This window comes from Macrobrachium rosenbergii, chromosome 18 (assembly GCF_040412425.1).
Source record: "Macrobrachium rosenbergii isolate ZJJX-2024 chromosome 18, ASM4041242v1, whole genome shotgun sequence".
Lineage (NCBI taxonomy): Eukaryota > Metazoa > Arthropoda > Malacostraca > Decapoda > Palaemonidae > Macrobrachium > Macrobrachium rosenbergii.
The window spans coordinates 6,219,140-6,338,487 of NC_089758.1; the positions used below are offsets into that span (position 1 = coordinate 6,219,140).

A 119,348-nucleotide genomic window follows, 5' to 3' on the forward strand; every position below is an offset into this window, starting at 1 on the left:
TGCTTCTCATGCAAAATGGCAAATAGATATAACCAGACTTATATTCCTGTTTTATAAAGCTTCATGTATCGAAGAACACTTGAAAGTTGTGCCAATTTGTATTTAAATAATAAAAATGTACACAGAACACTCGTTAGCCATTCAAAACGTACAAATCAGTGTTTTTTTAGAATAATCTTATATACCAGCCAGTTTTTTGCTTATCGACAAGATTTATGACGTCATGTGGAATGGCTCCTCACTGTTGTTATATGATAAGCGTGCACGATCAACATGAAAGGGAAGACACTTAAATATATGTGATTTTGGGAAAATTCCAATATATTTAGCAATGCTGACGTTTTAAAATTAATTTATACCAATTTTGTACTATAAACGAAGTATTCGAGAAGGAGAGGCAATTATTAACCGATTTCAAGACTCCTTTTGCACTCATTAACTTTCATTTGTTTCCTTTCCACGCGAGGTTGGTGTTGGTGTGTGAGTGCACGATTTTTCTCACTGGTTTTATAACATTTCACCCCTTATTATTAATTACAGAGGTAGATTGTGTATTGTCCTAGTGTTCTGTTAAGAAGCGCCATCAAAAGTGCAGTAAAATTGATGGGTATTAGGTCAAAGAAACTTAATTTGGTGCGATTCGCGTGCAGACACATGGAGACCATGGCATGGCACAATTGTACCCATTTCCAATGTGATTTTTCGATGTAATGTCTTATTTCGATGGTATTTTATTCCAGAAATAGTTGAAAGGCAGCTTGGTTTATGCATTTTATTGACAATTACCGGAATTGAGTTTAATTAGGCTGCTAAGACCAGTACCGGCAGTGATTAGCCTTGGGTCTTTTTAGCATGTAGGAGATGTCTAGGTCTGTGGTACGCATTCGGGTCGTTTCGGCCGTAAGCACGTTTACGTGCAAAATGGGCGCCGTGTTTAGTACCAGCCCCATGGGGATATACGTAAAACATGATATAATAATGGTAAATACCATAAACACCGGGAAATACCATAAACAACGTCTTTTGTTTTGGATGTTAGTTCGGTCCTTGGTATTTAGGCCCTTCTTTGGCTGAGTCGGTTGAACTTCAGACTGTCATTTGATGGGCCGGAGTTCAATTCCCGCGGCCGGCTGATGAAGAGTTAGAGGAATTTATTTCTGGTGATAGAAATTCATTTCTCGCTATAATGTGGTTCGGATTCCACAATAAGCTGTACGTCCCGTTGCTAAGTAACCAATTGGTTCTTAGCCACGTAAAATAAGTCTAATCCTTCGGGCCAGCCCTCTCTAGGAGAGCTGTTAATCAGCTCAGTGGTCTGGTAAAACTAAGGTATACTTGCTTACTTACGGCCTAAGTGACTTACGGCCGAAACGACCAGGACCGTGTTGTACTGATCCCTTACTGGGGGGTTTGGTAGGTGAATTTATACTTTTAAACCATAAAATTCCGGTGAGCGATCTGGGGTTTGACATTTTCCAGGCGATGAGCTATTTTTTTTTTTTTTTTTTTTATCAAGTATTAACCGTTATTATTGACGGTCGACCATGATTAACCCAAGAACTTTATACAAGAATGTAGGGAAACCCTTTAAAATGCGTTGTTTTGGGGTGAGGTAGACCTTGACGGAGAGAGCTGATATGTTGTAGGCTATGTTGGCCATCCTTGAGTGCAATTGCACATACGCAGTGTTATAGGGGAATTTTGGTAAAAATCGGAGCTGCCAAATGAGGAAAAAGGGGGTAAAGGAGGGAAAAAGTGAAGTATACCTTAGTTTAACCAGACCACTGAGCTGAATAACAGCTCTCCTAGGGTTGGCCCAAAGGATTAGATTTATTTTATGTGGCTAAGAACCAATTGGTTACCTAGCAGCGGGACGTACAGCTTATTGTGGAATCCGAACCAAATTATAGTGAGAAATGAATTTCTACCACCAGAAATAAATTTCGGGGCTCCTGCAGTTTACGTTGACGCAGGTGTCGTCTGCCAGTTTTCTAGTCGCGGGGGAATACCAACATAAGAAATTGCTATTAAAATGACGAAACCATCACTAACCAACCTAACCTAACTTAGTGTGGCGTGCCCTTACCTAGCCGGGGGGCTTTGCCCCTCATGGACCCCCCCAGAAAGATAGAGAACATGGCGTTTCGTGTGGAACTACTTACCTTGGCAGACAGGACAAATGGCGTTACGTGGCGTCAACGTAAACTGCAAACTACCCAAACTTCCTCTTAGTCTTCATTGGCCGGTCCGAGATTCGAACTCGCAGCCAGCAGAGTGCTAGCTAAGAACGGAACCCACTCGCCCAACGAAGAACTGGGAAAGGAAGGGACACAGTCAGATGGATGTATATCTAGCCAAGAACTTTACAATATGGACTCCAAATTGAGGAAAACCCTCGTAAGCATTTGTACTAAAGGCAAACAGCAGTTTAAGGAAAAGTGCAGGTAGGGAAGGATTGAGAGCAATGTCACGGGCGGAGTCTGCAGCCAAGTAAGGGCCTACTAGGCTAGGATAGTTTATTTTAGTATAGGTTAGGGTAAACGCTCGGAGCTTGAGACACTGCAACATTCGTCCACTGTTTATACACTTCCAGAAAATGTATTCGAACGCACCCCCATTATCATCAGTAAGACTTGCGCTCCCTCTACACAACACGCCGAGACCATTACGTTCCTATCAAAGTAACACTTTTCTCCTAAATTACAAAATAATGGCATTTCCGATTAAACAGTTGTTCGTTAAGATTTAGCCATGCGCGGTGCCAACTTACCGGCCATGACGCTCTCGAAACTTAAAACTCTTTAAAAGTGGACAAGTGACGCCATCTGGATATTTGCTGAGTCACTTGTGTAAATAAACTGCCCATTTCCTATGTTAAATCTGCAAAATATTTGTATCCATAGACGCTGACACGGTTTCCTTGACATTAGTGGTATATGCTGGTGCGGTTTGGGCTTGGACAGGGAACCCGAGTGAATTTTTTAGAGGTCAGAGCGCTAGATAATATTTAAATAACTAGGTAGCTAACACCAGAATAAGTTTGTAAATTTAGTAAATGTATTACATGTTCAATATAATTCATTTGAAAATGAATTATAATGGTTTATATGTTATGCAGGAACAAATCACGCTTTTTTAAAGTAAATTGTATTTTTCCTAACTATACAAACCTGAGGTCCTTTACATTACATTTTTGCCCACCTCTTGCCACCCCTCAATCTGAAACCTTGGCTGAAATGCAAATTGGAGTGTTTACATCCAAGTAGGCGGTACTCCCACCTACCTGACAGTTACTGCGTAACCACCTTGTTCAAGAGTTTTTAACGGTAGAACTAAGTTATAGGTACACGGTGGGTATTTAGCGAGAAATGTCAGTTTCTTTTAGTATTTTGGATGCTTATTAACAATTTAACGTTAATTTTTGGCGGTCGGCTGTAATTAACTTACAATTTACCTTTGAACTCTACCCTACGGTAAGGGGAACCCCGATGGGAATCCGGGGTTTCCTTACGCGATCTTCACGCAACAGAGCACCGGTACGTCTACTTCAAACAGTTCATATCCCGTCTGGCAAGTGCAATAACTTGTTAACGTATGGGTAACTCCCCCACCCCCCGGGCCAGTGCTAAACACGGCAAAGGGACATTCCATTTGGCCGACAACAAACAAATGCACCGCCAGTGTCAGAAGCCCTAAAAGTGTTGAAAAAACCAGTTTCCAAGGTACTGCACGTGCTGGACGGAATATGAACCGTTCGAAACAGATGTAGCCGTGCTCTGTCCTGTGAAGATCGCGTAAGGAAACCTCTTGTTGGATGGACTTCAGGGGACAAATACAGGTTAATTACAGCCGACCGCCAAAAAAACCGTTGAATTGTAAATAAGCAACCAAAATACTATAAGAAACTGCCATTTCTCGCTAAATACCTGCAGTGTATCTGTTACTTAGAAATACCTTTTTAATAGCTGTTTCTAGCTTCCCTGTGATTCCTAATGTAAAGGACCTCAGGTTTGCATAGTTGGGGAAAATACAATTTACTTTCAAAAATTGTGATTTTAGCAATAGTGCTTCAATATCGGCAGTACCTTGTTACGTCATTCCAGACTTTAGACGCCATTAACCTGATGTTTTGCTGTTGTGAGTGGATTTACACTGCCGTTACCTGGACTTAAGGTGCTTATGGTGCCACTGCAAGTGTTATTTATTCCCATTATAATTGTGATGCTTTGGGTTACAGCAATTTTTGGCTTACGGCATACTGACGGGGACGTAACCCCTGCCCTAAACCGGGGACTGCCTTTATATGTTTATACATAAAACAGTTCAAAAGTCTGAAACTCAATTGCACCTATCCATATTTAGTCATACGGACTATTTTACAGGTTTTTTTGCAATTTGTGGTTCACAGTGCCATACAAGCGATGAACAAAATTGTCAATAAACCCGTCTAAAAAAAATTTTTAGCATCAATGCGCCAGGATATCTTTATTTTTTTTTAGCATCAATGCGCCAGGATATCTTTATTTAGACATAAAAGAGTTGGAAACTGTTAGTAACTAAAATTCGATAATTCCTAATATTTCAGCAGTCCGCGCCCCCCTTAAACAGCAAATCTTTTACCAAAATGTCAGAAATATTAGAATAAATAAAAGTAAGAAGTGACATGCACACCAAATGAACAATGACGAACTGAAGCTGGACTTTTCGAGCTGTGCTTAATTCCAAAATTATATTTGGTGAGCTTAAAGAACCAATCAGGGTTCAGGATTGTTTATTTCCTGTGCAAATAACAAAAGACATTCCAAATACTCGAACCAGCCATACCCACAATACACTGGGACAAGCAAAATCCAATTGGGAGTTCCACTCATGCAACTGGTAACTTTGGACCAGAGGGAGCAAATGAAGAGTAGAGTCAGGGGTAATGCAGGCCCAGTAGGCATTTCAGAGGAAATGTGACCTCCGCAAACTTACCTTAACCTAACCTTTGATATTCCACCAAATATTTACACGTCACCTTTCTCAAAACTGGCGAAATGCAATTTTCTGATAGTTTTGGTGTGATTAGATATGGAAGTTTCCAGTGGGAAGATGGTTTTGGGTAGGCAAAGTGAATGAAAACCAGCGATGTATCATAGCCCTAGGCCTACTGGTAACCTAATTATCCTAACCTAACCTTGCTTAAAAACCAGGGATCTACCGTATCTAACCTGGCTATGGCTTCTCATGGGAGTTACCACATTATATTAGACATTGATTACTTTCCAGTTTGGAAAGCAAAGAACAAAAAAAGCACCTTTTACATTAGATTTGGGTGAGGAAGAGAGAGAGAAACTAGTATGGAGAAGACTTTGAAGGCTAAGCCTCCAGTTATCACCAGAACATGACATGGGAATTGTTAGTAAATTAGCTAAGCATTAATAATTAATTTAGAGGAACATCAAATTTGTCATATCACATAATAACTATCAGGATAACCTTATTTCATAAGTATTAAAATGGCAGTTGTTGAAACTATTAGTTCATTTCATGAAGATACGCTAGGCTTATGTAGTTTCTTAGCTTTTGGGATAAAGAAGCGGGTCTAGTTACTAGTAATTGTAGTTCTCAACCTTGACAAAATATCCCCATATTCAAATGAAAACAGAAGTGTCATACCACCACAGCACATAAACAAACAAAATCAGATATTTAAAGGGAAAAAGTATGTTGATATTACGAATTACCAATGGTATGGATGGGAAGAGCAGTTTGAATGGATGAGATGAGTAATCACTGAAAGAGGTGTTGTAAAGCAAATTAAGTAGAATTATTAGAATACCCAATTGATCACAGTTTTCGAGGAAACAGAATCCAGCTTGGCTTTAACCCTTAATGGGCGGATCCCCTCAATAGAGGATGTAAAACAGGTTTTGGATGTTGGACTGATCCCTTCTTGGAGGGGAAATGTCTTGCTCCTCTCTCTGCTATGACGTCTTTTTATTTATTTGTTCATATATATACCCAGGGATTACTGAAGTCGTTAATGCCACAAAACAATCTTTAAGGCTGCGTAACCATGATAGCTCAAGTTGAATTTATTCATAGTTGCTAAATATGGCCTCAGACCTTATGAATTGTTTCTATATCAGATCAGTCTTGTATAATTTAACTCTTTCTATAACAAGTCTTTCATTTACAGACAAAATGGCTAAAAAGGCGACTCCTCGATATGCTATGGCCGTTGGCCTTAACAAAGGCCACCGTGTCACAAAGAACAAGAGGAAACCCAAACCAAGTTCAAAGAAGGGGGTAAGTAAAAAGTATAAATAGTAGTAAGCGTATGTAATTTTATTTTGTTTTTATATGCATTTGTCAGCCTTGAAATAACTCCTTTTTGTATATGGAGTACTGTAATATATACTAATGAAAGATTTTTACCTTTATTACAGAAAAACACCAAACATAATAAATTCATCCGAGATATTGTCAGAGAAGTGATGGGATTTGCCCCTTATGAAAAGCGTACTATTGAATTGTTGAAAGTTTCCAAGGATAAGAGAGCCCTTAAATTCCTCAAAAAGAGGGTAAGGATGCACTGTATTTAATTTTTATTTTACAAGCCTGTACTGTGTGTTGAATGTTAGATTTTTGGATTTCTAACCTAAAGATAGTATAGTCATTAAAAACTTTTCAGACAATGGCTTATAACAGTGAAATCTGGCGCTGATTTTCTCCTTATAGTTTTCCATTGGGTTATTTATCCATGAAGAAGAGTCTCTGAATTTATTCTTGTAGGGATTGAGTGGATGACTAATAGTTTTTTATTTGACTTTTACCCTACCACCATGAGTGAAATTTTTCAAAATGTTCGTTATTTTTCGTAATACTGATTTTTCACTCCATACTTTTTTAAATTGTTAATAACCATATGCTTAATAACCAAAAATGAATAAGAAAAGCAGATTTCCTGGTATATATAGAGTTATTAAATTATTTTCAGGTGAACAAAAATTTATGGAACATCTAGCAAATTGTTTTTTATTGACTGTACCATTGATATTGTTCTTAATACTGTTTAACATTTGATGCATTTGAGAGGGTGGGATGGGAGGGAATTTTGATGTCTGTAATAAAATGGGTTCCAGTTGTAGTCATTCGTTGTATATCACACCCTTTTAACTAGTGTTTAGAAATTCTATGGAAATTGTCTGGTACCCAACTTTATAATGCCCAGTTGTGTGTTATAATGTTCATTGAACTTTTCCAAGGGCTTTCCTAACCACTTCAGATATCCCATTCTGTGTTGATCCCTCTTGTCAGATATCCCATTCTGTGTTGATCCCTCTTGTCATGTCAGCATCCTCATGTTCCTATTTATGCCCTTCTTGAAGTAGATAATAAAAATATGGCCTCTATTATTTTCTTTTTCCAGTCTTTAGCTTTATAGTTTAACTTTCATCCCTGCATATATTTGCCATCTTCAGATTCTTCTTCCCATAGCATCTTTGCCTTTGCCAACTCCTGTAACATACAACTTTTTTCCTAATTGTTTCCTTTGTTGTTAAGGAATACAAACCTTTGCCATATAAATAGGAGTATCTTTCAACATCAGCTGGATAGAGCATTGAAACATGGTAACAAGATAGTTAACTGGTAGAGGTTGAGGGATAAGTGGAAGAATACTCTCAAGTCACATTTTATTACTTCACTCTTTCTTCAGCCACCTCATGGTACAGATGTGCTCTGCTTGACTGTCCTGACTGGTTGAGAAACTTGAATGAGTAGCCAGCTCATTTTGAATAAGTTTGTTTTGTTGCCTTGAATTTGGTTTTTTCACAGCAGAAAAAGAAACGTGATTAGTGCCATTACTAGAGGCATTGTTGTCCTTGTGGAAGGTTCATGCCTCCTGTAAAAGGTGCTCTGCATGGTATCTGCCCTTTTTATAGGGGGACTGCTCCTTGTTGGATATACTGTAATGTATGTTGGTTGGGAATCTGCAGTGGGAGAAGTTTGGCAAGTGGAGGAAGGAGGAAAAAAGTATTCACCAGCTTTGTTGGAGGTGATGGATATTTAGCTTCATTCTCCTTCCTTTTTGTCCCTGTCCTTCTGCTTAGTAGTTCTACTCCTGCTATGAGGGTTAGTTCTAATGTTGCAAAACCTACCAATGCCCTCTTCAAGGATAAAGCAGCTGAGCTCTTCACTGGGCGAGTCGGTAGAGTTGTGGCCTTGCACTCGGTAGGCCCGAGTCCGACTCTCGAGCCGGCTAATGAAGAGTTAGAGGAATTTATTTCTGGTGATAGAAATTCATTTCTTGCTATAATGTGTTTCGGATTACACAGTAAGCTGTAGGTCCCTTTGCTAAGTAACCAATTGGTTCTCAGCCACGTTAAATAAGTCTAATCCTTTGGGCCAGCCCTAGGAGAGCTGTTAATCAGCTCAGTGGTCTGGTAAAACTAAGGTATACTTTTTGTGCAGCTTTGGCAACTGCCTCTCTCTCTGTTGCATCAGATTGTGACGTTCCAGTTACCCTTAAGATGACTTTGTTGGAGGACCTGCGAAAGATATGGCCTATGCTGATTATTCCAGGTAGTCTTTTCATTGCCTTGCAATGGTTAATCTGCACAGTTACTTCATTTTTTGGGGGGAAAGTCTTGAACCAGGATGTTTCCATTTAGGGGGTGTGTGTACTGGTTGGGATTTGCTTGCAGTGTGAGAACTTTGGCAAGTGGAAGAACAAGGACAAGAAGTGTTCACTAGTAAGAGGGAAGGACAAGAAGCATTTGCCATTTTTGGTGTTGGGAGGGGGTACACCTCTAAATCCTTTTAGTTTGTTCTGCTTTCTTCCATCCCTATCCCTCTGCCTAGTAGTGCTACCCCTTCTAGGAGGGTTATTACTATAGTTATGAACCTTCCCATGCCCTCTCCTTTTAACCCTTAGTGGACGGATCCCCTCTGAGGATTATTAATATTATGCGCCATACGATTTGGCTGTATCGAGCAGGAAAGAGTTATTATCACTTCAGTGGCTTATATGAATGGTGGTAACTTTAGAATTCAGCTTGGCTCAATCAGTGGTTACAATTGTAATTTTGCAAAGAAATACTAGAAAAAAAACATGTATACCTCCAAAAAAGTTACTTCATCTCCCGATCTCAGTAAATTTTTACGTAAGTATTTTACAGCAAATATACTCAGAATTTGTTATTAATTTTAGTTCTTATCTGTTATGATATGGTGTGAGTTCTAATTATAATTTTACAAAATGAAATGAAATAGATTATTAGAAAAAACATGTTTAACTTGGTAAAATGTATGAGTGTTTTGTAAAAGCAGCCCCACACAGGGTTGTAAATAATCACTTTCAATTTCCCATGGAAGGTAGGGAAAATATAGAAGACATTATTAATAATAATGATAGTGTGCTTTTAAATGATGGCACTGTGAACGACCATGATATATATTTTAAATCTTAGTCCGCTATTGATCTTAGTATATTTTTCTCAGCAGTGGCTTTAGATTTTATTTGGTCAGTAAATGAATTTTCAAATAGCAATGATCACTATCCCATTCTTTTAAAGTAGTGTTCCCCCACTGTTTCGTGGGGATAGGTTCCAGAACCCACCACGGAAATGCGAAATCCCCTCTAAAAATGCTTATAACTGCCAAATACCCTGTACCCCGTAAAATGCTTATAACTGTATATTTTAAAAGTTCACTGCCTAATTTAGTAGTTCAAACAAAAATAAACCTTAAATTATTATACTGAAACAATTTAATATCAATTCAAACAAAATAAACACCAAACCATCATCCCAAAACACCTTAAGTCATCTTAGATTAGTACCCTTTTACAACTGTTACTCTCATGAATGTCTTTTTAACATGCTTTTTTCCCATTTTTGTATGGGGTAAGCACGATGCCTTTTGAATATTTTTGATTTGGCTTTGGGGTAGACCGTAGTCTTGATCGGCTGCCCTGCCTGACATCGCTTAGACCCCGGTAGCGTATGGTACATGTATCATACCAGACCCAACGCCCTTTCTCCCAGCAGCGAGAAGTTGTTGCGCGGGTAGGTCGAGAGTTCGAGACGTGTGAGGTGTTTGTTATGTATTTAGAAGATGTTGGAGTGGCTTTGTTTTGTGTGTGTATTTAGTCTGTAACACCCATTTGCTTTTTAAGCAAACCTATTCGTTGATTACATACATAATCCCGGGGTGTCTACATGGATAGCAAAGTCTTCCGCCTCTCTGATCAGTCGGCTGCGGATGTATGTACGCCCCCTGGAATTATTATAACAATGATTTACTAATTTTAAAATATTAATATTAATGTAAAACAACAAAATATCTATAAAATGTTTAATACAAATTAAATGAGTCTTTAACAATATGAATTCCACACCAGGAATATCCCACCATTTGAATATTTGAAAGACCATAATGAAACTAATGAATTTCTTGTTGATTTCATTACAAATGCTGCTGATAAAGCAATACCAAAATCCAAATCTCATCCGACAAAACACAAAGTCCCATGGTGGTCTGAAAAACTAACAGAATTAATAAAAATAAAACACCAAATTGGAAGACGACTAAATAATTTGAATAGAAAATTCAGTAAATTAAACAAAACGTTACCAATATTAGAAGGAACCTTACAAAAACTGACTATATTATTATTAGAAATTGATACATTAAAACCTCTGTATAATAAAATATCTGCAAAGTTTAAAAGAGAAGTAATACAGGAAGAATCATTTCATGGAAAAAATATGTATCAGATCTCTCTAAAAATACTCCCATACAAAAAATATGGGAAAAATTCAGGAAAATAAATGGTACCCATGTTAAACCACCTAGACATGCCATAATAAAAGATGGGAAAAAATACTTGATCCTAAAGAAATTAGTAATGTAATAGGTGAAAATTTAGCAAAAGTAAGTAGCAACAAAAATTTAGATGAGCATTTCCGCACAAAGAAAAATAATATAGAATTAATAACAATAAATTTTGAAACAGTAGAAGATATATATTATAATAGGAAATTTAGTATGGAAGAGCTAGAATTTGCTCTGTTGAACAGCAATAAATCTGCCCCTGGAGGTGACAATATTTGTTTTGAAATGATATGCCATTTAGCACCTTTGGCAAAGACATACTTGTTAGAGTTTTATAACCACTTATGGCTTAGAAATTTATTTCCTGATGAATGGCGTAAAGCTATAATTATTCCAATCCCCAAACCTGGAAAAGATCCCAGTAATGTAAGCAATTACAGACCAATTTCTTTAACAAGTTGTATGTGCAAATTACTAGAGAAAATGGTAAATGCTCGACTAACATGGCACATACGAAAAATAAAATTTTAACTCCCACTCAGTTTGGGTCACAGTGTAACAGGTCTACATTAGATTCTCTCTGTAACTTAGAAGACCATATACGCCGAGGTTTTGAACGAAAACAAATTACTGTAGCTGTCTTTTTGACATTGAAAAAGCATATGACACTACATGGAGGTATGCTATATTAAAAACTTTACAAAACAACAACATCTGTGGACATTTACCTAGGTTTATACAAAACTTTTTGACAAATCGCAGTTTTCAGGTGAGAATTGATGATGTTCTGTCTAGAACATTTCCTCTAGAAAATGGTGTTCCACAGGAAGCGTCCTTAGTGGCACACTGTTTACGTTAGCAATTAATGATATCAGTAAAAATTTACCTACTGGTATTAAAAGTAACTTGTATATGGATGATTTTGCCATATATTATTCAGCATCTCGAATAAAACATGCAGAACGAATCATTAATAAAAGCATAGTAAAAATAGATGAATGGGCTTTATCTGTAGGCTTTAAATTTTCCATAGATAAAACCCAAGCAATCATGTTTTATAAAACAAAAAATGTAAAAAAGGAGAAGAAATAGACTTAAAAATCAGAAACCATAGTATACCAATTGGCCAAACAGCAAAATTTTTAGGATTAGTATTTGATGCTCACATGAACTGGAAAGCCCACATAACATACATGAAATCAAAATGTAAAAGAGCATTAAACCTAATTAAAAAACTGTCGAACACTACTTGGGGAGCTGATAGGCATACCCTTACTTTATTGTATAAAGCAACAGTGCTGTCTATCGTTGATTATGGAAGTGAAATATATGGCTCGGCATCAGACGCAACGCTGAAAACGGTAGACCCAATTCATAATGAGGGTCTTAGAATATGTTCAGGAGCTTTTCGATCATCACCAACATCTTCTTTACAAGTTGAATGTGGTGAACTACCTCTGTCTCTCCATAGAGAGCTAGTAACGATGAAGAGTGCTCTGAGAATTCAGACAAATGATTCTCCAACCAAAAAATTATTTGGATTAAGAGATGTGTTTATAAACAATCATCCACCTTCTTTCCCAATTAGGGCTAGAAGATTGTTAGAGTCACTAAATATGTATATACAATTGCCTGTAATGTTAAAATTGCCTCCTCCTTGGACAATGAATAAAACAAGAATTTGTACACACTTGAAATATTTATCAAAAAATAATTCATATACTCCAGAATACCAAAGACAACATGCAGTAGAGCATATAATCCGAAAAGGTCCACATTACGCAATATACACTGACGGATCTAAATCACAATCGGAGTGGGATATGCTGCGGTATCCCAAAACAAAACGTATCAGTTCTCCTTCCCAGACAAAGCCTCTGTATTTACAGCTGAGTTATGTGCAATAGTATCGCCATAAAAATAATTAGAGAAGTCTCATATAATAATTTTGTAATTTATAGCGACTCCAGAAGTGCTATAGAAGCTATTCAAAGCTATAATCCCAAAAATAATATTGTACAACATATAAAGTTCTCAATCCATAAATTGTATAATAAGGGAAAAATATTGAAATATGTTGGATCCCTGCCCATGTAGGGATTAAGGAAATGAAGAGGCTGATAAAGCAGCTAAAGAAGCGGTCTACATGACAAGAACAAATGTAGACATCCCTATCAGTGACTATACAAAATATATAAAAACAGTCATTGTAAAAAATGGCAAAATATATGGAACGAAGAACCTGAAAATAATAAATTAAAACAGATAAAATCCAGTGTTGGAAAATGGAATTTGTCATATCAAAGAGAGAGACAAGCACAAGTAATTCTGACACGTCTTGAATAGGCCATACACGTTTGACACATGGACACTTAATGAACAGTCCATGTGGCCCTCTTCCCAAATGCCCAGATTGCAATGTGCTGATAACAGTTAAGCATATACTGTGTGAATGTCCAAAATATAACGTGCAGCGACTATCAAATTTTGGAAATAGACCGATAGAAGAAATTTTGTCAGAATCTTCAACGTTCTCAATAGCACCCATTTTAATGTTCATGAGAAGCTGCAAATTAATTGGAAAAATATAAGAAAAAACAATCAATCAGTATAATGAATTTTAAAACAAGTAAATTTTATGATTTTACTTAATTTATTTTAAATTTTAATATACCTTTTTAGTGAGTATGTATGGAAGCATGAGTTTAAATGTATTTATTGTGTGAGTGTGTTCCAGTATGAAAGCGTATGCCTTTTTACAGCTTTTAATTTCATTTTCATTTTCGTTTATCATCATTGACAAGTGACCTATTAGGTCCCAGTGCTAGGCTTCTAGCCTAGACTTGTCATTCCATCCTAATCCTTCGGGCCAGCCCTATGAGAGCTGATGGTCAGCTCAGTGGTCTGGTTAAACTATTTTAATAATAATAATAATATACAAATTAAATAAATCTTTTACAGAACATTTGACAAACCCTTGTATACATAAGCATAGCTGTTTCCTCTCATAGTTTGCAGTCATCCCATTTTCTTTATGTATTGGTAAAAACTCTCTCGTAATGTAAGATGTATTTGAAATGATATTACTGTAAAGTGTTGTGGATGATCTGAGTATGTTTTCCTCTTCAGTGGCTTTAGATTTTATTAGGTCAAGAAATGAATTTTTAAATATCAGTGATCACTGTCCCATTCTTTTATTTTTTTTTTATTTTCCAGTCTGCTTTTACTGGAAAATAAAATTAAAATAATTAGCAAATTTTTTTTTTTTTTTTTTCATAGAGCAACACTAGATATATTTAAAATATTCACTAATTATTTTTGTTTTATTTTCCAGTAAAAGCAGATTGGAAAATAAAATGAAAATAATTAGCAAATATTTTAAGTATTGTACAATATGCTTCATCATCCAAAAACACTCAGAGAGAGAGAGAGAGAGAGAGAAAACTTAATTGTATCTTATAATTGTTATGCTCAGTTTGAGGCCCAGCCATGAACATGATATTGATTCATAGCGCAACTGCAAGGTTTTCCTCCCATTGCACCTTTCAAAACTTTTACTGCCAATTTCCGTTTCAGCACTGAATGACCTCATAGGTCCCAGTGCTTGGCCTTTGGCCTAAATTCTGTATTCAATCCATTCAATTTACATTTTATTAATCACCAAGTTGATTTATCTCATTCCATTCTGGCACTGAATGACCAAAATAGGTCCCAGTGCTTGGGCTTGTCCTTGAGTGCCTTGTTACCAAGTTTCAACAACTGATCCACCTCTATTTAGGCCTCTGTAAACAAGGCTCTGGTTTGTGTACCTAGGAAATTAAATTTTTTTTGTTTGTTTAGGTTTTTCATCTTTGCTCAAAACTATACTTGATTTGGATGACCATCCATAGAAAATAAAAAACAAAATTACCCCAAATATTTGAAATACCTGTATTGGGTAGCATTAGGATGACATCTTCAGGTGTTGGGGGATACTTTAACTTCTCTTAAAAGTAGGGACAGTTCAAAGAAAATTATCTCTTTAAGTCACATCAATATTTTGCCTATTTTTCCTTTCAGTTTTTCTCTGTAGTAAGAGGCATAAATACTGCCATTGGAAAGGACATTTATTGTGCTTTTCTTGGTCAGGAAGATTTCATAAATATTTTTGTTAATGAAATATGAAAATGAAATTTATATTTTCAAGTAACTCTTTATTTCATTCCAAATTTAAGAGTCAGTTTTTTGAAGTGGTTGCTTCAAAATGAGACCAAAACTAAAATTGTCATGAAAAGTAAATTTACATTAAGAAAAAAGAAAATGTGCTAGTTCATGAGCAGTAAGACAGATCCTAGGTGTTCTCTAATGAATTGTTACGGTAAAGACGTGTATGTACCCCAAAAAATTAAAATAGGGCTGTAGAGGAAGACCTAGACAGATGTGAAATCAGGCAGAGTGCACAAGACACAACAGAACTCATTTCATTTTTTATTGCATAAGGGAAAAAGAAGTGAAAAGACTTGAATGATGAAACAGAATTATTAGTTCAGACCTGGGATTATTAGTTCAGGTCTGATGTGATAAGACTAGCAGTAGTGCGAGTGAAATTTTTGCTATAAATTGATATTATTAGTCAACATATGTGATGAAAGTTTATTCATCCTCATCGATTTTTTTTAATGTTAGCAAATCAAAAGTGTTTTTCGGTCATAATGAGAGCTTTTCCTTCTTCACAGCTGGGTACACACATCCGTGCCAAGAGGAAGCGTGAGGAAATGCAACGTGTCATGGGACAACAGAGAAAGGCTGCTGCTGCTGCCGCTGCTGCAGCTGCTGCTGCATCCCACAAGTAAAACACTTGTTTAATAAAAAAAAAATCTACTGAGATCCTTTTAGTATCCCCATATTAAAACGGCTGTTTATTAATCCTTAAGTAAAGCTCTGAAGTAGGACACATACAAGCAGTGCATTCGTGCTAGTAGAATGACTTTTCTGCCAGTCTGTTATAGGTACATGTTGAACTCTTAGCATTTTGCTGCAGGTATTTGAGTTTCCATACAAACATAACATAGTTGGTAACGACTAAACCTGTTAAGTAATATTTCTATTTGGCCGTGCCCTGTTTTCTATACCTTGGGTATGGTTTCTATTTTCAGTTCTCAATTGGTGTAGCTGTTGAACCTGTTTACAAAAACTACAATGGCTAGTATCATCTGATAACTAGCCTTTCAAGACAAAACGTACATTTTGTTCCATTTTATTTTATATTAATAATTATTACTTTATTAACATCGTGAACAATGTATAACTAAATCACGAAAATATGGAACGTGGCATGGCCTTTATCATGAACAATACATGTAATCACAATAAACAGGGAACAGATTAGTGGTTTCAACATCAAATCTATTTCTCTCACCATTCCCTGGTTGTGTAACGTAAGCGGTGGTTGTGAACCTATCATTGCATGGCGGTAATAATGAGAGTTGGTTTTTTCAATGTTTGTTATTGCCACCATGCTTTACTTGCAAGCAGTATTGGATTGATTGATGAAAGACATTTGAATAATTGTCAAATGTTCCGACGGTCACAGGAAAGTATAGCTGGCACTTAAGAGACATGTTGGTTACAGATACATCCCAAGCATCTGTGTCGGCTGAGAAGGCATTTTGGTTGAATTAAGAGTAAAGTAACTATTACTTTTATGTTTACCCTTTTCTTGCTCAAAATGCTTGCCTTCAAACTTCTGATTTTATGTGAATATATGTTAACATCTATGCATGCTAAACAAGTAAAATTTTTTGAGAGAAAAAAAAATCTGCTAGACTGAATGATATTTTAGCAAGTGACATCAGAAGACAAACACAAATACCTGTGGCAAGCACTGGTCATCTATGTTTTTACCCATCGCTAAGTATTGTTTGATTCCACTATTGTCTTCAGCACCCCGTCCCAATGGTGGCGGTGTATGGAGCAACATCCTAGCAGCTTTGCCAACTCAGGAGAGGGACTTGAAGAAATTGTTCCTTTGGTCTCATGATGCCTCTGGATTGGAATTTCTGATGGTGACTACCCAGGTCAGACTTTTTTTTTAACTCGTATATATGAACTATATTGGACTGGTTTTCTCCCTCTCCACATTTTCTCTTCTGTCAGGATGGACCCTTCGTGGACGATCTAAGCGCATATTTAATCAGGTCTTGATTACTGTTAAATGTATGATGGAGTTTGGTAGGATCTCTCCACATGTAGATCTGGAATATCTGATGTGGATGAGCAAGGGATCGCATCCATGTCAAACGTTGCCGGGAGTGTTGGGCCTGGTCTTGACCAACTTTACCCCAAAAAAAGTATCGTTCGTCCCTTGATACTCTGGATGCTTGTTAACTATTTTAGCCATCAATGAGAGATTGCCGTTTTGAAGCTGCATGATTTCAGTGTAGATTATTCTTTGTCGAAATATTTTCCCCAGGTGCACATAGTCTTTCTTTTTCCTCGTTATTATTACTTGTCATATTTTGTTAGCATTCTTCCATCTTTCCAGCCACATAACCGTTTCGAGACTCCGTGAGGGTTAGTGCTGCCAGTGCACCTCATGCGATGCCCTGTAGGCATTACTTGGACTCTTTATAGCATCCATTCGGTCCCTAGCTGCAAACCCTTTCATTCCTTTTAGAGTACCTCCGTTAATATTCTCTTCCATCTCATATTCCACCCTCTCCTAACAATTGCTTGAAGGTCAACTGGGTATTGAATTGTTTATTATGATGTTTTAGATTTAGCTGGCCTCGTGCCAGCACGGGCTCTTGCTCCTAGAGCAGCCCGTAACATTGTTTATTATGTTGTTTTAGATTTAGCTGGCCTTGTGCCAGCACGGGCTCTTGGTCCTAGAGCAGCCCGTAAATTGTTTATTACCTGAACGCAGGTATACATGGCAGAGTGCGGACGGAAACGTGGTGCCCTACCTCCGACTTCCGTGACCGGCACTCTGAGCAATTTGTGTTTGTTGACAAAAAAAAATGGCAATTTTGAGAGACAATAAATGTACTATGATGAAATACTTATCGGCGGAAAGGCCAGAAAATTCAACACATGACTACGTGAGAGTAAAGTAAGTATACCTTAGTTTTACCAGACCACTGAGCTGATTAACAGCTCTCCTAGGGCTGGCCCGAAGGATTAGAGTTATTTAACGTGAGAGGCTTGACATATTAAGAAATGTAATGCATGACGTGGTTGATGCGAAAATGAAGAGACGTCTGACGTCTTTACAAACCAACATATCTGAGAAACTGCTTAAGCTTCATTAGACCCGAAATGAATAATGTAATCAAACATGTAAGTGAAGCATAGGCCACTTGAACCTAGAACAAGTTGTAAATCAGGCGAGAGAGCATTTGTACACTGCGCACCAAGACAATACAACAAAACACCGCCTAAAGTGAAGAGCATACAAGAAGAATGCAAATTTAAAAAGGAACTAAAGACTCTCCTATTCTGCAGGAGCTACGATACTGACGAGAAAAGTCTGAAAGACAATTACAAAACATAAGAAGCACCTTATTTTGAAAACGTACAAGGACCCGCAGGAGAGGGAATTATCCCTGTGGAGAGCTGTACATTAAACCAAAGTGAAAGTGACACAGGCCTAGACGTCAATTTCTTATATTTTGAGGCAATGACAGGGCATAGGCGTACACGCCAATTTCTTATTGTAAATAGTTTTCTACCTTTATCTGTTGGAAATTGGGTCGCTTTTAATTAATATAGTGGTCTCTACTTCACGATATGTAATGTACATTCATACAGTGGAATTTACAAGTATAAGCATGTGCATATACACATGCGTGGATGACCTTAGTAATTGTAACACCACTTAACAATAGTAGGCAGATAATTCTTCACAACCGTATTTTATGAATGGATAGTTAAGTTACCTCATAATAATGTAACTAATGTAATAAAAATACACAATTATATAGTAAATATATTACTATGTAAAAATAAACCAAAGACTTTCGAACACGACATTTCAACGTTAGCACTGATGAGGAAATCGTTCAAGTGTTCGAAAGTCTGGTTTATTTCACATAGTAATATATTTACTATATAATTGTGGATTTTTATTGCACAATGTTTTTCACGAAATTGTGAATCCTATTAGCAATGTAACTAATATACGACATTTAATATAAAGCCTAATTACCTTTTTACATGTTGCTGTGTTATATTTGGTTAAAGGGATCTTTCCTAGCTAGTGACCCCCACGGGTTTTAACCCGGTATGAATCCACCTTTGTGACGTGTTTAGTACAAGCCCGTTGGGGGTCGCAATCTAGGAAAGATCCGGTAAAAGTTGTCGGTTGTACTTCAGAAGATATTTATAAACAAGAGAAAAATTACTAGACTTTATCCGAGTAGCTAATAACAAGCAGATGAGCTCATTAGAAGAAAATGTACATCGACGCAACATCACGAGGGTACTTCCACGCTACAGTAAAATTTGTTATTAACACGCGTAGGCAACTTAGAGGCTGAGAATAAATCAGCGGCTGTAAGTGGAGAATAAGCCTATGGCAAATGTTGGATAATCCTGTGAAACAATTTGTTGTTTGGATTACCAATGAATTGTTGACCTGTATTCAACCTGTATGTGTGTGTGAAATAAGTTGCTGCCATGTTTATGGCATGTTTTACTTCAGCATGCGTGGACCCTGATAAAGAAATTTATGGGATTTCTAAAGCAGAATTTTACTTTGCGGCAGTTTAAAGTACAAGAGTTAGATGAACAGAGTTCTGTATGACAGATATCGTGCTCATGATGATGTCTGTCTGATTTTGTTGTGTATGAACCTCCTGTGTAGTAGAACCTATTTTGTACTGAGTGTTTTTCGTACTGTCACCTCGGTCAATTAATGCTCACTAGCAAAGAATTTCATTGGTAAAATCATTCATGAGGGCTGAGGCCCATTTCCCACTTTCTGGTCACTCAGTTGTAAATTGATATCACGGCTCTGCTGGGAATCAGGATGTCATCAACTCCATATAATGCCATGGGACTTAGTGTGATTGAATATGTCAGACTTTTCTACAGAGACTGCTCTGTTGTAAAATTAGACCGAGTGAAAATGAATGACATGAGGTACAAGGATCATTAGGTAAAACTGGATATAACCATCAACTACAATTATACGTGATGGTTAGAGAGGTCAGACAGCAAGCTGGAAATAAGGAAGAGGTAATGGATGTAACGTAAAAGGCTAAATTTGTCTGTCAGTATCAAATCAGTAATGTTTAAAGTGTTACTTTCCACCATCTTAGAAATGTATTGGTTAAGAATATCTTAAATATTCTATTAAACACATATGATTATTGTGTCATTAACAGAGTGGACTATTGCAACTTTACCATAATCTACCTGGGATACAACTTCAGAAACTGCAAAATATACAAAATAGAGCTGCAAGGGCAGTAAGAGTTGAGCCTGGGACAAGATTATTCCTGTATTGTTTGGGTTGCACTGGCTTCCTGTTGAATTAGAATAATGTTTAAAATATGTATTATGAGCCATCAACTTATCAAGATTAAATGTCCAAAACTGGGAGACTTGCTACACATAATGCAACGAGTGAGTCCTCACTAGACTAGCTGTAGATGGTTTAAAGTTATCTGGGCCAAAATGTACTTCAAACGTTGGTTTCAGAACCCTCAAAATGACAGCCCCGAGATTTACAATAAGCTCCCCCTTGAAACGATTAGGATAGAAAGTACAAGTCTTTCAAGAAAAAAAAAAACTAAAGACTTTCGTATTCCTCAAGGAGTATACCGTTTAACTCTTCGAATGTCTGAGCACAGTTTATACAGGACAAGCGGATTTCCGTCCCCCAGTGTCTTCAGTGGAGTCGGATCGGAAAATAAACAATCATAACATACGTTGTAGGAAAATATCATTGACTATTGTAATAATTTATCCTGGTTACTGTCTACATTATGCCTTGCTCTGCATACCGCAGAAGGTGTAAGTCTAGTTCATCCCCAAGCTGTATTGCTTTTCACCCCTCCCCTTTGGAGTCTTTTCACTTATCAATTAGTTTTCACCTCTCATTTAGGAGAAACATCTTCGCGAGAGGCCTGTGTATCTTGAAGATATAACTCGGTCGTTCCATTAAGATAATAATAATAATAATAATAATAATAATAATAATAATAATAATAATAATAATAATAATAATAATAATAATAATAATAATAATAATAGGTAAGCTTTCGAGCTCAGGGACTTGGATTAAGATAAGTGAAATCCACCTTCAGTCAACCCGAAGTAAAACATTATGATATTTCTTAATAAATTGGGAACTATTACATATGTGGGGAAAACCATTGTGACGAAGGTATTTTATTTTCGAAAAAAAAAATTTTTAATACTAGAAAATATTTTTATATATTTCAACAGGCATTATTAAACAAAAAATGAGAATAATTTATAGTGTTTGTTAAGAAACCCAATATTTGCAGTTGGGAACTTGAGAGAGCCGAATAGGGTAAACTGAAGAGCCAAGGCTTGACAGTTTCGTTATGTTTCCGAGTTCGGTTCTTTGGTAACTCCTTCATCTCCTGTTGATACCGTAAGTAATACAGAGGCTGATATTTTCTTCAAAACATTAAACCACGTAATACGGCGTGTCTTGTAGGAAGAGACAGTGCCCAGGCTACGGGACCCCAAAGATTGGCTGCGTTGAATAGGCCTAGCTACTTCAAGGCAAGACCGACCTAGCCATGTTTGGTCCCTGTGGTCATTGTCAGTGTATAATTTTAACGCTCTTGTGTTCGTATGGCATTGCAGACGTGTACGGTGTTAGGACGACAGGATCTTGTTAATTTGCCGGGGTCATCATAACGGACCAGTAAGCCTCATTCATTAGACTACCAAGGCTGTTGCTTACGCAGTTGGCCTTCGGTTCCAGTTGCCTGACAAGCGTAGACTACTGGTTTTTCTACTGTTTAACCAGCTTGTTGTTTTTGGGGGGCAATCTCCGCGTTTTCGCGTCCCGCTTACCCTTTCAGTCAGTGCCCATAGGGAACCATATTGGGATATTTTGGGTGGGGAAGAACAGAGCTGAGAGAAGAGCATAAGCTAGACCTTCTGTTATGGCGGTGGTGAAAAATACTCAGGCAATCAATGTTCAAAGAACAAACATAAAAAAAAGGGTGGGTAGAACTATGGGGTTGCTCCACATTGGGTATTAGCCTACCATGGACATTGACTTTTTTACTAGGGTACAGTATTTTGGTTGCTTAGATTATTAACAATTTACCATTATTTTCTGTTGGTTGACTGTAATTAACATCAGAACTGATATGTTTTTGTACACTGGCAATCCTGGAATGCTATCATGCATGCAGTGTTATAGGGGAGCTTTTGGTAAAAAGTGGAGTTTCCTTCACTGGGGGGTCTGGGGGCTCTGTCCCCTGGCTAAGTAAAACGGGCTGCTAGGGTAGGTTAGGTTAGGGTACGTTAAGTTAGTATGGTAATTCTAAGCCGGCTGTCCGCGGTGAGCTAGACTGTGGCAATTGGCGTTTTTCTATGTTATTTTACTTGCTTTACAAGAATTTAAAGTCATATTTTGTTGGCCGGCTGTAAATATACCGTAATTGACCTTTGAAGACTACACGACTTAAGTACCTACCCTAACGGGGTAGGTCTAAGCCGGCATTCAGCGACAAGCCCCCACCTCCCTCCATAACTAATACGGCAAAATTATAACCAGTAAACACCTCTAGGCACGTTAGGTTGGTATTTTTAGGGGTTTACTGGTTACAATTTTGCCGTATTAGCTATGGAGGTGGGGGGGCTTGCGCGGAATGCCGGCTTAGACCTACCCCGTTAGGTAATACAAGTCGTGTAGTCTTCAAAGGTCAATGACAGCTTAGTTACAGCCGGCCGACAAAATATTACTTTAAATTCTTCTAAAGGAAGTAAAATAACATAGGAAAACGTCAATTGCCATAGTCTAGCTCACCGCGGACAGCCGGCTTAGAATTACCCATGCTAGGTTAGGTTAGGTGGTTAGGGTACGTTAGTTAGTATAGTTCCTTTTATAATATGGCTCCCCTTCTTGAACAAATAGACCCAAATGATTCACGGAACCATTCCGTAACAACATGGCAGTCCAGTCTTTCTCCCAACAATTTCCCCCACCCAAAACCCCACGTTCCTAAAGGGTCCCCAACCATGTTGGGTAGATATGAAGTTAATAATAATTGACCAACATAAACACCACCACCTTCATCAGCAACACTAAAAGTGTAGGAAAAATCAGTTTCCAAGGTAATAGTCCTTGCAGACTTAACCTGCAGTTTTACCAAAAAAGGAATAGTTTGTAATGTTGTATTTTAATTCCTATCACTTTAAATGATGGTTCATTAGATTTTTGGTAATTCTATGGGAAAGCTCTGTGGGATGCCGTGTTTAGTACCAGCCCATCAAGGATGAATGCAAAAACATGAACAAATGATCTCAATGGCATTACATTATATATATTTATACACCCTTTTTCTGTATTGTTCAGTCCAAAAATAATAATGTGAAACAGTATCTCCATATGGAGCTTTTCTGTAGAATTACAAGCTTTTCCTCATTGAAAGTATGCAGGGCAGTTGGGGTTATGTGTTGTGAGTTGTATAGGCTTATTTGCTGGTAAAAATAGGGACGATTGAATCATTTGTATTTGAAGCCTATTGCCATTGTTTTGAAGGGGTTCCTTTATGCGTTCTTAGAAATAAGGAAGTAGTAAATGCTGGTAATGCATGTGCTATTCAGAAGTACTTATACAAGCTTTTCAATTTTTGGGGAACTTCCACCCATCAGTCTACTTTGTTTGTGTTTTCGCTATGTCGTTTTTAGTCAGTCTGGGATGGGGAGGGGGATGGAGCCACTCTTGCCCAGGTCAGGGGCTGGTGCCACAGTCTAAGGTTAGGTTAAGGGAAGATTAAGTTTGGATGTATCTGCTAAAATATGGGTATTTTTATGTAATACCAGTTCTTGATATTTGAAGCTTTTTGGGAGCCACTGCAGACTAGGCAATGTAAATATTTTTGCTTAAAATTACCAAAAACCTGAATACATCCTAACCCAACACTCTCTTAACCTAACTTAACCTAGGGCATTGTTTCTTTATATGGCTGGGGCGTTGCTTTGACCACCACCTCTATAAAGGTTTGGGATATTTGAGCCATTTCTGAGGTAGTTTATAACACACCTGGGTCTGCAATTAACTTCTTTCTGTTTTGTTCCTGAGTCATTATAATATGTTTCATACTAAACTTGCACTAAAATCTATTGAAAACTGATTGTTAATGAAGTATGCTCTGATGAGTGTTGTTATCCATGCAGACTTTTTGTAAGTTCTTTGTTTTGTTTTGGCATTCACACAAGTGGGGCTCATGATCAGACAAATGGTTTGTGGGTAAGGATAACTAGCTTATTTGGAACATCTTCATCATTTTCATCTGGAAATGTGGGTAAGTGGGCAGTGCTGAAACTGGATTGATTCTTTTGTTCTAAGTTTCTCCAATAAGAGGAATTTTGAATTTCATGCAGAATAAACTGGTTTGGTTCTTAGTCATTTTATCTGTGTGGTGCATATATGTAAGTGTAACCCACCAAAAATAGATCTATCTTTTGGTGATCTTGGTATAATGCTGTACGAGCTGTGGCCCATGAAACTTTAACCATGGCCTGGTGGTGGCCTGGACTGTTTCGTTCTAGAGGGCTGCAATTTGATATGTTTGACGATTGAAGGGTGTATGATCAACATGGACAGAAAAAGTGAGGACAGAAAAAAGCGTGGATGGACAGACAAAGCCTGCACCATAGTTTTCTTTTCAGAAAACTAAAAAATGGGAATAAAAACATTACCTACTTTCGAGGAGGCCAGTCCTGCCACATAGTCCAAGTGAATCAGACCTCCCACGTAAAAGGCAAAACTCCTAGATAGACACAGTAGCACATAAAACGGGTAATAAAAGGAATACATATAGATATGTGGGCAAAGAGAGGGAGAACACCAGTACTGAGAAGATGAGAAAATTTTTGAGGAAAAAACGGGAAATTCCACTGGACCAGTCTTGCACCACAATTGTATTTTGGGTTAAGATAGTCAAAATTGTCAGGATCTTGTCTTCTCATTGTACTGAAATGGCTGGCTCTGGAAAGGCACTGGTTTTTATTTCATAGGAATACATATTTTGTGTAACTCCTAACCTCCTCCAACAACAAATTACAGTAAAAGTTTATCCAAACCCTTAATTTTTAACATTTTGTTTATTAACTTTTTCAAAGTTGTAATCTATTAACCCCTTCGCCACCGGCCTGTTGCACTGCCGATAATGCTTGCATACCGCATGAGAACCCCGTCGACCGCGAGTATATCAGTCATCATTTGCTCCCACTAAACTTTCTGTTATTCATATTTTTCGTTTATATTCTTATGTGAAAACATTGTGTATATATCAATAATATTTTTACACATTGGCTATATATATATATATATATATATATATATATATATATATATATATATATATATATATATATATATATATATATATATATATATATATATATATATATATATATATATATATATATATATATATATATATATATATATAATATCGAAAAAGAGGAATATTTAGTGGAAAAAGTAATTGCAGAAATAGAAACAGCTATAAAGGGGTAGAAATAGTAGTAAAGTAGTAGAAATAAAGTAGTAAAGTATTAGTAAAATAGTACTAGTAGTAATAGCAGTATATACTAGTTTTCTTACGGAAACAGTTAGTCTAGGTTCATACGGAAACTGCATATACATCAATGAATGTTTATGGCATTGGTAATAATAATAATAATAATAATAATAATAATAATAATAATAATAATAATAATAATAAAAAAATTCAACAGGAATTGCAGCAAGCAAAGAAATCTTGCTCGAGACATCACTTCTTTACAAAAGATCCTTGACCAATACATATACATACAGGGCATTTTATTCACCCCCATTATCATCAGCAAGCTCTGAAAAACATACATCTCATCACTTAGTGACAGCCCTCCACAGAAGTCCATTTACCTTCCACTTTCCTGTTGACCTAAAATACTCCTCTGCCCGAGCATTCTTCCATTCACACAGTCTGTCAATAACATCATCACAAAAAAGAAACAAAATGCATCTCGTGGGCAGGTGAAGTCTGGTGTGCAAACATAGATCCCATTGTCACCCTTCGTGAAATCGGGGGTGGGTCTGACACGTCACAAAATGGATCTGTTATGAACCGCCAGCCTTCATCGACAATGGGTTCAATGTCTTCTAAATACTCGGTGTCGCTGTCATCCTCTAAGCAACTATCACCACTATCACTATAATCATCTGACAGATCTGGCAGGTATTCAGTCCCAGAATCTGAAATACTATAATCCGACATCATGATACTGAAAAAAAAAAAAAAAAAAAAAAAAAAAACTGTAAAATAACTGCAATCAAAAGGGAAAAAAGTTTAGCATTCGAATCCAAATGGTTTACTCAGAAGATCGTAACAATGTTTCATACATAACAGCTTGAGGCGCACTGGCATGTGCTGCTGGACGATACCCCTTATAATATCCCATATGAATATGACGTCACGACGACCATCGGACACTCATTGGCTAGAATGAATAGTGGGTGGAGCTTCTGCACCTCTCTCGTACACAATACTACGCCTGAAACCCATCCAAGCTAAAGAAAACAGCTTTGCTTTTCGAGGAGGGATGAAAGACGTATAGGCGTACGTCGCGGTCTTTTATTACTGCACCGTAAAAGACGTACATGTGTACGTCCCGGTGGCGAAGGGGTTAAGAGACGATTTGTTTTCTCCATTAAAAAGGTTGAGTAATCCCTTGGGCCAACACAGAGTTTACTGTGGTTGATTATTTTATGTAGGTGTAAGTACAGTAGTAAGTTTTATTCTTTAAGGAAATGTATTGTGTAGTATTACAACAGATTACTGTATCGTGGGACTTGTATTCATATATGTCGTTTTTTGTAGGTTTGGTGTCGTGAAGGAGTTTCAGGCTGATAAACATGACTCCGTTTGATGATTTTGTATACCTTGTGAACTCAATTCTTCTTGGTGAAGAGCCTGTAAGTGTTATTGTATTTATATATTTCTTAATTTTAAGAATAACTTTGTGTGACCATATTGTAGAAAGAATAACTTTGTGTGACCATATTGTATCACCTTTCTTAAAGGAAAGTGAAAAATGTGATTTTGATTGTTCCAAGAGAAATGCAAATTGCTCTTTAAGTAGGACTATTCCTCAGCATGAACTGGGATCGATAATTGAAACTTGGTAACAAGGTAGGTAATTGGTGGTTAAAGTTGGTAAAAGAGGGAGTACCCAACACTTAGCTGCCATCTCCAAGCACTCATTGGCTCCCATGAAGTGAAAATTGCTGCATTTTCTGGTAGACTGACTGTTGTTAACATTTGGTTATTTGATTGTTGAAATGGAGAAAAACCTAGTAAAAGGTATTGCTAGGGGCTAAAGCATTTTTATTGGTGCTTTATGACTCCTGCTTAGATTTACCCAATTAAATATTATTCTTCTTGAGAGGTTGGGTTTTGTACTTGTCTCTCCCCCTATAAGGAGTCTCTTTTGTGTCTCCCTCACCTGTGCTGGTCACTTACCCTTGCTTTTCTGGTCAGTGCAGTTGAGTCAGTACATTAAACCCCAGTATTCGCGGGGATGCGTTCCAGACCCCCCCTGCGAATAGTTAAAATCTGCAAATACTTGTTACCCCCCCGATCTTGAAAGTTCAAATACCAAATTTATACTTATAGTATCATCCTACGTCAAATATACCTTTAATTAATAACCTATTACTGTAGTAATCTTTGAAATTATATTATTAATATGATTTCAAAGTCATCCTAAACATTAGTGCCTTAAAAATATATACATACAGTATGTACTTCTAAGCCTTCCAGACTGGCTGGGGCACAAAGAGAGAATGAGAGTTTATTTCTTTAATTTTTCTGACAACAAAAAAATTTGTTTGTTTTTGTCTTCCAAAGATGTAATACTGCAAGGGACCGCTTGGCAGTCTTACAGGAACACATGTGTGTGGGTCATCCATCTGACGGAACAAGACAAAGCATCCCGCTCTCTCTCTCTCTCTTTCCCTCCCGCGCGTCAACGGGACTGCTCGAAGAAACGCAACTTCTACCATACAGCAAACCCCCCCATATTCGCGTTCTCAAGGTTTGCGGACTCACCCACTCGCGGATTTTTCTATGGAACCTATCCAAAAAATTTTTGCGGGAAACTCACATATTCGCCGGTTTTTCCATGGAACATATGTATAAAAATATTTGCGGGAAACTCCATATTCGCGGATGCAGATTTTTTTTGTGTTTTTCATATAGCAGGAGTATTCTATATTTTCATATTTATTGTATAACAACATTAAATAATCATGTAAATCAATAATAATACTGTACTACAGTACTGTACATATAATAGTAATAGAAATTAAATAATAATATTATGTAATACTACACTGGGTACCTTAATAATAATAAATAATACAGTAAAGTTAAATCATAACTGGTGATGAATGTTGATTTCAGTATGCTGTAGATGATGATTATGATGAATTAGTTGTGCAGTTCGATGGATGACGGGAGGCGCTGTCATGTTAAGGTATTTGAACATGGCAACGAAGGAGGTACAGTAGGGCTGCATGAGTATTTTACCTTGTTCATGCTCAATGCGGGCGACCGCAATTAATGTCATGCTGTAATGGGCTGCTACTTCTCCGTGACTCTTGCCCTCTCTAAACAAAACAATCATGTCTACAGTACTTTCTTCTCATCAGTCATTACAGTAATTGTAGGCTATTGGCCAGAGGCCTTAGAAGAAGCAGAGCATTCAGAGGACATCTTAATGCACGATTTCAAAAAATATTTTTAGGCCATAGTACTGTACATGCAAAACACACAAATGTGAGATAGCAATAAAACGGGTTATATTGAGTCATTTGCCGATAATTTGCCGCTACGGTATACACATGGTAATACTGGTTGCGCATACATATACTAACATTGATCTGTGCATACAGTACACCACATTTTATAAAATGTTTTGATGTAAGATGATTTTAAATATTACATACAAAAAGTGTTTTAGGATGATACATAGTACAGTACAGTACTATGGGTAGTACGTAGAGCATATCTAAAATACGTAAAACAACAGGAATACTGAAGGGTACGTATGTTTACATCTGCGGTACGTAGCATTTTCATGTATGTAAAGTATATATTAATGACTACTGTAAGTACATTTTGTAAGTTAAAAATGATTTACTAATTTTCAAATATTACAGTACTGTAATATATTAATGTAAACACAGCAAAATTTCAATAATATATATTTGTTTTTCTTAAAAGTGCTTCACCCATGCCACCTCTCTGCAAATACAAAGAAATCGCGATGCTGGACGCTGTGTACCCAGGACCAGTGATACTCGACATACTATTGGCTGCCATCTGCAAAGCAGCCAATCCAGAAGCACTATTCATTTTCCTTGGCGCTCATTAGCTGTTCACTTGGCGCTCATTGGCTGAACATTCACAACCAACTCATGAACACGGAATTCTGGGAGACCGCTCCATAGCATCCTCCTCAGATTGTGCGTATAAGTTCGCAGCATCTTACCTTGTGAAACCGTGCTTCTGTCCGTTTTGATTTTTTATCTTTGTGCATCAGCGGTATTCGGCCCTAAATTGCCTCCTAAAAAACACCCTGCTCCTTCAAAGCCTTCTGGCAAAGAGTCTAAAAGAAAGAAGACTGTTATGAAACTCGAGGAGAAGGTGAAACTTATGAGTAAAAAGCCACAATAATATAATTGATAAATTGTATACTTTAAGACAAAAAAATATACAAAAAAGGGGATAAAAGAGGAGCTTTAGACCGTTTGCAAAACGGTCGAAAGCTCCTCGTTTTTATCCCCTTTTTGTATATTTGTGTCTTAAAATATACAATTTATCAATTATATTATTGTGGCTTTTTACTCATTATTTTCGATCACAATATAGTGATGCTCCACAGTTAAGGTGAAACTTCTTGACATGTTAAAGGAGGGCAAAAGTTTTGCCGCAGTTGGCCGCCATTTCAGTGTTAATGAGAGCACAGTGAGATATATCAAGAAGAAAGAGGCGGAGATATGCAAGTCTGTGAGTATGAGCTACTTCGGTAGTGCAAAGACAGTTGCAACAGTGCGGGATAAAACAATTGTGAAAGTGGAATCTGCTCTGGCAATCTGGATAAAGGACTGCCAGAAGAAAAACGTGCCCCTCGACTCCAACATCATTCGCGAGAAAGCACGACAACCCTACCAGCAGTTATCAACTGCTAAGGAAGGCGACGACATAGTACGGGCAGAGGAAGGCGTTGAAGAAGGCGAATTAGAATTTTTAGGCTTTGATGAACCAGCAGAAGAAGAAGAGGGGGAAGAGCCCCAAGCAGGACCATCATCAGCGCCTCAAGGTTTCCAGGCCAGCAAGGGGTGGTTCCACCGATTTCAAAAGCGGTTCCACCTAAAGTCTGTTACTCTGCATGGGGAATCAGCATCTGCAGACACTGAAGCAGCCGCTAAATATCCGGAGGCCTTCAAGAAGATCATCGAGGAGAAGGGCTACCATCCAGAACAGGTGTTCAATATGGATGAGACTGGCCTGTTCTGGAAGAAGATGCCTTCCCGGACATACCTTATGAAGGACGAAGCTAAAGCCTCCGGATTCAAGGCCCAGAAGGATAGGGTTACCCTCATCATGTGTGGGAATGCAGCTGGTTTCATTCTTAAACCAGGCCTCATTTACAAGGCTGCAAACCCCAGCGCCCTCAAGAATAAGAACAAGGCATTGCTTCCTGTGTTCTGGATGCATAACCCTAAGGCCTGGATCACCAAAGTCCTCACAGAGTACTGGTTCCATCAGAGCTTCATCCCTCAAGTTAGGCAATACCTGAACGACTTGGCCATGGAGTTCAAGGTGATGCTGATTATGGATAATGCTGGTGGCCACCCTCTCGATCTTTCTTACAAGGGAGTCCAGCTTGAGTTCCTCCCTCCCAACACCACCTCTCTCCTCCAGCCTATGGACCAGGGTGTGATCCGTGCCTTCAAGGCACTCTATGCCAGGAACTCCCTCCACCACCTTGTAACTGCAATGGACAGTGACAGTGAATTTACGCAAAAAGAATATTGGCGTAAATTCACGATTGCCACATGTCTGAGCATCATCAGCCAATCACTGAATGACATGAAGAAGGAGACCCTGAACACATGCTGGAACAAGTTGTGGCCGGAGTGTGTTCATGATTACAAGGGCTTCTCTCCTGAAGAAATTCAACATTCGGCCATTAATAAGGCTGTCCAGTTGGCGAGGATTCTAGGTGGGGAAGGCTTTGAGGACATCACTGAGGATGAAATCGGGCACCCTTATTGATGCTCACTCCCCTGACCCCTGATGAACCAGGATTTGGAAGAGCTGACGAAGTCTGCCAGTGAGGAAGAAGATACGCGAGGTTCAGGGGATGAGCAGGAGGAAGGGGAGAGCGGCCTGACTTTGGAACGTCTGTCCCACATGAAGAGAATGATTAAGGATGTGCAGGAGTATGTTTCAACATGGGATCCTTTTATGGAATGCTCCTTAAAGTTTTCAAACATCCTTGATTCAGTATGGAAGCCCCTATAATCAAACCCTCACCACCATGAAAAAGCAGCGACAGCAGCTGCCTATCACCATGTTCATCAAACGGACGAAGAAGGCCCCTCCAAAGCCTCCCAAATCACCCGAAGTAGTGCCTCTCGAATCGCCTGAAGAAGTGCCTCCCCAATCGCCTGAAGTAGTGCCTCTCGAATTGCCTGAAGAAGTGCCTCCCCAACTGCCTGAAGTCGTGCCTCCCAAATCAACTGAAGAAGTGCCTCCTGAAGCGCCTCCTGAAGGTGAAGAGGCACCCTCAGATGAGTTGTAACTCCTCTGCTTTGCTGTGCAGTCATATCTTCATCGTCATTCATCGCACTGCACAGCTAATTCATCATCATCATCTTTAATCAAGATTCATCGCTGGTGAGTACCTGTGTGATTTACGTATGTAGTAATCTTAATATGTAAGTACAGTAGTATGAAATTTTTTAAAATGTGCATAAATTTTTTTTTTATTTTTTGTCTCGCTTTTTGTGAATTACGTATACGTAAATACCAATGTTCCCCCGAAAAGAAAATGGGATGGCTTATAACTGTATGAAAGAAAATGTGTGGCTGAATACGTAGGGGGGACTGGATTATTTTCACCTACAGCTGTAAGCCATACAGTACGTACGTATAAATGTAACGATAAAATGTTTAAGATGACTTGGAAATTTTATTAATAGTATCATTTCAAAGATTAATACAGTAATAAGGTAATAGTTTAATGTATATTTGATGTAGGCTGATATTTTTAGGCATACAGTACTTTGGTGTTGACCTTTCATGGTAGACAGGTACAAATATACGTAGTATTAAATTTTTTAAAATGTGCATATGTTTTTTTTTATTTTTGTCTCTCTTTTTGTGAATTTCATACTGTATACGTAAATACCTATGGTTCCCCCTGAAAAGAAAACACGACGGCTTATAACTGTATGAAAGAAAATGTGTGGCTGAATACATATGGGGACTGGATTATTTTCACCTACAGCTGTAAGCCATACAGTATGTACATATAAATGTAATGATAAAATGTTTAAGATGGCTTGGAAATTATATTAATAGTATCATTTCAAAGATTAATACAGTAATAAGGTAATAGTTTAATGTATATTTGATGTAGGGTGGTATTTTTAGGCATACTTTGGTGTTTGACCCTTCATAGTAGACAGGTATAAGCGTTTTTAGAGGGGTGTTGTAAGCATTCGCGGATTTGACCTATTCACGGGGGATTCTGGGACGCATCCCCCGCAAATCCGGGGGTTCACAGTACAATATTCCCGTCTGTTTCTCTCTAACCATTGTTGTCTCGATTCATGTACAATCCCCACTACTTGCATTGCCATGCAAGCATTCCAATCATGTATTCATAATGTTCCACTGAATCCTCTGTGTTAAACTGTATGTATGTTTCTGTTTGTGAAGACGCCAAATGTCTCGCCATTTCACATATATTATGCTACTGCATTGTATTCATTAATCTGTCTCGAATCTCATGCAAATGTCCATATGTGGAATTTCCTGGCCTTTCCATTGATAGGCCTATGTGTTTTATCATTGTACGTTTATTATGTCTCTCACAGTCGCCATCTGTTTGTCTGCCGACAAGCACAGATGTCCAAAACATAATCTCTGTTTAGCCCTGTGTGTGTGTGTGTGTGTGTAGAAACTGCTTTGCGTCTCGCACCAGCCAATAACAACTTCGAAGAATTTGTACATTCATTCAGTAAGGAACCACCAATAAACTAGACAACACCCAGCCAGTATGTCACTTAATACCTTCTCCTTACAATACCTTTACCAGACATTTTTAAAACACTATGAACACACACATACACAAACAGTACTGTATATTCTCCTGAGAGAGAGAGAGAGAGAGAGAGAGAGATGAGAATAACTCCTTAGTCCTTACATATCGAAAGATTGAAATACTTGAACTTCTGAGGGCAACACTCTTTCCCCCCCTGGCCCATATGTCAAACTGTCAAGTAAATGGACATTTACCCTCCCCCCCTCCTTTCTCAAGCAGAGGATAAAAAAGACTGGGAATCACTATTTTTTTGTTAAAAATGTTAAAAAATTTACTAAACAAATGCATGGAAAATATTATTATTATTATTATTATTATTATTATTATTATTATTATTATTATTATTATTATTATTATTATTATTATAATTTTGCAGCAGACCCTCTTTTTAAACAGGTTCTATTGAATATTATTGCTGCTTCAGCTGCATTTATTTTGTAGAAGACTTTTCTATTTTCCTTATTATGGACTTCTCTTCAGTGGAGGTGCGTTAACAGCTCGCCTATATTTGTCATTTCATGGGGAAAAGTCAAAATCTTGATTCTGCTTCTTTATATATTCTATACAGTTAGTTCTATACAATTGTTGCCGCGACACGTTTCGACAGACTCTTCTGTCATTCTCCAGCGGGAGCTAGTAGAGGACTGGCAGATTGCATAGGTCCTTCTGAATTTATACACGGGCTTCAGCGGGGGTCATGGATGGCGAATTCTGATTGGTTGCAGTCAGCGAACTTCAAGCCAAATTTCTGCGGCGGCTTCGATCCTGACAGATCTTCGCAACCTGGGAATGTCATTCATTCCAGCGTTCCCATTGGCCTGCCGTTGCGTGATGTCATGCCGGCTGACATCATCGGTAGTTTGGCTGCTATTGGGCTGCGGATGAATGATGTCATTATCTACTCTTTCTGTCGTAGTCGGGGATTGTCTCGGCGCGCCGCTCATCAGGGGCATCTCCATTCTCAGGGTTGTCGTTTTCAGGTATTCGTTGGATTTGGTGGGTGTTCTGCATTATTCTTCTTAAATTCGTGGGTAGGAGCCGATGCCTCCTGCGTCAATTCATTGTTGGTTTTCTCTCGGCAATGAGGAGCGCCTCTAGCAGGCGCAGACGTCGAGGGTCGGCCTCCTGGGCGTGGCAGGAGATCCTTTTTGACAGACGCAATCTGCCAGTCCTCTACTAGCTCCCGCTGGAGAATGACAGAAGAGTCTGGCCGAACGCAACAAGCAACAATTGTATAGAACTAACCGTATAGAATATATAAAGAAGCAGAATCCAGATTTTGACTTTTCCCCATGAAATGACAAATATAGGCGAAGCTGTTAGCACGCACCTCCACTGAAGAGAAGTCCGCAATAAGGAAAATAGAAAAAGTCTTCTATAAAATAAATGCAGCTGAAGCAGCAATAATATTTGAAAATTAGTACCTATTAGGTAAATCATTTATTTATCATAAAAAGAAATATACGTACATATTACATGTCGGAAAAATTCTCTCGTCTGGATAAGAGAGAGAGAGAGAATTATTATTATTATTTAATGTTATTTAAACTTACTATTAAACTTGATATCAATATTTTAAAATTAGTACGTACCTAAAAATATTAATATTTGAAAATTTTACATACCTAAATCATTATTTTATCATGAAATGTACCCTCTAAAAATGCTTATACAGTACTATCACCCTGAAACACTTATATATAATTTTTAATATAATTTCAGTAGTACTTTAATATAATTTTAATATTTCAATTGTATCAATTCTGAGCATCCATCTACGCTGCAATGAGGTTGGGTCTGTCCTGAATGGAAGGGAGAAAACCAGTTTCTCTCTCTCTTATTGAGTTACTTATTATTTATTATTTTTATTATTATCATTATTATTATTCTTATTACTCTTAATAACATTTGAAAATCAGTAAATCATTTTTGTCATAAAAATGTATTTAGTCATGAAAATAACATCAAAATACACTAGTTAGTATTTCCTGACGAAAAAGTCAGCGAATTGCCGAATTTTTCATGGGTAATTTATAGATACGTTCCACAGAAAATCCCGAAAATCGGTGAGTCTGGGAATCGTGAGAACGCAAATACGGGGTTTTACCACTACCTCCTCCCTCTCATCAGTGTGTATATGGCCATTGGACTGGACACATATAAACCTAGGCTTTGTGTGTTACAGACCTCCTTTCACAGTGCTTATGAGTGACAGGAGGATTTTTTATGTGTGTGATATCATGTTACACTTAGGTCTACTAGTGGTTTACCACAGACCTGGAGTTGAATATTTTATGATAGTGCCATACTAGGCCTACCCTTTCCTCCGAAGTTCATGTAGTTGATTCGTGCTACTCTTTCGAGAAAATAAAATTTTGACTCCCACTCAATTTGGGTCACAATGTGACAGATCTTCATTGGATTCTCTATCTAACTTAGAAGATCACGTACGAAGAGGATTTGAATGAAAACAAATTACTATAGCCATCTTTTTTGACATGGAAAAGGCATATGATACTACATGGAGATCCGTGATTTGTTCCGACACAATATACAAACCCTCGGTCCTTTACATTAGGGATTACTTTCAGGCGTAGGCTGGAAACGGCCGTTGAACTTCAAACAAGGTGGTTAGGCAGTTAACTACTGTCCGGGAGGCGGGAGTACCGCCTGCCCGGATGTAAACATTCAAATTTGCTTTCGGCCATCGTAGCGTTCAGACGTTGTTCTTCGTCGCTCTCTGCCTGACAGCTATACTTCTTCTCTTTTGGTGGGAAATTCTTTCTTTCTTTTTCATTATCATGGAGAAATCAGCTAAACCCTCCTATCCCCAGCGTGTGTGTCCCGGGGTAGGGGGTAAGAAATGTAATTCATTTAGATCTCGAGTCGACGTGGACCCACACGCCCTCTGTACATCTTGCAGGGGACGTGTGTGTTCATGTGATGATCCCTATAGTGAGTGTTGTTCGTGGTCCTCCGAGCAATGGGGCAAGTTCGAAGGGAGGAGACGTTACCGTCGTAAGCCTACCAAGGAGTTGTCCAAGGGAAATACGCCCCCGACGACTCCATTGGTGGCGAATGTGTCGGGCTCGTTTCTCCCTCCCGGCGAACTTCCCCTGCTTGCTCCCTCTCCCTCTGGTGAGGACTCCCCCTCCCCTTCCTCTTACGTTTCATCGTTTGTGGAAGGGCGCGGGGGAGAGTTGGACCACGACATCCTCTCTGAAGTCTCTTCCCGTTCCAGAGGGGAGTTTTCTCCTCCGGAGCGAGTAGAGGCTTTGTGTACTGACCCGACTTTTGCTTCAGGTTCCGGACTGGATGGCCAGACACAGATTCCAAGCTCATCCTGGCTCGTCACTGGAGGGATTGGCTCCCCTGCCCCCCGCTCCAGTCACGACCCACTTGGCAACGACAGTCACCACTACATCCATCACCTATTCGAGGTTTGCCCAGATGCCGGTGTCAGTTGCATCGCATCTGGACACCCAAGTGTCGGCGTCACCTGCGGTGCAGCACGCTGTTCTGCTGCCTCCCGGCTTCCTGGCTCCATTCACGCGTGCTGGGCCCGCCTACATGGTGACGTCATCATATCCTTATGTGACTGTCGCTGCCCCTGTTGCTGACCCTGGCCTGTCTTCGAATGCTGTTCCTCGTCTGACCTTCCAGCCCAGCCTTTCGTCTGTTTCCGTCCCCATTCCATCGACCCTGGCACGGCCCGACTTGACTCTTCAGGCGGGAGGGGCGGCGCCTGCATTCCCGGCCCCACCCACTTTTGTTCCTGGCCGACGACGCCTCTCTCTCTACCCAGGCAAATGCTGGCCCGAGCTCCGTGGTCGCTGCCGGGATGTGCCTCTGCTGCAGCCCCTCCTGCTGTTCCTGAGTCTGAGTCGGCCTCGCTTTCCTGGCTTGGGGACTTGACGGCGCTCCTGAAGCAGATGGTGAAGAAGAAGAAGAAGAAGAAGAGGTCTAGGAAGGTGTCGTCGTCTTCATCTTCGTCATCATCGTCGTCTTCGTCTGCTGCTTCTTCCACTTCTCCTTCCGAGGCTTCGCAGCCGAGGAAGAAGTCTGCCTCCCCCCCCAAGAAATCTCGCACTGAGACTTCTAAGGGTCTGCCTCCTTCCACAGGGAAGGCAGTGGGATCTCTCGTTGGCTCTTCCCGATCCTTGGATCAGGGAACCGCTGCCCCGACCTCCGGGCCAGGGGCACCGAGAGCCAAGGGCGTGCAGACCAAGGTCTGCACTCCCCCTGCTGCGCCTAAGAAACTTCCTGCATCTAAGGCCAGCGAGTCCGCGTCGGACACTTGTTCGCGAGTTGCTCCGAGTACCCGGGTCCCCAAGGAGACCTGGGTACCCCAGTCTGATATGGGAGAAACTTCTTGCCGTACAGACCACGGCGTGGGGCGAGAGAAAGAGCCGGGGCATGCAGGTGCTCCGTCTCTTCCTGCTGGCACTCCTTCAGGTGCCAAGTCAGGTTCCTGGGATAGTGCTTCAGCCCCACGGGGCCGAACGCAATGAGAGGTAGGGAAGAAGTCCCCTACTCAGTCTTCCCGAAAGGCTCCTGCCTCGAAGAAGACTGGAGGACGTCCAGAGGACAGTGCAAGCTCGCGCCAGTCAGCCGTGCATTCGACTCCTCCCAGTCCCTGGCCACGTCCGCGCAGCCAGCCTGGCTCGTGAGAGGCTAGTGCGCGGCTCGGCTCTCGCAAGCCGCTCCGCTCTCCTCGAGAGATCGCTTCTCCTTGCTGAAGCAGTCTCCTCGACCCGGGGCTGCCATCACCGTGGGTTGGTGATCGCCGCCCACTGCCTCTGCTGGTTCTGCCAGTAAAGCCAGTGGGAGCGCCCGATCTTTCTCGCCTGTCCCCTCCGCCCCTTCGGTTTCTTCCAGGGGGCGCGAGTCGGAGAGGAGGAGCTCTGGGGAGTGTTCTCCTCAGAGTTCTACTGCGTGGGGGTAGGCACCTGGCTTAGTTCTTGGCTCGACCAGGTCCTACGCCCGCGTAGTTCAGGAAGATCCATGGGGGTCTGCCGAGGTTCTCCCTCCTGCAGGGAGAGTAGTTCGGGAGGACCGCACTCTGGAGGGAACCAAGGGTCCTCTGCCCCAGGATGCGGACACCCCCGAAATACAGAGGACTTTTGCGGAGGTTATCGCGCTGATTCATCAGCACAATGACCTCGGGGAAGGGACCACAGCCTCGTCTGTGGATCATCCGTCGCGCCTCGAATCCTTCTGGGGACCCAAGAAGGAACCAAAGGCTTCGGTGGGGCTGCTGTGGTCCACGCTTGCCGAGGGGGTACTCGACCAGGTGAACAGTCTTGTGTCTGGGCAAGACAGTTCGCTTCATTCGAGCCGCTCGGACAAGCTTCTTCCTCCTCCTCTGCCTCGTCAGAAGCGTTTCTACACTCCAGTGGAAGGGGTGTTTCTGAACAAACAGTTTGACCCGGACGTGACTCGTTTGGATCCGGGTCTGTCGTTGCAGCAATTGACTGCAGAGAGCATATCCCTCTCTCAGCAAGAAGCTGCAACCCTGGAAGCCACCGCCATGGCGGCCTTCCAAGCAGTCTCTTGGCTCGATCTGTGGTCATTCACAGTATCGAAGGTAGCTGCTTCCTCAGGCGCTATTGTACCTGGGGAGGACTCAGCCTTTGGGAGACTGTGCCAGTCTGGAGGTAGGGCTATTTCCTACCTTGCCCACCAGACTGCAAACCTGTGGGCGAACCTTGTGCTAAAGCGGAGGGATGCTGTTCTCTCTCGCTTTGCCAGGTCTGTGGGTCCCGAGTCAGCTATCACCCTTCGGAATGGACCGTTGCTGGGTTCCTCCTCTCTCTTCCCTAGAGAGTTGGTGGACGCCGCAGTGGACAAACGCCGTGCCGATGACAGCGACCGGCTTGTTCACCAGGCAGTGGCCAAGACCTCCGGGTCTTCGCACCCCACTGCGGCCAGGTCTTCGGGCCAGGCTGGCACTTCCTCGGCCCCTAAGAAGTCCCAGTCTTCGAAGGGGTCCCTAGGAAACACCCAGCCTTCTTCTGCCCCAAGAAGGGGGGGGTCCCTCCCGCCCTTTTCAGCCCACTTTCCAAGCCGGTAAAGGGGCAAGAGTCGCGGCGGTTTTCCCCCAAAAGCTGCTGAAGGTGGGGGGGTGCCTGTCGAGCCATTGGGCAACTTGGCAGCGACACAGAGCCGAGACCTGGATAGTGGATGTCCTTCGGGAGGGATATCTACTACCCTTCGAGTCTCGGCCTCCCCTCACCTACTCTCCGGTCCATCTCCAAACATATCTTCCAGGTTTGTCGAAGGACATCGCACTACAGCAAGAAGTGCAAGCCATGCTGAGCAAGGGTGCTGTAGAAGTCGTGTCGGACCAGTCTCCAGGCTTTTTACAGCCGCGTCTTTTCTCGTGAGAAAGCCTCAGGGGATGGAGACCGGTCATAGACCTCTCCCTTGAACCGCTTCATTAAGCCAGACTCGGTTCACGATGGAAACAGCGCAAACTGTGCTGGCTTCCATCAGGAGAACGACTTCATGCTTACGGTGGACTTCAGGGATGCGTATTTCCAGATACCCATCCATCCGTCCTCTCGCAAGTACCTCCACTTTGTCCTCAGGGAGTCGGTCTTCCAATTCAGGGCACTTTGCTTCGGGCTCTCGACGGCTCCCCAGGTGTTCACGAGAGTATTCTCTCTCGTGTCAGGTTGGGCCCACTCGCACAGGATACGTCTTCTGAGGTATCTCGACGACTGGCTAGTCTTGGCGAGCTCAAAGCAGTTGCTACAGGACAGAGATCGCCTCCTCAAGTTTTGCCGGGATCTAGGGATCATGGTAAATCTGGAGAAGTCAGATCTCACCCCAAGCAGAGGACAAAGTACCTGGGCATGCTGATAGACACGGCAGCAAAGTCTTTCCCTCGGACTCTCGTGTATCAGCAAGTTCAGGCAGGCAGCACAGCTGTTCCTGTCACGACAGGAGCAACCAGCTCGGCAATGGCAAGTCGTCATCGGGTCACCTGTCGCCTTTGGAGAAACTAGTACCACAGGCGTCTTCACCTGGCGGTCTCTCCAGTGGAGACTAAAGGAGTATTGGTCCCAGTCCCAGACCCCCAGTCCTTCCTCATTCCTCTTTCTGAGGAGGTGAGAAAGGACCTTCACTGGTGGTTGGACGATAGGAACCTCTTGATAGGAGTATCCTTGCATACTCCCCCTCCGGACATGCTTCTGTTCTTGGACGCATCGACCGAGGGATGGGGCGCACACCTGGTGGAGTTGCTGACTTCGGGAGTGTGGCACCGAGACAGCGAGCACCTTCACATCAACATCCTAGAACTCAAGGCGGCCTTCGTGGCCCTCCAAGAGTTCCGGGATCGAGTGATGGGACACTCCGTGGTACTGATGAGCGACAGTACCACGGTAGTGGCATATGTCAACAAGCAGGGGGGGACTGGTGTCCCACCAGCTTCACCAGTTGACGATGCAGGTGCACGAGTGGGACATGGCTCACTCGGTAGAGCTGTCAGCCAGGTACATTCCAGGCAAGAGGAATGTCGTGGCAGACAAGCTCAGCCGCCAGAGCCAGGTGGTAGGGACCCAATGGTCCCTCCATCAGGAAGTAGTGGAAAGGCCGTTCGACCTGTGGGGGCGTCCAGCCATCGATCTGTTCGCCACCCGGCACAACAGAAAGCTCCAGGTCTTCTGTTCTGTCGTGCCGGACCCATGGGCGTTCCAACACCCGTGGGACAATCTCGACGCTTACGCCTTTCCCCCATTCTGTCTGATTCGCCGAGTGATGATCACCCTGAATCTCAGAATGACTCTGGTGGCACCCAAATGGCCCCAAGCCATTTGGTACCCGGACCTGCTAGCTCTCCTCTCCGAGGCACCAAGAGAGATCCCCCCGTGGCCCAACCTTCTGCTTCAACCTCATGCAGAGCGGTTCCACCTGGCAGTGCATTCCCTGTGTCTTCACGGCTGGAGGTTATCCACCATCTCTTGCGAGCGAGAGGCTTTTCGCGCCGCGCAGCAACAGAGATGGCAGGATACCTCAGAAGATCCTCCGCAGTGGTATACCAGGGAAAGTGGTCCGTCTTCTGTGGTTAGTGTTGTCGAAGGGGTATCTCTCCGGTCGGAGCTACTGTTCAGCAGGTCGCGGACTTCCTCGTCTTCCTTCGCCGAGAGAAACTTCTCTCCGTTTCAGCTGTAAAAGGCTACCGCGCCGCACTCGGCCTAGTCTTACGGCTGAAAGGAGTAGACATCTCCTCCTCCTTCGAGATTTCTCTACTCATGAGAAGCTTCGAACGGTCTTGTCCACCCAGGGATCTCAGGCCCCTGTGTGGGATGTGACTCTCATCTTAAGGAGCCTGACTTGTGCACCGTACGAGCCTTTACGAGAGTCGTCAGACAGGGATCTGACCCTCAAGACCGTCTTCTTGCTTGCCCTGGCATCGGCAAAGAGAGTTGGTGAGCTTCACACACTTTCCTTCAATGTTAAACACTCGAGGGGATGGGGATCATTTACGCTCGATTTCATCCCAGATTTCGTAGCAAAGACTCAGAACCCTTCGGTCTCTGACGCACGGTTCGAGTCCTTCACGATCCCCTCCCTAGAGGACTTTGTAGGTAATGAACCAGACGAGATGCTACTGTGTCCTGTTAGAGTGCTGCGGCGCTATCTGAAGAGGACTCGGCACCTCTGGCCTGAGTGTCAACGACTCTTAGTTAGCACTGGCTCGACCAAGAAAGAAGTGTCCAAGAACACCATCTCTTTCTGGCTTCGTGAGACGATAAGGAGAGCGTACTCTGCTGCAGGAGAAGACGACACCGGTATGCTTCGTCCGAGAGCTCACGAGGTCCACAGCATTGGTCCGTCCCTCGCATTCCGGAAGAATATGTTGGTATCAGGTGCTGAAGGCGGGTGTGTGGTCCCAACAGACTACCTTCACCTCCTTCTACCTCCGGGATGTTGCACACAAGTCCTTGGACACTTTTTCCTTGGGTCCTGTGGTGGCTGTTCAACAAGTTGTGTAGCTTATCCAGCTCCTCTAACAGGACAGGTTGCATCTCGCTTATGTTGTACGGTTGTGATTGGGAGATGGAATGTTGAGTGACTGGCCTCTTCTTTCTCCCCATCCTGGCTCTCTTCCCACGGGCAGGGAGCAGACGTGTTGCTACAAGCTGGACCGGGCAATCGAGGCAGGTAAGCACATAACGGGAGCTCCCGTTCTATTTCCATTCAGGTTAATAGAAGCAACCCCACTCCTTCCTCTTGCAAGGGAGGAAGGAGACCATGACTATGAGACAAACCCAATGCTTGTATTTGCCTTATTGTCATCCGGACGCCAAATTCTTCCTAGCCTACTTTGCATGAACTGACATCTCCTCTTTCATGCAAAGGGACCCAGAAGTCTGACAACTGATCCTGCGTTTCTTACAACCCGATCTTTGTCAGAGGCAGTTTTTTTTCCTTCCTCGCTCTCCACGACCAGGAAGGGAAGACAAGGTGGTGAACTCCAGTCAGTTCAGAGAGACTTTATCAGATTCCTCCTCCAATCAGTGAGTCTCCTAATGTAAAGGACCGAGGGTTTGTATATTGTATCGGAACAAATAACAATTTTTTAAAAGTAAATTGTATTTTTTTTGAAACTATACAAACCCGAGGTCCTTTACACTTTATGCCCACCTCATGCCACCCTCAATCTGTACCTGGGCGAAAAGGCAAATTGGAATGTTTACAGCCGGGCAGGCAGGTGGACGCCTCCCTGGACAGTAGTTAACTGCCTAACCACCTTGTTTGAAGTTCAACGGCTGTTTCCAGCCGACGCCTGAAAGTAATCCCTAATGTAAAGGACCTTGGGTTTGTATAGTTAGGAAAAATAAATTTACTTTTAAAAATTGTTATATTAAAAACATTACATAAAAACAGCATCCATGGTCAGTTACATAGGTTTATCCAGAACTTTTTGACAAATCGCGCTTTTCAAGTGAGAGTTGATGCTGTACAGCATCTTCAAGTACATTTCCACTTGAAAATGGTGTCCCACAAGGAAGCGTCCTTAGTGGCACACCATTTCCTTTCACAGTAAATGACATCAGTGATAACCTACTTATCAGAATTAAAAGTACTGTAACTTGTATATGGATGATTTTGCCATATATTATTCAGCATCTCACATAAAACATGCAGAGCAAATCATTAATAAAACTATAATAAAAATAGATGAATGGGCCTCATATGTAGGCTTTGAATTATCCATACAAAAGACTCAAGCAGTAATGTTTTATAAAAATAAAAAGTGGAAAAGAAGGAAGAAATAGATATAAAAATCAGAAGCCATAGTATACCAATTGACCAGACAGCAAAATTTTTAGGATTAGTATTTGATAGTCAATTGAACTGGAAAGCCCACACAACATACATGAAATCAAAATGTAAAAGAGCATTAAATCTAATTAAAAACTATCGAACACTACTTGGGCTTGGGAAGCTGATGGACATACCCTTACTGTACTGCATAAAGCAACAGTGCTGCATATCATTGATTATGGAAGCGAAATATATGGCTCGGCATCAGACGCAACGCTGAAAACCGTAGACCCAGTTCATAATGAAGGCCTTAGAATATGTTCAGGAGCCTTGAGATCATCACCAAAGTCATCTTTACAAGTTGAATGTGGTGAGCTTCTCCATAGAGAGTTAGTAACAATGAAGATTGCCCTGAGAATTCAGACAAGTGATTCCCCAACCAAAAAATTAATTGAATTAAAGAGATGTATTTATTAACAATCATTTACCACCTTTCCCAATTAGATCTAGGAGATTGTTCAAGCCACTGAATTTTAATATGTAGCTACCTCTAATAGTAAAAATTACCTCCTCCTTGGACTGTAAATAAAATGAAAATATGCGCCTACTTGAAATATTTGTCAAAAAGTTACTCATATACCCCAGAACACCATAGACAACATATAGTAGAACATATAATCCGAAAGGTCCACATTACTCAATATACAGTACACAGACAGATCCAAGTCCCAGTACGGGGTGGGATATGCTGCAGTATCCCAAGAGAAAACATGTCAGTTCTCTTTACCTGATAATGCCTCAGTATTTACAGCTAAGTTTTGTGCAATAGCATCAGCCATAAAAATAATTAAAGAAACCTCATTCAGTAATATTGTGATTTATAGTGACTCCAGAAGCGCTATAGAAGCCATTCAGTTACAATCGAAAAAATAATATTGTACAACAAATTAAGTTGTCACTGCATAAATTGTATAATAATGGAAAAATATTGAAATATGTTGATTTCAACACGCCCGAGATATATTTTTTCAAACTTTGTTTGAAACGCTGATATAATTGGCAGAGACCCAACCCCACCGGATGTCGGTGGGGGAGTGGAAGGAGACTAGCCCAGTAAACAGCGCCAAGTTTCAATCTCGGCGAAAAACGAGCATCTCGCGTATCCGTAAAGATTCAAACTGTTTGATTCATTCCAGCCTCGATGTGCTTCTTTCTGGCATCTCTTTTTGGTGAAGTACTCAGTGTCTTGCTTGTTAACCTAGCTTTTAATTTCTTAGCTCCGTGAAATAGGTAGCTATGTCGGATTCCAGCTTCTGGATCTAGAGTTTGCACAGGGAATTTGTGCTCTGCTAAGCTTGTTAAAACTTAAGAAAACGACCGCCACTCTTTTTATGTGTACATTATAATGCCTTTTGGTCTCAGGAGTGTTCCCAGGAGAACACATGCTGTGAGTGTATTGAATGGGGTCAGGAGTTTTGGCACACGATTCAAACTGTTTGGAAATTCCCATCAGGTAAAGCTGGTTAAGGATAGGGATAGGAAGGCTTTTTAAGCGATAAGGTAGGCTAACTTTTTTCACTGGGTGGCATCAGCGCTATCCCCTTTTACCGGCTGTTCCTAGGCTAGGGTGTAAATCCCCCCCTCCTCCCTCCCCTACTGCTGCTCTTCCCCTCCTCCTATTCCCCTCTTCTTCACCAGCTTCCCAGTATGTTTTCCCTAAAGCCAAGCCCAGCCTCGAGGCTGATAAATCAGAATTTGATCTCTTCAGAACTCAAATGGAAGCGCAAATGAACGTGTTCATGGATTCTGTCTTAAGTTTAGTGCGTTTGCGCTATGGTCCGAGGGTTAGTGTTGGTGATCGTGTTTCAGGCGAGTCTGCTCATTTTTCCGACTCTTTTGAGCAAAGGCAGCTGTCCTGCTCGCCTTATGAGGCTAGAAGACAGTCCGGCGCTGGCGAAAAGGTCAGAAATTCTTGCCCACGAGCAGGTTCGTCCTCTAAGGCACCAAAAAGCCTTAGTCCTAATGTTGAAAGACGTAAGCTTGACCCCTCGTCGAAGCGTCGAAAAGCTTCGAAGAGTCGCAAAAGTGAATGTTGTAAGGCTTCGAAGAGTCGTAGACGTGCTAGTTCACTTAGTGTTTCTCCATCGACTGTATTCGCTCTTCTCGACATCATCGCCGACGCCACAGGTTCGTGTCCCCAGAATCTTCGTCAAGACGCTTGACTTCTCAAACGCCACTCCCTAAGGGTAAGTTCTTCAGATGAGAGTAGCAGCAGTTCATCTTCAGTCTCTTCATCTTCCAGCTCTTCAGATCCTCCCCCCCCTTGTCATCTCAAGTGGTATCATGCCTCTCGACCCTTAAAGAGGAAATCTTTTGATAATTCCTGCCCTAGGGACCCTAAACTCTGTAAGAAAAGGACAGCTAGCCCTACACCTGGTTACTCAGCATGGGATTCTGATCAAGAAGATACATTTCAGACGCTCCCTCCCAAGTCACCTAAGTCATTCAAGATGCCTAGCCCTCTCCAGAAGGATCCGCCTCAAGTTCCCGTGCCTCTTCCTCCTCCTCCTACACAGGGAGTGTCTGCTCCTTTGGCTTCATCCTCACCTTTCCAGGAATCTAGTCTGCTGGAAGAGAAGCTAGAAAAGGTAGTCCGCAAAGTGCTTTGTATTCCTGGGGACCAAGAAGTTGTTCTTCCTCAACTCCTGGACGATCTTGGCACGGAACCGATTCTTTCTGGTGAAGAGGAAGGTCCCGTTGACTCAGTGCCATCTTCTCATTACGCTTCTCTGCTCAACTTTCTGCTGCAGTCATTCCCTCAACATTTTCAGCCGACAGCCCCCTCTTTCCCCGAATTCCACGTTAGTGGGAAAGCTAGTGTTCTAACACTTCCTTCCCAAATTGGTACTCCCAATGGCCGCCTCCAAGAAAGCCTTGAAGGAGATAGAGGCTTGGTTGGAAGCTAAAGAGATCCTCGGGTAAAGCGTCTTTTGTGTACCCTCCTTCAAAGCTGTCGAAAAGGAGGCAAAATTATTACAGCACAGGAACTTCTCCTTCACTAGGCTCTGCAGTCTCAGCACAAGGGGACTTTGGCTCCATTGTGGACCCTTCAAGACGCATTTCCTTTGAAGCTACCAAGACTTTCTTTTCTGCACTGGATGTAGAACACCTTTCCAAAAACCTCTACAAGCTCCTAGAGTTTGTCAGTTTTCTCGATTGGTTGATGGGAGCTATTTTTAAACAAGTTGAGCAGGCTAATATTGCAGAAGACGTCTTGGAGAGAATCACAGGATTCCTTACCTGCACCGACATTGCTATCCATGATGCGGCAGCGAGAAGTTTCCTCCTCTTCGCCATGGCCACTCTGAAGAAGAGGGAGACTTGGTGCTCTTTCTTATCCAAGGCTGTGACTTCTTCAGAAAAGGCCGCCTTGATGTTCGCATGCTTTGACAAGGAAGGCCTTTTCCCAGAATCGAGTAGTGAAAGACGCCCTTTCAGCCATGGATAAGAAGACGTTAACACACATCCTGTCTATGTCTTCTGCCAAACCCAGGCCTGCTCCCCTCCTTTCGACCAAGATGGTGTCTCCTCTTACCAGACATCCGTTTGCATTCCACGCCAGACCCAAACCTTACTCAAGGCCCCGCTCCAACTCCAGAGGTCACAAGTTCTCTAAACCCCAAGGTCATCCTGCCAGTAAGTAGGAACCCTGTCCTCCATGTGCCGGTGGGGGCCAGACTCAGTCTCTTTTGGGAGGAATGGAGAGACAGAGGTGCAGATCAGTGGGTGATTCAAGTGCTCCAGCTAGGGTACCGCCTTCCGTTTGACCAACCTCCTCCTCTCCCCACTTCTCCCATTTCCTTGACAGCATACTCAAGAGGCTCAGTCAAGTTTTCGGCCCTAGAGACAGAAGTCCAGTCTCTCTTAAGGAAAACAGTTATCGAAGAAGTTTTAGAGTGTCAACCTCAGGTTTCTACAACCACCTGTTTGTAGTCCCCAAGTCATCAAGGGGTTGGAACTCCAGTTTTGGCACGTAAGCTCTCTCAATTGTACTTAGTGAAAACCAAGTTTTCCATGGAAACAAACCGCTCCGTTCTTCAGGTCTAACTCGGGGATCGGATGGTGACCCTCAACATGGAAGATGCGTATTTCCACATTCCAGTACATCAAGACTCCAGGAGGTATCTTGTTCCAGCTTTCAAGGACAAAGTTTTTCCAGTTCCGGGCTCTCTGCTTGACTATCGACAGCCCGCAGGAGGTATTCACCAGGGTTCTCGCCCGATAGGTCATTGGCTCCACCTGGAGGGAGTTCGGATTTTCCTTGTACTCGACGACTGGCTACTCCTGTTCATCGTCAAGGGACCGCTGCATGGAGGACCTTCACAGAACCCTAAGGTTAGCTCGAGCCTTAGGGGGATTCTGGTAAACACGCTAAAGTCGAGCTTAATTCCTTCGCAGAGGATTCTTTATTTGGGGATGACTCTGGACAGTCTAGCTTGGCTTTTCTGTACCCTAAAGGGTTTCCTCCTGCCTTCTTACGGTGGAGAAGTTTCTCCTCCTGGACAGTCGCTCCGCCCGTCCAGTGGATGGCTCTCCTGGGAAGTCTGTCGTCAGTGGAGCACCGTCAGAGTAGGGTCGTTCTACACATGAGACCCTTGCAGTTTTTCCTGAAGAGTTCTTGGGACAGAAGAACTCAACTGGACTCCACGATCTTCAACGTTCCCCCCGACGTCAAGAGACATCTTCTTTGGTGGAAATCGCCAGAAAGACTTTCGGAGGATCTTTGGTGGAAATCGCCAGAAAGACTTTCGGAGGATCTAGATCTCCTCGCTAGCCTAGCTCCGTGAAATAGGTAGCTATGTCGGATTCCAGCTTCTCTGGATCTAGAGTTTGCGCAGGGAATTTGTGCTCTGCTAAACTTGTTAAACTTAAGTACGACCGTCACTCTTTGTGTACGGCCTGTAGGGGTCAGGAGTGTTCCCAGGAGAACACATGCTGTGAGTGTATTGAATGGGGTCAGGAGTTTTGGCACACGTACACATACTTATCAAGTCAGCACTGTTCGTGATACAGTACAGTATTGGCATTATAGATAGTACAACAGTCAGTTAACAGTGTTCACCAGGTATTTTGCTACATGTAAGATTCAGAACCAACTGGACTAATAATTGGTGTAGTGGGAAAATTTCGTTTTGTTCATGACACTTACCTGCCAGATATATATATAGCTGTATTTCTCCGAAATCTGACAGAATTTCAAAACTCATGCACACGCAGTGTGGCCAGGTGGTTAGTACTCATTCCCGCTGGCTGGGAGACGGAATCGGGAACCATTCCATTTTCTATTCAGATTTTCTCTGTCGCCGGTACTGTTAACATCTGTTACAGTACCTCCGCCTCTGGATTTCGTTAACTTGCTTATTCCACTTAAGTATTCTCTTGACTTTTGGTTTTGATTCTTGGACTGTGGATTGGCACACGCTTTTTCTGGATTGTTGTGGATTTTGCTTATGACCTCTCTTTAACTATGTCTGGTTCTAGTTCTGCTAGTTTCCGTGTATGTTGTATGAGTGATTGTAAGGTGAGGCTACCGAAGGCTTTGGTAGACCTCACTCTGTTTGTTTGAGGTGTAGGGGGCATGTTTGTCTTATAGATGATCGATGTAAGGAGTGTGAACCTTTATCGGATGCGAGCTGGAAGTCTTATGATTCGTATGTTCGCAAGTTGGAGCGTGACAGGGTTAGGAGGTCTTCCTCCAGGAGTGTGTGCAAGAGTCAGGTTATTTCTCTCCTGATAATCCCAACGTAGTTGATGTTGCACCTGTCCCTGTGGTTTTGCCTTCGGGCCCTGATATTGTGTCTGTGGAGGGTTCGGCCCTGGCGCAGATCATGAGTTCTATCCGTGCGCTCGAGAACAAAGTGACATCTCTCCAAAGTGCTGTGAAGTGTAGTGCTCCCCAGTGTTGTGGAGGGGCGCCAGATCGGCCCCATAATGCTTCTAGGCCTGGACCGCTGTCAGACTCCCAGGACTCAGGGAGAAGGCATGTCGAAAGCCGCAAGAAGGTTACGGGGCTTCCCACCGATCTGACGTCCCTTCGGCAGTTCCTGTTGTCGCCCCAGGCTGCCAGAGATCGTGCTTCAGCACGCATTCTCAGGACTGCTTTTCGCCTCCTCCGAGGCGCCCTCCCACAACCAAGGGTGGAATTCTCGTGGGACTCTCGCCCTCTCAAGAGGAGTTGTGTTCAAGAGGACGCTGCTCGTCAGTCTTCTTCGTCGGCTAGCTATTTTGATGCCTTTCCACCGCAGAAGAAGTCTAGGATTTCGCCTGATGAGGATGTTTCGAGCGCCCAGCCGCTCTATGGAGAGAACCTTTCTTGCTCCTGTGAGGAAGAAGAAGGCGCCCTCCCCATCGCCTTCCCATAGGATTGTCTCTCCTCCCAGACAGGATTCTTCGCCTTCTAAGAAGATTTTGTTGGAGATGCAGCGACAGTTGTCTTCTCTTATTGCTGAGAAGGACTCTGCTCCTCGTCGTCGCAAGGACTTGACTTTGCCTGTCAAGAGATCAAGGAAGTCTCCTTCTCCTGCTCCGCTCGCGCCTCCTTCTCCTGTGTCGCCGCCTTGTCGCCCTGTTTGCTCTCTTGCGCCGTGACGCTCGCTAACAGGACGCCCGCGAGCTTCTTCCCAGGACGCCGGCCGCTCTTCAGGACGCTTCTGTTCAGGACGCCGCAGGGACGCCTTCCGTTTTTTGGGCGTGACGCCTGTGACGACGCTCTTCAGGGCGCTCTCAAGACGCTCCGCTGGACGTTCCTTCGGTTGCTCTTCAGGACGCCCGGAGCATTCTGTTTCTTCTGAGAAAAGAAGATCCCTTCTTCGGATTGGACCTCAAGGCCTTCGCCCCTAAAGTGTTGGGTGACTCGCTTGTTTGCTCCCGGCTGTGGCGGAGAGGTTTCTGCCGATTCGGATCCTGCTGAAGTCGAGCTCCTCCTGCTTCCTCTTCTTCGGACTACCAAGTTTTGACCAGCTTGCTTAAGGACTTGTTCGGGACAAGTTTAAGCCTTCGGCTCCTCTTTCTCCTCCTTCTCAGCTAGCTTCCTCCAAAGCTAGGAGAGCTCTGGTTTTTTGAAGATGACTTCTTCTTTGGCGACCAAGAGGGCTTTCAAGAAAGTCAACATGTGGATGGAGGAACGGAAGTCCCATGGCAAGACCTCTTTCGCTGTGCCTCCGTCTAAGCTTTCAGGCAAGGCTGGTATGTGGTATGAGACGGAGAAGATCTCAGCCCTAGAGTTCCTTCCTCTTCTCAAGGGGATTTTACCAGTCTTGTCGACGCCTCCCAGAGGTCTCATCTGCCTACTGCTAAGGTTTCTGGACCTTGTCAGAGACCGACCATCATCTCAAAGGTCTCTTCCGCACCATGGAGGTGTTTAATTTCTTGGACTGGTGCTTGGGAGCCTTAGATCTTAAGCTTCAAGCTCGGACTCTATTACTTTGGGGAGCTCTCTAGTGTCCTTAACTGTATGGACAAGGCAGTTAGGGATGGATCTGAAGAGCTGGCGTCTCACTTTTGGTACGGGCCTCTTAAAGAAGAGGGCCTTGTTTTGTGACTTCACTGCTAAGTCTGTCTCCCCTTCGCAGCGGGGCAGAATTATTGTTCGCTCCTTTGTCCAACCATCTGTTTCCCCAGTCCTTGATTCGGGACATTTCCGCTAGTCTTAAGGAGAAGGCCACGCAAGACCTGTTGGCTCATTCTTCTAGACGTCCTCCAGCTCCTTCTTCTTCTTCGTCTGCTTCAGTTTTGTCAACCAGGAAGAAGAAGCCCTTTCGTGGAGGAACTTCTTCCTCTAGATCGTCTCCGCGAGGAAGAGGTTTCACCAGAGGAGCGGCCCCCTCTAAACCTAGGGGAAAAAAGTGACTTCTTTCACCTCCAGACACCTGTAGGAGCCAGGCTTTTTTATTTTGCGGAAGCCTGGAGAACACGAGGGGCGGACGCATGGTCTCTAACTGTCTTAGAGAAAGGTTACAAGATCCCCTTTCTCATGTTTCCACCCCTTTGCACGTCGCCCAGGGATCTGTCGCCGTCTTACCACCGAGAGAAGCAACAGATTCTTTTGGACCTCCTGGAGCAGTTGTTAGAAAAAAGAGCCGTGGAACAAGTTCTGAAGTTGGATTCTCCGGGTTCTACAACAGGCTTTTCTTAGTCCCGAAACAGTCGGGAGAGTGGAGACCGGTCCTAGATGTAGCGTCTTGAATCGCTTTTATTTCAAAGGACAGATTCAAGATGGAAACGCCTCAGTCGGTTCTAGGGGCCTTAAGACCAGGGACTGGATGGTCTCTCTGGACTTACAAGATGCGTCTTTCCATGTTCCCATTCATCCTCAATCAAGGAAGTACCTGAGATTTGTGCTGGGGGACGAGTCTTCCAGTTCAGAGCTCTCTGCTTGGTTTGTGCACCGCTCCCATGATCTTCACGGTGATCATAAAAACGTTGCGAGGTGGCTTCACCTGGCGGGTGTTCGGTGTCATTCTACCTGGACGACTGGCTCATACGAGCCTCTTCTCGGGAGAAGTGTCTGGAGGACCTGACTTTCACACTGAATTTGGACGAAGTCCTTGGGACTTCTTGTGAACCAAGAAAAGTCCCATCTGATCCCGACGCAGTCCATCGCTTATCTGGGGATTCAGATGGATTCAGTGGCTTTTCGAGCTTTTCCATCCCGAGAACGGCAACGGCTTTGCTTAAAAAGTTTCGTCCTTTCTAGGGAAAGAAACATGCTCGGTGAGGAATGGATGAGTTTGCTGGGGACCATTTCCTCGCTGGAGAAGTTTGTTTCCCTGGGAGGCTCCATCTCAGACCTCTCCAGTTTTTCTTGGCAGAGAACTGGAGGGACAAGGAGAATCTGGAAGAGATTTTGACGATATCTCCTTCTGTCAAGGATCATCTGAAGTGGTGGTTCGACCCCTTGAAGCTTGCAGAAGGGGTTTCTCTTCACCTTCAGAGCCCCGACCTAGTGTTGTTTTCCGGACGCGTCCAGGGAAGGATGGGGAGCAACACTAGGAGGAGGAAGTGTCAGGCACCTGGAGAGGGGAACAGGTGTCCTGGCACATAAATCTCAAGGAATTGGGTGCTATCTTTCTGGCTCTTCAATTCTTGAAGCCCAAGTGGCAGGCAGAATTGTCCAGGTCAATTCGACAATACCACAGCTCTAGCGCACCTCAAAAACAGGGGGTACTCGATCTGCTCCCTGTTCATCCTTGCGAGGAGATCCTGCTCTGGACTCATGCTCGAAGGGTCACTATTCTCACGAGGTTCATTGGGGGAGTGGAGAATATTCGAGCAGACCTTCTCAGTCGGCAAAATCAGCTGCTACCGACCGAGTGGACTCTTCACAAGGAGGTATGTTTAGAGTTGTGGAGAATTTGGGGACGTCCTCTAGTGGACCTCTTTGCCACGTCCAGGACGGCAAGACTTCCTTTATTGCTCTCCTGTCCTAGACCCAGGAGCGTTAGCCATAGACGCCTCCTCTGGGACTGGAAAGGACTCGACCTTTACGCTTTCCTCCCTTCAAGATCCTGGGAGAAGTGATAAGGAAGTTTGCAACGTCAGAAGGAGCAAGGATGACTCTAATAGCCCCTTCTGGCCAGCAGCGGATTGGTTTCAGAGACCCTGTCCTTCCTAGTGGATTTTCCAAGAACGCTTCCATTGAGGGTGGACCTTCTCAAGCAGCCGCATTTCAAGAGGTTCCACCAAAACCTCTCCGCTCTGAGTCTGACTGCGTTCAGACTATCTCAAAGTTGGCCAGAGCAAGAGGCTTTTTCGAGATCTGTGGCAAAGGCCATCGCCAATGCCAGGAGACCTTCTTCGAATGCGGTCTACCAGTACAAGTGGTCTGTTTTTAGAAGATGGTGCAGGAGTAAAGGAGTTTCCTCGTCCCACGACCTCTGTACCACAAATAGCTGACTTCCTTTTTATCTTAGACATAAGAATAAACTGGCAGTCTCGACTATTAAAGGGCTATAGAAGTATGTTATCGGCAGTTTTTAGACACAGAGGCCTGAACTTGTGCGATAACAAGGATCTTCACGATCTATTAAGATCCTTCGAGACTGTCAGAATTCCTCAACTCAGGACACCTTCTTGGAATCTGGATGTTGTCCTGAAGTTTCTTATGTCTAGTAATTTTGAACCTCTGTCTTGGCTTCCTCAAAAATGTGACAAGAGAAAAGCTGTCTTCCCTAACGGCTCTGGCGACAGCTAAGAGGATCAGTGAAGTGCAGGCTATTAGCAAACATATTGGCTTTAGGGGTCCTAATGCTGTATGCTCCCTAAATCCTTTGTTCTTAGCCAAGAACGAGAATCCTTCAAACCCTTGGCCCAAATCTTTTGAAATCAAAGGTTTGACGGAAATACTTGGGCAAGAGTCAGAAAGAGTCTTGTGTCCTGTCAGGGCTCTTAAGTTCTACTTAGCCAAGACCAAGAATACTAGAGGCTCATCGGACAATCTGTGGTGTTCGGTGAAGAGACCTGATCTTCCCATGTCCAAGAATGCCTTAGCATTCTTTTTAAGAAGTGTTATTCGAGAGGCTCATTCCTCCTGCCTAGAAGGTGACATGAGACTTCTGAAAGTAAAAGCTCATGAAGTTAGAGCTATCGCGACTTCGATGGCTTTCCAAAAGAATATGTCTCTGAATGATATTCTTGGTGCTACCTTCTGGAGAAGTAATTCAGTGTTCGCTTCGCATTACTTGCGGGATGTGAAGACGACATTTGAAGACTGCTCTTCGCTGGGACCGTACGTTTCCGCAGACACTATGTTGGGAGAAGAAGGCAATACTCATCCTATCCTTTAGGGGTTAGGTAGTATTTTTAATCTTGTTGTTGTCTATTTCTGGTTGTTGGGTGGCCATTGAGGTGGACATCCCAATTTTTTAGCCTATGCTAGGTACTTTTACCTTAGATAGGGCGGTCAGGTGGTTGGTCGTTGCTCCTTCTCCCTTGGACAGGTCATCTGGATCTCTCCAGCTTTATAGGTCCCTACCTTGCTGGAGACTCTGGATTAGCAGAAGCAGGCTTGGGTGACAGATAACCTCGAAGTCAGCTATGCTAACAGGTAAGGAACCAAGGCGTCATTCGCCTACATTTATTTGTTTCCTAAATCCTATTCTGTCTCTTCCCACCTCCTACGGTGGGATTCAGCTATATATATATCTGGCAGGTAAGTGTCATGAACAAAATGATATTTTAATGATAAAATAAGGTTTGTTCATACTTACCTGGCAGATATATATACTTTTAGTGCCCTCCCGCCTCCTCTTGAGACAGTGGCACTAGAAAATCTGAATAGAAAATGGGAATGGTTCCCGATTCCCGCCTCCCAGCGCGGGAATGAGTACTAACTACCTGGCCAGCACTCATGTAAAGCCATGAGTTTTGAAATTCTGTCGGATTTCGGAGAAATACAGCTATATATATATCTGCCAGGTAAGTATGAACAAACCTTATTTTATCATTAAAATATCATTTTTATTCTTCGATACATACACGGTTACTATTGGTAGGTCACACAAAACTTTTATAAAAACCCATACAATAAATTTGGTAGGGGCAAAAAAGATAGTTTATTCTAATAATGCAGTGGAAAGAAACATTGAGTCTAGTTTGATAAAAGAAAGCTTTTGTAAGAATATGCATATGAATCAAGGCATGTCTAAACTCAGTCCATTAATTTCACAAGAAATGTTTAAATGTTAAGGATGGTAGTTGACTGAGGAAAATGGTAAGTGGGATACCCTCATGTTGATTAGTACAGATTTATAGGTACAGTAGAGACATGGGGTGTCACAAAGAAAGTTGATTAGGTTAGATATGATGTGGCTACTAAAAGCTGATGTATAGCTGGACTGTAACACAAAATACTTTTGCAGTAGATCTCTGAATATCAACAGTTTGTTTTGAAGAAATTGCTCTGAACTCAGTGATAAGATAGGCCCATGCAGTACAGGTAATGGTATGTAAGAAAATATTTAGAATTTTTTTTTTTAGAATTTTTAATATAAAGTTACCCTTGCAAAGAATTAGTAAATTATGAAGGCATAGTGCATGAGGAAAAATTTTTTTTTTTCAGTAATTCTTATTTTTCTTTTCCCTTCAGACAATTGAAGATTTCATCTTGCTGATTGGCACATTTGTAGCTTTTGTAGCATTCATTTTATGGTGCTGCTTTCCAATTGTGCCCAAGGAATCCAACCCCCCTGCTCAGTATGACACCCAGTACTCAAAATACAAGAAAACTGATTCTTATGATGATAAGATGTGAAAGCCATACTCACACTTCTGGTGTCACAGAGAGGTGAAGCTCTCACTCAGAGTACCTACGACTTTATGTGAGGCTAGCATCTTTACAAGATGAGTTACAGCAACTTAAACATAGCTCCTTTTGGCATGTACCTGGATGGGACCTGGCTGTGAAACTGGCTAACTGTAGATGGATCGAGGTTACTGGTATGTTCTAGACAATGAAGGAAGTCTTTTTGCAAGGGGGAATTTAAAGAAGCTAGTAGTATACTAATAGTTTTGAAAGCTTAATGCGGGAAGAAAAAGTAAAACCTAATTCTGAAATTCTCATGAGTAGCTGTTTAGGCCACATTCAGATGATGTTATAATTTTAAATTATGGGCAACCTGTTTCTCCATTTCATACAATTTAGACAAGATTTCCAGTGTTGACCAAACATTCATGATTTTGCTGACGTGTAAACTTTTGCGAGCTGCTGTTATGAACAGTTTCACCTAAATGCAAGGTATGGTCATGTGTGGGGTATTTGGTATTACTGTATTTGTTTGTGTCAGGTGACAGAATGAGAATATGGTATCTTTTGATATTGTTTTTATCTCATTGTTTTAAGGCCTGTGATCATGATGGATTCTCATTTATTGGTTCAGATAAACTCTTATGAAAGATCAAAATGCTTTACTTGGTTAAGGAAAAGCTTAACTTGACTAGGAAAAAGCCATATGTTTATGTATCTTGTTAGTTACAAAGTCAGACCAGGTATGTACATGTATTTATTTATTGGACTTTAAAGAGAAACCATTTCTAAAGAAGCAGCATTTTCAGTCTGTCTTAATTTTATAATTACTCTATTTACTAAGGGTTATGCTAAAAATTTTTAATATTTTTGTCTTACTGATATTGATATGCGATAATGCTCTTGTACTTAGAGGTAGCTAAGCTCGTTTGATGCACCAAAGAATCGATGATGCATATGGTTTAAGAATTTATGTAAATTTTTTATAGATAAAATGAGAGTAGATTGAGTGGTTCTGAATCAAGAGGAAAATGTCAAGGTAGCAATGAATTTTCTCTTAATGTTCAGAGTATTTCATCATTGTCATTAAGTAATTTTGGTTTTAGACTTTCAATTTGGAGACAAAAAAATTGTGGTCTTATTAGTTTAGTGGCTGTGATGGTGGAAAATAGGAAACTTGCATTTTTTTTGCAATTTATATCTGTATCCTAAAAAAATTTGCAGCATAGTGTTCATTGTAAAAATAAGAGGGTTCTTGAAACAAGATTGCTCGTAGCATTTGGTTTGTCATGAAGTCTTTTCATTGGTGCTGATTAATTAACTTATTAAAATTTTGAATCTTTGGTAATGGTCACATATGCAAATTCAGTAAGTTTTAAAAGGCATTATGGGTAATGATAGTGTCATAAATTGATGATGCTTAGTGATAAAAATACTTCCAACTGCTGGTGGTATTCCGTGATTATTTTAATTATGCGAAAGGACATTATGTTCACGAGCTAATGAAATGAAGGAGCTTGGTAATTCTAGTCGGTTCAATATCAATTTAAAAACTGATTTTAGAACTTTGGCAGCATCAAGAAAAAGAGGGCTAGTCATGGTCTTTAACTTTTGTAAGAGTTAGTTACTTAGGTATGGCATATGCTTGCGTGCATCATGGTTTGTTATATTGTTGAATTCTGATGAAGAATATGTAATGCTTAATGTTTTGTACTTGGTTGATTAAAAACCTGATGATAAGCTTGTGGTCAAATGTTTTGTATGTCTGATTCTTATTGTGATTTGGAAATGCTTTATATATACGGTACTTCTAAAGCATATACTTACAAGTGTTCATCAAAAAATGGAGATCCTTCTATGAGCTATTGTTTTATCAAAAATGTTCTGTTTAAGAGGTGAGATTCCAGGGTTGGAGAATGTTTTGCAGGTGCACCTTCAGGCTCCATTGCTATGTGCTGTAGTTGGTTGGAGGTTGTAGGTTTTCCCATTATGCAGTATATGTAATATGTAAATAGTGTACAGGATAGAATGACTGGTGATTAGTGGGATTATAGAAAGGATGGGAAATTAAACATCATGGGGAAAATAAATGCAGCCATCTCTCTGTGTATGCAAGGGTGCATTGCTTAACAGTCATCCAAAACAGACACAGTCATGATTAAAAAAATATCCCTTCTCTAAAAATCTTGATATTGAAAGTTATTTTGTTCATTTTAATATACTGTTAGTAAAGGTTGAGAGAGAAATTTTTTTTTTTTCAAACATGAATCAAGAGTTGCAGAATAACATGAAAATTAGAATTATTGGCTAGTTTCTTAGAATACTTCATGAACTTGGCTGCCTTCATCATGAATTTGAAGCATATATATAAGAACTGTATAATTAATAATAGCTTAGGTTTTCATAATGTGCAAGTGAATAATTATGAGTAATGGAAAAGTTACTTGGGAAAAATTGCCATATCAGATAGCAGTACTGATGTGGTGTATGAAGATTTATTGTTTTTATTTTCTTTCCATTTGTTCATTTTTGTTCATAATTTTACTAGTTCAGAAGGTGGTAACTCATTCATCTACCTTACATCATATCAAAAGGAATGTTTTTCATAACTGTATGGAGCTTTATGCTAGTACTTTTCTTCCACTGTTCCTTTGCAAGAGTGTCATAATATGACTAAGGCCATTTGGATATTTTCTTATGCTTTTCATCGTTGTGGCAACGCTTCTGGGTTAGTTACAAAGGATAGTTTAACCAGACTGCTGAGCATAAAATCCAAACTTTCACAGGGCTGGCCATTTTGTAATTGCAGAACGTACAGTAATCAGTAGAGGGAATACCCGGTTTCATCTGATTTTTTTGTTTCTAATGCTTGTTCTAGAATGTTTGAAGACAATTTCAGCTTCACAACTTGCGAAGAATCTACTGGGGATTTGCTCAGATGACCGGACCATTTTTTGTAGGCAAAAATTACACTGATCAGTTGGAAACAAAAGGAAGCATGCACAGCAATTATTGTACCTATCAAAATCCTGCTAACTCATTAGTGTGACACAAAATGTTCTGGCTAGGATACTGTACTTCAAACTTGCATATCCCAAGAGGTGGCTTTATTTGAACATTTATCCTTTAATGTGATTGTGACTCACAATATAAATTTTAAAAATTACCTATTAAGATTAAGAATTAGACAATGATAGGTGGATGCACAACAGAATAGGGTAGTGTATGATGAGCTCCCAACCCCCATTTGATTCTCGGGATATGGTAGATGAGTCACCCTTACTAAGTTTACTTGCTGTAGTTTTATGTATGGTAAAATAAGTTTTCTAATCTTCCAAGAATTTTCATTGTTGTAATAAATAGTGGAAATTGTTGTGAGTATTATTCAACACCTAATAGAGAACTTGTTTACACCAAAAGTCATAACATCAGGTACGTTTTGTTTTTATTGAGATAATCATTTGATTGTACTTGATTCAAGAATCTTGCTTTGAGATATTGGTGTGTTGCTCCAAAATTATAAGTGGCCTTGCGTTTCCTTTCAGTCTTGGATTGTAATTCTCATTTCTGTAACCTTTGGTTGTTTCAAGATGGTTTAGCATTTGTTTTGAGGCTATACATTATTTCTTATGGCTTGCAGTAAAGTAAAATGGGGGGTTAGTTGGTGACAATGTAAATATTTGTTTCAGGTTTAAACTACAACATATTGTTTTGTAATGTTTAATGTTCACCAGACAATTTTGTCATTTTAGCATAAATAAAAAAGGAATCTCTCTCTCTCTCTCTCTCTCTCTCTCTCTCTCTCTCTCTCTCTCTCTCTCTCTCTCTCTCTCTCTCTCTCTCTCTCTCTCTCTCTCTCACACAAAAGTTAACTCAGTTTTTACAGGGTTTTCAGAATAAAATGAAACCATTTGGTTTTGATGATATTGTCAATTGAAGGAGAATGCTGTTACTATGTTGACATGTAGCTGATTGACACTGTTGGACTGATTAGACATTTTGCATAAATTGTACATTGGTTTGAAAGTCAAACTGCTTTTAAAGAGATTGAAAGAAACTTTAAATGTTTTGACCTTAATGCACATTTCTTGTCACATTGCTTTATGCTGCTGTTGCAGGTTTGAGGATTTTAAATTTTTGTGTAGATAACAAGGCTTAAAACGAAATAAATCTTCGCTACAAGAACAACTCTACACAATGTGTGTCTCTCTTGGTGTTTTCTGAAGTGTGATGGTAACTTTCACTTTATACAGTGGATGGTAACTTTCACTTTATACAGTGGGTGGGACATTTAGCATGTAGTATATCTTTCTTTCAATCTGGATGATTAGTCAACACAGTTCGAGGTGGAGACAAGTTCTGTTGTCTTTGTTTTCTTAAGTGTGGTTTTTCTCCTTAGGTGGGCACTTGTTATCTAAGGGCATTATTTCTTTGTCAATTTGCCAAGTTTGCATATTTCGATCTCCAATATGAGCTATTTTTTTCTATTTTATAATCTTCTAGCGAGGTTGAGCTGTTTATTCATGTACATATAAGACAAAAATATTGTAATAAACAAGAATCTTGAGAAACTATATTTTAAGAAGGTATTCCCAGTGGCAGTAGTATGAACATAGCATTGCATCTTGATGGATTACATTCCTGTAGGAGGTTCCAGAGTTACCTTTGGTTGGCTTTAAGATACTTGATTATAGAATGGCAAGAATTCCCCTCCCCATTTTATGATACTAGGGGATTCTTAATAATGGAAGCCTTTAGAATTGTGGTTTTTTATGTTACGTAAGTTATGTCAGCTGTTGCATTTTCATATGGTTAGAGAAACCCTACGTAACTGTTGACATTGCAACCATCCCTGCAGTCTAAGTATCGGACCTTTACTGTTGTACTCTTTTTAAGATCACAAAATTAGTTTTTTGGTATCACTTTTTAAACTACTGTACTCAAAATTGTTACAGTATTTTTTTCATTGCTAGAAGATTGCCAGTTGGGTGCCAGACTTGTGAATTGGCTGTTCTCTATTATGTATGTTTTTTCTCTCCAACATGGCTCCGGTTGCTTGAGTAAAGTGAATTATTGCACTCTAATTGAAGTGACAAGGGAAAGTTTCCATGACATTTAGCACTGTAACAGTTGGATCCTGTCACACGAAAACTTGATACTGGGCTCCATGAGTGAGTCTTACTTCCTGTTTTCTGGCATTATATATGAAGAAATATTCATTTGAACTGTAATGTTCTTACTTTGTACGTAATGGTATGTTGCATAAAAATTCGTTTACCATGTTGTACTTTTTGTAATTACTAGACAGATACAGTACTGGAAAATTTTAACTAATTGTATTCTTAGTAGCAATAAGTATGAGAAACATGTCATGACGATTGTTATAGTATAATGTTATGTTATGGCATTATACCTATCACTTATAACCTTAGAGCTATATAATCTGATACAGGTTTATGAGGTTTTCTGTAAATTTTCATGGCCACAGAATTCTGAAAATTTGGTAGTTTTGACTTTGGCTTGTGATTATAGCAAAGAAACCCTCATAGCTTGTCTTTTCATAGTGTGTGTGTGTAAGATAACTTTAGATACTAACCTGTGAAATTTAACATTCGGATAGAAAAGAATTTTGATGCAATGTGATTTAAACAAAATTATTAGTGCAGTGGTTAGTGAACAGCTAGTATAAAAGTATTGTTTGATAGTTTCGAGTTGGTGAAATAGTCCGAAGACAGTTATATTTCAAATTATGTTCTTAGTTCTAAAACCTCGGACAATAGGATAGATGTAGGAAGCTTGAGAGATAGCTGCAGCATGATAGCGCATTATCATCATAGAAAGGCTATCACATCAGGCTTGGATCATAGTCAATTTGCTTTTAGATGCAAAAGTAGCCTGCTACATTTTGATGATCATTTACTATGCAGTGGTAGGTACTATATAATCTGAACAGGAGTCATTATTGGGTATTAAGTTGTAGGTGTATCTGGACATGTTATGCTGTTGTGTTCCCGCTTAGTTTTTTATATATGATCTTAGCAGTTTAGTTCAGGGATTTATGCTCTTTTTGTATGTGTTTTTGTGAATGTGTGTGTCTTCTTCTGGTTATTTAAAACATGATAAAAAATAATTGATTTGGAGTTTGTATGAGATCTCGGTGATGTGAATATAGTGATCTTCAAAGTCTGATATGTTTAGTCTTGGTAAAATAGTATGTTATGAATCTCTAATACTGCATCTTATGTAGGTGCATTAACATAGTTTCTTTGTAAGTGTTCTGTGTAAGTGCAGAAGTAAAGGGGAGAAAGGAAATAAAAAAGGGAAAGCAAGAGAAAAGGTCAAGTGTAGAGATTGAAAAAGATATAGGAAGAGAGAGGGATCTAAATTTGGAGTCGTTGTACCACTTCTTGAAAAATCCCATGTAGTAGGAATCATAGAAGATTGAAGTAGGAGAAAACTCCAACCCCTTTTGGTTCAAAAGGTAATTTTCATTGAAATTACCAATACAGAGATTGCTTAGTTACGTGTTGACACAGTACTGAATTGTGCTTAACAAGTGCGAGTTGTTTTCTGAAGAGGAGAAGCACAATCTTCCTGAACAGAACAGGTAGCAGAGTAGTACTTGATATGTAGCAGTGAGATTGAGAGGACCCTATTCAATGTGCAAACATTCACATAGACCAAGCCCAAAATGGCATTACTGTACTTACTAAAGACACCTCTGCAGAATGGAATGACAAAAATCAGACAGGGATACTGAAGATAAGAGAAGTCTTGTTCAGTAGAATATTCTACAAATTTCAAGTGAAAATGATTAAACAGTAGTTAATGTGTAGTTATAGAGTTTACCTAGGGTCACAGGACATTTTGGAAATTTAATTGGCTATTGAAATATTGTTCTTGACATTCCTGCATTCTTTTTGGGCTTGGTGAATGCAACTGAAGTTGAGTCAGTACATCATTACTGAATAGTTCACTGAAGTAAATCAACTTGTACCAAAGGAAAAATCACATTTTTATTTTGTGGAGTATTGATCAGTACTTCAGCAAGTGTTTCCTTTGGTATTCAAGGATTTTTAGTGCAGGTGATACAGAGGCCAATGAGGAAAACCTACCTCTCTATCTCAAAGTACAGGGTACTTATTCTAGGAATCAATATAAGTAGTCCTAAGGACATCTGTTGTACATGGTGTTACCTTTTAAACATATCATTTACTTTTCTTACGAATTACAATTGTTATTTCAGTACATTTTATAGTACTGATTTCTTTTGCAAGTTTTGGAACTAGGTAACAGTTTTAATTCTCATGTACATATAATTCAAGAATGGTATACAAAGATAAGTCTTCCATTTCACGTAATGGATAATTGGACATTAACTTCAAATTATTTTGCAGTTATATCAGATGAGCATAATATAGGTTGACAGTGAATAACAAATGGCTTTTTAACTTTTGTGAAATCACTTTTATCTTAAGTTTACCCAGTTGAAAAGTTTTAACATTATATCTGTGAAGCTGTGTTCCCAAACTTCTGGCCCCTCCCCCCATCTTTCTGAATGCTATATTCCCAAACTTTTGGCCCCTCCCCCCCATCTTGCTGAATGGATTTGCTTCTCTCCTCTCAGGAACTGCTAAAACTGTAAATACACCTATAGTTGTGTTCAAGAAATGAACAGTAAATAAGAAACAAATGAACAAATACTCTAAACTTTCTGACACTGCATCTGTATCCCATGCCTTGACACCACGATTAATCTTATGCTGTTTGGCAAAAGCTGACAAAGGTAATAAAGTATATCAAACATACTAATTGAATTTGCATGGGCTGTTTAATTCTCAGATGGGAAGTTTTGCCAAATTTAGCAATTTTGGTTTTTTCATCATAAATCTTTCATCTTGGCTTGATGATAATTTGGCTGCAGTACCTTGAAGTAACTGTGAAGGTTTGCCCAAATGGAACGCCATTGCAGTGCCACCATTCATACCAGTGCTCATGAACTGCAGGATTTCTAATATGTACATGAATATATTTTTAGAAAATTGAAGATTTTCATATTTTTTCCAGTCTGATTAGATATTTTTTTTTACTTTTTGTCTGGTCTGATATTCTTAACAAACGATTACCAAAAAATTTAAGGGCTTCCAGTAAATATCTTCAGTGGACACCATTTTTAATTATGTTTCTTGTAGGTTTGGGCATTTTCAGAAAAGATGTTGTGTTTCCAAGGCTTCAGCCTATTAATTTTAACCTTTTACTATCATTTTTGGAAACTAGGATTTACCAGCTATTTATTCCAAGACAGTGCCAGGATAATATTCTTGAACTTATGTGAGGAACAGTCCATGCCTTTGGCTCAGATTTCACTGCGATTGAAAGAACACTGCCCCTGCTGTTCTTGCAAGTTAGGATTTGCTACGTGTTTGCTCATTAGAGTTACGTTCCAACCGCAGCATCTCGGGACTTGAAGTTTTTCATTTGGACTTTGCTTTCTCATGTGCTGAATGCCATAGCAAGGAGGATTACTACCTTAAAACCCATTTTACGTTAACGGATATTAGAGTCATTGAGCAAAGCTACAGTATCCTTTTATAGGTTTTTTCAAGTACAATATGGTGGTAAAGTTCAAAGATTTTTTAGTATTAGGGTAATGATAAATTATTTTCTGATTTTTTTTTTTTTTTACATAAATTGTGGTCTTAGTGATGCATAAACAGTTATTATTCTTTGGACTGTAACTTTTTTTGTCTGTTTTCTTCATAAGCAGTGGTTGTAATGTATCAATTGTTCTTTCACTTTATTGGCTTTTAGTGTTCACTTCTTAAGAAACTCATTTTTGTACAATGTGAGATTTCTGTTGGTGACCTTCAGTTATTGCCTAACCTTTGGAAATTGTGTGTGTTAGGCTTCACACTGCACACTGATAATGCTCATTTGGGTGGCATGTTGGGAAGGTGGGGTATGGATCATTGTTTATGTCGTCATGCTGTAAGTCAGAAGGTAGCCTTCATCTTAGTCATTGGCAGTTGATCACTGAAAGGCTACATCTAATCTAATTAATTACCCCATGAAAACTTTTCCCAAAGAATTTTAGCTTCATATATGTGACTCATGAAGCTGCAAAGAAAATTTTGTTTAGTTTTGAATCTTCAGGTGAATTATGTTGAAAGATTGCTTGTGATTATTGAAGTTATGAAGTGTAACTATGTATTCAAGTGTAGATAACAGTATTGAAATGTAAACACTTGGAAAGCAACCTTACCTTTTACATTAAGCTGTTACACTAACGATTTCTAGTTTTACAGCTTATATTGGTGGATTGCAACCCAGTCATGAGCCCAGGGTCTGGTGTACTGTTTTCTGGAATCTATATGTAAAATGTTACCCTTGGACAAAATGTAATGTGAGTGTTGATGATAAAGATATCTCATGGTATTATTATTTTAGATGGAACTATGTAAGAAAAATGACATCATTTCCAGTGGAAGTTGATAAAGAGAATGGTTTATTGCAGCTTATTTTGATGATTGTAATATGTCAAATAAATACAATTCCAACCATGAATTGTAGAACTGTTTTGTCAGGTAATGTTTATATCGAATGTAAATCCTCACACATGCATTTTGGAATCAAGAGGTATTGGTGTAAATGATCTGACTTGGTTTCAAATACAGCATGGTTGTTTCCGTGCAAACTAATTTCAACGTCAAGGAGAATTTTATGATTACTGTATCTACCTACTGACAAATTTCCTTTTTTTTTAATTTCTCTGAAACTTTGATAATTTGAAACCCCCCTTTTTTTTTTTTAAACTGAAACAAGTTTTAACTAGAAAAAGATATAAATTGGTACAGTCATATAGTACAAGAAGTCCTGTTGTCAAATTTCTTGGAAAATATTACATGCTAATGTTTGACTATTGTACTTGGGTGATCAGACTACTTGAATTAAACTTGATAACATATGTCTTGTCTGGTTTTTTTTCGGTAGATTTTAGAGCTTTTAGGGAAAGCCTTCAGGCAGTACTTGCTTTTTTGAAATTATGCCTTTGAAACTGACGTTCTGTCATTTTTAAAAACTTTGCATGGAAAAAATTGCATTTTTTTCGCTGTACTTGCTGACTGCTTTCATAATTAAGTTTGAGAGGAGGGTGGAGTTTTTAAACTTTACTAGTGCAAGGTAGTCTGTTTTATTCTCAGTAAAGTCATATGATCACTAAAGTTCAAGGTCTAGTCAAAATTACAATTGCCTGTGAAACCTTTCAAGTTCTTAGTGTTGGTAAATAAGTAGATGGAAACCACAGGGAAAATATTCAATGCTGATTGAAACCCTGCAACAATTTCCTGGTTTTGTTTCTGCAACCGTAAGGCAAGTCACTTCTTGGAATTCTGCAGCTATACCTTGTCATTTTTCCCCAGTTGATTATTTCAGTGCTGGTGCCATAGCCTTTTCATTATCCTGAAACTTTAACTTTTATTGTGTTTTATGGTTTCTAACTTTTTCCTTTGGTTTTTAAAAATTTGGAAAGGTTAAATTTTGTTTTTATCTTGCTAGAAAGAAGGCCCCTAAAAACATGCTTCATTGTTCTAGATAAAGTAGTTATTAATAATTCAAGTATACTGAAACATGTTTTGCCCAATGTTAGTTACCTATTAGGTAATTTTAGTTGTTATTTGGATTAATGATTTTAGTTGTTATTTGGAGTAGGCAAGGGAGCAGCAAAAATATCTTGGTATGGTATATGTATTTTTAGAGAGTGCTTAATCTCTGAAGTCTTTATTCAGAATCATTCAAAATCTAATGAAGGAATTGTGTGAAGGTAATGTTTCCTATTTTTTGCACTTGCAGTACTTTTCTGCTTTGTATTTTGTACCATCTTCATTATGTGTAGTATGAAACTTGAGGTTATGAGGGGTCCATTGCTTTTCCCTTTTTTTATTAAATGACATCTCTCTTATTGTTTTGTAACTAGCTTTAAGTTGATTTTGTCAGGAAGAAAAAAGATAGTTCTTTAGTTATTTGGGCTTATAAAAATTTCTATTTAATTCATATAAGATCTCCAGTTTTTCATCTTGTGATCATATGATTTTATAGGTCCATTAATATGCTGAACTAAAGTATCTGTTATATGATGCTTGTGCTCTAAGGTAATAGAAAGGGCATATTTATTGCATTTTAAAATCATCTTTACCAATTTATAGGAACTTGTTACTGCATTGTATCCAAGATTTTGATAAGATCTCTTGTGCTCTTGCAAGAGATTACAGAATTGTGTACAGTAGGGTGTTATTAACAGTCTTGCCTTGAAAGATTGCTCTTAAAAGTAGCTAACTATTATAAATGGAGTCAAGAACTCTCACATTTAATCTTCCATGTTCCATTACCTGATAAGTTTCTTGACATAGAAATACACAAAACAAAGTATAATGAATAAATTTTTAAGTAATTGTTTGAAATTAGAAAATTTTGTCATCAGTACATAGTTCTCAGCTTGTATGAATTTTGGCATTGTATTAGAATTCAAAGCCATTTTTGTTTGAATTTCTTCAGTGTGCATAAAGTTGTAAATATTGTAATTTACCAGCACTGGTACTGTAAGATTGTAAATCACATTGGTTTATGTCTTAAGTTACATTATTTCTTGTATGTAAATAGTGAACATAATTACTGGATATATATTACATCCAGGTAACTCATAATTACTAGGTCACACCTTGTAGAAATATAAACTCAATTCTTTGTGCCTGATTATTTTGATTCTGCTACCAATATTCATCCCAAACCTCCCACACATTGTTATAATTTTTGTTAAAGTGGAAGGAACGTACTGACAAGTGTGTTGTGCATATGCATATATACAGGATATACTGTATATATATATATATATATATATATATATATATATATATATATATATATATATATATATATATATATATATATATATATATATATATATATATATATATATATATATATATATATATATTTTTTTTTTTTTTTTTTTTTTACTAACAGGACCTCATTGAAACTGGATGGTATCTAGCCGAGTTATATATTAAAAAAAATTACAAGCTTTCCAGGGCTAACAGTCTTCATTGTCAAGTGTCTGTGGAGTGACTGGACACGCAGTCCAGCTGTATTTATATCTGTGTTGGAGGGAGTGGATTGAAGTCCTTGTTCCTGGTATTATCCTTCTGTGCGGCCCTGCCTTCGTGGCCTTGGCCTTTCTCTGCCAGCCGCTCCTTCCAGGTGGTTCCTTGTGTTTATACTTTTCTTTTCTATTGAAGAGTATATGATCTTTCTAGATAGGCTGTCCTCAGATCCGTTTCCAGTGTTGCTTGCTATTACATTGTTAGTGCATTCCACACATACTTGACAGTGAGGACTGTTAGTCCTGGAAAGCTTGCAATTTGTTTTCAATGAGGTCCTGTTAGTAATTGTATTAATGTACAGAACAATTGTGTAAGTGGTAAAGTTAATATATATATATATATATATATATATATATATATATATATATATATATATATATATATATATATATATATATATATATATATATATATATATATATATATATATATATATATATATATACATACACACACACACACACACACACACACACACACACACACACACACACACACACACACACACAGACACAGGCAGTCCGCGCTTATCGACAGCGTCGGTTAACAGCGATCTGGTTTTATGGCACTTGGCTAACGACGTTAATAACCAGATTTTTGGCGACAGTAAGCGATTTTCAGCATCGGTAAGCGGTTTATTGGTGTCGGTAAGTTTTTTATCATTACTAATACGTTGGGTAATGGCACCGATGAGTGGTTTATTGGCACTTACAACATTGTAAACACTATTTATGACCATAAATATTGTGATTTTTGGTTATCAGCGATTTTCAGTTAGCAGTGCTTGGCCGGGAATGGAACCCCCACCGTTAACTTGGGACTGCCTGTACAGACAGTCTCTGCTTACCGGCGGCATCAGTTAACACCGTTTCGTTTTGCGACATTTGGCTAATGATGCTATTAACCAGATTTTTGGTGCCAGTAAACAGTTTATCAGCATTGGTAACCAATTTTCAACACAGATCGGCACTTACGGCAACGTAAACACCATTTATTACCATAAATATCGTGATGTTCCAGTTAACAATGATTTTTGGTTATCAGCGCTTTGGCTGGGAACGGAACCCCTGTCGTTAACTAGGGACTACGTATATATATATATATATATATATATATATATATATATATATATATATATATATATATATATATATATATATATATATATATATATATACATATATATATATATATATATATATATATATATATATATATATATATATAGTATATATATATATATATATATATATATATATACATATATATATATATATATATATATATATATATATATATATATATATATATATATATACATATATATATATATATATATATATATATATATATATATATATATATATATATATATATATATATATATATATATATATATATATATATATACATATATATATATATACACATATATATATATATATATATATATATATATATATATATATATATATATATATATATATATATATATATATATATATATATATATATATATATATATATATATATATATATATATATATATATATATATATATATATATATATATATATATATATATATATATATATATATATATATATATATATACATATACATATACATATATATATATATATATACATATATATATATATATATATATATATATATATATATATATATATATATATATATATATATATATATATATATATATATATATATATGTATATATATATATATATATATATATATATATATATATATATATATATATATATATATATATATATATATATATATATATATATATATATATATATATATATATATATATATATATATATATATATATATATATATATATATATATATATATATATACTGTATGTATATATATATATGTATGTATATATACAATATATATAATGTATATATATAGATATATTATATATATATTTTATATACTGTATATATGTATCTATATATATGTATATGCTTAAAAATCACAGTAGATGCACGTGACACGTGTGTATGTATATATACACACACACACACTGATCCCTCAGTTATCTGGAACTCAGCATTATCTGACACTCCTGGACCAGGGATCAAGGCCCCAAAGTTATATAAATTTCAAAAAAATAAAAAAAACGCTCGCCTGTGGTTGGCAATGCTACACTGCCTCAAGAATTTGTTGGTAACAATGGCTACACTCAGACTGACTGAGGAAGGGTATTTTTTTTGGGGGGGAGGGGGCTCAAGAAGTTTGCATTGTGGGGTTGGGGGTGGTTGGATGACTGGCACCTTTGAAGAGGAGAGGCAGTAAGGCTGCGTAGAGGATGGCTTCGAGAAGGGGATGTTTTGTAATGTGGGTGGAGCTGGCGAGCAGTTTCTTTGGCTGGGAGGGGTTGGGGATGCACTATTGGATGGGTAGAGAGGGCTAGGTAGACCAGACCTGATAGAACTTGTTGTTTTTTGTTTTTTTTATGTTTGTGATACAGTAATTCACATTTTATTAAAAGATCTGTATAGTACTTAGATATGGAAGAGATAGAAAATAATAACCAAGGTATGTTTACATCAAAGTCTAAGTACAGGCTAGAGGGCTACAAATTGTCATGTTGATCACCCACCCTCCAATCATGAAACATACCAAATTGTAGCCCTGCAGCCTCAGTAGCTTTTATTTTATTCAAGGGTAAAATTAGCCATAATCATGCTTCTGGCAACAATATAGGATAGGCCACCACTGGCCCATGTTAAAAGTTTCATGGGCTGTGGCTCATACAGCATTATACCAAGACCACCTAAAGATAGATCTATTTTTGGTGGCCTTGATTATAAGCAAAATCCATGGCCCTTTGCAGCCAAGCCCTGCCCACTGCATGCTAGTGACTGGCTGGCTCTTGAAAGGGGAATGATGTCACACTAGTTAACAGTCCTAAACGATTGCCAGTACGGATTTGAGTTCCTGGAATTGTAAAGTGTGTAATTTATATCTCCGATAAAAGATATGTTAAGTTATATAATATTACGAAGATCTTAGATCATTCCGTCTGTGCATTTTTTTTTTATCATGCGCGGCCAAAATACGCAAACATCTTGCTTTTTATTGGTGTTGGCGTACATAAGAGATTCCACGTAGACCACATTAATTGAAATGAAGCATAGACTTATGCAGCCAGTTCCGATTTTTACTTGTTTTTATTTTTTGAAATCAAAAGATAAATGGAATCATTTGTGTGGGTATGTATGCATGCACACACTCATTCAATGGCATGTGTGAACTTGCTATACCCTCTTTGGTGCTGTCTTGCATAAATATGAAATTCGTATTTTAAATGTTTTTATGGTGATTAGAGATGATTTATCAACAGTGATAAAATATTCACTTGTGCACTGTTATGCGTAGTAGTCATACGTAGAGTAAAAAAAACTTGTAATGAAATATGGTACAGTAAATCAAGCAGTGCAAAGTGGTGGCAACATGTATGTAGCCTACATATGCATGCAATCGTTGCTGTGAACTTCGTAGAGTTTATTTGGTTTTGTTTTTTATGTTTATGATACAGTAACTGATATTTTATTAAAGGATATGCACGGTAACCAAAAGAGCAGCCTTCATAAATGTTTGAGATGTCAGGTCACATGCTTGAGTCTTCAGAGGATCAGACTTAGTTCATTGGTAGGATTTTGGTTGGTTTTAAAAAGAAGTGTAATCAATAAACTGAATTACAAGTCTTAACTTTTAAAGGGCTGGAATAAAGGGTATGTTTTTGAGTTAAATGATTAGGGTAGTAGAAAAACAACCTAAATATGATGAATGGCAATAATAGTGTCTCAAAGCACGGGGAGGCACATAAAAGTGTCATGTTCTGTAAGTCTCGAGAAGCTGGTGGAATATCTTTGAGCTGAAGGTAGTAACAGTCAAATATATAGAGAAACTATGGTTATTGGCTGTTTGTTAGAAAAAAGTTAAAGCTGGTCAAATTCCAACTTTTACAACTACATAAACCTAGAGGTGTTCAAGGGCAACTCCGTACCCTTCCTCACCTAACCTTGTCAATACCACATAACTGTAAACACTAAGTGTGCTTTTAAACAACAATAGTCACCCTTTAAACTGAAAACTTTATGCAAAAGGCAGTTATCTACCGTTTTTCCCAAAATTTGTAACAAAATATATGTCATAAATGTACTTTGAAAAAAATGTAACCCCTTCTGTTTCTCTCGTAAATAACACAATTCGGTAGGTCGGTAGCCTGCCTGTGTTTATCCACAGCCTATGGAGTTTTATGACCAGTAATGTATTTTTATACAGCAACTTTCTTATCAGTTGTTACCATATTGTAATACCATACTCACAGTATCCATTAGCATAAGTCAAATCGGCTGTATTTAACATAAAGGTTCAGTAATGGTAATGAAACTGATATTTTATTTACTCGGTCCATTTATACTGTATTATTGTCATATATCATCATTGTAATATGTATAAAAAAAACCATCGTTAGCCATTTGCAATAACTAATGTTTACATTCTCAGATTCAGCTTACTAACAAAAGAATTAGGAGAATCATTTTTAGTTGCTACAAGAAATTAATGTATTACTGGAATTATTATTTTTATTTTTGTACATAAATGTAAAATGGGTATACAAAGGTAAACTAACAAATGTCATGTTAAAGTAAAATCCCTCAAAATCGCAAAGCAGCTGTTTCCCCGATTTGTTTGATTATGTCATACCTGATGTTGTCTATGTCAGTTTTTTTGTAAGTGGTTGTTAATTATAGGAGATGGTTATGAATTGTTACATAAGCCATAAGTTTGGTAATCTCGAAAGCCTATCCTAGTACAGTATACCAAAAATTAAATTCGTTCAGTAAGTGTTTGTGTAAAACACCCTGTGTTTACTACTTTATTACATAAGGCATTTTTCAGTGACGACTGCCTAAAGCAAATTCATTTGAAGAACACTACTAAAAGTAAGTTGATAATATTCCATTGAATTGGAATTGTTTTTCTTTCACCTTAAAATATCATGGAAGCTTTACTTGAATGCTTGTGTGTTTGTGTGTGTGTGTATTTACAGCGACATGTGGCATTTCGTCAGTGTTGACATTACCATCTCTACATAGTGTGTGTTCATGTGTTTCTTAACGCAGTATCACATTTGCCTTTTTCTTTTTTTTGCTTTGCTTGATTTACTGTACAGTATTTCATTACAGGTTCAGTTGACTCAAAGTATGGTTCTCATACAAGATAATTTATCGCTGTTGAGATTTCATCTGTTCTCTCTCTCTCTCTCTCTCTCTCTCTCTCTCTCTCTCTCTCTCTCTCTCTCTCTCTCTCTCTCTCTACTATATGAACACAATTGCCTTTATCTTTTGGGCTGTAAAAATAAAAAGTAAGAAAATACAGCAAAAATATAAATGAGGATGGCATAAAATGTAAATGAAAAATTATGGGCGTAACAACACGAAACAAGTTCTGTCAAGTCAGATGTCTACATAACCCTCTTCACCCATCCAACATTGCACCCCCGCCCCCTCCCAGCCAAGGACACTGCTCCCCAGCTCCACTCACCTTGCAAAGCAACTGCTCTACACAGCCTTACTGCCCCTCCTCTCCCTTTGTGCCCAGCCATGTGACCAACCTCCCCACCATAGAAACTTCTCAAGGCCTCCCAAAACACTCTCTCAGTCTGTTTTAGTGTAAGCAGTGTTACCAACACTTTCATGAGGCTGTGCAGTATTGCTGAATGTCGGAGAGTGGTGGTTGCAAATTTTTGAAAATTTACATACTGTTTATACCATTGAGGCCTTGGTTCCCAGTCCAGGTGTGCTGGATAATGGCAATCCAGATAATTGAAGGATCACTGTGTATATATATATATATATATATATATATATATATATATATATATATATATATATATATATATATATATATATATATAATTGCTATTTGGCCATATTTTCTCTTTTGCAATTTCTGTTGAAGTTAATGGCATTGCTGACAGATACTATAATTTTATCGAGACCTTCAATCAGTCTATACTTCTTTTTCTCTTTGGGCATGCTGCCAGGAATAAGGAAAAATTATTCAAGAGTGTCCATTTACTTGTTCTGGTCAATAGACTGTTTTTTCGCTCATTGGCGACGTCTTGATGACCAAATTACAAATTGACATACAAAGTTTTTATTACTAGATGTGGACTTTTAAATTTTAAACATGACGTCATTGGGTACTGAATTTCTATTGGTCGGAGGGCCTCATTCTCTCACTGGTGGTTTGGGTGTCAGCATGGGCATTCCTGGTGCTCCGTTGGACTTGACCTATGCCGCGGCTTGCCCATTCCCTTTGCTGCATGCTGTGGCATAGGACGCAGCCTATGGAGCACCAAGAATGGCCTGTGTTGCCGCCCAGACCATCAGCGAGAGAATGAGATCTGCCAACCAATAGAAATAAAACAGCCAGATGACGTCATGTTTAAAATTTAAAATCCACCCATAGTAATAAAAAAACCTTGTATGTCAATTTGTAATTTAGTCCTGAAGAAGTTGCCGATGAGCAAGAAAATGGTCCATTGACTAGTAAAATTTAATGTAAGCAATCTTGAATAATTTTTCTTTATTCCTGAGAAGCTTGCCTGAAGAGAAAAAGAAGTATAGACTGATTGACAGTCTTGATTAAAAGATATCTGTGAACAATGCCATTAATGTCAATGGAAATATATATATATATATATATATATATATATATATATATATATATATATATATATATATATATATATATATATATATATATATGTATATATATATATATATATATATATATATATATATGTATATATATATATATATATATATATATATATATATATATATATATATATATATATATATATATATATATATATATATATATATATATATATATATATATATATATATGTATATATATATATATGTATATATATATATATGTATATATATATATATATATATATATATATATATATATATATATATATATATATATATATATATATATATATATATATATATATATATATATATATATATATATATATGTATGTATATATATATGTATATATATATATATATATATATATATATATATATATATATATATATATATATATATATATATATATATATATATATATATAATATATATATATATATATGTATATATATATATATATATATATATATATATGTGTATATATATATATATATATATATATATATATATATATATATATATATATATATATATATATAATATATATATATATATATATATATGTATATATATATATATATATATATATATATATATATATATATATATATATAATATATATATATATATATACAGGCAATCCCCGTTATGACGGGTCCAGCTTACAATGTTCGAGGTTACGACGCTTTTCAAATATATTCATCAGAAATAATTTCCCAGTTTACGACACGTTCCAGGATTGCGACGCCGATACAACAGAAGAAATATGGCTACAAAATGTCAGAATAATAAAAATTTGGATTTTTTTGTATGAAAATCTCAATAAAAATGCAGTCTACATCATTTTCAATACACCCAAAGCATTAAAAGTAAGGTTTTTCTTAGGATTTTCGATGATTTTCTAAATTTTTTGGCTTACAATGCCTTGGAATGGAACCCCATCCAGGGACTGCCTAAACTAGGGATATATATATATATATATATATATATATATATATATATATATATATATATATATATATATATATATATATATATATATATATATATATATATATATATATATATATATATATACATACATATATATATATACATACATTACATATTCCTATATTGTTTTTTGATGCATTCATGCATGCATGTAAGTTATTTGTATGTGTGAATTTGAAGTGCAAGATTCCATGAAGAATGGCATTATAACCACTTTATTTACTTGTTAATTGTTGAACTTATATCTGATTAAGCACAAAATTATCAAATTTGCAGTTCTAATGTTTCTCAGTGAACTGTGTTCTGTCGTTTTACTCGTTTTCTGAACATTGTGGTTTCACGGAACAGTGATAAACTGAATACTCTTGTATTAAAATTTTTAATGCCTGTCTTGCTATTTGGTAATATTCTTAATTTAAAACAGCAGATTGGACGTGTTTTTGTTTTGTAAATAAAACCAGAAGGTGCAGTATCCTGTCTTTTCTTGAAATTGTTGATTTTTTGTGTTTTTAGCCCTTTTACGCTTATATTTTCAGTTGTATATACAGGGCATCTAAATATTTTACAAAAGATGTGGGTTCTTCAGAGGTGTTTGGTTTGGTATTAGAGAAATCTCTGTGCAGTCTTTATGCCCAATATGTTTTATGAAGTCTACATTGTATATGTATTGTCTGTTGGCAGGACTTTTTAGCTGTGTTAGGAAATTTTTTATGAGAGGTTAAAGTCTCAGATCTACATGTTATCTAGCAATTTCTAATAATTCAAAGAAGTAAGTTAGCTAACTATTCATTTTGTCATCTTATTTTGCATTTAGTGCTCCTTTTTAGCTTATTATTGTGTTGATGGACTTGAATTATATCGAATACCTTCAGGGCAGTCTTATGATCAATAAATTACATGGTCTCTGGTCAAATTTCCATTTTCCTTGGCAGCTGTAGGTAATTTATCCTGTACGGTGTAGTGCCACCAGTCCACCTCATGTTGTGCACCGTAGGCATTAATTAAGGGTCTGTGCAGCATCTCTTCGGCCCCTAGCTGTATCCCCGTTCATTCCTTTTACTGTACCTCCATTCATATTCCCTTTCTGCCATCTGACTTTCCACCCTCTCTAACAACTATTTCATTGTGTGACTCTGAAGTTTTCTTGCTGTGACACCTTTCAAACCTTCTTACTGTTAATTTCCATTCCAGGGCTGAATGACCTCATGGGTCCTAGCGCTTGGCTTTTGGTCTAAATTCTGTTATTCTATTCTATTCTGTAGGTAATTTAGGTATAGCATAAATTCTGTCTGAAATTTTTTGACAGGACATGGCTGGAGTCCACCTAAGTAGGAGACTTGATAACACCGTGAATCTCTGTGCCACTTAAAAGAAACCCAGTATGTTACATTACTATCCTTTGAGGCTGAATGGAGGTGGCTTTGTCTTTAGAATCTGTGGCTTGCTTCAGCTTTGCCAATTGCTTTATGAAATAAAGGCAGAACCCACTAATTCATGATTTAACTCTACTTGTTTAGGGCAGGATTTCTGTCATCGTTTTTTTTTTTTTTTTTTTTTTTTTTTTTTTTTTTTTTTTTTTACAATATGTCCTATATTGACTTTATATAGAGCAGTTTTAAAGATAGTTTTTTAATGAACAAAAAGGCCAGGGTGCATTTTTGGAAACTTGTATGTAATGTATACCTCTCATCATTTGTACAGTACGCTTGGATAGGTGCAGTATTATATTCGAATTTCTTCTTTACTCTGCTGATATCCTGTTCAGTGGCACAATTGTAAATGGGTGTGACTGGATTAACATGTGTATTATGCCATAAGTACTAATTTCATAACATTCAAACTTCTGAAAGATATAATTTCATTGGAAATATTATGGTGATGTGGATGGGATGCAGGCCTAGAGTTTGTATGTGTATGTGATACTCTGTACTCATATTTTTGTATTCCAATAAAACTGGTTTGCCCTCTATGTTTTTGTGAGCTGTTTTTTTATCACTTTTAATAGCCGGTGTCATTTTGATTTTGAATGGGTAGATGGTATAAGAATTTTTTTTAGCATAAGTTGTTATAATGAATTTATTACAAATAGTATTGCAGTGCAGGGCTTTGAAGGGTCTTGCCAGTCTGTTAGCAAAATCTCTGCTTATGCCACATCTGATCATTTGAAGTGTAGGCGTTACACCCAGTCATGAGGTGATTACTGGTGTGAAAGTTACAAGATTGGTGCCAACTCTGTTAGTGACAGCCTAAGCCTTCATTTCTTGATCTGCTTTGATAGTCGTTTTTACCTAGCATATATTGGAGTGGCATCTGATTAGTCTGTAGCCCAGTTCTAGGTGGATGGTTTGATGGTATGAGATCTGGTTCCAAAACCAGATCTCATAACATGAAAATAAGAAATATTTTAGCAAGTTTAACAACCACAGAATCAAAATATGAACTAGCTTGAAGGGTTTTTCCTCATCAAATTTTTTATCTAATGATGTGCAGTTCTACTGAAATTTGAGTATTGTTTATGATTATAGTGAAGATTTCGGCTTAATTTTCTTAAGCGATATATTTCCAAAACTTGATATTTGCTGTTGGTTTCAATTTTGACATTCATATAAGATATGTATAACTTGTAAGTGTTGACTTGCAGTCTCTGCATACAAATTACATCATGTGGTCTATTCATTGAGTATCCATGGGTGAAATGAGTGTGCCAGCTTGAAGATGAGGTAAAATGACTTCAGTGTGGCATTCTTTTTGGTTCAGAGAATGGCACGACTCCACCATGGGTTTGATCTAATTTAAATTGTCTTCATCAGGTTCATTACTCTTTACACTTCCATTTATCAAACATGCGGGATTTTCGAGATGTTACATAATCACTGACTGGACTGGGATAGTTGTTTGTTCTGGTCATGGTGATGCAGCTTTGTTGTTTTATTTGCATGTTTGTGTCCCATACAGATAGACCCCGTGGCCGGCTATTGACATCAGTGCACCTCTCACTGTGCACTGTAGGCATTATTTAAGGGTCTTTGCGGCATCCCTAGAGCCCCTAGCTGCAAACTCCTTTCATTCCTTTTACTATACCCTTGTTGATATTCTCTTTCTACCTTCTTACTTTCCACCCTCTCCTAACAATTATTTCGCATTATACTCCAATTCCGATTCCACATAGATGGGGGTACAAAATACTTCAGTATTTATACCAGCTGTTAATAATTTGTGGAATGTTAATTGAATCTGTTATACAATAAAATTTTTTGGACAATTATTCTGAAGAGCTTCAGTAGTATTTCTTGAGTCATGGAAGGTAACGAATTTATGTGATGCATATTTTTTTTAATAATCCTAAATGCTTAATTTATATAACTTCTACAGTGAAAATAGAGGCACGTTAGGTAAAGAGAATTGATTTGTCTTATTGTATGAAATGGCAGCAAATCCTACGCTTCTTAGAGTTGCAGAAACATTGACATAAATTGAGTGTTTTCATGATGTTCAGGAGTGTATGCATATTTTTTGAACAACTAATACCACTGAGTACATGTTCTGACTTCATGGATAGTCAAAGGAGGAGGCTGACATAGTTCTGGAGGATGTCTGATCCTCATATTTGCTGATTCATTAAGATGATTAGCCCTAACTGGGAAAGTTGGATGATGGTTATGTACAGAAATGTCCTATTTGTTCGAACAACTTTTTAGTGAGAGAATCGCTTGTATTTTTATTGTACTTCGCATAGTCTTCGGTACTCAATCACAGTAGAAACAGTAGGGGTTCACTGCCTTCAGCTCTTAGTGATGCTTTTGGAGGCAATTTAAAAGCACCAGTGCAGATTCTAAATCTCATTTTGGATTGACTAAGTTTGTTAATGTTGCATCAGTTGCTGTGTCATATATTTGACCTTCGTAGTGAAATACTGTTGCTTTATATAGTAATAATAATGTTGGTCTATCTGCTCCCCAGTTTAAGAAAGTTGTCTGATTAGATTCAGAAGCAATTTTGCATTCACCTTTTATATGAAACATGAGCTTTCCAGAGTCGTAAGTATCAAATGGTAGACATATCAAGTTGATTATTTGATGTGTATTTTTCTCTGGCATTTGGTTTGATTTCATCTCACATCTTTGTAGAACATAATTATCTTTGTTTTCTCTACAGAGAATTGAAATCCAACTGGGAAGCCCATTACGTCAATTAAGGATTCGTTGAGTATGTCGCAGAGTTCATGCAGTGATGCAGACATCTGTGTAGGCATTATTTTTTACCCAGTAGGAGACTTTGTTCCTACACAATATACTGAACAAACCTTTACATTAGGAATTACTTACAGCAAAGCTGGAAACGGCCGTTAAAACTCTTGAAAAAGGTGGTTAGGCATTAACTACCTTCCGGTAGGCGGCAGTCCTCCCTGCCAGGATGTAAACATCCAATTTGCTTTCGGCCGTCATGCTGTCCAGAGACGGTGACAGCACAGTGTAGCCTTTAGTCTGTTTCTGTAGTTGGGCTCGGTAGGGCTTCGGCAGATGCACTCGGTTTTTCTGTTAGTTTGTTCTTTTATTTTTTAATAATCGTTTGGTACGTTCCTGTAAGGTAAGAGTTTCCGTAATAGGCATTATTCCAGTTTTATTACCCTAAGGATATGTTTAGCTGAGGAAAAAGTTTTAATTGGAGAAGTACATGAATTGTAATTGAATGAAATGCGCAATTGTTCATTACGCATATATATATATATATATATATATATATATATATATATATATATATATATATATATATATATATATATATATATATATATATATATATATATATATATGTACACATGTTGGTGTATATACATAATGTTCAGATTTTTATTTTTATATATATATATATATATATATATATATATATATATATATATATATATATATATATATATATATATATATATATATATATATATATATATATATATATATATATATATATATATATATATATATATATATATATATATATATACACACACACACTTGTGAGATCATTTAATATTTTTTATCCAACTAGAAGATGTCATTATTGTTTATGCCTTTTTACTCTGAATAGGAAAAACCCTTTTTTGGACAGAAGCGGGGAAGATTGTGGCATTTCCTTGGATTAGTCTGGATACGATCATTATCCTAAGGGACCAACTAACAAGAAGAATAGCATTCTACCTACAGAATGTCTCTAAATTTTCAACTATGTCAGTTTCTTTAAGAACTAATAAATTTGAATGTAGGCATATTAGTCACTTGGGACAGAAAGTTACCAATATTTGATTAACAATTACAGGCCTTCTGACTGATTTGGCTGGCATTTCAACAATATTAGTTGAAGACGAAACCGTGCATCTCTCATTTTATGATTGGAGGAGAGATTCTTCTAAGTTTAAAGTATTCAAGGAATATAGGATGTTCCTATGGGTACCTTGGTGTCTTAGGGGGGAATGATCTTCGGTTCTATTGCTTCTAGTATTTTTCCATAGAAGTCATACTTAAAGTTCTTATAAAACTTCCAGTTGCTAAAGTTTTCTGAGTTTCCACATGATTCAGATGTCAAGTGGACACCATGACCATCTTGTGCTAGGGTGAGGTTTGTCTATTGTTAACTAAGGATCTATCCTAAAGTTGGCATGGACACCAAGCTATTCCTGGGTAGGTCTAGACTGTTATGCTTTCCTACTGTTGCTGGGTTCCAGGAAGTGATCAGTGTATTAAGGTAACTTAGTAATTTGTATCTTGGTGCTGGTTACCCCAGGTGGCCAGTTTCTTTCAGTGGTAGATGCAAGCAACCGAGAGATGAAAGTTCGCACCTCATCCCACAAGCTACAGATGACTGCCTGGTATGGTCCTTGGCTCTGGTGAGCTCAAGGCAGGATCTCGCAGTAATGCCATTATCAGTGTTGGGAAAGAATCTACTAATTGATTCTTTCAACACCAGTGATCAGGATGTAAGTCATGGTCCCATGTTAAGGGTTTTTTTTCCAGCACATACACCTCTAGAAACAACATGGTAAGGTTTCTGTTGTTTCTCAAACGTGAGGAAACTTCTTGGTAGCAGCTTTTAAGGCTAAAGGGCCATGTTGGCTTTGGCTATAGGCTTGTCTGAGGACAAAGAATCTAGATGCTTTTCAAGGTGTTAAAGTGGAGCTTCCCAGGTCTGCTGCGTACTTGACCTTGGAATCTGTATGCTGTTCTTCAGTTCATTATTTTGACCTTTGAACTGTTTAAAACTAGCTTCTTGTAAAGAAGTTTCTATGGAAACTTCACAGTAGCCTTAGACACAACTAAAGAGTCAGAGAGCCTCAGTCTTAGTTATATGAGATAGGCCTTGCTAAAGACAAGGCAGTTATCTTTGCCTTATTTTGAGCTAAGTACAGTTTTGGGCAACAGTATCCTCACCTAGCCTGGAGTCACTAGGGCTTGAGGAACTTCTTCCCTTTGGGGTCCAATACTGTCTGTAAGGATTGTTGGAATTGTGGTAACAGAATTAAACCTGATGTAAAGATTCTGTCTTGAGTGATATGGAAATGGAGTTTCCTAAGAGTAGAATGCAATGGCCTTTTCATTGGGTCTTTGGTTTAGGAATTTCATGCTAATTTCTATCCTTAATGGAAGGTAAGCCACTGGACAAGTGAGCAATGGCTGCAACTTTGGAATTTGAGAACTTATACTTGGATAAGATATTGAAGTCACTCAGTGGCAAGGTAATCTTGTACAGTACTTGCTTTGGCTTATCAACATGGTGCAGAGGTTTTTGCAGAGCATTAACTCCTCTGGTTTGTACAGGGGATATTATGTCCTGAAATGATAGGTAGGCTTTTTTGGTCTACTGCCTTTTAAACCTTGTTGTGCTGCTGTTCAGCAAATCTGGTTGCTCTTCACAGGAAAAGAGGATCAGGGATCAATTGTGAATGCAAATATGTTGAAATATAACATGTGTGAGTCTCAAAATAAACAAGCCACACAACAATGGTCACCATTGCTATAGAAAAGTGTACTGAAACCAACAAATAATAAGGTTTCTGTTTATTTACATGAGGTAATAAGAGAAAGAATTATATTTAAGAGGCAATGTGTCTCGGATATATCCAGCAGTACCCCTATAGGGCAAATATGGTAGAGATTTTTAAAAATTATTTGAAAGCTTGGGGGTACTCAGAGTTTAGTATTGGAAGTACTGCATACCTTTTTTGTACATATGTAGGCTACTTGTCAGTTATCCATCATTAGCTCTGCAGGGTTTTGGCACAGTAACCCTACCCCTCCTTCTGCTGAAGGGGGCATCCTCTAAAGAGACCTCAGCTATCCTCATGATGAGGATCTTGTACCTGAGTGACAGTTCTCTTAAGGCGACATTAATAGCCTATGGATTGAATTCACTTGGTAAAATAGATACTTTTGTACAAATATTTTGTTACTAAGTAGCCTTTAAGGGTTTGCTGATTTTCACTTTGCTCACCTCCTGTGTCAAATGTGGTAATCAGCCATATAATGGAGAGGTAAGGTTCATTTCAAAAATATAAATATTTAATTTAAGATTTATTTTTAAATACTTACCTTTCCATTATATAAATTGCCCTCCCTACCTCCCCACATTCAAAGTGGACAGAAGTAGCCTGAGGGCTGTGGGTGTTTGTACCTATTAGTCCCCTGGTTGGGGGTGGGGAAGTAGATGGATAGAAAACGAATATTTATAGGAAACAGAGTGTTCTTGTTTTTGTATTAATGTCAAACTCCCACTGGCATGGAAGTAAAAGCTATATAATGGAGAGGTAAGTATTTAAAAAATAAATCTTAAATATTTATATTTTTCTGTAGTGAATTATTTGTTATTGTATGTGTTTCAAAATTTAGTATGCTTATTTCTGCATCATCATTTAATTGTATGGCAAAAATGTTTTGCTTGGATACAGTATTAAAGATTTTACATGTAATGTGAATTCTGCTTCCATTATAGAAAAGGGAATGTCTTGGTGGACCAGGAGTACATCCAATAATTTTTAAGAATACCATATTTGCCCTATAGGGGTACTGCTGGATATATCTGAGACACATTCCCTCTTAGATATAATTCTTTCTCCTATTACCTCATGTAAATAAACAGAAACATTATTTGTTGGTTTCAGTATACATTTCTATAGCAGTGGCGACAATGGTTATGTGGCTTGTATATTTTGAGATTCACACATAAGTTGTATTTTAACATATCTTTTGCATTCACAATTGATCCCTGATCCTCTTTTCCTGCCAAGAGCAACCAGATTTGCTGAACAGTAGCACCAATCTGCAGTAAATATGTCTCGCTGTCAAACTTATTAGTTCCAGAGGTCCCTTATTCCGCACACCATTGGACTGTGGAACAGTCTCCATGATGACGAGAAGTGGTGCTTTCAATGTGGTATGGTTGGCGTTTCCGTGAGGAGGATGTGCAACTGGAACCTCAAAGTTCAAGTGAAGTTGTAATGCATATACTACCCTAAGGCAATTCTCCATGTATTTTATAATTTACTTATGTTTTTATGTATTTTTGATTAGTATGTTAATTTATTTTTCATTTTTTAATAACTGATCTCTTCTATCTCCTATTACCTTCTGTTACTTTTTGAAATGAACACTATATTCTTTGGAAACTTGAATTTCAAGTCTTTGGCCTCTGTGGTCTTGTTCCATATGGGTAGGGTTCATCTTAATAATAATAATAATATAATATTATTAATAATATAATTTGGCAAGAGACCCTCGTTTAAACAGGTTTTATTGAATATTATTGCTGCTTCAGCTGCATTTATTTTATAGAAGACTTTTTCTATTTTCTTTATTGCAGACTTCTCTAAATTTGGAGGTGCATGCTAACAGCTCACCTATATTTGTCATTTCATGGGGGAAAGTCAAAATATGTGGATTCTGTTTTTTATATGTTCTATACAAAGTTAGAATATTATAACTTATACAGTTGTGGTTGCTTATACAGTTCTTGCTGCAACGTTTCGACAGACTCTTCTGTCATTCTCCAGTGGGAGCTAGTAGAGGACTGGCAGGTTGCATAGGTCTTTCTGAATTTATACACAGGCTTCAGTGGGGGGTCATGGATGGCGAATTTTGATTGGTTGCAGTCGGCGAGCTTCAAGCCACATTTCTGCAGCGAAGCTCAAGCCTGGCTGATCTTCTTGTTCTGGGAATGTTACTCATTCCAGCGTTTCATTGGCTTGCCGTTGCGTGATGTCATGCCAACTGACCTAACAGGTAGTTTGGCTGCTATTGGGTGGAGGGTGAATGACGTCATTATTTCCTCTCTCCTTGTCAGGGGGGTTGTCTCGAAGGGCGCCTCGCTCTTCAGGGGCATCTCCATTATCGGGGTTGTCATTTTCATGTATTTGTTGAATTTGGTGGTTATTCGGCATTGTTCTTCTCAAATTCGTGGGTAGGAGCAATGCCCCCTGCGTCGTGTTCACTGTAGGCTTTTTCTCAGCAATGAGGAGCGCCTCCAGCAGGCACAGATGTTGGGGGTCAGCGGCTCTCCCAATTATACTTATATTTTGTATAATACTGTCGCGGGAGATGGAAGTATTGTGGGTGGCACGAGCGTGGTTCATGATGGCACCTTCCTGGGTGTGGTAGGAGATCCTCTTTGACAGACGCATTGTGGTTATTCCAATATAAATGCCGGGGCATCCTCGGACAGGACTTACAAATTGGTAGACCACGTTCTTCTGCTTGAGGGGGTCCCTTGCTGGTGGAGAGGGGTTATTCTTCATCACGAGATCACAGGTGCAATGGTTCTTGTAATATATTATTAGATTTATCCTCTTATTATCCTTGGTTGGGGTGACGTTCTCCATGACGATTTTCTTCATGGAGCTCTCGTCCTCATGGTACTGGGGATGCATACAGGCCTTGAAATATATCTTGATGTCTTCTTGGGGGGCAGGTTGTGCGCTGTCACTGCTATACCATTTCTCCAGGCCAGTTCGGATTTCCTTGTTGATGAGTTATTATTCACCAACATTTGTGCAGCACGTTCAAATTCCTTGTTAGTGTCTTGCCAGGTGGAACAGTGGGAGAGGGCCCTTCTAATGAAGGTCCTGACCGTCGTAGTCTTAAACCTAGCAGGGCACTCGCTATCTCCATTCAAGCATAATCCCAAATTGTTAGATTTCGTGTAAACTGATGTCTTCAAGTTCCGCTCCATCTTTGTGACCATAACGTCGAGGAAGGGGAGCCAGTCGTCTGTGCTGAACTCGACAGCATAGTTCAGCACACTACATTGCTGGAACGCCTGACGAAGGGCTTCAACCTCCTCTTCGCCGTCTGCTTGGACGAAGACATCGTCGATATAACATGCATTTTTCTTTGGCCGCTGGATTCTCTCAAAGACACGTTCTTCTACAGTGCCCATGTAAAAATTTGCAAAGAGGACGCCCAGTGGAGAGCCCATTGCAACGCCATCTTTCTGTCTATACATGTGCCCTCTGTGGGTAGTGAAAGGCGCCATCTTCATACAAATCTCTGGCAGCGCCTTCAAGGAACCTTCCGGGATGTTCAGTGGGGTCATCATTGGGTCTCTATACACTCTGTTCAGGATAATGTGGATGGTTTCATCCACCGGTACGTTAGTGAATAGACTCTCTACATCCAGAGAGGCAATGGTCCCTGCGCCCAAGGAGTTTCGGATCACTTCGAGGAATTCCACAGAGGACTTCAGGCTATAGCTGCTCAGGATGTAGGGGGTTGGTTCTCTATCTCAGAATTCGTCCCAGACTTCATGGCCAAGACCCAGACCCCTGCAATCCTGGACTTTAAATTCAAAGCTTTCTCCATCCTGTTGTTGAAGGACTTCGTTGGGGGTGATAAGGATGAGATGGTTCTGTGTCCAGTCAGTCAGAGCTCTGAGGCAGTACTTGAAGCATACGGGCCCTTACAGACCCGCCTGCAGGAGACTTTTCACAAATGCAGACTATGAGAAAAGAGAGGTCTGCAGGAATATGATCTCTTTCTGGCTGAGAGAAGCCATAATCAGGGCACACGCATCCACAGGAGGTATCGAGCATCCCCCAGCAAGGATTAAGCCCCATGACATCAGAAGAATAAGACCCTTGATGGCATACAAGAAGAACCATTCCGTCATACAGGTCCTAAAGGTAGGAATCTGGAAGAGGCAATCAAACTTCACATCTTTCTACCAGCGGGACTTGGCCCACACAGCCTTAGACACCTTTACCTTGGGCCTGGTGGTGGCAGCCTCGATGCTGTAAGGTTAGTGAGCCCAAGGGGAGGCTCCATCCAGGAAGAGACTGGAGGTATCGTCTGATGCCCCTGGATGATGTAGAGAGTACAGGAATGGGCTAGTCCCGTGTTTGTTTAGTGATCTGAGCTATACAGGAGGTAGATCTGAAGGCACTGAGAGGTACGGCACTACCATGCCAGGGCATGCCCAGCTGCCACTCTGGATAGATCAGCACCCCATCTATATGTGAGGCTCTACTTGTGAGAGTGTAGGTTCATATTCCCATCGGAAAAAATACAAAATTATAAAAGTAATTTATATAATTTATATTTTTCCTAGGATATGAACCAACATTTTCATAGAGAAATTTACCTTCCTCTGCTGCTCATTTTGGCTCTGATCTCTCCCAATCATTGAGGTGAGCAGCACTGCAAGCAGGCTGATTCACAAAATGGGAGAGCTAAGCCAGGTCAGGTCAAGAGTGACTCATAGGCCTATCCGATTGGTTTTTGTTTATCTACATAAGTAAGCGACACCCACAGCACACCTTTAGTTAAGTACTCCATTTATAAAAAGACAAATTTGTATCCTAGGAAAAATACAAATTACAGCCCGAGAAGAACCCTAAAAGAGTTAAGAGGTCTGGTTAAACAAATCATTTATAACTAACTAACTTTTTAAGTCTGGTATATTTCTTTAATGACCTGTTTTTAATATAAATGGCTAACCATATTCCAGACAATCTTGCTTTGAAAACAGGTTAATTTTAAGATAATAAAAACTTATTTGTTTTGCAGAAGATATTGCAGCAAATCTATATCAGAGGAAGATTTAGATCAATCTGTATCGATTGCTTAAAGCAATGTTAATGATGTTTATGATATTTAGGGGTATAGGCATAATTTTTTGGATTGATAATGCAAATATGTACAGCCTCATACTCTGTGAACATAGGAGGGGAAAATTCTTGTGTTATAGAAAAAGTGTTGTGTCTGCATTTATTGACTAAAAATTCTGTTTGGTCTGATTGGGAATAATGGTAGATGGTTGTCTATAAAAGTCTGATTATAAACCTCTTTAAGTGTTGAATCACTTGCATCTTTATTGCATTTATTGATGTGGAGAGATGGGAAGTTCACCACCACCAACTTGTACAGATTTGTTTGGGGGATTTTAATACTTTAGTGTTGGTTCTGAGTCCTTCATTGCGAATTAGATCTAAGCCTATTGTCAAGTCTGATGCTGGGCTGTATATTTAGCTTCTATAGATAGGACAGTTATATAGAACATCAGGGTTAATCTGTCAGTTTCCCATTTTGGATGTGATAACTTTTTTCATCAGGTTAATGTTTTTTACTTTTCTCTTTTGTGTAGGCAGTGTGTGCTTTCCAATTCAAAATAAATACCTAAAAGTTGTGTTTGGTAGATAGGTCTCATTGTTTTTCATTTTTACTTCAGTCATTAATTTTCCATCTAATATCTTATAAAGACTGTTAGCTTTGCATAGAACTAAAAGCCCACCATAAGGATCTGACATTTACTTTTATGACAGTATTGTTGAGAATACCCTGGGTATGTTGTAAGTTTGAGATGATGTGGAGGTCAAGTCATCCATACAAAGACTATTTATAAGTCCACCTGGTGACTGATTTGTGATATTGCTTATTGCAATAAGATACAGTACTTAAAATACTTCCCTGTGAGTATCATTTTCTAATTTATGTGGTATGTGTTGGAATAGATTTTATCTGTTCACACCTTGAGAGGTTGGTTTGTTAAGTCTTTAAATAAAGGTAGTTGGCATCAGATACCATTACTGTACAGTACTGTACAGAGTTTTCAAGCATCAGATACCATTATTGTATCGAGTTTTCAATATGGCACACCTCCAAGTACAGTACTACCATAGTCTTTTTGGATAAAAAAAATATTGCAATGGTTATTTTTGTTTAAATCTTCTATTATGATCATCCAAGTGATATAGTGGGTCAAATGTAGACCTGTGACCATACTGTGCAAGGGCAATTGTATTACAGTACTTGTTTTTGAGTACCATGTTAACTGTATATAAATTCACCATATTTTCCATCACTGTATAGACAGCTTGTTAAAGATGCTGGTCTGTAGTTTGATGGATTACTGGGATCTTTATCTTGTTTGGCTATTTGTATAACAATGGCATTTCACCATTGTTCTGGAAAGTTTCTCAGTCCAAAATCTGTTTTAAAATTGGAGTAAAAATCTTAAGACTGAGGGGGATAAATGTTTAAATCAAAATTGTTGTCTGGGCCTGGAGATGTGCTACTACATAAGGAAGGGCAAATTCTAGGTCTCCGATTGTAAACAATTTGTTATAATTAATATCTTTGACTCTCATAATTTATATTTTCCGACTGTTTTTCATTTATGTTCATGAAAGTGTTTGTCAAGATTGATGTTTTCTAAGTATATCTTTGCCCACTATACATCAAGGTGTGTCTTTGTGGTCTTAAGTTGATCCTCTCATTTTTCTAAATTTTTGCCAAATTTCTTTATTTGACTGATGGGTTTCTACCGTACTTGCTTATGCATTTCTTGGATCAGCTTGACAGTCTGTTCAGCAGATCAGACAGCTTCCTTCTATACAGCAATCAGGAAAGTTACATTCCCTTCTACCATAGGAAATGCCCCAGTGGCATTAACTGTGGTGCCTTCAATGAGAAGCAACAACACGCCTAGCCTAGACCAATTCACCTGCTGTATGGAGAAAGCAAGACTCAAACCAGGAGCAAGGAGAAATTTTACATGTTTCTTTCCCCCTTTGTGCTTGTTGAGCTCTTCCTCATCCTCCTCCTAGTAGTCTTCATCTTCCTCTTGTAGGAAGTAGTTGTAGTTCAAGTAGACTTCTCATTAAGAATTGGCATGGGAATTTGAATGTGTACCCTTCCCATGCCCTGGGAGGCAACCATGTTTGGACACCTTCAGGTGTTCCATCCACCATAGGTAGGGCTAACACCGGTCTCACCCAGCATAATCAGTGCCCTGCACCAACCTGTTGTCTCTTGGGCAGGAGGAATGCTCTTGACTCTTCCATCCATGTTTCACATGAAACACACCTGGTCATGCCATTGCTACCTTCTTGCTCAGTGAACTCATAGTCTCCAGACTGTGTATGTTCAGAAGCTATTTGCAGGTGACAGATCTCCGAAAGGTGCACATGGATACCAGGACGCTCTAGTTGCTCAAAATTACGCTGCTTCCTGGCCAGCCTGTAGCTCACCACTGGTCCCAGGGTTGTGTTAGAGTATATACTCATTCTCTGTGATCTCCTCTAGCTCAGTGTCCAGCAAACATAGGGAGCTCCCTGGGTTGGGTGACTGTGGCTGGAAACTCGCTTCCCAACATGGTTATCCTCTTCCTGAATACACTATCTGGTACTTTTGGTACTGACAGTGTGCCATGGTCCTATGAGTGGGCACTGGAGCAGACTGGTGCACCTTTCTCTCACAAGAAGGACCCAAGAGGTATCACTGCCTTGTCTATAACAGAACTGTCTACCAGTTCAAAGCTCAGTGGTTCAGGCTGGCAACGGCCTCATATATTTTCAAAAGAGTGTCTACCTTGGATTCAGCTTGGACTGATTCGCATAGTATGTGCTTGTTGTATTACCTAGACAACTGGTTAGTTCCAGCATCCTCAAAGGTGCAGTTTCTATGGAACAGAGAATGCCTACTCACATTTTATCAGCACCTGGGGATCAAAGCTAACTAGAGGTTGGGTTGTATCCTCAAGTAACAGATGGAGTACCTGGGTGGTCTTGTGCCTCAGCCAGTGGGGTCTTGGCATATAATTCCTTGGCCACCTGTTACCATTAAGGAAGCCCATTCCCCAATGACAGGTGAAGCAGCAATGATCAGCTTCAAGCATTCCTGCTATACCTCAATACAACAATAAAAAAATTACTTGTCACTTACAAGAACTGATAATGTGTCAGTTACGAAACATGACACAATGAGCTGTATTCAAAAAGGCTGTAGTTTTACTGAGATAAGAAGATGGAGATGAGCCAGTTAACAAATATATTGTGGTTAATTCTCTGTAAAAGATATGATAATGTAAGACCTAGAAATCTACAGTATTCCAAGTAGATAAACATAGAAACAACGTTGGAGATGGCAAAAATACGGTTTGATAGACAAAACTAAGAACATGACCATATGTACCCAAACCTCTTCAGTGCAAAAAATGCTCAAAATATGGAACTAAATAAGTGCCACAGTGATCCAACATGCACTTCCTTTGGATAAAATGACCACACAACTACACATATACAGAATTGTGGAACACCAAAATATATACACTATGAACAAAACCATCTTGGAAGATTTAAAAGAATGCTTGAATTATAACTACAATAGTGAATTAAAATTGGCTACAAGAGATAGCAAGAATGGCCATAAAAGCAGTTAAGCTAGAGCTGAAAGTAAGATGTTTTAATGACCCATCCATATAGTCAGAATCTTGAAAGAAAAGAAATGAAAACCACCTCAAAATGTATACAGTATAAAGTTCTAAGTACCTTGCAGTATGAAGATACAACTGATTACAGTATGTAAAAAACTGAAGATTGGACCTACGCAAAAGCAACAAAGTATCAAATAAAATTTCATTTGATAATGCCTCACCACCAAAAAACAAAACAAAAAAATAAAAAATTATTCCAACAAGCTATGTTCCTGGTCATGATAATGACCAGGGGAACTGATGGCCCCTGCAACCTCCAATATAATCTGCTGTATGGATATGAGACTGATCAGACCCCAAGCCAGTCTGAGATGTGCCTGCACTCTCATGCTCGGAAAACTTTGGTGAACCAAGTGCTGCCTGAAAGATATGGGGGCACAAGTTGGATGGCAGGTAATATGTGGGTCAACCATAAATTGATGGGTGCAGTTGATAGCTTTACCCCCATCCTCTCTTGTTAAAAGGAAGAGTGGAAAGAGTCACACCTTATTTACTGAAGCTTTAAAGAGCTTACCTGCATCAAAGTCTGGCCCAGCATGTACTCAGCCTGACTGTTGCCTTGCAGTGGAAGGAAAGAGGGTGAATGTAGAGAGATAAACCAGCCACTCACCCATACAACCTCCAACATTATGCCCTCTGAATACCTGAGGTTTTTTTGTCTAAATGGAGCTTGAAGGACAATTCAACCTGTTTAGCAGCAACCACAGGTCCTAGGGAAGACTACACAACCTGTTCAGTAGCAACCACAGGTCCTAGGGAAGTGTCCATGGTCTTGTGGGCAATGTCCCTGAGGAAAAAGGAGGTAAAAGTAATCTGGTGCCATTAGACACCTGCCCTCATCACCTTTGGTGGTGAAAAATTCCTCCAAGAGGATAGGGACTTGCCAATGCCTCTGACTTCATGAACTCATTCCAGACTGGACCACTGTTCCCCTTGCAGGACGAATTCTATGCCCACTTGACTGCTCCATTAAACCAGAGAGAAATAGTTTTCTTGGACACCTTGTGCCTGCCAATACTAACATAGAGACACCAACAATGGCCAAAGAGATCAGGTCTGCACAGATGGTACTGCAAGGCTCACATCGGGCACAAAAGCATGTCGTCTTGATCCCCATCAACAGTCCCAGACAGAAGGAATTGAAAAGCTCTCAAATTTCATCATCAACTGCCAGGTTCTGAATTTTGGCTATTGTCAGGAATGAACAAGATCAGGAGCTATTTCCAACCTGTTGAGTGTTAGACAAGGTGCTCAAAACCATGCGTCTCACCAACACACTTCACTGAAGCTAAGACTAGAAGAAACTCTTAAGAGTGAAATCATGATCCAAGGCCTCCTCTGAGGACTTATGTATCACCTGAGTTAGGCTGTCAAAGACTCCAGAAGCCAAAGCTTCCTTAGGCAAGACTGCTTGAACCCCTCATGAGCATGGACAGCTGTGCTAAGGAGGAGAGGTCCTTGCTCTTCAGTCACAAGACCTGGCTCAAGGCAAAGTGACAGCCTTTCACTGCAAAGACTGAGAGAAGCTTGCCTGGATGGAGGTAGGCAAGGAAGTCCATGCTCTGCTGCTCAGTAGCTCTAACTGGAGAGATTCCATCTACAGCACCAATCAGTGAAAATAGAACACTCACTTAATACATGCTGGCAAAGGACCTCTGGAGGCACCTGGAAATCTCTTGTGCAATCCTTTAAGAAAAACCTCTCTTGTAGGTACAAGCAGTCCCTGGTTAATGGCGGGGTTTCCGTTCCTGGCGGAGCTCCAATAACCGAAAATCATTGATAACTGGAAAATCACAGTATTACGGTAATAAATGGTGTTTATGACACCGTAAGCACTGATGAACGGCTTACCGATGCTGAAAATCTGGTTAACGACGTCGTTAGCTAAGCATTGTAAAACTAAAACATTGTTAATTGATGCTGCTTATAAGTGGGGACTGCCTGTATTGTGGAGTGACTAAAGACTTTCAAGGTTGTGGGTCTGTACCTACTGGGGACACTTTAGGACATGTGGCTGACAGGGAAAACTGAGCCAGGGAAAAATTTCTCTAGGTGTTTCAATTACAGGACCTAGCAGATTGCTACACCACTCACTATGGGTTCGACGAGGAGCTACCACAGTCATTCTGCGACCTGGAGTGACCACTGTTCAGTTGATCACTCAGTTAATAAGACTCAATGTAGAGAAAGCATGGACATTCAAACTCTCCCAGGGAAGCAGAGTGATTCTGTGTGTATTCTCCACCTCTCTTTTAATGCATCTGAAAACAAAACCACTCCAGAAGTCATGGATTCAAAGTTATTTGACTCCCAATAGGAGGATCTCATCATCCAGCCACTAAATGAAGTTTTTCTCAAGGCCATGAGGAAGAGGTAGGGTTACTTGAGGCTGCCTCAATTGCTTCTAAAGTAAACTTTTGCAAGGATGACAGGTAACCAAGGACAAACTGTCAAACCAGAGCTGCTGTTATCTCTCTGAGCTTTCTGATGCAAATGTCTGACAAAAACAAACACTCCTATTGAGTCCATCATCATTACCAAATGCTTTGCCTGATGCTTAGGTGTAAGATCCAACTTCTCCCAGATCATTACAATCTCCAGATTGTGATAAATGTAGAGGCAGTCTCTCATCTGGAATAATCATGCCTCTGAGGATGCCAGAGTTAGCCAGTTCTTGAGATTCTGCAAGTTATGTATCCTTTACAGTGTATGACAAGTTGATGCCAAGGTAAGCACTCGTGAGCACCTGAGGGGATGTTGCCAGTTCAAAGCACAGTTTTGAACTGGTAATCAGAACTTTCACAAACAAAGCTGAATTACTTCCTGGAAGTCTGATTGATGGGTATTGGAAAATATACATGCTTCAAGAACAAACCCTTTAGGCCAACTCCATGAGAGGTAAGAATGTTTAATCAGTGGTCTAGTTAATCTATTTAATAATAATTTGGTGCTACTTTAGCTGTAGGAGGCAGTAATGAAATTTGTGTTTCACTGTAAGACTCCCTTTTTTTCAAAGATATTTGTTAGAAGCTCTGATTTCTCATCAGTTGTTAAGTGATTTCTACACTAACACTCCACTGCCTTAGGAAATTTAGTTTAAATAAAATAGCAGATTCATAATCATCTTAGTTTTTCAAATACTGTACAGTATTGGCTTTCTACACACAAAAGTACAGTAGTTTGCTTGATGAACAACAAGGGGATAATTAAAGGCACTGCACTAGTCGTATTTACTTCAAAATCATTAACTTCAAGATAAAAATAATACTAGTCTTCGAAACTACACAACAAAAATACATAAATTCCAAACACTACAAATTTACAACTTAATGAAAGCCTTGGTCCCATCCATGGCAACTAAATATTGAGAAAAACTAGTGTAAAGAAAAAACCTCAGTGACTATCAATCATTAAGATAATCAAGATTATATATATGCATATACTGTAGCCTATTTCCCGGTGTTGAAAATGCTCCGATTTCAAATACATGCTCCAATATTGACTAAAAAAATAAAAAAAGTTAACTTAAAAATAAGGTGGCAACACTTTTAAGTTGATGGCTTTGTTTTTATTTCTGCACTCGCATAGACCTGTTGAACTGTCTCAACACATGGAAGTACAGTGGCTTCAGCTGGTACAGGATATTGATTATTGTACTTTTCAGTTTATTTATTTAAAGGTACTTGTTTACTGTTTTTCCCAACTGCTTTCATATCTAATAAGCTTCTCTGAAGGTGATATACCAAAGAACAGAAAATTATCAATTATAAAATATGTACAGCATATGCAATTAGCTGCCCTGCTGTATTTCATAAGAAAATTTCCAGGCCAACTGTCGCAGCAAGAGTAAATGGATAGGGCTACACTTTGTGCAGTATTTCAAGACTGATAGCATTAGATGTAGGCTTATGCAGTAATTTGTATAGGGCTACACTTTGTGCAGTATTTCAAGACTGATAGCATTAGATGTAAGCTTATGCAGTAATTTGTATAATCTCAAAAGAAGGACAACTAAACACTATGGAAATACAGTATTGAAAATATGGAATAATATTTTAGTGCACAGATACACTTTGTTAAAACACAGCATAAATGTGACATTCAAATAGAACAAAATAAAAATAGAGTAAAGATTAAAATTTATGTAATACAGACATAACAAATAGGAAAAATAATCTTACAATTCAAAACCTGAAAATATTTTGCCCATTGTTACTATTTGTAAAAGAATCACACAAACATGACTTAAATGTATGTGACTACATTATTCTTGCTATAGTAAGTTTACTGGTACAGTAAACCCTTTTAAAATACTGAAATTTTGCTTTTGTTTGGTAATAATGTTCTCTTAAACCAGGGTAGTCGAGGAGTGAAAATACCAGGAATATTGATTTACATTTAATTTAATCTTTTTCTTCATTTGTTACTACCATGAATAACTTGTCTACTGTAATTACTGATATGGGAATGAGTCTTTGTAACTATTATTTTTTATGATAATTTTTTTTATTTACCATTTTAACCATGTATAATTTATACTTTATTTAGAGGTTACATACAGGAATTTTGATTACTGTCTAGCAAAGATGATCTTCCTATGGAGTATGGACAGGCCTCATAATATGAACCTTGGCCCCTAGGATGCACCATAAATCTCTGAGACTTGTTTCAGAAAAAAATAGCATCTTCAACACCAGGAAATACTGTATCTCTACATACATACACACATTAAGATGATAAAATTTGCTACATTTGTTACAAGAATGTCAAAAATAATTTGCTTGCTCACAGAGTCCTTCTACTTGAAATAAGAATTAGCATCATGATACAAACTAATGGAATGTCTTAAAAGCATAAACTTTTACAAGGTTAAGGAAGCTACAATTATGCAAACAAATCAGAAACAGAAAAAATACCTGAAACATCATTTGGTTAATTAAAAAAAAAGAGAAGATTAAGCATTTGTGTTTGTCCGTCACTCTTAATAATATTATAAAAGATGATGAGGTGCAATAGAAAAATACATATATAGCACAAGTTGGTAATAACTGGCAAAACTATCAATTTATGGAGGAAATTGTCTGACTGCCATCAAATAATAAAATATTTCCAGTATGTAAACTATAATGAAATTACAGGTACTAAATGTAAACAGGTGATTTGCTGTCCCCTAGTATCACAAAGAAAATAAAAATACAGTACATGAACCTTATGAAACCACTAATATAATTATCTGAATTTACTAATGCATATCACTTGCTGTTTGAACAATAAATCAAGAGAAGTTATTCTTGAAGGAAAAGCAGTCTGTAACGTTTTCCAAGACCATGAAAAATAATTATCATTTATGCGAAGTCCACATATTTGGGAAGTATCATTAAATGGCTTATTATTCCATGTTAACTAGATATATCCAGATGGGTTTATACAAGATAAAAAAAATTAAGAGAACTCATTACATTTATCCCATAAAATTATTAGATACCACAAATACTGGAAAAAGAATTGGCAAACTTGTTACAAGATGTAAGGGTCTTGAAGTCTAACTTAAGGCTTATCCCATTCCCTGAAGAAGTTACTGAAGACCAGCCTAAGGTGCTACTTAGATGACCTAACTGCTGATCTAGAAATCCTCTTCTTTCCTCAGCAGATATAAAAGTTTAGAAAATCTGAGGACTTTTAATCTGTAATTCATATATATATATATATATATATATATATATTATATATATATATATATGAAACCTGAAAATGATGTTTTCATCATCAATCACAAAAAAGTTCTGAAATTACTGGAACAAAGGCAGAGATAGGCGAGTAAGAAACAGAAAATTGTTAATATCAACACTCAAGATCCACTCTTGCATTAGTGTGGTTTTTCAGTGCACTGTGCCATGTCTTGCAAAATTACTGCTTTCTCTCTCTCTCTCTCTCTCTCTCTCTCTCTCTCTCTCTCTCTCTCTCTCTCTCTCTCTCTCTCTCTCTCTCTCTCTCTCTCTCTCCTCTTTAGCCCTTTGTTGGCTAAGTCGGTTGAGCTTCAGACTGTCACTCGATGGGCCGGAGTTCAATTCCCCCGGCCGGCTGATGAAGAGTTAGAGGAATGTATTGCTGGTGATAGAAATTCATTTCTCGCTATAATGTGGTTCGGATTCCACAATATGCTGTAGGTCCCATTGCTAAGTAACCAATTGGTTCTTAGCCATGTAAAATAAATCTAATCCTTTGGGCCAGCCCTAGGAGAGCTGTTAATCAGCTCAGTGGTCTGGTAAAACTAAGGTATACTTAATTGGGGACTGGAAAGAAATCTCTAGGCTTGTAAAATGACAAATTTTTTAAGTAAATCATATATTTCCTAACTGTACAAACCAGAGGTCTATAGATTACTTCAGCGCAGCCGGAATTGGCCATTTAACTGTTAAACAAGGTGGTATGGTACTTAACTACTGTATGACCTGGCGAGGTAGTCTCACCAGCCTGGTCCGTAAGGCGTCACTTTACCTTCAGCCCAGGTATAAGCTTGGTGTCACAGTTTGAGGGGTGGCATGAGGTGGGCATTTAACTATAAAGACCTCAGGTTTGTATAGTTAGGAAAAATACAAATTACTTACAAAAATGTCATTTGTTCCTCCTACACAATATACAAACCTTTTGGACTTTATATAGGAAGACTTACTTCTTGGTGGGAGGAGGCTGAGAAAGTCTCTGAACTGACTGGTAGTTCGCCACACCTAGGTCTTCTTCCTGGTTGCAAGATCAAGGAAGAGGACCAAGCCTCTGAAATAATGAACAAAGTATAGGAACTGTATGTTCACTCATCAGACTTCTAGGCACTGTCTTGAACAGATGGGTATAAAAGCAGCATCATTCGAGAAAAAGGCTAGGTTGAATCTTTGTGTCGGAGACAGTGATAAGGCCATGTATAAGTAATGGGTTCACATTGTCTGTCCCTCTCTCCCCTTGCTAGAGAAAGGGGAGGGTTTGCTTCTATACATCTATTGGATTATAGAATGGATACTCAATCATAGAAAACTCATGTGCATCGACACCCATTCCAGCTTCGTGACGGCTTGATAACCTACCCTCTGCCAGCAGGGAAGGGTAAGGTTGAAGGAAAGAGGGAGGAGGACCAGTCACTCACACACATACACTCTCTCTTCTGCAACTGTACACCTTAGGCAAGATGTTACATGTCCTCTTAGAGGAGCCAGGTAAACTACACAACTTGAGCAGCCACCACAGGACCCAAGGATAACGCATCCAGGGACTTGGGGGCAATATCCCTAAGGTAGGAGGAGGTGAAAGTGGTCTGGCACAACCACACTCCCACCTTCAGAACCTGAGGAACCAACAGATTCTTCCTGAATGTGAGAGACAGACCAATACCCCTGGCCTTGTGAGCTCTAGCCTGGAACGTACTGGAGTGCTCCTCACTTGCAGAGGACGCCCATTTGATTGTCTCACGAAGCCAGAAAGAGATAGTGTTCCTGGACACCTCTTTCTTTACCAAGCCAGTGCTAACAAAGTCGTCAACACTCAGGCCAGAGACTGTGACTCCTCTTCATGTAGCAACACAGCACTCTTAACGGGAAATATTAGCATCTCGTCTGGATCATTACCAACAAAGTCCTCTAGGAAGGGGATCTTCAAGGACTTGAATATGGCTTCAAGGACCAACAGATTTTGAATCTTTGCTACAAAGTCCAGGACGAAATCGAGTGTAACTGATTCCCATCCCTGCTTATCGGCAGCATCGGTTAACATTTTCAGTTGTGCGAAGCTTAGCTAACAATGTCATTAACCACATTTTCGGTGCCGGTTAGCGATTTTTGGCACCGGTAAGCAGCTTATTGGTGATGATAAACAGTTTATCAGCGTTGGTAGGTGGTTTATAAGCATCACTAAGCAGTTTTCGGCACCAAGTAAGCGGTTTATCGGCGTCAGTCAGCAGTGTCGGTAAGCAGTTTATCGGTGCTTAAGGCATCACCAATGCCATTTATTACCACAATTACTGTGATGTTCCGGTTATCGGCGCTCGGCCAGGAACAGGAACCCAGCCATTAACTGGGGACTGCCTGCATCTATGCCCCTTAGGCATAGGACTAGGCCCAGGGTGGCCTGTAGCCCTTAACAGCCGAGACGGAGAGGAGCTTTTCTCAGTGAAGGAAGACGAGGAAATCCACTACCTGCTGAATAGTAGCTCCAACAGGAGAAAGACCCCGTCCACGACACCAACCACAGAAAACGGCCCATTCCCCCCGGTAGACTGCAGCAGAGGACTGTCACAGGTATCCAGACATCTCTGTTGCTGTGTGGTTAGAAAAACCTCTTACTCACAAGAGATGCTGGATAGTCTCCAGCCATGAAGTGCAAGTGACTCCATGGACTGGTGGAACTGTTCTACTTGCAGCTGACACAGCAGGTTGTGCCTCGACAACTAGAGATAGCAGGTCCAGATACCAAGCAGCATGTGGCCATTGGGAGCCACTTGGGTCATTCTGAGGTTCCTGGTGATCATCACCCTGTTGATCACTAGGTGAAGCAGACAGAACGGTGGAAGGTGTAGGCATCTAGGTTGTCATGGGTGTTGGAAGGCATCCTCTGCTGCAGCCCATGGATCTGGGACGATCGAACAAAACACCTGGAGCTTCCTGTTGTGCCGGGTGGCAAACAGATCGATCGATGGGCACACCCAAAGATTGAATAGCCTTTTCATGACATCCATGTGAAGGGACCACTATGTCCCTATCACTTGACCCTGGTGACTGAGATTGTCTACCACCACATTCTTCTTGCCTGGAATGTATCTGGCTAATAGTTCCACCGAGTGTGCTACTGCCCACACGTGCACCAGTATAGTCAACTGGTGCAGCAGCAGAGAACTAGGCCTCCTTGCTTGTTGACGTATGCCACTACTGTGGTGTTGTCATTCATCAACACCACCGAGTGTCCCATCACTCAATCCTGAAACTCTTGGAGGGCCAGAAGGTGCCTTGAGCTCCAGGACATTGATGTGAAGGTGCTTGTTGTCTCAGTTCCACACACCTGAAGTCAGCAACTCCTACAGGTGTGCGCCTCATTCCTTAGTCGAAGCGTCTGGGAACAGAATCATTCTTGGGAGGGGGAGTGTGCAGAATCACCCCTATTACGAGGTTCCTGTCGTCCAGCCACCATGCTAAGTCCTGTCTCATCCTCCCCGAGAGAGGGATGGGAAAAGATGGAAGATCCCATGCTGGAGACCAGAACTCTTTCACTCTCCACTGGAGAGAACAAAGGGGAAGCCTTCCATGAGGGACCAGCTTCTCCAAGGACGACAGGTGACCAAGGATGACCTGCCACTGCTGAGCTGGTTGTTCTTGCTGGGACAGGAACATTTGCGCTACTTTCCTGAACCTGCTAATACGAGAGCCCGAGGGGAAGACTTGCTGCTGCCGTATCTGTCAGCATGCCCAGGTACTTTATCCTCTCCTTGGGTATGAAATCAGGTCATGGCATAACTCGAGAAGGTAATCCTTGTCTTGGAGCAACTGCAGATGAAACTTTGCCAAGACTAACCAGTTGTCAAGATACCTGAAGAGACATATCCCGTGCGAATGAGCCCAAGCTGACACAAGGGTGAACACTCGCATGAACTGGAATACCATCTCCGAGGACAAAGCAAAGGTACTTGCGAGAGGACTGATGAATGGGTATTTGAAAATACTCATCCTTCAGGTCTACAATAAGCATGAAGTTGTTTTCCCTGATGAAAATGAGCACCAAACGGTCTGTTTCCATCTTGAACTGAGTCTGGGGAACGAATTGGTTCAAGGGAGATGGATTGATGACTGGCCTCTACTTCCCCCATTTCTTTCTCCACAAGAAAGAGTCGGCTGTAAAAGCCTGGGGACCGATCCGTCATGACTTCTACATCGTGTTTTCTCAGCATCACTTTAATCTCCTCCTGGAGAGCAAGATCTTTCAGCAAGCCAAGTACATAAGACTAGAGCTGGACTGGAGCGTTGGTGAAGAGTGGTCAAGACTCGAAAGTAAGTAGATAGCCCTCCCGAAGAACATCCACTACCCAGGTCTCGGCTCCATGTCACTGCCTTGTTGCCAAATGGCTTGATAGGCAACCCTCACCAACGGCAGCTTGTGGAGGGGAATGCCGACCCTAGCATTTTCCTCCCTTCTTTCCCTTGCCTCCCTTCCCTTTATTGGACTGGAGAGGAGGTGGAAAGAGGCGTGCCTGCGCACCCTTCTTGGCTGGGGCAAAAGCACGCTGGGTGGTTCCTCGAGGGCCGGACCCAAAGGTCGGGCCATAGTGATATGCGAAGACCAGAGGATTTTGTCACTACCTGGTGAACAAGTCAGTCGTTATCCTTGACGTGATGCTTGTCCACCACAGCGTCTACCTCCCTTCAAGGGAAGAGAGAGGCAGAACCCCGCAACGGTCCATTCCGGAGCCAAAGCCAAGTCAGGGCCTATGTGCTTGGTGATCTGAGTGAGGACAGCATCCCTCCTCTTCAGCTGCAAGCCAGCCCACAGTTTGCTGTCTGGTGGGCCAGGTAGGAGATAGCCCTACTACCAGATTGGCACAGCCTCCCTAAGGTTGAGTCCTCCGTGGGGTGAATGGAACCTTGGACACTGTGAGAGCCCACAGGTCCAGCCAGGAGACTTCTGGAAGGCTGCCATGGCAGTGACTTCCAAGCTTGCTGCTTCCTGTTGTGTGAAGACTACGTCCTCCACCCCAAGACGTTGCAGCGAGAGACCCAAAGCTAAGCGAACCAAGTCCAGGTCAACCTGTTTCATCAGCAATGGCTCCATCGAGGGCTTGTAGTACTTCTTCTGGCGAGGCAGAGGTGGGGAAAGTAGCTTGGCCGAACGATTGGATCGAAGGGAACTCTCCTCCCCAGAGACGAGAGTTCACTTGATCCAAAACTCCCTCAGCAAGTGAGGGCCAAAGCAAGCCTACAGAAGCTCTGGGTTTCTTCTTAGGTCCCCAGTAGACTTCAAGGCGCGAAGGGTGGTCAACGGACGCAGCCAAGGTCCCTTCCCCGAGATTGTAGTGTCGATGAATCAACATGACAATCTCTGAAAAAGTCCTCTGTATCTCGAGAGAATCTGCGTCTAGAGGCAGAGGACTCCAGAGAATCTGCGTCTAGGGGAGGACCCTTGAGTCCTTCCAATCCACAGTTCTCCTTTGATACCCTCCCTGCAGGTGGGAGAACCTTACCAGAACCCCCTGCTCCCTGCTTGACCACTTGGGCATATGAACGGGTAGATCCGAGAACCTTGCCTGCCTCGTAAGCCTTTGTGGTAAGGCTGTGGTGGGATGCAACTTTCCATTCACGAACCCTCCTGTCTGACTTGTGATTCCCAGAATATCTCCAGGAAGTTGAGGGGACAGGAGAGAGGGAGCGAGTACCCTTACCTGTCCTATTGGAACTGATGGTCCCGGCAGTGGAGGAAGGCCAGGGCGATCACCAGCCCGCGGTGGTGATGGCTTCGCAGGCCTAGGAGAACCCCTCCTCTCACACAAACACGGAATGGGGGCTGTCCCGAGGAGAGGGCAGAGGCTCTCACGAACATACACGAAGGCTCTCAGCAGGTGAGCGAGCCCATTCTCGTGAACGCATTACTTAAGGTTCTCTGCAGCATCCATTTGGCCCCTAGCTGCAAACCCTTTCATTCCTCTTGCTAAACCTTCATTCATATTGTCTCTTCCATCTTACTTTTCATTCCCCTCTAACAACTGTTTGAATAATATTTTCAGCGGAATGACCTCACTTGGCTTTTGGCCTAAATTTTTTATTTGAACTCTTGAGATCTCAATCTATTACCTAACCACTGGACACCCCAGCTCTCCACCACTTTATCATTCATAATACAATCATCCAATTGCACTCTGACCTTGAATCTTCCCATTCTGTAGTACTAGCTTTTTTAAAATCTCCTTTACTTACTGTTTTATATGATACAGATTGGGAATCATTCCTGTTGGGACCTAAATCATCCTACCTAAATTAATGAGAGTCCTTCAGATGACTTCTTGTTGAATACAGGTTTCATGAATAAAAAAAATACTGAATTGTATTGTCCCCAATGTGAACCAGGCCATCAATTTTCCATGCTTGAAGGCCTCAGATTAAAAACAATGTGTTTTATGCTGACATAAGTACAACCAGAATCTCTCGAAATACAGAGGCAATTCAGACTGCATGATCCAATTCCTCATGGTGAGAGATTTAACCATGACATTCCTCCTCCTTGGAATGCTGTATATTTGGGCATGTTGATGTTGCTTTCCTCTGTCAAACAACTGTGGGCATTTTATTGTGTAGGGATTTAGGCCTCATGCCCTCCAAATTACTGAGGTAGGCCACAATTATCAAGCTATGACTATTAACTTGCCCACTACATCTCCTATATGACAGAGACCTCTATTAGCTATTTGTTCCAGATTGCTGATGTGAACAAACAGCTCCCCTGTGAACAACCTCATGGATAGTTTGGTGATATTGACCTGTCTCTTCAAAGCATTCATATTAAGTATAAGTAAGGAATAATGAATGATAACAGGTAAAACTTGAGGAACATCTGATCATTGATTATAGTACACTCTCCAATAATCTAAATCTCTCTTGCTAGGAGACATTATGCATGTTCTCTTTGGATCAAGGCTAAAAAAAAAAAATTAGGTGACTCAATAGATATCTCCAAAATCCTAATGCTAAGCCTTCCTCTTAATAATAATAATAATAATAATAATAATAATAATAATAATAATAATAATAATAATAATAATAATAATAATCATAATAATAAAACTCAGCAGGACAGTCATGAGAACTTGTTGATCCTGTCTTAAGTTGGCCATATTTTTACTTATACCTATGGTCTATGTCAATGTGCATGTCAGAAAAAATATTACTGCTATCATTGATCATAACTGCAGAAACTCAGGATCTATTAAAAATCTTCCTTGAGTACAGGTCAACCAATCATCCACATGAGAAAGTAATATTCTCTTCCCGAACAACAGAATTTGGGTTTCACTTCCGCAATAACCACCACAAGAACAAAAGGGGGCAAAGGCATGGTACACATACAGTGAACAAATAACACACACACAAGCCCCACTAAAATCACTACTATCGTTATCAACCCCAATAGAATAGGCTTTGCAGGAACACAAAATCAAGGTTAACGTGAGGTGAAAACACACAAAAAATGCCAGCACAATGAATGTCCTGACACACAAAAATAACCTTATGTGAGCACAGCTGGAAACACACCAGGCAAGGTAGGCCAACAGAGGTCACAGCACTATTCAAGCCAACCCAACATGCTTTTTTTTTTTTTTGTCAGTAACAGCCGAACACGAGATGCGCTGGTATACTAGTTATGAAAACAAAGGTTTGTATCCCCATAGGAACAAATCTTGCTTTTTTAGCCCAGCAAGTTGGTTCTAATATCCTTGATTGCTGCAGTCTGCAAGTGCTTTTCCTTTCTCTATCCTTACTTTAAGTTGACTTCACACTTAATTGTCCTGAAATTACATGATCTGTGAAACCTCACAGGGGTCACTGCTTGAACAAGGAGAAACCAAGATGAAGACTTCTGTAGCCCTCTTTTCCAGGTCCTAACAATGAATCCATTAGTAGAGGTGCTGGCAACCATCTGTGAGTAAGAAGTGGTCTCCTGTTTCCAGTGGGTGTCTTCCCTTATGAATAATAACTATTATTAACCTGTAAAGCGTCACCAGCGGCATATCTCGGTCGCCACCATCTCATATCACACCGCCTTTGACAGAGTAGCACATTCTCCCTCTTTCAAGGCTGGTGCCACAATGATCGAGCTCAGAAATACACTTTACTCTTATACAAATTGTAGGAACAACATTTGGCAACACTATGAGCTAAATTAGGGATAAATGGCAACTTTTTTTTTGTAACAGAAAGACAGTCTGGCAGACGACTTCTACCTCTTGTCTCCCACTATGGCTACGCTGCAGGTGTTCATTGATGAATGATTGATTTCTTTTGTTTTGATCCTATTTATCACCCATAATGAGCATTCAAAGCGAAAGAAAAACCTTTTGCCCGAAGAGATATTACCTCTACTCGAAGAAGAGACTGATGATGACTGCAAGACTCATAGCAGCGACTCGGAAGCCTCTTAACATAGACAGTGAAGAAGATTTATCTGGTTCTGAAGACAACAGTAATTTAGATTCAAGCATCGCATTGTCAAGTGACTGGGCAGTAACCAGTAAGAGGAGGAGTCCCTTTACTTTTCATTCACCCAAAGATGTGAAGTTTATTGTTCAGTATAAGGAAAACCCTTTTGAGTTTTTTGAGAAGTTTTCTGATGACGAAGTCATGAAGCACATTGTAACAGAAACAAACAGATATGCCAATCAGTTTCAAGATGAATATACAGAAAGTCTGCCTAGAATATCATGTGTACTAAAATGGTACGATACAAATGTAAATGAAATGAAACCATTCATTGCTCTACTGGCCCTATGTTTCAGGGAATGGCATATAAAAAGAATTTTTTCCCTTTTGTGTTTCATGCATGTAATTTTTAGGATATAAAAATGCAAAATAAATTCTTTCATCTTTTCTTATCCTACATTATTTAATATCCTAATTAGTTTACACAAAAGAATATAAATAAGAACACATACAATAGCATAAAAACTAGCATAGACCAAATGATCACTGTGAGAGACTACAAAACCTATTTAAAATAGCCTGAATTTCTTCAAATTGTAGCTCAACAATTCCAGTATGTCCAACAAGCTGGATCTTAATCTGTAACAAGATGGTGTTTGTTTTCAGTGTCATACATGGTTGAAGTTAGTCAACACTTAGTTGTAAAAGATATTTTAACCACACCACCACTGCACTATTCAGGGGTTATGGATTTCCCAGTAATGAAGGTGTTTCCCAGTCTGTTAGATGTCAGCATTGAACAACTCAATAGAAAAATATCTGCAGTTTCCAAGTGGCCCTATCAGAGGCACCTGGAAAGGGAGTAATCTGTGCCCTCCATCATGATCTCTAAGTCTCTATGAGACAAGAGAGACTTTCTCCAAAAGGTGCTCTTTCAGGCTTGGTTAGAGTTGTTGACCTCCTGCCAGTGTCAGGGGGGGCTATAACGGACTGCCTGTTGTTCCTAGTCCTATCTCTGATGTGATGTTTCCAAAACATTCTTAACCTTCTAGAAGGTACTTTCTATACTGTACCTTGCTTAATGTAATGTACACAGTTTTAAAAGTTCTTTTCATTATCTTTTTGGACTTCAGGCATATTGCTTCATGAATTATATTTTTCATCTCTTTTTAAAGTGTTTTCCCCACTTAGCTGACCAATTTTTCTACCTTGGTCTTTGACCAGTTTTCCCATCATTTTAGAAATCTTTGAGACAGCCCTATGGCATAACAATTAGTGGCACAATTAAACTACTTTGTGACAAAGACTAAACCTTGTCTCAGTATTTTGTGTAAGGAGACATTTTCACCAAAAAAGCAGCTCCTCCAATCAGTAACACTTCCTGGAGAAGGTGGCATGGCAATCCTGACTTCAAGCACCACACTGCCCACTGTTACTTGCATGACCCACAGTATCTACTAATCCAAGTAGATTATAGATAGGATACTCAGTCATCTAGATCACCTGCATGCACACCATTCCAGCACATGATGAATCATTCATTGTTCCTTTGGCCACTGGGAAAGGAAGGAAGACAGATGAATGGGAGGAGGCCAGTCCCACACACACCTCCTATCAGCCACACACCTTCGGCAAGATGCAACCTGTCCCTCAAGAGCTGGCTGAACTAAAAGACTTGTTGAGCATCCACCAAGGACCTATGGGCAACATCCCATGGTAAAAGGAGATGAATGTGATCTGTACGAATACATTCCATCATAGTACTTGACTGACAGGTCTTACTGAATGCAATTGACAGACTGATGCCCCTGGCCTCGAAAGATCTGGTCCGAAATGTACTGATGTCCACCAAGAAGTTGCAGGGTACACTCATTTGATCATCTCAATAGTCAAAGAAATGACAATTTGGACACCTTTCTTCGCCAACTCGAAGGTAACGAACTAATCGTTAGCACTGGGTTGAAAGTCTAGTCTTTACGGAGGCAACACAGACATCATACTGTCATTGGCACCACAGGACCAAGGAAGTGGAATGATCCATCTCACTGAACACTTTTGAAACATATAGAATGATGAAAGGTGTAAGCTTCCAGATGTAAACGGGTACCAAAGATGTCTTACTTTATTTAAAGGTGCATGAAGACAGAACAGGACAGTGCCAACTTCATTAAGTTGAGAAAGGACTATGATCTAGCTTCTTCAGAGGTTGAATGAATCCAAGAGTCAAGGTGCTAAGATCAACTGTCCTTATCTCCTGACTTCAACGAATAAATGTTGTATATCTTGCTTGGGATGTATGGCTGGCCACTGCACTGAATGTTGTTCTGTCTGCTCATGTACTTGCACTGCAATAGAGGAGATGAATGGACACTATTTTGTTGACCATTGCACTACTGTGGTGGTGTTGTTATCACACCGAGGAGTGTCTATCTTGGATCCTGAGACTCTTGGAAATCTAAAAAGAATGGCCTTAAGTCCCAAAAAAGGAAGTGTAGGAGCTGCTGCCCTGGTCAACGTTCCTAAGAATGAAAAGTCTCTGGAGGAAGATAGACCCACAGAGTTAGAAAATAATTCCGATCACACCAGGAAAACCTTGCACGATCAGAATTGATTGACTACTGTTTTGAAAGTGCAGGACAGTATGGTTCTACAGAACTTCACTGTAAACAAGACCAACATGTAGTCAAAAACGAATCAGAAATCCAAAGAAATCCGTGCTGACAAACTGTAACTACCTTGGTTCAGGGAGTAGAAGGAATGTCACTGTAGGAACAATCAAGAATCAATGTTTGAATGTGAATGATGAAACTGATTTCTTCCTACCTGAAAAATTTTTGAAGTCTCTGGCTGAACACAAGAGAAAGACCATCAATTCCTGCAATGATGGTCGTATAGGTCTGATAGAACGGATTCATTTGATCTTGAAAAAGACCCCGTCAATTTCTGTTATAAAAGATGTAAAAGTTGGTAGAACGATCCCATTCGCTCGTATGGTAACATCCATTGGCCATTACCAGATGATCAACTAAAAAACACGTACGTGATCGAAAGGTACTGCGCAGACATGTTGTTCATGAGCTTGTACGTAGGTTGTTGCCGCCTCCTCCGCCATTCTGTTTTGCATTTCCCTGGGAGAAACTGCGACCACCGTTCGAATTTGGGCAGCCGCAAACAAGACTCGCACGGCCGTGGTCATGACTCTCACAGCCGTGGACGTGACTCTCAAGGCCTTGGGCAATATTAGCATGTGTTATGTAAGTGGTCTGACATGTTGCTGATGAGCCTTCTGTGTAGGTGTATGGAGCACATGGGATTAATTCAAGGCTCAGTTTTTAAAAGTATGAATGCAGTTGTGATCATTGTATTTTCTTTCTTTTGAGCCATCTCTTTCATGGAAAATGGCTTAATGCTGATACAAAATCAATATCATCCCAAAAACAAAAACCACAATGGAAACGCATAAGCTTGCAAGTAAAGTACCACAGTACTCTGCATGAATATCAATCAATGATTTCGAATTTGCTGGTAGTCTTCACTGATATTTTAAAGGCAAACAGTGTCATACAATAAAATGTTTAAGGCAGTGAATAATGAGGATTATCTTAATCTTAAGTTAGCATTTCTCTAATTTTCTTGAATGATTCTTCTAATAATTTGTCTCTGATGATAGCATCTGGTGTTAATAAGATTTTTTTTTCATTGCTACACTGCTATACTGGGCTTCTTTCCATACCTATTGAAGTCCTTGGGCTCAAGGCATCCCACTTTTCCAACTCATACTGCAACTTGGCTTCCAGTAATAATAATAGTGTTGCTATGATCTCTAACTTGCCAATATTAATGTTCTTGACTTTCAACCTATTCAGTTTGTGTACCTGCACTTGTAACCAAAATTTCTGATAAATACAAAAGTATAAAAACAGAACTAGCATCCCTCATATCCAATAACAGTGACCACACATGCTCAGTAAGCCAGAGAGTTGTTTTACCAACCTAAGCAATGTATTACCTTGCTCTGAGCATTTCCATAGCCCTTAATATGCCGTAGACTTTGTCACTGTGCCCCAAAGCTGATGAAATGTATTTGAAATTTCCATGAATTGTCAACCTTCTGCTACCTGACAAAAGATGGAAGAATGTAACTTTGATGCCAAATTGGAGATCATCTAGCAATATAAGGAAGGTTTAAGGGAAGTGTCCACACTAGACTGCCAATATCTCGCCCTGCAGCTTTGACAATCCTTAAGGAAGGAACCACTAACCAAGTATGTGACTTCCTTTACAACCTCACCCATCAACATATGAAGATCTGCAAGGATCTGCGACTCATGTAATACCTTAAACCCAAAGACAGAAGGCTCAAAGATAACTATATGTGAGGGTTCACTGCAAGAAGAAAAGACCATTACCATCAAATAACCTGATGATCCACAGCCTTGCATCAAAACAAGAAAGCTTTGAGGGATCTTGTTACACAATATATTTTCTACCAAAATAAATACTACCCTAGTACATCCTGCACAGTAAAAATACTAAAAATGAAATGTGAATTGAAATATTCTCCATTGTTTTAAGTAAACAAAATGTTATGCATCATGTTATCTTGAGATTCTTGATTAAAATTATAACCTACATTTCAATACTAATCAGTGTTAAGCATTAAATAAAATAATACATTAAGTGAGATTCTGGAATACTGTACATAATATTGTCTTAGAGGATGTTTTTAAAACACAAGTCAATACTGCAAATGAAATATAATGTGTAGAGAATAAAAGTTACTGCACAACTAAGCAGAGGAACATATATTTTGATGACGAGATGTATTATGTACAGTCCTAGAAGTGAAAATAATGAAATACAATATGTAATACATTTTAGATAAAAATAAAATCACGTCAGAAAATGGTAAAGATGAATACAACATAGTATTATGCATGCATATGTATCTATTTGATATGTCCAACTTCCCAGTCTCTTCCATTTTGACTGTATATATTGTTACAGCATAAAAGTTGTATGTCAAGGAAAAACTCCTTATTTTCTGCTGGGTTTCCTTTTCCCTGAAGGCAGTAAGTAGTCAACATATTGTATGATGGTGCTAAAAGCATATTCTTTCTGTATCTAAGATTTGAGTAAGGGAAGCTGGGTGAAAGCAAAAAAATTAATTAAAAAAGAAAACTGTCTGGATACAGGAGTTGGCAAGTCTTATGGCTCATTCAAGATGTAATGAAAACACTGAATTTACGCAACTTGAATTAATTCTTAAACACTGGAATGAAGACTATTTCAAACTGTGCAGGCACGATGTCTGTATTTTCGGACTCTGAGTTACTACTCAGTTTTTCCTTATAAATCACCTACATCTTGAAGATATTCCTTTATTATGCTTTATTACATAAATACACAGAAATCAACTATTCTATGACTGTTTTTGTGCTCCAAGTGGTGTTTCCTGTAACAGCTACCTTGTTATAAATTTAATCCATACTTGCTTCATGCAAACTCAACTTTAAGCAACTTGTAATCATGAAACCCATCATAGCAGAAGCAAATTCAGAACTAAGCCACATATAATTAAAAATGTGATGATATCCTCCAATCTAAAATACCCTAAAAAAACTAAAAGAGATGTAGTTTTGAGCACAAGAGCTCCAGTAAGCACTCAGCATTTTCACATATAAATAGCCTTCTTGTTTACTTTTTTCCTTTCCCTTGGTTTCCTCCTACATAGTTACAACAAAGCTTCCTTTAGGTAAGTCCAATTAATCTAGAAATCTTCAATGGTCCGGTTAAAATGCAGTACATCATAATAATAACAATCAATATTATAAATCAGTTAAACATAACTGAGTCATACTTCTAGTCTCTCACAGGGCTCAGCTGAAGGATTCATTCTTAAAGGAGGGGTGAAAATTTGAGCAGGGTACAGTTAAAGAAGTTCAGAAGCCAAATAGGGGAGTTGAAGTGAGGATATGAAAAATAAAAGGCAGTATGCAATAGGCTACAGCTAGGACCAAAGGGATGATGTAAAGGCATATAAGGAAGAATAATAGTAATAATGACAGAATGCCCATTGTATATTAATTCTTAAATCTGTCTATCATACCACATTTCTGAAGCACAACTGTGGGTTTTATTCCTTCACTGAGTATTCATGTCACTGTGAGACACTTCTGCAACAGTAATAACAAATTTGGCTGAGCATTCTTAAAACCTTTACCTATTACCTAGTCCAGGTCTACATGCATTATTGATTTTTGTGACTGCTTAACCCTTACAGGACAGGCTAAATATACATTAGGCACACCCCTAGACTGGGCTAAATTTAAGGTTGGTAAATAAAAAAAAAAAAAAAACACATCAATGGTAAGAGAAAGAAATGCATATGCACATGGTATAACAAAAAAATTCTAAAAAATTTTCTGTACCTTCCACAGGAAGTTGAAAGTGAACATTTCCAACCCTGTGCAGTGCCTTTTTTCCAAAAGTCAGTTGTAAAAATATGCTAATTTTAGCAAGTTATAGATGTTTTTTCTAATAATTCAGTAACAAATTCTGAGTACATTTATAGTAAAATATTTATGAGACGTCCTGGGATGGGGAGTTGCAGTACATTATTCCCCCATGAAATCTCATGTCAATCTGATCTCCCTCTATCCTCTACTGAGCTACTAAAGTTGCCAGTTATTTATGACATTTTTCCCGCAAAATTCATTCAAACTGTATGGTGCAAAATGCTGATCATTGGGGGACGATACCAGGAAATAACCCTAAAGCTATAAATAGTCGTCAATTGATGACGCCCACTCACAAAGGGTTAAAGCATTCTTTTCAGTACTAAATGACTAGTGTATACTTCTTTTTAATAAATGTAATATTATTTTGCCCCTCTTCTTTCACTAATATTTCATTATCTGCATTACACTAGACTAGTTTTATGTGAGTAACACAACATGTCTAGGTTATGCTATTCTATTACTTTATAATTTATCCCCTACTTAATATAATAATAATAAAATAGTAATAAATAATAATAATAATAATAATAATAATAATAATAATAATAATAATAATAATAATAATAATATAATAATAATAATAATAATAATAATAATAATAATAATAATAATAATAATACACTGCTGCCAGCACACACTTGACTTCCAAAGCAGTCAGACCCAAAAACATCTATAGATCAGGGAACCATGCTTGGCTATTACATATGGTAAGCATGAATGTGATTACAGTACTATTCTTATTCCTCACAGTGGTGTGTGCAGTTGCTGGCATACAGCAGTGAGCCCCTCACATCTATTTCTCCTCATCCAAATAGTATTCAATACACCCTACTTCAATGTTTAAACGTCTACAAAGTAACTTCCATTAGTAATTTGTGTCCTGTGCTATTACAGTATAATACCTTGCAAACAAAAAACTGCATTCTACAAGTTCTCAAAGTACTGTATATCCAACTAATGTAAAATACAGAAATACATAGATAACTGAAATAGGGAACTGCTGCGTAAGAACAATGGCATGTCTCAAATGCATGTTTGCATATTTAAAAACTCAGTGCAACCAAGACCACCATCATTTTGGAAGATATGATGCTCATTCTAACCATAAATCACACAGAAACAATAATTACTATGGTGAATTACTAAAGGACTAGTTTAAATTAGACAACTGTCCCCAAATTATTAATAAACTGGTCCCATTATGGAAATATAAAACCTATGAATCCATCAGACAGAATATGAAATTATTAGTACTATACCATTCTACTGTTATTCTAGAAATACACTGTTGTAATGTGACAGTAACAAAATAGACATTGGTTACAAATACAAAATATCTAACCTAAGTATTGTAGGGCTGGTATAAATGAATTTGGGCAATTATCTAAAAAACAGATTTTCATGTAAGAAAAACCAATTTTTGGTAGTCGCTGTTGAGTCCTCAAGGAGTTACCTTCCATGGTCTTCCAGAGCTCCATGGTGACCAAACTAATATCAAAGAATTCTCTTCTAGTTGGTCTTTTTGGCCAGGTACAGTATTGTGTTGTAATGATTAACATTATAACACGTGATGGAGTATATAATGGACTCAAAGATAAGAGGGCACTTTCCCTTATCTTCAGGGAAGCAAACCCAGTTTTTCCAACGTCAAAAGAACATGCAAGAAAGAGACGTGACTATTGCGCATGCGCGTCCGCCCTCTTTTTAAAACCAGGCTGTTAAAGACCACGGAGCCATTACTCTCTGTTGGTCAATGCAGGATGATCCCTTGCCCAAATCCCATGCCTTTTCATCAGGAAAGTGGGAGGGTTTTGAGGACTCAACAGCGACTACCAAAAATATGATTTTCCTACGTCAAAACCTGTTTTTTGATAGCGTAGTCACTTGTTTCGTCCTCAAGGAACTTTACAAAGACATTGACAGGTGACGAAAAAGGCTTCAGTTCTCTATTTTTAATCCCAACCCCCCAAAGGAAAAAACATTTCTGGTCCGAGGTCAAGCCACAAATTTCAAGTCCCATTCTTTATTCCACATACTCTTCACGTTTTGATACCAAGGAACAAGAACCTATACAAGAACTTGCGTTTTAGGATGTAGTTCTACAGTAGCTTACCTAAGCATGCTGGGTTTAGTTAGAGTACTGTCGCCCGTCTCCCAGCAATAGTTAGCATACTCAATGTCAATAAGACCCCTGGTTTTCTGAAAGCACCTAAGGGTTAAGACTAACCATGTCACCTACTGATACACAGTGTACTGAGTTCAAATTTGTTTGAGCATGTGGCAATAATTTAACTGATGACCACCCTGTACATTCAGAGACTTCTTCGAAAGAGACATTTCTGAAGAAGGCCAACAATGAACTAACTTTCCTAATATCATGTGACCTAGGAAAGGAGTGTGGATTTGCCTTTTTAATGAGAGACACTACAATCATTCTCAACCTCTGTAGGGAGAGTGGTTAGTTTGTGCTAAGGTGTAGGAAAATAGGACCCTCTGGGATGTTTGCCAAGACTTCTAGGTAAACCTTAAGTGCTTGAACCGGGCATGATGTTTTGTCTGCTAAACTGAGTTTTCTTAAAAAAATAAATTTACTTTTTAAAGGATCCTCATTCCTGGCCAGGAATGATGGGCCAGGGGACAATAATAATTGATGGTCAGCTGTTTGCACAATGCATCATCCCCGTCTATGAGTGCCCAATTCACTAATATGAGCTCCTGATGCTAATGCAATCAAGAAGATCGCCTGCAGCATGTGTGTTGTGGTTGTATTGGGTCTGCTGAACTGAGGGGTTGATAGAAGTCTCAGCAACTTGTTCAGGGACCAAGTAATTGGAAGCCTTTTGGGAGCAAGCCTTTCTTGAGCAAAAGACTGCAGAAGGGAAGTGACAACTTCTATACTGGAGTCAATCCCGATTCCATAAAGAAAGGATTCCGTTAATGCAGCCTTGTCTGCCATGACTGTTGTAACCGCAAGGCATTTGTCTTCAAAAGGGTATATAAGAAAAATAAAAAGCGTTTCCAGAGAAATCTCAACTGGGCTGTAAGTATGGATACAATCTAACCTTATCTTCCATACTGACTGGTATTGCTGGACAGATGATGTCGGTAATTTTTGCACTAGGTACTTAGCAATGTTGGGTGAGTAATTTTCACGAAAGATATTTTTGAAAAATCCATCATGAAGGTCTCAGCTCAGAAGGGAGGATGCGTAAATGACTTTCCCTCCTACTGTCTGGAACAGAACAGCAGACGATGGTGGAATTGATCTTTTCTTCTGTTGTTAAAGTAATATGAACCAATGAGTAAGCTGTTCCTTTGAAGGTTAGAAGTTTGCTCCAAACCTTCAAAATCTGGGACAATGGAGGGAAAAGATATTGTCCTCTCCTTGTTCCAGTCTTTAGGAAGGCATCTCTTGCTGTTGCTTGACTGTCCAGGTTCGGAGACACATGTATCAGGAGTTTGTGATTCTCATACATTGCAAACAGGTCCACTTCCGGTTGTGGAAGCATCCTGGCCATTGTTTGAAAAGAGTGGTTGTCCAACATCCACTCTGTTGAGTCTGTCAGTTTCCTTGATAGAGAGTCTGCTATTACAATGAGACCCCCTGTGATGTGAATTGCAGGTGTGCCACTTCCTTGCTTGCGCCATCCGAAGGATGGCTAGCATTATCATATTGAGAGGAGGTGAACGTGATCTCGACCTCTTGATGTAGGATATTGTAGTTATGTTGTCTCTCTCTTCTGGAGGTTTGAGTTTTTGAGGGACAAACCGACAGCCATCAGCTCCAGGAAACTGATATAAGAATTCCTCAGAGTAGCTGATCACCTCCCTGCCACCTAACGATCCTCCCAATGTCCACCCAACCTGTCAACGAGACATCTGTGTGCATTGTCACTCCTACAGACAGAGGAGTCAGGGTGACCTGTTTTGCCAGAGATTCCTTCCGGATCCAAGACCGAAGTTTCTCCCCAACTTTTTAAATCTTTTGATGAGTTTGGTCTAATCTTTTTTCTTGCATGTGATAGCCGGAATTTGTTCACATTTTTAGTTGCAATCTAAGTATTGGATCCATTACTGTTGCGAACTACAGCAGGCCCATCATACGTTCTTATTGCTATCTGGAAACTCTGGGCTGTGCAAGGAACCTTTTGAAGACTTGCCTTATTCCACTTTGATTATGATGGGGAGATACAACAGGCTGTGAAGAGTATCCCAACACAGTCCCAGCCACTGAAAGTGTCTGCTGGGCATGAGGTGGGATTTTTTCAAATTATAAAACCTTTTGACTGTAGTCTGTTGACCATTGCTCTTAGGTTTTTCAGGCACTCTTTTCTTGTGGGCCCCCAGATCAACCAGTTGCCTAGGTAGACAAGTTAGTTGTATTCCTTTTTGTTTGAGTTCTCAAACAAGTATCATTGCTAATTTTGTAAAATGTTCTTTAGGCAATGTTTAGCCAAAAGGGCATCACTTTGAATCTGTACGTATCTTTCCCTATCCGGAACCTTAGAAAGGAGCGGAAAGGAATGGCTATAGGGGCGTGCCAGTATGCATCTTTCAGATCTATAGAAACTGTCAAAGTCCCTTTTGGAATGAATCAATGTACTTAGGCAACGGTAATTATCCGAAGCTTTTGGCAAACAATGTGCTTGTTCAATATTGATTGGTTGAGGATCACTCATCTTTTGAGGAATCCTTTTGGGGACGCCAAAGAGACGTACTTGGTGGCGAATATACAAGTTTCTTTATGGGCCTCATTAACAGGGCCTTTCTGCACATATAAATAATGCTGTCCCCCCACAGGGAAAACTTCCATTGTTGGTGATGTCACTGAAGCCAACCCCCAACCATACAATTCCTACTGGTATCTGCCTCCTCCTCTGCCTTCACCTTTGATAGACATTCCAGGCATTGGTTTTCTTTTTTCCCCCTAAAAGATGGTTTTTAGATATTGTGAAAAAGGATGTCCTTGCTGCTGCTGTTGTCCCTTTGTAGGAAATTGTCCCTTCTGACCACCTACCTGTTTTTTGAGGAAAACTTTTGGGGGTGACTGAAGGCTCACATGATTTTTGATCAAAGTGAGCCTTTCTGGGGTTGGGTAAAGGGAAATTTTGGGTTCTTTGTTTCCTGAATTCCTCTTTCCCCTACCGAACCCTAGGACCCATCGAGACAGCATAAAAGGAGCTGTTTCGTCCTTAAAACTTGCTCTCAGGAGCATACTACAAATCTCACCCACACCTGGTGACCAAGCAAATTTTCCTTGTTTTTTACAAAGACTATGCTCATGGAAGGTGGTAAGGGCCATACCCACTGACAAAAAGTGAACCGAGCAATTTGCTACGGAGCACTTCAACTGAGGATCCTGCCTAATGGTGGTCCTGTAGAGATATAAAACAAGTTGTTATTAGAAGTTAGTTAGTATTAATTGTTTTGAAGTGAGGGACGCTTCTGTAGTTCCTCATATTGTTTCCATATTACAGGTTAACTTGATTACAAGTGTGCAGTTGTAATACATTTAATTAAATATTTATGTTAACTTAAACCTTCTAAGGTTTAGGTTAGTTTTCATACCTGTATATGGCTGTATTACTTATACAGTACACTATTAGTCCTTTTGCAATGGCTATACAGTACACTATTAGTCCTTTTGCAATGGCTATACAGTACATTATTAGTCCTTTTGCAATGGCTAAGTGAAATTTTTAATTCTAATTGTCATGCCATTCAGACTAACTGCCATGAACTAATTTGTTTAAGTAACCCAAGCTACTGTTTTATATAGCTTAGGTTAATGCTTCTAGTATAGTATACGTTAAGCTAAGAATAGAGGATTTCTTAGAAGGTTCTCGCTTAACCTATTCTAGCCTTATTTAAAACTTAAAGATATAAATTATAATCCTCTTATAATCTGGTTTTCTGTATTATGTGGCCGAGACTACCCTTTTATCTGATAATCGGCCATCGCTGTTTTAGGCTAATAGTAGGATATTCCTTAAAAAGGGGTTCCTACCTAATCTGGTTAGGCTACTGCTTGTTTTAGATTTATATCACCTTTAAGGATATAGGCTACATAAGACCCTACTAGTATGCAGCCTTACAGATGTGCTACAAAGTCGTAAAAAACTAGGTTATTTTATTGAGCCTAGGATACTGTTTATATATATAAACAGTATCCTTGGTTTATTTGTTCTTTCTTAACCTAGTATAGGGTATTGCCTAATCCAGATTTTTATAGAATGCTCTTAAATGTATAGGCTATATAAAAACAGAAAATTACTTATATGTAACCTTATAGTGAGTCTACTATTTTTTTCTAACCCATGTTGTTGTTTATAGTCAACCCTAGGCTATTTGGTCTACTAAAGTATATAAAACAGTAACTCACAAATGTGTAACCTTATAGCCAGGCTATACCTCACTCTAATCTTGGCTACTGCCTAATCCGGATTATTTAATTCACACTTAAGGGTATGGGTTACATAAAACACAATTACCTTAGTTTGTAGCCTTAAGGCTAGTTTGCCATCTCATCCAGCACAGATTACTATTTCATCTAGTCCTAGGTTCATGGTCTAGGCTAACAATTTAGTCCAAAAATAGGATGTTTCGTAAATAGCCCAGGAGCAATAGGTCAAAATTGGGGGGTTTTGGGAAATAATTAGATAAAAGCTGAAACTTTGCACAGGTATAGAGAATTGTGACCTGAACAACATATCAAAAGTCCCACTGTCTCCCACTTGCGTTAGCTAGCCATTTTGGAAAATGGCTGCCATATTGGATTTCCTTAAAATTCAAATATCTCGAAAAATATCAATTTTATCAAAAAACACCACTTGATAAAAGTTGTTCACAATTTATTGTTTTATAGTACTCACTAGATTAATTGAAAAAAATGAGAAAATCTATATGAAAAAAATAAAAAAAATATTGAAATTAAAGTAATGAATTTATTTTCAAAGTCAATTTCTACAGAATTGGTGTCCTATATGACAAAATGCTTTTAAA

At 39.3% G+C, this 119,348-nt stretch overlaps 4 protein-coding genes across 7 annotated transcripts; 3 read left to right on the plus strand and 1 right to left on the minus strand.

The window, feature by feature from the left end:
* The first annotated feature begins 360 nt into the window (after window positions 1–360).
* RpL36 (ribosomal protein L36) lies at window positions 361–15,682 on the plus strand. Of its 3 annotated transcripts, none has more exons than XM_067120197.1 (4): window positions 361–480; window positions 6,182–6,291; window positions 6,432–6,566; window positions 15,537–15,682. In XM_067120197.1, the coding sequence occupies exons 2-4, from the start codon at window positions 6,187–6,189 to the stop codon at window positions 15,651–15,653; spliced, it is 357 nt and encodes a 118-aa protein (XP_066976298.1). In that variant the 5' UTR covers window positions 361–480; window positions 6,182–6,186; the 3' UTR covers window positions 15,654–15,682. The 3 variants fall into 3 exon arrangements, with proteins under 3 accessions (XP_066976298.1, XP_066976299.1, XP_066976297.1); XM_067120198.1 differs by having other exon boundaries at window positions 436–466; XM_067120196.1 differs by lacking the exon at window positions 361–480 and adding an exon at window positions 589–607.
* Window positions 15,683–21,296: 5,614 nt separating this feature from the next.
* Window positions 21,297–59,356, plus strand: LOC136848061 (uncharacterized). 2 transcript variants are annotated; one of them, XM_067120205.1, is made up of 3 exons: window positions 21,297–21,424; window positions 26,886–26,980; window positions 55,829–59,356. In XM_067120205.1, exons 2-3 carry the CDS (start codon window positions 26,921–26,923, stop codon window positions 55,991–55,993), a joined length of 225 nt encoding a protein of 74 aa, XP_066976306.1. In that variant the 5' UTR covers window positions 21,297–21,424; window positions 26,886–26,920; the 3' UTR covers window positions 55,994–59,356. The 2 variants fall into 2 exon arrangements, with proteins under 2 accessions (XP_066976306.1, XP_066976307.1); XM_067120206.1 differs by lacking the exon at window positions 21,297–21,424 and adding an exon at window positions 21,685–21,703.
* LOC136848058 (tigger transposable element-derived protein 1-like) lies at window positions 28,243–32,485 on the plus strand. Its single transcript, XM_067120199.1, has 2 exons — window positions 28,243–29,714; window positions 29,958–32,485. The coding sequence occupies exons 1-2, from the start codon at window positions 29,697–29,699 to the stop codon at window positions 31,347–31,349; spliced, it is 1,410 nt and encodes a 469-aa protein (XP_066976300.1). The 5' UTR covers window positions 28,243–29,696; the 3' UTR covers window positions 31,350–32,485.
* A 26,433-nt stretch (window positions 59,357–85,789) lies between the features above and the next one.
* LOC136847936 (uncharacterized) lies at window positions 85,790–86,431 on the minus strand. The gene has a single exon (XM_067119954.1). The coding sequence runs from the start codon at window positions 86,429–86,431 to the stop codon at window positions 85,790–85,792; it is 642 nt and encodes a 213-aa protein (XP_066976055.1).
* Between the last annotated feature and the right edge of the window lie 32,917 nt (window positions 86,432–119,348).

Excerpts from the sequence above, each read along its gene's own strand:
- LOC136847936 (XM_067119954.1), bottom strand. The coding sequence starts at position 86,431 with ATGGCGCCTTTCACTACCCACAGAGGGCACATGTATAGACAGAAAGAT.
- LOC136848061 (XM_067120205.1), top strand. The coding sequence starts at position 26,921 with ATGACTCCGTTTGATGATTTTGTATACCTTGTGAACTCAATTCTTCTT. Across the intron at positions 26,981-55,828 it reads TTCTTCTTGGTGAAGAGCCT|ACAATTGAAGATTTCATCTT; the intron begins GTAAGTGTTATT and ends TTTTCCCTTCAG.
- RpL36 (XM_067120196.1), top strand. Across the intron at positions 6,292-6,431 it reads AACCAAGTTCAAAGAAGGGG|AAAAACACCAAACATAATAA; the intron begins GTAAGTAAAAAG and ends CCTTTATTACAG. Across the intron at positions 6,567-15,536 it reads TTAAATTCCTCAAAAAGAGG|CTGGGTACACACATCCGTGC; the intron begins GTAAGGATGCAC and ends CCTTCTTCACAG.